Genomic DNA, 144179 nt, shown 5'->3' with positions numbered 1-144179 from the left:
ATATACGATTCTTATTTTAAAAATCAAAGAAATAGAAAGACTGCTCCAGCAACAGTGTGATGAATTGATTGGAAGAACGAAAAGCTGAAGTCAGGAGCACTAGTTTCACGACTTCTTTAGTTACGAAGGAGAAATGAAGAGGGCCCGTTTTGAGACAGTGTCAGTGGGAATGGGGACAAAGGGATAGACAAAAAGATGGAAGAGTTCTAATAGGCAGGATTTCATGACACATTAGAGAGCAGAGATTTGAATATGGGGTTTATCAGCGTACAAGAGATGTTTGAGGCATTTGGAGGGAAGCACTGTACCAAGGAGTGTAGTGGGGGAAAAAATGGAGTCTGGGTTGAAACCTCAGATACCCCTGATCCTGGGATTCCTGTGACTTGATGGGTTTTCTGAGGAGGAAGGAATGAAGAAAGATCTGACAATAGAGGAATGAAACTACATGACTGTTACCATTTATGGGAACAAAAAGAGGGCAGGAGTTAGCAGAGGAAAGAATAGAGAGGGAGTAAAGACTGTGTGATGTCAAACGCTCAGTGAGAGTCTCAGGAGAGAAAGTGTGGTCAGCAGTGCCGTCAAGGAAAACGGGAGCGGAAAAGTTAGCACCTTTAAGACATTAGGAGGTCTCAGGGCGCCGGGGTGGCTCAGTTGGTTGAACGTCCTACTTCGGCTTCGGTCATGATCTCATGGTTTGTGAGTTCAAGCCCCACGTCAGGCTCTGTGCTGACAGCTGAGAGCTTGGAACCTGCTTCGGATTCGGTGTCTCCCTCTCTCTGCCCCTCCACTGCTCATGCTCTGTCTCGCTCTCTCAAAAATAAATAATAAACATGAAACATTAGGAGGTCTCAGGTGACCCCAAACAAAGCTGTTTCAGTAGAATGGTGATGGAATAGGCCAAATAACCCCAAGTGGAACTGAAGAGATTTTGAGGAAGTGGATTTGGTAAGTGTAGGTACCGGTTCGAGCCTGCTGGACCTCCAGCCTCCCCAGTCATCTGAATTATAACAGAATCTCACATTTCAAATTGAGTTCTGATAGTGCCGATAGTCTGTGAGAAATAGGCAAAATCCGAAATGGAACCAATTAAAAACACTACAGTAGAATATGAGCATAATGGTGGTTCCCAGAGTAGGTGCCTTCCGCAGTATTAAGCATATATGCCAAAACACAGTCATGGAAAATAATCACAAAGAATAAGAATAAACTTCCTTGAGGGATTGAATATAGTTTAACTCAGACTTTGCATCAGCTGCCTTCTTTTCTGAACTATTGATGGCCCACTGTTGCTAGTTTCTTTTCATACTACATTTTGTCTTCTCATCTTTCTAACAGAGACTTTCCTAAAGTGAAAAAAAACCCCAAAAAACCCAACAAACCCTTCTGTGCTCTTTATCACTTTAGTTTATTTCCTGCCTTGTTGGAAAGCTTGCTCCTTCTGTGTGAAGCAGCAGATGGCAGCGTCCCAGACTGGTGAGAGGCAGGTGGGGTGCGTGGCCATGTGCCGTCAAGGCTGTGCCCCCCTGTTGTAGGTGGGGGTACCTGGCAGATGTGTAGACCGCGCCAGCCCAAACGTCTGAAGAAGCTCTTTCTGCCCATCGTGAGGTCCAAGGGGTTTCTGCTCTGATATCTACTGTCATGGAGAAAATCTTTTACCCCCCCTTTTTTCTTTCTCCAATCTTATACCCTGAGATTTGCAGTGATATGAATTCGCTGATGATATCGATGATAAAAAAATATGTACATAGACAATTTTGTAATTTAAAGTAGTGTTTTATATACCTGATCTCATTTGATCTTCAAATAAAAAATAACCTGTAAAGAAATCACTTCATGTTGCATAATAAGTGGGAAACACATCAAGGTTTTTCTTTCTTTCTTTTTTTTTTTTTTTTTTTTGTTTTAAAGCTGTTGGTTTTTTATCAAGATGATTCAGTAAGAAATATCTGACCAAAGTGCATCCTCTGAGTCCAGTGTTGGAGATTAGGAAAGAGTACATAAAAAAATTCTTATACTGAAAACTCTTGAGAAATTATTCTGGAGAAATCAAGGCTTTGTAGCAAAAGGTAAACATACTATTGACTGTTCTTAAAATATTTTTTAAGATTGTTCTTAAAATATTTTTATACTGCAAAATATATTTAAGAATCTGGACAATTTAAGGGGAAAAAAGCAAATATTTAAAAACTTAATTTTTTTCACTTTGGTTTTTGGTTTAGAATTTAATTTTTTAGTGGTGGTGCCAGGTAGATATTCAGTCTTTCTCAGTCCTTCTTATAATCAGGACTAAATTTCATACCTAAAATAAATCAGGATATATGTCTGGCAAGTTCAGACATCTACAGAAGCTGTGGAACAGCTATTTGAAAGCACATTTAGAACATGATTTGAGTTAAGTGGAGTGTACTATTGAGGAACCCAGTTTTTCTCCTTGGACAAAATGAGCATAATGGGAACTGGGGTCTTGTTGATGTTATTAGTTAAAGGGCATTAGAATGGTGCTGGGGCACCTGGTGGCTCAGTCAGTTAAGTGTCCGACTTTGGCTCAGGTCATGATCTTGAGGTTCATGGGTTCAAGTCCCACAAAGGACTCTGTGCTAACCGCTCAGAGCCTGAAGCCTGCTTCAGATTCTGTGTCTCCCTCTCTCTCCACCCCTCCCTTGCTCATGCTTTGTCCCTCTGTCTCTCAAAAAAATAAAAAAATAAAAAATAAAAAAAGGGAATGGCGCTAAATTACTAAAATCAGAATCAATGAATTATGACCATTAACAAGCAGAAAACCAGCGGAACCAAAAGTTAAGATTCATTGGTGGATGACATTTTTGTTCCATCATCAAAATATCATATATACATATTTTTTTCATATATACATATTTAAAAAAATCATCAGATCATTAGTAGTGATTTTAACCTCTACCCAATAAGATGAATCCATGTGAAATAGATACCTTATTTCTTGTTTGTTTTCTTCTATTTTGAAATTCCAGTTGTAGTCACAATTTGGTAATAGTTTAAGAAGAATACAAAATTCTAATCCATGTTTACTGCTTTTCTGCTGTAGATATCTTTGCTGGGTTTTTTTCCCTGCAGATTAAAAAAATATAAGTGAGGTTTTTTTTGACACAAATTACAAACATACATAATATTCCTGGAATGTGTTTCAGTCTCTAGTTTATGTGCTCTTATAATTAACTAGATATCTTCAAAAGAAAGAATTCTAGTTCAGGGCTCAAATTAAGAGCAAGTAACTATAAACAGAGTGCTTGATTCATAAAAATAAACAGCACATATGGGCTTCTGCTGCAGATGTTATACCCTGGAGTGTGCCCTGATTTCCTCTTAGCTAAATAAGAATAGCAAAATCACATAGACGTGTAGTAATATATGAGTGTCAGTTACATTAGAATGCATGCCGTATATAGATAAGACAAGAGCATTTGTAAGTAGACTTTTCTAACCTCTGAAACTACAAAATGTTGGTTATATTACCTTTGGCTTTACAGAGAGCAACCTCCCCCAACCTGGCTGGTTCCCTTTCTCTCCACCACTCAGTTCTCAGGATGTTTCGTGCTTGTACAGAGCAAACACACGTGTATAAGCCCTTTTTGGTAGGAAAGATAAAGAACGAACATTTTACTGAATACCCAATATGTGATACTTTCTTTTTACGTCTGTTCAATTACTGTTTATATTTTAAGAATCTCCCCCAAGTCCCAATATTTGCACCATTTCTAATATAGATAGCTTTGTTTTTTTCCAGATTTTAGTGACTAATTTGCAAATTTCGTTTTTTTTTAATGTTTATTTATTTTTGAGAGAAAGACAGAGTGCGAGAGGAGGAGGGGCAGAGAGAGAGAGGGAGACACAGAATCGGAAGCAGGCTCCAGGCTCTGAGCTGTCAGCACAGAGCCCAGTGTGGGGCTCGAACTCACAAACCCGTGAGATCATGACCTGAGCTGAAGTGGGATGCTTAACCAATGGAGCCACTCAGGCGTCGTCCTGTAAAATTAGTTTAATCTGTACCATAGCCCTTCCTAATGCAAACCCTCACTGAACACCCACTCTTTCGTACTTGATGAGTGAGTATCATTACCTTTATTGTTCCAGAGGAGCAGACCCTGAGAGGCCGGGTGTTGTGCTCTGCAGCATGGTGAAGACTTAAATCCGGGTCTGTCTGACACCCGAGCCTAATCCCTTTGCTGAGCACAAATTATGGGATAACCATACATACTGGGCAAGCTGTCCTGGCTGCACCACTACTGTCCTTGCCTCTTCCCATACTCCACAAAAATGAGATCCCAGGGGTTAAAAGGAGATCCCAGGGAGTAAAGTGATGCAGGGGGGGTCTGATCCCAGACACTGTTTCTAATGTGTGAAAGCCTTGTAGAAGTAATTCTCCATAGACATATTCACATTTTCTTTTATTTTTCAAGTTTTATTTTTATTTGATTTGAGAGAGAGAGAAAACGAGAGAGTGAGCACGAGTGGGGGAGGGGCAGAGAGAGAGAAAAGGAGAATCTCGAGCTCTAACAAAACAGAGCAAGGCCTGGGGCTCAGTCTCACAATGAGCTCCTGACATGAGCTGAAATCAAGAGTCAGCCCCTCAACCAACTGAGCCCTCCAGGTGCCCCAGAAGTATTCACATTTTAAAAGAGGAAGTCGGTCAGCTATAAATGTGTGGGGGGGGGACACCCTTGCCCTTTAGAAGAAGGTTTTGTTTGAAAAAGTTTTGACCATCAGAGCCACAGCAGAATGAAGATGGACCCCTTTGCTGTGGATTCAGGGGTCCAGATTCAGTGGGCACCCGAGAACATTATAAACAGGGGGCCAGAAATGTGCATCTAGTGCTGGCCCTGGTACACGCATCATCAACATTTTTTAGGTGGTTCAGTTTTGCTGATGGGTTGGCAGATACGGCCGACTGAATTTATTAAACATTGGACCTTGTCCTACTTTTAAAAATGCTTGAAATAATTTACAAGTTAAACTTGGTATGATGTTTTAGGATAAAATCAACTCTGAAGGAAGAAGACGTCAGGGATTTCAGGCATCACATGGACTCTGTTTTCTAGAAGCAAAGGCAAGCAAAGACATTGGTTTTGTAGAAGTCTCACTTTCTGACAACTCATGAGATACACACTTATTCACAGAGATAATTACTCTATGAAAAATATCTTCCTTTCTACAATTAGATTTGAGCCAGAGTTGATGGAGTCTTATGTGAAGAGCACACAGCAAAGATGATGTTTAGAAATAGTATCTTTAATCAGATCCTACTGGATTTTATTCCTCCCTGCAGATTTCCTTGTAGCCCTACCAAAAGTGGGACTAGAAGATTATTTAACCTGCTTTACAAGAGACATCTGGAGGGTTCACACCTTGGCCCTCTACAAGGGCAGAAGGCACAAGTTATTAGCTATCTCAAATGAACATCTCTCATTCCATCCCTGATGATAACGTCTTCAACAAGCATTCTCAAGTGTGGATGCAAATGCGAATTATGGTCCCTGGAATTAGAAAAAGCTGGGTATCATGAACTCTCTATATTGCTTCTATTTTTCTTAAATTCTTTAATTTACTTTTTGATATATTGATATATATACTCTTTCTCAGGTTACTGGTTTAGATATCGGCCAAAGAAAATAAGGGTCACACCAGTGAGGCAACTTACTATCTTGTAACTATCCCCTTTTGACCTTTTAGGTCCCTTGTCATAGAGGAGTTCCATAGGGCTCTTTCTTAGTGCCCAGTGTGGAACTTGATATGCTATGAATCCTCTAAGGACTGAAAGGAAACCTTGGGGAAACAGATTTCTGAGTCCAATTTGGGTCTGGGGACTGGCTTTGATGAAAGACAAATGTTCTAATTAGCTATTTCTATGTAACAGACCATCCCCAAACTTAGTAGTTTGAAATTATTATTATTATCTCTCATGGTTCTTTGGATCAACTGGGCTCAGTGCCTCATTCAAGTGCAGTTGGAGAGAGGCTGGGACTGAGTCAGTCATCTGAAGGGTCTGGATGTCCAAGGTGGCATCTTCACTTACATGTCTGACACCTCTGCTGGGAGGGCCAGAATGGCCCTGGACTGGGGATGTCTCTCTCACTATGGAGCCTCTCTATCTGGGTAGATCTAAGTAGTGGTGATCGAAGTAGTCAATTGTCTTACCTAGTGGCTGGCTTTCCTCAGAGTGAGAATTCCAAGAGACCCAGATGAAGCTACAAGTCTTTTCATGACCTGGCCTCTGAAGCCATGAGGCATCACTGCTGCTGAATTCTACTGGCCAAAATGAGTCACAGAGGCCAGTATAGATTCAAAGGGAAGGGATTTACAGAGTATAAACCCCAGGCATGGGGCATGGGGCATTGGGGAGCCAACTTTAAAGACTAAAACCACAACAGGGCAAGAATTTTTTTTTTTAAGAATTTTGGACTAATCTGTGTCCTTGATCTTTGGTAAATACCCACAATGATCCCGAGGGGATCTCCAGACTGAAAATAGTCATGGTGAACCCATTCTATAGGCACAAACCACTAACTATCCCTGAAGTACCTGTAAAAAGGCACAGGAGACTGGTTCCGTAAAAAGTTTTGTTTCTTTGTCAGGATTTATTATTTTAAAACTGGCCAAGGCCACCATCCAGGGGTGTGATCCTAAGTATGATACTTAGAAGCCTGTACCTGTAAACAAGTGAATTTTGCTGCCAAGGTCCTACACCAGGATAAATTCTTGTCCTCACAAACATTATTACTTGGCATGAGAAAATTATTATTTGGCATGAGAAAATAAAGCAAAGCAGAATACGGAGGACTGAGGGCTATTTCTCTGCCCCGTGGTCCATTTGTGACATTCATCCGTATCTCTCAATATAGAGGAATTTATGCGATCAGCTTGTTGGCACCTTGGATCACCCTTAGTGCTCTGAGTATGTAGGGTGTCAGACAGGTGGGCTGTGTGTGGGGCAAGGAAGAGTGAGGAAAGCCAGGGCTATGTAGTGCTGCCCAAGAGACTGTCTTCCCAACCTTCCAATATTCACTGGATCTCGTTTCTTCATGAGCCTCCTTCTCATTTCCCCTCCTCCCTTCAAATTTGAATAATAATTGTTATTATAAGAAGAAAAACAAACATAACAACAAAAATAACAACAACAACAGAGAAAGAGGGGATGCAGCCACTCAGAATTCCAGATTATAGGAAATGTACTTAAAGAAAGGATCACGCTATACATGTACAGTTTCTGGACACCTTCACCCTGGTGAATTTCATGCCAGGCATGTAATTTCAAAATCAAAGAAACAGACAACCTGGGATGGTCACAGGAGAGTGGGTAGAATAAAGATCAACTTAATGAATGCATTGTGTATACAGTCTCTGAGGGTCACGATTTCAGGAGAGAAAAATAAGGGAAAGAGCAAGGAACAGAGAGTGTGGCAGAGAAGATAATAAAGAGAGAAAGGGGGACGGCACATCGGAGAAGAGTGGAGAGAAATCTAGGAAGAAAGAGGCCACACCTGGGGAAGAAAATATAATCACTACCAAACATGTTCCTCTATATTTACATGTTGAACATAAAATGATTCGTAAAGTTCAGAATAGTCATTTTTCTGAGAGACAGAAGTAGAAGATGTCAGAAGAGAGGATTGTGGGATGAATATGCATAGTCACAGTGATACAGGGAGAAGGTCAAGGGCAGCTTACTGTCCTATGGTAGCTTGAAAGCAAAAATCTTACGGATCGGGCTCATGTCCCCCACGTTTCTGACCAGTTGTTTTGCTGATAGGTTTGCAATAAATGTTCCTGCCTGATGAAGAATTTTTCACGAAAAGGGATTCGTTTCTCGAAACCCATCTGAATGAAGATGGAATCAAGAAAATAAGGGGTAGCGATTCATTGCGTGGTTTAGGGTCGATCCTGGCTCTGCCCCTTAGCAGTTCTGTGACCAGAGCAAGTTCCTCATCCTCTTTCCGTTGCAGGTTCCGTATCTGTAAGAAGGGTGGGTAGCAGCGGAACGTGCCTCCTAGGGTTGCTGTTAGGATTAAGTGGAATTGTGTGCAAAGGTTGAGCACGTTAATGTAAGACGCAGCGCATGGTAGCTGGTGTTATTATTACTCTGTTGCTATTAATAATAACAGCACATTTCAACTTTCTCTCTTCTGTGCTATTTTTTTTTTTTTTTAATTTTTTTTTTCAAACGTTTTTTATTTATTTTTGGGACAGAGAGAGACAGAGCATGAACGGGGAAGGGGCAGAGAGAGAGGGAGACACAGAATCGGAAACAGGCTCCAGGCTCCGAGCCATCAGCCCAGAGCCCGACGCGGGGCTCGAACTCACGGACCGCGAGATCGTGACCTGGCTGAAGTCGGACGCTTAACCGACTGCGCCACCCAGGCGCCCCTCTTCTGTGCTATTTTAAGCCCCTCCCCAAGGCTGTACTCTGAGTGTAAAATCAAAGTGTATTTCTTTGCACAGTACATGGATGTTAATGAAAAACTTTTGGGAGGCCACAGATGAAAATGTTCTGGTAGAGATGCAATGTTTACTCAGATATACTTGTTAAGCCACACAAAACTTTTCCGTTTTCCTGCCTCTCAATTAGCTCTAATTCTTGACTCTGCTACCTCCAGCTTTTGGAGTAAAAGTGTTTTCGATGGTCCACTGGGCCGCTGGATTAAGCTGTACTTAAGTTACTTATATGCAGAAATAAACTTGTCTTCTTTCCCCTTATCCTTCCCATACAATGGCACATTCCTACTAATTACGTTATTCTCTGTGATTCTCCAGGGTCCCCTGGATAACAAGAAGAGGCAATGTTACAGGACATATACTTTTACGCTTTATTGGCCTCTGTTATCCACGGGCCTAACACTGAAGCTGAGCAAACAGTCCAGACCCAAACGTGAAAACCCACTGATTGTCAATCACGTGAAGTCTGAATTTGATTAGAGGGCCAATTTCCTGCCCTTTCCTCTGTGCTTATGGAGAAACGGACAGCTCTCAAGTCCCTAAGAGATGCTGCTTGATTTAAGCCCTGTGAAATTCTAACCAAAAGGTAATAGAAAGGAGAAACCAAGCTTATCAAATTTTCCTTAGGAGCATTGGTGTGTTTCACCTGTGGTAATTGGTGGAGTTCAGGCCTGCACTTCAACAGGCTCCAGGAAGTTGCCAGAAAGAACTACCAATAAATAAGCCAGTGCTTTGGAAAGCAACTTTTATGCTCTCTGGTATTGATTTAGAGGAGGTCTAAGAGGCGTGTAGAAGCACACAGGGCTGGTAAGTGACTGGGGGTGACTTTTGGGGTAAGTCATAGTTATTGGTTAATTACAAGAAGCATTTTGACGCTGTGAGGTCGTTAACTGGATGAAGGACACTGTGTATGGAACGAAGGTCTGTTTCTGTTAAAGGAGCCTAACAGAGAAAGAAGCCAATGAGAGACAGTATCACCTTCTCCTTCAGAAACAGATAAGTTCACCTATTTATTGGAGCATTTCATAAGAAACAAAGGAGAGGGAAGAAAAAATCCCTCACAGGTGTCCTTTTAATTAAATCAGTGCTTTTGATATTGTGACCAAAACTGCTTAGGCTGCAGGGCTAAATGTGCTAAAATGTGCTAAAAGGGCACTGCTCATAGAACCACCCTCTGGAAAGGTTTCAGGGATGAAAGTATTTATGGCATAAAGAGGGAGATGCATCTTAAATAGCTTACTCTGAAAATCTGATACGAAAAATAAGAAAAGCCATCAGAGCGTTGCGGGCGGGTTTCACCGGGCATATCCCGGTCCACGTCAGCGCCGCTGATCCTGATGTTCACGCACACGACAGTCCACCATGGCTCGGTGCATTTCGATGAAATTGAAAATCGGGCTTGGGGATAACTGGATTTGTAGAGAGGACCAAGGGATCGAAGTCTTTCTGCCTCCAGTGGCCAGGACGAACTCGGCTGCTCTTGAGGACGGAGCAGGGAGTAAGTGTGGGGAAGACACAAAGCAGGCATGCGTCCTGACAGCCTTGCCCACCAGGAACAGGGAGGGAGACAGAAGGTAGCACTGGTTCTTGCCCTTCCATCACAAAGGACCGATGTCTCTTTGGGGCCATCGACTCCTTTTCTCTTTTGGTTTTGTCTCCTGCACAAGGTATGCTTCACATCATTGTAAGAAGGAAATTCCAGAAATGAGTTTCAATTCAACACTGCAAGTATTTATTGAGCACCTGAGCCCTAGACGCTGCCTGGGTATCTGTGCCTGTTGGCAGATGGAGATGAAAAGCAGAGACCAAGAACGTGTCCCATTCCCATAAAAGGGAAAACCCAAGTTCTGGACAACTCATTCTAGGTACTTCTATACCGGAGGCAGCCTTCTTGAAAGAAGTTGGACTTGAGAAGCTGTCACCAATGGAGCTGTTTCTCTGGCATCGTGTTCATTTAGGCACAGCTGAAAGGCCCCTTTGACAGCATTTAGTACACGGTCGAGCCATTTCAATCTCAGTGAATATTAGGGGAGAATGCTTTCCCTTTATTGCAGAAAGCAGCACCGTGAGGAGATGAGGGAAACAGAAAAGCAGCAGCCATGCTATTAGGAGAGCCAGATCCTCCTGCTGTCCAAGGCTGAATCCTGGCCAGGGCTAGCCTCCACAACCACAAGCTCTGGCCGTTGTCAGCTGCAGTGACACTACAGTTCCTTTGAGGACTGGGAGGACGTGCCCAGGATAACAAAGATACACATGTAAATAAGAAGCCACTGGGGTTTGCGGGGTTTTGACAGTTCACCAGTGTCCATTTGTTGAATTCCGCATTAGCGAAGCAATAAGAACCATCTCTGACCTTTTGTTATGAGCAAGAGGACCAACTGGGGGCCTGAAATGTACATAATGACAAATTGGCAATAATATTAACAATAAAACTTTTGAGAAATGAGCTTTTTTTTTTTTTTCCTTTTTGTCTCTCCCTGGCCTGTTTCCATCCCTAGCCTGGGCTCCCTGGGTCGGAAAAGCGTGCATCCCAGTTTTCTTTCCCTTGGGAGCCATGTGCTGTGTGAGCTGCTGTCTCTGGGTGGATTGGCCATCTTTCTTCTGGTTCTCCCTGCAGTTTGCCTGAGGAGTTACTAGAAATCCCCTGGGAAGGCAGTGGGCCCAATTCTTGGCTTCTGAGCCCTTTTCAACTGAATAGGGATAATGGTCCTGAATGGGGAGAACCTTATCCACGTTTTAGCACTTTTAACACTGGAATCCAGAGACCACAGAGGGTGATGCCTCTAGCTCTTGACTGATGTCATTCATTTGAAACTTAATACATCATAATATGTACTATTCCTTACCTGTCCGGAAAAAGATTTTATTTTTTGATGATGATAAAAAGAATCCAGAGTTACTGAAAAATCTTAGAACGTACAGAAATAAAAATGTAAGGGATGAATTAAAAATCATTTGTCACTTTATTGCCTGGAGGTAGCCATCGTTAATAATTTTGCATTTATTCTTTAAGATCTAGCTTTATGTTGATACACACCTATTTGCCTGTTAAAAACTCAATGGTACTATGTAAACTGTTTAGCGAACTCTTTTATTTTTTCTATATCAACAAATATAGATCTCCATTACATTTTTATGCCCTCGTAGTATTCCACAATGTAAATGAACCATGACTGACTCAAGCTATTATTCATTGCTGGTGAGTACTTGGGTTGTTTCTGATTTTTTCTAAGTCTTTGGTCTTACATAAACACATTTTCAGTGAATATCTACATAAATTCTGTGAGGGTTTCCCATTACCATTTTTGTCTACCTCCTGTAGACAGGAGCTCTTTATATGTTAACACATTGTTTGAAATGTGTGTGTGTGTGTGTGTGTGTTCTTTTTTTTTTTTACATTTTTTTTCTCAGTTTGTTGCCTGTCTTGAACTTTTATTCATGGTTTTGCTATTACTGTTTTTGACCATTGGTAAGGTGTTAGGCATTTATATAATTTTAGTTACCAGTGGTTTCCTTTATGTACAGCACAGTATTTAAGAAACCCAGGTTTTCAAAACACACTGCCTAAATTTGAATTCCATCTCTGTTGTTTATTACCTGCATGGTCTTGGTCAAGTAATTTACTTCAGTTGTTGTCAATTCCCTTACCTGTAATATGGAGATGACAGTGGTACCTACCCGATGATGGACATTGAATAAAATAATACACGTAAAGATAAGTGCCCAACACAATACGTATATAAATCAGTAAGTATTAAAAATTATTTTTATTGTTATTTGAGAGTAAATATGGCAAAGAAAACTGCAAATAAAATATGTGTAAGTTCAACTTCAAATCGTATTTTAGAAACAAGTAAAAGTAACCATTTGGGGAAAACAAGTTGTGCAAATTACCAAGCCCAGAAGTACAAGGAGGATGGAAAACAAGTATGTTTAATACTCTCTATAAGCTGCAACAGAAAAGAAACTTCTCATACTTTGAACATTCTAAGCACAGAAACAAAATATAGTTTGCAAGTGCTTGGCAGAAAAAAACTCAGCATCGTCTTTCAAGAAGAAGTGTCTAGGCTTCATATGAGAAAATCTGGGATGTCAAAACGTGCCGCATATTGAGATGAAGAGGTCATACATGGGGGTGTCCGTACGATCCAGCTTGGAGCAAGGCAACAGGTAGCACTTGGGGGTTGCCCAGTATGGTCAAGACCGCCTGGAGGGTGGTAGGGCAAGGTGGAAGTGGCATGGAGTCAAAAGAGAGGACAGAGGAGGTGGGGTTGGTTTTGAATAAATATGTAAATCAAGCAGGCATGGTTGAGCATCTCTGGGGTGCTGTATCCTCACGATGCTTCCTGCTCATGTCCTGCCCAATTGACATTGCTACATGGGAAACCCTGAGCAGGACAACGATGAAGTCGACGGACTCTTCTGATCGCTCAGATTGTGCTCCTTCCCTTTGCTATCACTGGGAGGGCTATGTCCATTCAATTCCAGAGTGGGGATAGAACTGATAGTCTATAATTCTTTTATAAAATTTTTTGTTAATGTTTATTTATTTTTGAGAGAGACAGAGCATGAGCGGGGAGGGTCAGAGAGAGAGACACACACACACACAGAACCTGAAGCAGGCTCCAGGCTCTGAGCTGTCAGCCCAGAGCCCGACGCGGGGCTTGAACCCACAAACCGGGAGATCATGACCTGAGCTGAAGTCAGATGCTTAACCGACTGAGCCACCCAGGCGCCCCTCTCGTCTAGGGGGCTAGATTTTTATTCTTGTCATCACCAGTATACTAATCATCATTATAAACATTATTAGTAAGATTTTCTGTCATTGGTGCCATGCTTAGAGAGACCTTCATGGTCCCGAGACTGAAAAATATTCATCTGTATTTTCTTTCTTGTACTTCTGTAATTGCATTGCTTTACTTCAGATTTTCAACGCTGATCGTTTTTACATATGTGTTCTATCTCCCTGACTTCCTTTCTAAGCAACTAGAGGTCAGGAAAAATGTCCCTGTTACTCTGTGGCTCTGGCCTTGCACAGAGCCAATCCTGGTGGACCTTCAAAATTTGTCTGTTGATGTGATATTGATTGCAAAGGGCTATTTTTCCTTTGTGATTTTATGTCTGGTAAAATTTGGTTTTAGTTTTCGGATGGTGCTTGCTGTGGTTGAAGAAGCCTGGACTGAGTCCTCTCAGGAAGTGGTCAGTGCCCTCCATACTTGGGGGTGAGCTTAGGAGGATGCCCAGGGGCCTGTTGGGTAATAAAGAGACATCATGACTCCAAACTCTATGACAGACTGGAGTTCCTAATCATTGCTTCCTTGCAGGCAAGGAAGGTATGTTTGTGTGTGTGTGTGTGTGTGTGTATGTGTGTGTGTGTGTGTGTGTGTAGCCCATCATTTTTATCACTTCTTAGAGAACTCAGGGACTAACAAATGATAAGGAACCATTGTTTTCTGCTCCTACCCTGGGTGGCTGCTGGGGTCTTGTGAACTCGGAGGACCCCATCGTCCCTTGTCCTTTCCCCAGCTTGTCTGCTCTGCAAGGAGAGGAGAAGACTCAGCCCTGAGTGAAGCTGGCTTCAGGGACCACTGTGGACCCTTAGCAGTTCCAAAGGCAGATAAAGTGCTCTGGCCTCATTCTGACCCTTGTCTCACCCACAGCTTCATGGGAAGAGAGAAAAAAGAAAACCATCAGCCCAGGATAGAGTTCCCAGAACTCTTTGTACCCTTTGTTCCTCTTATCACCACCTGATACAATGATGCATTTCTCTGCTTATATGTTTAAATGTGTCTCCTTATACTAGGTTGTGAATTATGTGGGAGCAATGGCCTCATCTATCTTGTTCACTACTTTAACCACAACAGCAAAAATAGTATTTGACACACAATAGATATTCAATAAAGGTATATTTTAATTAATCAGTGCACAAATTCATGTTGAATGATTTTTGACAGCACTAAACATGTTCACGTAGCTAAAGCCTTTAACAAGTGCTAGAAAATGGGGCGCCTGGGTGGCTCAGTCATTTGAGTGTCCAACTTGTGCTCAGGTCATGATCTCGCGGTCTATGAGTTCGAGCCCCGTGTCAGGCTCTGTGCTGACAGCTCGGAGCCTGGAACCTGCTTCGGATTCTGTGTGTGTGTTTCTCTCTCTGCCCCTCCCCCACTCGTACTCTGTCTCTGTATCTCTCAAACATAAATAAACACCAAAAAACGTGCTAGAAATCACTAAGGACAGGTAGTGTTGATATGCCCATTCCCACCCACAAATCATCTGGATCCATGCATAAAACATACAGGGGGCCCATACTTCCCCAAACACTGGTTCCAGAGAAGTGTAGTTCATTGTATAGATATATAATAAATACTTGTAGGTGGCTAATTGGAGTTTGAAGCACAGCGCCTCTGCTAATCTAATCATCAGTCAAGTTGGGATCTACTTGGATGATTCTAAATGTCCCATAGTAGTAATTGAACTAACTAGTGTCCCACGTGCAACACCCTTGCTCGTTCAGAAGGCTCAGATCCATGCCCTGTGGAAGTGAGGGCTCCTCATCTTCCTGCTCTCAGTGATTATTTGTCCCTGCGGATTCCATGAAGTTCTGGACTTCAAGGAAGGAAGAAATGATTGACATTTGTTTATGTATGAGATATTTATTAAGTGCTTCTCAGTGTCAGAGACCATGCTGGCTTGATGTGGGAGCCCAGAAGAACTGAGATGGCTTAGCTAGAGAAGAAAAGCTTCAGGAGCGAGTTAGCACTCGCTTTCAAGGACAAGATGAGATTGAGGAGGTGGTGGTGAGCAGCTTTCTTCACCGAAAAGTAAGGCAAAGCCCCAACAATAACCCAGCAACCTTTGGATGAAAAGGGACTGTAAACTGGACTGAGGTAAGGACAGGGGCCATACTTTCTAAACTAGAAATTGAGACACATGGTCTGACACACGATCTGACAGATGGATGGAATATTTTGGATTATGACTGTCCTAGAAAATCTCTTACAGATGGCTTAGGTGTAGTACACAGTCATGGACACGTTATGACTTGAGGGGCGTGGGGAAAATGCCATGCCCTTCTTCAAAATATCTTTCCCAGTACTGTACATTCCACTATTAGAGATTTATTTCTGTGCCCTGTGGAGGCTTTTAGATATTCCATCTTGTACGTAAGATCTTAAACACTTGTCATGTTATTGATTTGGGAGTTCAGTTTTGAAAGTAAACGTACACAGGAATGGGAAACCTGTGGGAAAGAGTGGTGGTAGGAGGTAGGGGTAATTTTCTTTTTTTTTTTTTTTAAGTTTTTATTTATTTATTTTGAGAAAGTGAGACAGAGAGACGAGAGAGAGAGAGAGAGAGATGCAGAGAGAGAGAGAGAGAGAGAGAGAGCGTGTTCGTGTGTGTGCATGAGCAGTGGGAGAGGCAGAGAGACAGAGGGCAAGAGAGATCCCTAAGCAAGATAAATGTTCTCAGCAGGGCTCCATGCACAGCTCCACGCAAGGCTCCACATGGGGCTCCAATTCACAAACCTGAGTTTGTGATCATGACCTGAGCTGAAACCGAGTCAGATGCTTAACTGACTGAGCTACCCAGGTGCCCCAGAGGTAAGGGAAATGTTCTTATGTTGCCTACAGCTGACTTCATCCACAAGAGTTGCCAGACGGTGTCACAAATATCCAGGGAATCTGTGAATTTCCTCCTTGGAGATTTCAAAGGAGAAATGGCTGGCCAAGGGGCAGCCTTGCCTGGCAGGCCCAAGCCCAGAGCCAGAACTGCTCAGCTCACAGCTGGGCAATGAATATGATGCATCAAAATGCACTAGACCACTGCCACCCTGTGTGCATCCAATTCTGTGAATCATGAAAGCACATTCACAGTATTGTCAACTCAATAAACCAAACTCTTGCTTTTAAACTAGCAGAATGGGTAGCGGGCACCAAATTTCGTGTGTGCTCATGACAGAATTTCACATTCTTATTTATGCCTCATGCCTGCTACTTAAAAACTATAATCTCTTACAGAAAAAAGATAGAAAGAAAAATGACCTTGAAGGATGTCAAGTTTGGAAATAATTACTTCATAAATACACTGGGTGGAGAGCAGCTGAACAATTGGAATGTTCCCGTCCTGCCCCATTCACACGTTGGCCACAAGCTGCTCACTATGGACACAGCATCTCAGCAGACATTTCATAATGAGACATTTCTTAAGGAGCTTTGTATGATCGTCCGTCTTGACTGTATGCCACTTTGTTAAAATACAAAGGGAAGCAAATGGAAGAGTCAAGATATACTGTGCATAAAAGATACGGGTGTAGGCTCCTCTGATAGAAAAGAAGCTGCTTGTAGGAAGGGTTCAGGTTTTATCTCTTTTGTATTCCATCCCCTCCTCCAACCACAAAGTGATTTTAATATGGTAGGCCATTATCTAACGAATGAATGAATGGTTCAGTAAGGCAGAAGACCTTTTTAATCAAGGGGTTTTCTAACACCTTTTCATGACTCAGCTGAGATTTTTTTTTAACTTCTTTACTTCTACCTACACTAACACTTGTACTAACACCTGTATGACTCATGAAGGAAAAATCTCAAAGATGGACCAGAAGAGGCCATATTAAAAAAAAGGAGGAGGCCTCATGATGTTCTTACTCCCTATAGAAATTTCTTCTGTAGCCATCAATGACTGTTTAGAATATGGCAGTTTTCAGTCCCGTCAATCTGTGAGAGATCATCCTGCAATACGATTTCAGCTGGAGAAATAAAATTTAATCCTCACTTTCTTCACCCTAGACTGGGAGCAACGGGCAGACAAAGAATGTGTGCATTTTCTCCATTTCCTGGGCACCCCGCTTGGTGCCTGGAATCTAGTAGGTACTCAATATTTGTTTGTGAAATAAACAGAGGCATGAAAGCAGTCCATGCTGGTGGTAATAGCATGGACTAAAAAATCCTTTGTTTAACTGCCTTATGAAAAACTTTGAATAAAGCAGTATCTCTATTTTACATGCTTATCTCTTTTGGCACTTCAGAAAGGCAGGCCATGATTTTATTTTAGGGGATGCTAACATGGGGGGAAATGCAGAGACATGGTACTGTGGACCATCTCAGTACCTGGGCAGTTTTCTTACTCATAGTAGGTGCTTAATAAACATGCTTTGAGTTAACATATATGTGTGTTTATATGTGTGTGTGTGTGTGTGTGTGTACATATGTATATCTTTCTCCTTAATGGGATGTTTAATGTAACCTCTGAAACATTAAGCTTGATAAACACAAAGGCAGTATTTTTACTCTAAGTGCTCGATAGTTGGCTTTCAGAAACTAGTAATACATATTTTAAAAATTATGGTTCTTTGGTTAGACATGCTTTAGTTTAGATGGCTTCTGTGATAGAGGTGAGCTCTTATGAGCTCCTTCAGGGGCAGAAGAGGTCTGGAGTGCTGGAAACAGTGAGCAAGAAGCCATTCAAGGTAAACGGCAGTGTTGGGGTGCAGGTGTTCAAGAGGCCATGTGACAGCTAAGTGAAGCAGCTAGTTTTTGGTGGGGAGGCCTGAAAGGAATGTACGCTGACTGGACTTTCTAGCTCCTATGTGTCAGTGGGAGGCCAAAAGGCCATCTCCCTTATTTTTCTAATATAGAAAATAAGTTACTGTGTAAATCAAAGTCTTTAGGTAACAATTATATAGTAGGCAGTAAGGGATTCAGAATAATTTGACAGCATTTCTGTTGATGTGCAAGAGATAGGTCTGATCCTTGCTGTGGCCTGTTCTTTAGGGGTGAAAAACCCACTGATTCGATTACCAAGACATGAGCTAGAAAGCAATGCCAACAAAGGTGTGTGTGTGTGCGTGTGTGTGTGTGTGTGTGTGTGTGTGTATCCTTGGTCTGGAGGAAATGTGTGGAGTGATCTTTATGGTGGTAGGTTAATTCTTTCCCATATAAACAAAGGGGTTTGATAAGAGTTGTAAATGCCCTCCTATGAGAGAAAACAGACTATGTACTGCGTTGTACAAAGTGTCTACATGAAGAAAATTAAGAGGCAAAGTAAGAGTAGAGAGAGACTAGAAAATGGCTCATTAATGTGTGTTAGTTAAGATTCTCCAGGGAAACAAACAATGGGATGTCTGTCTGTCTGTCTATATCTATCTATCTAGAAATTTATTTTGAGATTTATTCTGAGGAATCAGTTCACATGATTGTGGAGTCTAGCAAGTCCAAAATCTGCAGGGTGGGTGAGCGGGCTGGAGATTTATGGAAAAGCTGATGTTGCAATCCAAATCCAAAGGTAGTCTGTTGGCAAAATTCTCTCTTCCGCAGGGAAAGTCCGTCTTTTTTCTGTTCAGACCTTCAGCTGATTGGGTTATGGAAAGTAAAGTTTCCTCGAAGTCTACTGATTTAAATGTTAATCTCATCTTTAAAAGCCTTCACAGAAACATCTAGAATAATGTTTGACTAAATATTTGGGTACCTTCGTCTAGCCAAGTTGATACACAAAATTAACCATCACAGGGGGCATCCCCATGCAGCTCAAGTGAGGTTTTTTGGCTGCACATAGTATGCATTTTTGAGTCTCCTGATGCTCATGTGGAGAAAGATCTTAAGATATTTCCACCTCTCCGGGAGAGGGAACTAGAGATGTTCTATAACCCCACAGGCAGATATAAATCAGACCAAGACCTAGGACAGCTGAGATACAGGCCAGTGTAGATCTGAGCAGTCCCAAATAAGACTTTTACTTGTATTTAGTTGGCTAATGATATTGTGATGTATCATACGTTTATAGTTACTTTAGTTGTCTATGTGTAATTTGGATTTTCACTAAGCTTACTTGTAATGTCATCTAAAATGTGCATTATATTTCACATAATCCTCAATATATTTTTGTACCTTCAGATTAAGAAACTCAGAGTGAATGGGCTATGTCTAAGTTAAATCAGGGGGAAATTCCAACAACTCATGTGGTTCTAAACTCTGCTCAGGCAGAGTGGGAGTAAACTCTGGCACAGCAGAGAAAGCACAGGGTTTGAATGCAAGCTCCGCATTACACATGTGCCATTTAAATTATATGATCATCACTTACAGGTTCAGAGATGCAGTGTTTTCATCTGTTAAATGGGGATCATGATACTTGCCTTGGAGGGTTATTTAGAGTATGAAATGAGATCATGCAACCAAAGCATCTCGTATAGTTCCCAAAGAAAAAGAGTTGGTGTTAAATAATTATTGCTTACTTTCCTCCTGGGTAAGGTCCTATTTGGAATATATGGCAAATACTGTTAATTTCCCTTATTCCCTTCTTTCTTGGTTCATGCCAAATCCAATTAAAGAAACCCACTTCCCAGCCCCCCTGGTAGTTATGAGTGTCATTTAACATGTTTTGTCCAATGTGACATAAGTGAAAGCCATCTCCTTTGCTGATAAAGATGCCACATTTCTCTTTGTCACTTCCTTCTCCTCTCCACCTGCTACTTAGTCATGATGGCTGCAGCTGCACCAATCATTTTGTGACTATGAGAATATGGACAAGAAATCTAGAGGCCTCAGCACAGATACCCATGCACCACTGAATCAAGACCAGAAACCATTTTATCAGGACAACGTCTACTTGAGTAAATAGAAGCTTCTATTTTGTTCAATCTACTATTTTATTGGATTTTCTTGGTGTAAAAGTTGATTGCAATCCAGCTAATGTGGGAGTTAATCTTAGCAATATTAAATATAATTTTTTAAAAAGTTCTTTTAGGAATATTACTGACTAACCAAATAAAGCCTCACTGTAAATATCTATTACTGGTGTAAGTAAATTATGTCATATGATCCAAAAGCATCTCCCCCTACATCCTGCTTCCCATATCCTGCTACTTTTAATATTTGCCAAAATCCAGTGGATTCCCTTCCTTACCTTTTGCCTCTTCCAAATCCTGCCCACTTTCATTTTTACTCATATTACCCAGACAGAATTATCTCTCAACCATTAACCTCTATTATTGAATGCCAGAAAGAAAAAAAAAAAAAAGATCGGCTTTCTGCTTTCACAAAAACAAACTTAGGTATTTCTCTAACATTTAAATTAGTTTTCTAAAAACAGAATTCAATGCCTTCCATTTGAGGAACACTTAGAAGTTGCCTCATAGGTGCGAGGTACCAAGTCTAAGGCAGTCCTGCATTTGGTTGCTGGGTCTGCAATGAGGTGAAACAGACACTGACAGCAAGCATTTAGAAACTTTCATAATAACATAATAATAGCGCGTGACTGAAACTTCATTTTTATTGTATTTTACAGAAGTCTTAGTCTGTTATGGATTGGAAACTTGAAAAAAGATTTCTCCTTTCCTCTTCCTTCCTTCCTTCCTTTCTTCCTTCCTTCCTTCCTTCCTTCCTTCCTTCCTTTCTTCATTCGTTCGTTCGTTCACTTGTTCGTTCGTTCCTTCCTTCCTTCTTCCCTCCTTTCCTATCATAGATAGTTTGAGAAACACTTCTGTAATGGGTATATATCAGGTTGTATAAAAGGTCACTGTAGAAGTTATAATTATTTTCAAAATTAGCCTTTTTAAAATGATAATGTTCTCGTTGTGTGAGAAACAACTTACTGAGGATTTGGAAAGTGAAGATTCGTCAGTTATTTTGTTTGCACACTCTCATGCACACACAGACATGCATGCACATGCACACACACGCACACATGCACGCACTTGTGCTCACACCTTATGTGGGTAAGAACCAAAATGAATACACGTTATAACAATAGCTTTTACTTTTCTTAACTAAATGTGATTGCCCCTTTGCTTATATAAATTAATACTTCAGTACACAGAATGGTAATGAATTATTCTCAGAAGTAGGACATAATAGTATCTACAACACATCAAGAGAAATTTGGAAATAGGACTATCTAAGATAATGAGAGGCAATTGGGAATCTGGGGAAGAGGGGAATTTGACATATGGAAGTAATTATTATGAATTTTAAATTATTTACTAAGTATAGCAACATTGAGATGCTTTTGTTAACCAACTTAGGCAATTTTTTTTTACAAAAGAGAATACCAAAATGTGGAACAACTGTAGGTATTTTGTATTCTAAAAATAAATAAATAAATAAATAAATAAAAAACCTTCAATCCTGTAATGCTTTTGAGAAAATATAGGACTGATATGGATGGATGCCCTGGAGTTTGTTTTGCTGTGTGTTATGATCATTGTTCCAAGAAAAACTGTGAACCATGTCAGTTGGATGATATAGGGTATTTTGGTTTGTAACTTTTTGCCCAATGCTTTCTTGTTTTCTTTAAAAAGAAAAATATCTGTGTGCTGTTTACAGAGACTTCAGGGTGCTGCTTGCCATTTTAGCTACTAACACAAACAACCTTGACAATCATAATCTATTTTTTTATCCTTTTTCACCCCAGACAAGTAAGCAGTCATCAATTATAGGCCCTCACATGAAATACAAATTTAGCGCCATGGAAATGAAAACTAAAGCAATTTGTACCTTTACTATTCCAAGGGGAATCATTCTTGGTCTATTTACTATGAAATATTCCCTCTATCTTATACTCTTCTAAGTTATATCAATGTCATCGACCATAACTTGAATCATAATGAGTAGATGATACCCTTGCATGACTGGAATCATGTCATCATTATTAGATGACCTAGTTAGCATACGTGGTTAAAAATGCCATTGCCTTTTTATTTATTGACTTATTTCAGAATGCCATAGCTTATATCAGGACTGGGCTCCTGATGTGTTCTTATGAAATGGCATAGTGTTTTCTTTATTTTTTTTTAACTCATATCCACAAACTACATACACTGAGCCATCCACACTATTTTAAAATATTTCTTTATGAACCATATTTTTCCCCTGTGACTTTTATTATCAATGCCCCTGGAAAAAAATGTAAAACATGAGCAAAGAAGTGTGATAACCTGGTTTCAAAAGCATTGGTAGACTTTAGGAGGAACTTCAAATCAGGAATGATGTCGGTGAGAGAAACAAACGTTTCTTCCTGAACATACAGGAAGATACATACAGATATATGCATGCCTGTCTTCCCTGAGGTCCATGTACATTTGTGAGGGAAGGACTCGGGGGTTAGTTCTCCCTGAAGATGGGTACTAACAACGCCACATCCAAGGTTGGATACCTTGGTACCATTCCTGGCCTTACGTTTACAAATAAGAATGTATAAAGGAAGAAAGAAACATTTGCTTAAGAAGGATGATAGAATGCCTCCTTACTTTGACACTTTCACTGTTGAAATCTGCATTTCTTCCTTATCACTAATTCCTGCTGTTGCAGCTTCCCTACCCTTAATATCCCTAGGCCATTGCTCTTTTCTCTTCAGGGGGGATGAAAATGCCCCAGACAAGTTACTCTCTCAATTTTGGAAGAACTCACTGTCTTATGTACTTTGACTTTTTCTCTGGCTTTTTGTTTCCTTTCAAATTCCATTCATGTCTCACCTTTTGTTTCCCCGAGCGTTTCATAGGAACTCATTCTTCGTGTTTGTGAGTCTGTTTACTTACTTGCTAGGTCTGCCTGCGCTGTTTCCCAGGACTTAAAAGAAGAAATTACAGTAGATTTTTAAAAAATGAGGCAGTATGCTTAATGAACAATTGAGTATTTGAATAAGCCTTGTCCTCTTATAGATGGTGATTAAAGAATTTGGGTTTGTAAGGAAACTTTGAGGTTTTCTATATATAATATGATAATATCAGTGATTCTACAACATAGTTATTTTCTGACTTGCTTAATGATCATCCTTGATTAGTTGCATGATACCCAATTAGTGGTGTGGGTGGAGTCTTACAAATAATATAATGGTAAATTAACTGGAAAGTGGTGGGATAAGCTGAGCCATCCTTGTATGGTCTGATTTTTTTTATAGACCCAAACTGTGAGTAGCAGGAGAAGCTGAGAGTACTTGAATGGGTAGCACTTCTAAAAGTAAGGAGATAGTGCATGTACTATAAGTTAAGTTAAATGAACTCACTTTTTATTTTTATTATGTAATTGAAAAAAAAACTTTACCTCTGAACCGTATTCTCACTGTGACACTCATCAGATAGCTCATGATTTAGTCTCACTGTAAGGTGCCACAGCTTATTTTTAGACTAAAAACTTAGTTTACTGAAACATGACTTACCCTTGATCGACAGTTATCTGGCTATTCTAGTTAATTCCTCCTCCTTTCCTATTTTCCTCAGTAGCTTCCTCTTTCTTAAAAGTAATAGTATTTGTGAATGCGGATGCGATGCTCAGTTCAAAATCAAAGTCAGATCTATTACCAAGGAAATCATATAACTCTGATTCCTAACCATATGCCCTTGACTAGTGTATTTTATTACAAAGTTTTTTATATATAGTCACTGGACCAAATTTGTTATTTCTGTTCTTGAGCATGTGGCACAGTGAATGGCGAAGATCTCTAAGACAATTCTCACTGTCCTGTGTAGAAGGACTTGCATTTCTGAATAGAATATACACCAGAAATAAAGGCCTGGGTTGCAGGCCTTTATTGTTTCAATTGACTAAGCAGGGCACTAACAATTTGGATAAAAGGATTCAATATAACAATTAGTGAACTATAAAAAAACTCCCGTTGAGCCTTAACCTTTTGGAGCACATAGGTACGTATGTGCATACACGTTTATTTAGGTGGTAATATGAAAACTTTCAGGGCCACATTCTATTATTACTAAAGTTTGTGATGAGCTGTTTATGTATACATAGGTGGAAAATAAGTCTGACTCTGATCATTAAATTTCTTTAAAGAGAAATTTGGAATTGAAATATAGGAGGAGTCATTCCATCAAACAATAAATGTCTAATAAATAACTTCTTAGTGTGTAGACATATGTTAAGGTATGGTATGGTATAGGTACCTATGGTGTAGGTATTGAAAAGGGACAAGTCATGGCCCCATGCCTCCGAAATTACAGTAATAGAAGATAAGACTAGGAGTTAGGAAGCAATTTAAGAGTTAATGGTATGACTCTAAAAGCAGTGAGCTCAGAGTAGGGAGGGAAAGCATAATAGTCTGGATAGTTGGGGAAGGCTTTAGGGGACGGATGGTTCTTGATCTAGACTTTAAAGGAAAGGCTGCATTGGGATCAAGGGAGACAAAGCTGAGAAGAGGCCCGGTAAAGGGAATGAATACAATGTGTTCACAGGCATCGGGGAGACCAACTAGGCTGGAGCTCAAGGATCACAGCAAATGAACATAGAAAAACCCGATTTAGTGCCCTGACATGGAACTAGCTAGAAGAGTTATAAATTGAATGACAAGCTCTGACTCCTGTTGCTGCCGATCTGGAGAGGGCTAAAAATGAGCCTCTGTGGCAAAGCAGATTGGGAGCCATTGGAGTCATATTGCAGGTGAAGCCTGCAGATCTTGAGAGCTGGAGAGAATTTCAGGGCTGCAGGGGGAAAGACCCATCCTTTGGGCTCAGAGGGCTGACTTTAATTAGTGAAATATGGATGTTTACCTTCGGGATCACTCCTTTATCACTCTCTGTGCCTCTCCCATAGTCTGGTATCTTGCTCTGGCTTCAGCTGGCTAAGACTTCTCTTTTGTTTTGCCTTCTTTAAGACTAGCTGGAGTTTTACTTTCCTTGGCCTCACGTCCTGAAAGTTAGAATTTCTGCAGTTCTGCCAACTATTTAGTGTATACAAAAGAAGGGTAGCATCCTCTGCCTGACCTTGGTAATAATCTCTCTTCCCCTTTTTTGGTGAACATTTTGTGTTCTTTGGTTAAATAAGTCTTTCAGTGTCCTTAACATCAAGTCATGTTCCCCAACCCACCACTTGGTCTTTGTATAGCACTCATGCTTCATAAATTCTGCTTTACCTAATTAAAAACAATGACAAAGCCCTTATTAAATGGTATAATTTTTTTGGTGTTGGCTGACTAATCATGGTATTAAGGCACATTTCCCCCGGATAGGCCATTTAACCTCACAGAGATAAAAATGTTGTTCTGTGTACATGGATTTTATTCCTAGCCTTAGAAAAACCCTACAAGGACCTTGTGAAGGGATTCTGGGTGGTTTACTGCCCCAGCCCTCACCACTACTCAATGTGGGTATCATGGTGATATTTCTGGGGTGGCAGAATAGAGTGGTGGCCAGTAACATCAGATGTGTTTGTATAAAACTTCTTTTAATTTTTTTTTTCTGGAACTAGACTTTAAGCCTTTCATGATAGAAAATGATTTGCAAAGCTGCTCCATGAGTTCTGCATTGGTAATTTTTAAAAAATGGCACAGTAGGTCACTAATCTGAATGATTATGACCAGATTTCAGACCTGAACTTTCCTCTAAGATTTAACTTTTAGGAAAGAAAATGGAAAAAAACAAGCATAGGAAATCGAGCTTTGAGAGTGCAGGGTTATAAGAGGAAAACGGCAACTGAATTTAGGTTTACAATTCAGCACAGTTAAATTTCTCAGCTGAACTTTGGTATTGATTAAAAAAATGTTAGTGAGCATGTTTAAGCATAATACAGCTGTGAGTTGCCCAGAGCCAAACTCTGGCACGATTATGGTCATCATTGCCTCATCCTATGCTTCTGAGCATGGGGTTCTGCAACACTGGCACCCAATGAAGATTGGTTGACTGAATAATTGAATGATTAGAAAGTGAAATTTTTATTTTAGTTGATGATCTGGTATTTATAGTTACTTGACATTTGACACAAAGAAAATTGAAAACAAGGCAAATCAAATACAAATCTAAATGCTAGTCATTAACAACCTCTCTCCTATCATGTCACCAGAGTTAAAGGACATTTCTTGTGATTAATTAGAATTAGTTTTTTTCTACTTTTTCAAAGTTGAGAAATCTATTTAAGACTATATTTAATGCTTTTAAATTAATAGACTAGTATTAGCCTATTTTAAAATGACTTGCAATTAGATCATGTGAAATGCAGTATTGTTTGCTTAAGTACTATATGTTATATTTGAAAAGCCATGTACTTTAGAAGACTTTATAGATATGGTTTTATTTTAATTGACCTTTTCTAAAACATGTTACTGTGTGTGCTCTGTACAGAAGTGTGATCATTTACTTTTTACTTAGATAAAGCTTGGTTGTTTCTGGAAGACATTGTAGAAATTCGGTCAGTTCATCTTTTTAATTTTTTTTTAATGTTTATTTTATTTTTGAGAGAGAGAAACAGAGTGCAAGCAGGGGAGGGGCAGAGAGAGGGAGACACAGAATCCGAAGCAGGCTCCAGACTCCCAGCTGACAGCACAGAGCCCGACGTGGGGCTCAAACTCACAAACCGTGAGATCATGCCTGAGCCGAAGTCAGACGCTTAACTGACTGAGCCACCCAGGTACTCCTGTCAGTTCATTCTTTTAAAGATTATTGTCAGGTCATGATACATGTCATTGTTGACTTTACAGGTGGGCACAAAAATGGCATCTCTCATCTATCATTTTAAGGCTCCTCACTAGACATTTCAGCACAATTTATTAAAAATCCATCCTCTTAAGTGTGCCTATAAATGTTATTTAGAAAAAAATCATTAAAACATTGAATTTCGGTTGCTTCTCTATGGTGAAATGTCTCCAGACATCATGTCCTCTGCCATGATCTAAGGCCAATGCCATCTGAGTATTTTTGTTTAGTGGGGTGGCTTTCTGTAACTCATGGGATAAGGTATCATTTCATGCTGTCTTGTGTTCTTTTCAGTGTAGGTGGAACTAATCCAACACGTTGGACACAATCTTAAGTAACGTGGTTTAAATATGAATTTCAGAAAATGGCAGGCAAAAACATAGACATAAAATTTAATATCCTGTTTCATACCAGTTTTTTTTTTTTAATCGAAACGAACATTCCTGTTTAGACAGGCAGAGCAGGTGCTATTCTTACCTAATACAATAAAGATCGATTCCCTTTTTGAAATTTCTGTCATAGTAGATCGTCAGAATAATGGCCTCTAATGACACACGCCACCCTGTGTCAATGCTTCTTCATAATGCAATGCTGCTGCTCCTACTGTTGAGAGGTACAGTCTATTTCTCCACCCTGGTGAATCCGGGCTCACCTTGACTTGCTTTGATGGATAGAATGTAGCAGAAGTTACAACTGCAAGATTCCCAGAGATATTTTGAAGATTCGTCCTCACCTCCTTAGAACGCTGAGACCACCAGGCTGTGTAGAACCCCGGAATTAAAGATCATACAGTGACAGAGTTCTGGTCATCCCGCCAACAGTCAGCACTGTCTGACATGGGAGTGAGGCTACTTGGGAATTTCCAACACAGACCAACTGTAACTGCACAAGTGAGCTCAGCCAAGACAGCAGAACTGCCCAATCAACCCACAGAATGATGAGAAATGATAAATCATTCTGGTGTTAAGCTACCAAGTGTTGGGGTTAGATAGATATCTGAAATACCAATGAAATACTAAAATTTGTCACATCAGAAACACCCTAACTCTGTAATAGCCTAAATAATATTTTACACTATTTTTCCAATCGAGTCATGCTGATCTTTGCCAAAATCATCTAGCTGGCTGGAAACCTTCAACACTTCATAAAAGATTGTTGAAGTTTAATTTGCTGCAGGGACCATTCCAGGACTCTGTATTTTTTCCTGGGCCTTTGGCTACACAGTGGAATGTGCTACAATTGAACTGTCTTTCACATCCAAGGTAACCCAAATTACTTCACAAAGGAATGTATTAGAGGGTAGTGTCTATGCAGGCATAAAAGGACAATTATGTAATAGCTCATACACCACTTAGGATTTTAGAACTTGTCTTACTGAGAGGAAGTGTGAAGAAAAGAGAAAATAATGAATAAAAACTGAACCACAAGTATAGAGAGGAAGTAACATATTAATTACAATAGCACCCAAACTTCCCGTGCAATCTTTATACTTTTGCGATTCATTTTTAATTGATATCAGCGAAAGGCTAGTTAAGTGAGTCATAATTCAGTTTTGGAAGTGTCCTGCATAATTATGTGCATTCCTTAGTTCCATGTAGCAGGAAATAATAAGGAATACAATGAAATTTACGTACATTCAAAGTATCTTCCGATATAGTCCGCGTATATTGGTGCCATAGAAAATAGAACCATCTGCATCACGCACACATATACTTCATATCACAATAAAATCACAAAAATGTGATTAGTAGGATATGTATTTCCCCTGCTACCATGCTTTTAAGTAAATTCTATAAAAATTGTAGAAAAAACAACAGCTTGTATAAAGTCTCATAGCAGCACTGGAGTGGAGAAGAATCTTAGTTACAAGCACTCTAGATTCTTAATGTGATCGCAGGAACCGAAGAAGGACAGAAACTATTTCATCTGATCTAGTTTGTAGTCACCTCTGACACAAAGCATTAGGTCTATGTCAGACAAATAGTTTGGGGTCAAGGTTTTATTCTTTAGAGCTCAAATCTTGCCTCCTCCCCCTTTTGCTTAAGTAATGCTCATTCTAAACATGTCTGGATTCCTTAATGTCATTTTTCAGTTTGCTGTGTCTGTGCACGAACAGTATAGGCTGCCAGAAAGTTTTGTAGTTAAGCTCCAACTGGGAAGCTGAAGGAAATATCTTCACCACAAAGCCCAGGGATTCGGGAGATAGCCTATGTTCTGCATTAGGCAAATCTGAGAACCCTAAAATGCTGAATAGCTCAGTTCCTCACTATTCCTTAAGGAATTGTATTCCACCATCCTTAGAGAATCTTTTCATCCTAGTCTTCCTCGTTAAATATTTCCTCAAAGTTTGCGACAGGCTTGGTGTCCTTTAAAGGGCTCACAGGGGAGCGGAGGGGAGAGACTTAATTACTTAAACAGTAAGTGTGGTAAAGCAGCGGGCAGAGATATGGATAAAGTGCTAAGGGTGCAGAAAAGGGGAGATTCACAGACGTATCCATGTCAAAGCACCCGTACAAGGTTACCACGAGGAGGACGGTCCAAGTTGAGGGGAAGACACATGCTGAAGCATAGAGTTAGACATGAGCATGAGCTGTTTAGAAAATAGGGAGAAGTTTCTTGCGAAGGATTTTCAAGGCTTCAGATTGTCAGAGGACAGGGGGCTGTGGGAGGTGGGGTGTGTGAGGTAGACCAGGGCCAGACTGTGAAGGGACTTCTATGCCATAATGAGAAAGAAAAAAGCTTAGTTTGGAACCCAACTTGTTAATAGCTGTGCAACAAGAACGTGACCCCTGAGTATTAAGCTGGCTGTAGTTCTTTCTAGGGGACTCTGCTTCATTATGTGTAAGACTCAGGCAATAAACAGGCAATTAGTTGACATAAAATTATTTATTGTTCAATTATGTGAAATCATGATGGTAAGTATTCAAGAATTTGGCTTTTAAAAAACTGGAACCCCAATAGTTAGAATGATACATAACATATAGTGGCAAATTAAAAGGTTGTAACGAATAGATCTGGCACCATTATTAATTAAGGGTAATTAAAGAATAGGGTCACTCTATTGAAGTGAAGGATTGAGATAACTGTCTGGATAACTGACGCCCAGAACTCTCGTTGACCTGAATTACCTGAGGTTTTTGGCTCTAATTATGTGATTAGTTGCCTCCGATTCCCCATTTTGCCTTACCAGCATGTTGCAACATCATGACTAACTAGGCCACCAAAAGGAAATGAAGTTCTCAGCAGAGATGATCAGAAACAATTTCAAAGGGCTTCTGACAAGCAAGGGAACAGTAGTTACAGGGTGAACTCCAAAAGAAAATAGCATTTTATTATCAATACTGTCAACCTGAGATAAAATGACTTCTTATTTTAAGGAAAAGCAACTGTCTTAATTGTGCTTAAATCGCTGCAAAATTTTAAATTATTCCATACCACATGAGGACAGCTCCCTTTCCCCTCCGTTCTATTTCCTAATATGGTTCTGTACCCTGGTACTTCTACCTAAGAATGTTTTCTTTCCCCAAACATTCCGTTTCTGCTGTCTCCCCTGGACATTGAACTTCTTGTTTCTGTGAAAATTCTGTGGAGGACAGTGATCACGTGAACCATACTCAAATGCTTGTCCACAAAGAGAACCATCTAAAGCAAATATCAAATGGTGACAACTTACAGTAAAGACAGGTTTTTATTTATTTTTAGAAGTTTATTTATTTATTTTGAGAGAGAGGAAGAGAGAGAGAGAGAGAGGGAGAGAGAGAAAGGGCGTGCACACTTGAGTAAACAAGCAGAGAGGGGCAGAGAGATAGGGAGAGAGAGAATCTCAATCAGGGTCCGCAAGCATAGAGCCCGATGCAGGACTTCATCCTAAGAACCATGAGATCATGACCTGAGCTGAAATCAAGAGTCTGACGCTTACCGACTGATCCACCCAGGTGCCCCAAAGACAGGATTCTTAAAAAATAAATATATACCTGTACTTTTAATAATTAGCTCTTATTTGAAAGTGGAGACCAAAAAAAAAAAAAATCTCTGCTTTTTTCTTCTTGGTGTATCAGAGTTAGGAATCGAATCGATATCATTTTAGTTTGAGATGGTGGAGACAGCATGTGGACATCAGCAGAGTAATTAAAAAACCAATGAATTTACTTGGTAAGATGTAATTTAACCATAGTCAGTGGCTGCTTCCAAGAAATCTATTTACACCCAAGTATCCTCAGGCATGTATGGGAGAGTGTAAAATGATTGAGTTTTAGTTATCCTTGTAGTAGCAAATTTCAATTATAATTTCTACTGTACAAAAATTGTTATAGTAATATCACCTTGAAGTTCCCCAAGCTTATAGGCACCAGAGACATAAGAGAAAGAACATTTCTGTTTTACTAAAAAAGCTGTGTTTCCTAATAACCTCACTTTATAGATTTTTTCCCCCCCATTGGTTACAGGTTCCTTGATCCAACTCATAATTCCTGCTGTTTCTGGAGCTTAGGTGGGGTGCCTTCTTGGAAACAATTTGTAGAAAGCACCAATACGACTTTGCTTTTGAAGTTTTTTGATCAAGTGTACGGATTCTCCAGGGAGCTTTTCACCCACAATTTAACACCTAATGAGACCTTGCAGCTGGTGTCGCACTTTCACGGCACACTTCAGAGAGTGCAAGGTACGCAACAGCAGCACAGGAGTCGGAAAAGCGGTTCCAGCTCAAGTGCCGATCCCGACTGTGAGTGGGGCCCCGTGTGGAGACGGTCCCTGGGCAAGAATGGCACAATTCATTAACAGTGTCCGCCGTGCGTGCAGGAGCCGAGGACGCCTCCGCTGTCCGGCCTGGTTCATTAGGGCGGGCGTCTAGGAAAGCATTTCACAGTGAGGGCACAGATTCACAGCATTTTGTCTTTCTTCCAGCCTTCGGGGGTCGCGCTCCCCAGCTTTACCTACAAGGCCTAGAACAATACTTTGGACGGGAAGACCTGTGCAAGCACCACTCTGATTGCATCAGGCTCAAGTATCTTTGCCACCAATTTGCCCTAAATGCCCGAGGCCCTCGCCAGAGTCATCTGTAATGTGCTAATAAATCCTTTTATTATTTTATTTCATTTTTTCATGTGTATTCGTTTTTGGGAGAGACACAGAGCGTGAGCGGGGGAGGGGCAGAGAGAGGGGCAGACACAGAATCTGAAGCAGGCCCCAGGCTCTGAGCTGCGCAGAGCCGGACGCCCGGCTCAAACACACCAACGGTAAGATCTTGCCCTGAGCCCAAGCGGGACACTTAACCGAGGCCTGAGCCACCCAGGCGTCCCAAATCCTTTTATTTAAAAATTTCTATATACTTATGGCAGAAATATTCAGTATAGTTCCGGTTTGGAAGAAAACATTTTCTCAAGTGCAAAGGATTGTAACCACATTGCATAGTCTCATCTTCTTGATGTGTTTTACATAAGAATGTTTTATTTTCTTCAACGAAGAACCTATGAAATCATTCGTACTTGTGGAAAAAGTTCAAGTATTAGCTAGTTTTCTTTACCGTTTCCCACCTGGAAAATAGAAAAGTAACACTTACCATTCTGCTTTCGAGGCACAGGAACATCAATCAAGAGAATACACTACAGAGGTACTTGATAAGGAGCAAGTATGAGACTATATTCTTTTTAAAAAAAAATTTTTTTTTAATGTTTATTTATTTTTGAAGAAGAGAGAGAGACAGACTGTGAGCGGGGGAGGGGCAGAGAGAGAGGGAGACACAGAATCCGGAGCAGGCTCCAGGCTCTGAGCTGTCAGCACAGAGCCCAACGCGAGGCTGGAACTCACTAACCATGAGATCATAACCTGAGCCGAAGTCAGACGCTTAACCGACAGAGCCACCCAGGTGTCCTGAGACTATATTCTGAGAAACCTTAGCCCCGTTTCGTAGGCAAAGCATCTTCCAGTGTTGTCAACTTTCTAGCACTAGAGCCCCAGTACTATTTTGCGGTCAAGTGATACTGAACACATCTGGTGGACCTGTACTGTCCAATGTGATAGCCGCCAGCCAAATGTGGTTATTTAAATCAGAAATGTAATTAAAGTAAAATAAAGTTAAAATCCAGTTCTCCAGTTATGATTGTACATTTGAAGTGCTCAGTGGCCACAGGTGGCTATGGTGATCTGTATGGGACGGTGCGGAACAGATATAGAACTTCCATCATCACAGACAGTTCTATTGCAAGAACTGTTCTAGAGGCTCCCCTGTTGGCAAAAGATGGTGGTGACTTAATTCCCACACTGCTTTCTTCACACAGGGTGAACATCTGTGTAGTCGAGATATAGCCAGAAAGCAGATTTTCCCGGGGTATTCAGTTTGTAGACTGACCTTTCTTCATTTATTCTACAGATGAACAGATTTACTTATAGAAATTGTCACCATAGCCTTCCCATTTTAAGCCTGACTTTTATTGTCCTTTTGTCTCACATTGTTATCTGTGTCTTATCTTACCACTGAGTCTGTGAGTTAATGAAGGCAGGGGCTGTGTCATAAATTCTTTTCCTTTTTCAGCATTAGTGCCAAATAGACATTTGTTGAATCAAACTGTTTTTCTGACTAAAGATTCTAAGTTCTAAACTAGGATATGCAAGCAATGGTGATTTCTTTTTCCTTAAATGATTACATTTTGGGGAATATACCAGATATAGTGGCTTAAATGTCATGTATGTAAAATTTTTACTTTTTTTTTTTTTACTTTTTTTTTTAACGTTTTATTTATTTTTGAGACAGAGAGAGACAGAGCATGAACGGGGAAGGGGTAAAGAGAGAGGGAGACACAGAATCTGAAGCAGGCTCCAGGCTCTGAGCCATCAGCCCAGAGCCCGACGCAGGGCCCGAACTCACGGAGTGCGAGATCGTGACCTGAGCTAAAGTCGGACGCTCAACCGACTGAGCCACCCAGGCGCCCCTAAAATTTTTACTTTTAATGGAAGTATAGTTGGAATGCAATATTATATGTGTCAGGTGTATAACATAGAGATTTGGCAATTATATACATTATAAAATGTTTACTACGTAAATGTAGTTACTATCTGTCACTATGTAAAATTATTGCAATACTTTACATATATTTTTTGAAGATAATGTTCTAGGGTGTATTGTTAAAGAGCCTAATCAGTATCAAGGAGAGTAAAAAGGTCAAAAATTCTTTTTTGTTTCTGGAATTCTCTGTATTTCTGAAGGATAATGAATACACAAATATTTTCATATACTTTTTTGGACAACAAATAAATCTGGGGAAAAGAGTGCAGTAGGATCATCACACACACTGTATTTATACCTTAAATTGAACAATTTAACAGTTTGAAACTACTTTAAAAAAAAAAAGAATAAAGTCAATTCTTTGAAGTGGTTGTATGTGCATATGCTTGTCCCCTTGAGCAAAAGAAAAGAAAAAAAGGTTACATTTATTAGGGATTGGAAAATATTTGTACTCTGGGACAATTGCCTGTTTGAAGCATTAGGGAAGAGTTATAAAAGTGTTTTATTTGCAATTTTTAATGGAATAGGGGTCATTTCTGACTTTTATAGTCAATGCTGCAGTTGAGATGGTCCTGCGCCCAAGGAGTACGGCTGGTATAAATGAGAAGTCTAGGTCTTTGCCTGGCTGCACGCACAGCAGCCTTTTTGCTTCCGCTGGAGCACGTGTTCGACATCTCCCTTGTCTGGAGACTTCTGTGAGGTCTACAGATTAGCAGCGGCCAGAAAGTCAAAGGCTGAAAGGATGGTTGACTGACTCAGTGAATAAAGCTCTGGACATTACATTACCTCTGACTTGGAGCATACGGAATCAGTCCTGCAGCTCTCAGAGGGGCGGAGAAAGCGCCTTCAGCAGCCTTGGCTTGGCCAGTCTGTGTGTGCTGAACCAAAAAGCCGACTGAACAAAGACATCTAAATTTACAGCTCGGGTTAAAGAGCTGAGAGGCTAATCCAGAAAGCAACATTCAGATTGCAGCTCTTTGTGTATTTCAGTGTGTGCTTATCCCAGAGTGCAAGGGAATATTACACACATAGTTTTTGTTGGAGCAGAAGAAGAAAAAAAAAACATGTAAATATGTATCTAATGTATGTATCAAATATATATATGTCTAACGAATACATTTAATATATATATTTCATTCCTCTGCTTGTCTGTGGCTGGTCTCTGAAATTAATTTCTGAAAAAAGTGATATACGTAAGTAATACAGTACTGCTTTTTAAAATAGACTCTTCACACATGACTTGTAAATAAAAAATCTACATTTGTTTTAAGATAGCATTTTAGTGTTCTAGGGACACTGAATTTTTAGTATCTAATTTGACCCCTTGATAGTCAGCACATCATGTAAATCTGAAGTTACTTACAGATTTCTTTCATATTTGTTATTTTCAGTCCTTTGTTCATAACTCTTTTTAAAAACAAAAAAGACTACTTAGAGGTTGCTAAGTGAACCTAGATGATTATGAAGAGTAGCCATTTGAGTTCTGAAGTCAAATAAGTTCATTTAATAGAAGACAAAAAACATGTAGTAGTGACAGTGAGGAACTATGGGTCTAGAATTCCTAGATTCAAAACCTGGTATTTTGTTTACTAGGCTAGTGACATCAGTCAAGTTACTGAACCTTTCTGTGCCTCAGTTTCCTATAGAGTGGGGAAAATAATAGTACCAATCTGATAGAGTTGTTGAGAGTATTAGATGAATTAATACATGGAAAACTTTAGGATAGTACTCAACACATAGTAAGCACCATCTGAGTGTTGGCTATTATAACTGTTACGGTAAGTTATAGCTTTTAAAGTAGACATTTTGTTATGAAAATATAAGCATCACTGTAATTCAGGTGGTGACCATTATTTCCAAAGACTTTCCCAAGTTAAATTTGCTGTCTTAGAGATATAAGCATATCAAAGTTTTTCCAAAGAGTCTTCATCAAGAAGAAACAAGCCTATAAAAACTATGATGAAAATGTATACTTCTTTTAATGGAGTCACATTTGTTGATTTTTGCTTTTATTATATGTGCTTTTGGTGTTATATCCAAAACTATATACCTGTTAGAATATATATATATATATATATATATATATATATATATATATATATATTCCTGTTACACATATACCTGTTAGAATGGCTATGATTATAAAAGACAGAAGTGTTGATGAGGAGGTGGAGAAAAGGGAGCCCTTTGTGCACTGATGATGGCAATGTAAATTTGTGTAGCCACTATGGGAAACAGTACAGAGGTTCCTCAAAAAACAGAAATAGAATTACCGTGTGATCCAGCAATTTCACCTCTGGGTATATACTCAAGGGAAGCAGAATCACAATCTCAAAAAGATACCTGCACTCCCACGTTTACTGCAGCATTATTCACAATAGCCAAGATATGGAAACAACCTAAATGTCCACCAGTAGATGAATAGATGAGGAAGATGTGATATATATGCACCATGGGATAGTATTGAGCTATAAGAAAGAAGGAAAGCTTGTCAATTGTGACAACATGGATGGACATTGGGGTCATTATACAAAGTAAGGTAAGTCAGACAGAGAAAGACAAATACTGTATGATATCACTTGTGTGTGGAATCTGTTTTTAAAGCAAAACTCATAGAGTAGAATGATAGTCATCAGGGGATGGTAGGGGTGGATATGGGGGGAATTGAGGAGATATTGGTCAAAGGGTACAAACTTGCAGTTATGTATGATGAGTATGTTCTGGAGATCTAATGCAGAATGTTTGTGATTATAGTCAACAATACTGCATTACATACTTCAAAGTTGCTAAGAAACTAGATCTTAAATATTCTTACCACAAAAAAGAAATGATAATTATGGGATGTGAAAGAGGTGTTAGCCAATGCTACCATGGTAATCATATTACAATATATAAATGTATCCAATCAGCACATTGCATATCTTAAATTTACACCATGTTATATGTCAATTATGTCTCAATAAAAATATGTATTTTGATATTTGGAAATTTACAGTGTATCTTGCCCATCTTTCTAATTTTCAGATATAATTATTCTCAATTTGTGAATATATTTTTGGCAAGTCTTGAGTTTAATTTTATGTTTTATGTAATAATTTTTAAAACCATTCATTTCAAAGATATTAAAAGCTAACTTTATTCAAAATGTCTTTTTCTCTTAAGTATGAACCTTCCATCTGACATTCACATTTTTTTAGATAACATGCCATTTGACTTATTATTTAATATAAAAGTTATATCTATATATTGTAGAACATCTGGGAGAATAAAGCAAAGCCCAAAGAATCAAATGAGAATCATCCACAATCCCAATACCCATACATAGGTAGCTACTTTTCAAATTTAAGTGTGTTTGCTTCAAGCCTTCCCTCCATGCCTATGTGTACATCTGTAAATGTGTAATATCTATAAAACAAAGAGAGTCAGGATCATGCCACACCTACTTTTAAAGATATATAGTATGGTGCAAGACAGTGATGCCCAGATGTTATGAATGGGAAGTCGGGGACACACTGCCAGAGGTCAAATCCTCAACCTACTATTTAGTAGTGGTCTGAATCCAAGCAAATACCTTATCTTCTGTCAATCTTAGTGTTTTCATCCATAAAATAAGGATGAAATTGTAAAGGTTACTTAACATGCTTCAAAAGGAACTTTTAAAAGAATTGTTAACAATATATCATAAAGATATTAAAAAGATATGTTGTTAAAGAACTTTGAAACAGATTTTAATGCATGCATACTTTTTAAAATGGTTATACTATAACTTCTGTAAACATTTGTTTCAGTTAGTTTACTTTTGACTCTAGGTCAAACAGAAAAGCCAATCAAAAGTGGCCTTGATAATAAGGATACTTCTTATTTCACATACGAAGGGGTCTTGTGGACTGGTTTTAAAGTGGATTAATCCAGCAACTCAATAGCAGCATCAAAGTTCCTTCCATTTCCCTGTTCTTCTATTCTCAGCATATGGGCTTGTTGTGCTAGGCTAGATGCTTTCATGGTTCCAAGACACTGGCCCGGTTCCAGGCATTGCATGCAGACCTATCAATGCCGACTAGAAGAAAACAGACAATCTCTGACTAATGGTTTTTATAAGAGCGATGGAAACTTTGTCAAAGGCAGACTTGCTCTCATGTTTCATTGGCCAGAAATCTGTCACATGCTTATTCAAAATTACTCAATAGAAATGGCATCATTCTGACAGGCTTTACAAATCCTAACTAGAGAGGACCCATCCTCATAGAAGTCTTTGGCTGCCCCATTCCTGAATCAAAGCATGGAAGAAGGACAGAATGGCTGCTCAATAAACCCCCAAGAATGTCCAACACATTGTTATCATATTTTTTAAATCATTTTTGTTAGTTGTACCTTTTTTTTCTTATAAGTATTATCATAATCAGTATCCCTGAACAAACTTATTTGTGCACATCTTTAAGTTTTATAGAATTCAAATGTCCATAAGTGGAATTCTTGGGTAAAAGATTCTTTGGTTTAAGTCTTTTAATGTATGTTGTCAAAATACCCACAAGAAAAAGTTTAGCCCGTGTTGTGGAGTTTATCCATTAGTTTATACCTGAGCTAATATAATTGTTATCATTATTTAGATCTCTATCAAGTGGAAATTAGCATCATTTATTTTGGTTAATATTTCCTTGATTCCTTGCCCCCTTGCTAAACTTTTATTCTAATAATCAGGTTATTAGACAATTAAATACCAATTGCATTGGTGACAATTAAAGAGACTTGAGGTTGGACTTTCAGGAATAACTCTCAAGACACACTGTAAATCTGGTCAGTAAGGGCAAGCCACTGCCCTGATAGGTCAAAATGGGAGGATGTTGCTCTTGGAGTTAGTTCCAGAATCTTGTCACTTTCATGCTGTCACTAGTGATTTACTAGTGGATGCCTCAAGCCCATTTTCTCTCCTAGTTCTGAATTCAAGAACTCATAGCAGAATCTGGATGACATCCAGACTTCTAGCTGACTTGGGTTCCAGTAACTAAGTTATAGCTTTTTCAACTTTTCCAGTATAAGAAGGCATTCAGGAAAGAGGTTGGATTAGATATCGATGAGCCAACTTCAGTTTCTGCTACATTCAGTAATTCTACTTCTAGGGATTAATTTTAAAGAAATAATTATGGGTTTGCTAAAAAATATAGCTAAAGAGATATTTGTCACAGTGTTGTCTATAACAATGGAAAATTGGAAACAATTTATATGACCCAAAATGGAAGATTGATATTAGTTCTAGAATATTATGGAACCGTTAAAAAATGAGAAAATCTAGGTGACCTTGAGTTTGGCAATAAGTTTTTAGATACAATTCGAAAGGCACAATCCATGGGAAAAAAAATTGATGAGTTGGATTTCATTAAAGCTAAAAACTTCTGCTGTGTGAAAGACAATGTTAAGAGAATGAGAAGACAAGACATAGAGTGGGAGACAATATTTGCAGAACACACATCTGATAAAGGACTTGTATCCAAATTATACAAAGAACCATTAAAACTCAACAATAAGAGAATAAACAACCCAATTAAAAACTAAACAAAGAATCTGAACGTGCACCTCATCAAATAAGATATATAGCTGGAAAATAAGCATATGAAAAGATGCTTCACGTTGTATGTTACAAGGAAATACAAATTAAAACAACAATGAAATACAACTACATATTGTATGGAATGCCTAAAACCTAAAAGCACTGACAATTCCAAGTGCTGATGAGGATGTAAAGCTACAGGAACTCTCAATTATTGCTGGTAGGACTGCAAAATGGTATAGCAACTATGGAAGACAGTTTGGCAGTTTCCTACAAAGCTAAACATAGTCTTATCATATTCTATTGCAATCACACTTTGAGGTATTTTCCCAAATGAATTGAAAAGATGTCCACACCAAAACTTGTATACAAATGTTCATAGCAGCTTTATTTAATAATTGCCAAAAGTTGGAGTTAACCAAGATGTGTTTAAATAGGTGAATGAGTAAACAGTGGTGCATCCATACAATGGAATATTATTCAGTGATAAAAAGAAAATGAATTATTAAGGCACGACAAGACATGGAGGAAAGACATACTGTTATGTGGAAGAAGCCATTTTGAAAAGCCCACATACTTCCAACTCCCTGACGTTCTGGGAAAGGTAAAACTATAGACACAATAAAAAGATTTAGGGGAAGAAAAGAAGGATAAAAAGGTGGAACACAGGGGAGTTTTAGGACAGTGAAACCATTCTGTATGATACTATAGTGGTAGATACATGACATTATGCATCTGTCAAAATCCATAGAACATAACACAAAAAGGGACATTTAGGGTAAACTGCAGACTTTAGTTTAATGATAATGTATCAATATTTGTCCATCAGTTATAACATCTGTACCATATTTATGCAAGATGATAATAGGGGAAACTGTATATGCGGGGGGGATAAGGGCATATGGGAACTCTGTTCTTTCAACTTCTCTGTAAATCTAAAACTTCCCTTAAAAAGTCTATTTAAAAATAGGCTATAAAAATCATTTAGTGGCATGGAAAAATGTTCATAATGTGTTAAGTGAATAGAACAGATCACAAAATTCTAGAATCCTATTTTTGTTTAAAATACATTTACATGTGCATCACACACACACACACACACACACACACATTTACTCACACACAAATATTTGAACACACAAACCAAAAAGTCAGTCAGCAGTCATTGTCTCTGATCTGTGGTGTGAAGTGTAATTTTTTGTTTCTTTTTCAATGAATTTTCAGAAGTTTTACAACAGGGCTTGTATCACTTTTTTTGTAAAGGAAAACAGTAATTTTTAAAAGAGGCATCTACCAAAATTATCTAACACTAATAATTATTTTTAATTGGTAAGTTCTATGCCTAGGTTCCAAAAGTGGTGCAAACTTGTTTTTTAAAGAAACAAACTACATTCATCTAAAAATATTGGCGATAAATTATTTTCTTTGGAGATGATTATTTTAGAATGTTTGTTTTTGCAGAGATGTTAGGCTGCAATTTGTAACTCACAAAGTCTGAAATTAAAGTCATCATCTTCCTGTGTATACCTGTTCTTCTGGCATTCCTTGTATCTGAAAATTGCAGTGCTCCCCTCTCAATATTTTACAGTCAAAATCACTTTCAAAACTTCTCTTTTAGCTTCCACATCAAAATTCTCTCCTGTCTCCCCCATTCATCCATCATGCTGTACTAGGCTTCTTTTTATCAAAATGTCCTTCAAAACCACCAGCAACTGCAGTGTTTAAAGACTAGGACTGAAACTGTAATTGAGGGTTCAAAGTTTTTCCCTTGTCTGGCCTAATTTACCTCTCCTGGTGTATTTCCAGAATAGTCATGTTCCCCACCAGTGTGCCCTACACAAGATGACTTCTTGTTTCCTCCACATTCTGTGTACTACTGTTTCTGCACTTCATTCCATATCTCAAACTCGGAATCTGTTTCTTCTAACTCATTTCCCTACTCTCAATATCTGTGGCTGTTGAAATCCTATTTTCATTCAAGTCTTTGGTTTCTTGAAACTTTTTTTTAAATCCCCATCATAATCCATCCATGCATTTCCTCTGTGCTCCCCTGGAATTATGCTGAGCCCCCTAAATAACACTTTGTGCAATCTCTATTATATAATGTGAGTGATGCCTACATCCATTTTCCTCAATAGACCAAAATATCCTTTAGGATAGGGACCAAGTTTTGTATCACCTAAAACACACAAAGTGCAGATCTTTGCACAATAAATGGCTGTTAAATTGAATTGATTTAAATTACATTAGAAGTCATTTGAAAGTGCTAGCAAAATACCATTAATGGTGTCTGTGTAAGATGCTTTGAATTAAGTGTGAGGACAAATACATTAATGCTAACTTGCTCTCAAGCAAACACCACTAGCTCTGCCGTGAAGATTATCAAACATCAGCTTCTCTACCCAGTACCTGTGATTAGAATGCCTGATTTTGTAAGTTCAGAACAAGTTCACTTTTTTTCATTTGAACCAAGATCAGAAGACTGCATCATAAGATCAATGTAAGAAAAAGTATAATAGATGCACAATTTGAGAAGAAGTCGTCTGAAATCATTTTATGTATATGAACATTTTTGTGTTACTACAAAGAAACAGTAGTGAAGGAAGCAGAGGAAATGATGTGTGACCCCCTTCTTTTCACCCCTCCCTCCAAAAACCAAATTAGCAAACAATTGATGACCCAGATTTTCCTTTTGTTGAAAATCAAATAATCTTCCTCTAAAAGTAGTTATTTGATCATTCTTACATATGGGAACATGGAAAATGTGGTTTGACAACCCTTCAAGAAAGAAACTGCTTGTGTTAATACTTCAAGATCCTCTGACATTGTGAAGGATTTTAATGATAACTGAGTTTTAATTTTTTGGTAATAGAACAAACATCAAATAACATTGCTTATAGTGCAGTTTTAAGAATCCACTATTAATTTCTATTATGGAAACATGCTTTCATATGGCACTCAAGATGCTGTCCATGGTCCTGATGCTCACATAATCCTTACTAGAGCAGCAGAATTCCAGATATAAAAGAACCATAAGGGGAAGCTTTCATTGTGCAGTATCTTTTTATAATCATTTAATTTTCCACTTGATTCAAGAAGGAATATTTTGCTTAATTTCTTATTTATTCATTTGCATACAAAGTTGTGGCCTATATAGTCTATAAACCACTGACCCTTCTTATACCAACTGCTTAATGTCATATATATTGAAGTCTAGTTTTTATAGCTGAGAAATAAGCTTTGTGTAACAGTAAAACAATGAAACAAATCATTAACTTCTCAGAAGATCATAATAGCCTGGTAAATATGTGGTGTGTGTGTGTGTATGTGTGTGTGTGTGTGTGTTTGTAAAATGTTCGTTTTTTGTCCAGCTTCTGCATTTAGATGGATTCTGTTGCTCTGTTATGTACAGGGAGTCTAAGAAATCAACAAAAATCCTTTACTCACGATACACATACAAAACTTGTTTAAAAAACTTCTTTTGGTAAAAAACAAAACAAATTTCTTTTGAGATATTTTAAAAACTAATGTATCCCAATCTATAATTATAAATAAGTGATGGGTCTTATACTGCTATTGCTTAGACCAATTATTTTTACTGTTATTATATCATAAATCCTAAAAAAATTCCTCAATACAATGAAAATAATACATTAAGTAGATAAAATAATTTTAAATCCAGAAATAAAACTCAGGGTTTAATTTGTTCCTGTGGTCAGATATTCAGGGTGAGATTGGGCTGGACAGGTGATATGGTACAGTAAGCACTAAAATTTAGAGGCATGATAGCATCAGCTATAAGAGCGCTATGTTAAGTTTGAATTCTTTCCATTTATCATCTTATGTCACACCTGAAATACTACCCAAATTCAGTATATATTTTGTATGTGTAGTAATCTAACTTTATAGGGAATAGTCTAGTGATCCTCGTTTACTATCAAGATGTAATGCTGGTGATTAAATTACAGATGACACACCACATCAATTCTTATTAGAGATGTGCAGGCAGTAAAGTGTTTACATTTCAGTAGATGGTTTGAGCCATCTCTCTTACCCATTTTTCATTGTATTAAACTTGGTGGTTATTACTGGATACTTCAAACTACACTTGCCAAAGTTAAGCATTTGGCATCTTATTAAAGCAAATTTTTTTTAATATGTATATTCACATGCTAGTACTTCCGTAGGTGGTTGTAAATATTAAATGAGAAGATGTATATCAGAAGGGTTTGTACATTTAAAAATCTTATAAGAATAAGACGGGGCATTGTATGTATGCAACAAATGTTTATGTAGCTCCCATTATGTGTCAGGCATTCCTGTAGGTACTGGGAATAAATTAGCTGGAAAAAAAGTCCCTGCCTTCATGAAGCTTATATTCTCATGAAGGGAGACAGATCATAAGGAAGTGAAATATATAGCATTTCATGATGGTAAGTCCTTTAGAAAAAAATAAAGAAGACAAAAGGGATAGAGAGTGATGGGGGTAGATATGAAGAGTTGAAATTTACAACAGAATAGTAAGGAAGGGCCTTATGAGAAGGCAACATTGAATAAAGACCTGACAGTTCTGGGGAGGGGATTGTTGGAAGAAGATGGTTCCATGCAGAAGGCACAGCAAGTCCTAAGTCAGGAACTTGTGTGGTATGCTTGAGGAACATCAGACAGACAAGTGTCACTGGAGTAGTGTGGGTGCAGTTGAGTAATAAGATAGCATGAGAGAAGCTCAAGTAATGCAGGAAGAGGATAATCAGAGTGCTGTAGACCAGATAGGTTTTAGATTGACAGGTGACTGGCTCTTGCCAATGCAGTGTGAGCAGCAATGACATCATTACTCTGGAGAACTCATGTGTGCTTCACCTTCCTTTTCTTTTCCTCGGGACTCTGCCTGATGATGTTAGAGTTGGTGGCTCCTATAGTAACCTAGGTCCTGGGGTGTCTAAGATAAAATGATGAGAAATAGACTGCTCATCTCACTTATAATAAGCAGGTACTAAGAATAAGAAATAAGTTTTGTTGTTTTAAGGTACTGAGGTTTGAGAGTTGTTTGTTATAGCATAATGGAGCTCCTTCTCATTAATACAGGTAGTCATTGGAGGTTTTTGAGCAGAGGAGTTACATAATCCAACTTCTGTATCAAGCGGGTTATTATTCTAGCTTCTGTAATAAGAAGAGTCCATTGAGGCAAGGGCAGTTACAAGAGATGAGGAGGGGGCAGTTGCATTTATATAAGCAAGAGATGATTGCAGTTCACACCGACAGCAATGAAAGCAGCAAAACATGGCAGGATTATAGGTATATTCTGAAAGAAAGCAAATAGAGTTTTCTGATGTATTTGATGTGGGGTATGAAAGAAAGATATTTAAGAATGACTTCAGTTTGGGGCTTGGACAATTGGAAGGATGGAGTTGCTATTTACTGAAATGGGAATGACTAGAAAAGAAATAAGTTTTGAGTGATAGAATCAGGAGTTTTATTTTTTACATGTTAGGTTTGAAATATGTGTTAGCCATGTAACTGAAGATGTGAAGTAGATAGTTCTATATATAAGTCTGGAGCCCAAGGGAGATATCCAGGCTGACGATACAAATTTAAGAATAATCTGGGGCGCTTGGGTGGCTCAGTCAGTTAAGTGTCCAACTTTGGCTCAAGTCATGATCTCACGGTTTGAGTTCAAACCCCACATCGGACTATGTGCTGACAGCTCAGAGCCTGGAACCAGCTTTTGACTCTGTGTGTCTCTCTCCCTGACCCTTCCCTGCTCACACTCTGTCTGTCTCCCTCTCAAAAATAAATAAACATTAACAAAATTTAAAAAAAGGGGGACACCTGGGTGGCTCAGTCAATTAAGCATTGGACTTCGGCTCAGGTCATGATCTTATGGTTTGTGGGTTCGATCCCCTTGTTGTACTCTGGGCTGATGGTTGGGATCCTGGAGCCTCCTTCAGGTTCTGTGCCTCCCTCTCTCTCTGCCGCTCCCCTGCTTGCACTCTCTCTCTCTCAAAAATAAGTGAAACATTAAAACAATTTTAAAAATTTGAAAAAGAATGATCTGTATAAACAGAATGTAGTTATTTAAAAATCCTTTTTCACTTAACTTCAGTATCTGGATCTTGTGAGGGATTGTTTCTGATGGCTGCCTTTTATTTTTCTCTCTCTTTTCAAAAATGATGTATTTTCTTTTGGCATTTTTAGCAATGTTTGGTTGAATGCTAGATATTATAATTTTTTTTTTAAGAAAACCACATTCTGGGAGCTGCAGACATTGTTATATCCTCCAGAGAGGGTTCACCTCACCCTTGCTTAGGCCAATAGCATGGTGATTCATCAGGCTGGGTGACAGCCCAAGTAAGGCTCAATCTATCTCTAGCCCACCTCTCACTCCCCTTTGGCAGGTCTCAAACTCTAATCTTTGCCTTGTGAGGCTTCTGAAAGCTCTGCTCTGCTTTTCAGAGACTCTGCATAAGTAGTGGTTCTCTTGCCCCATTCAGCAGTTGAATTTGAAAAATATCTTGAACATCAAAGACACTGACTGAAGCAGTGCCAGTGCATGAAGTTTCCTCAAGTCTCCACCAAATCTCTGCTAACTTCCCTTTCCCCTAGAAATGGCCCCCTATACACACAAAGGCTTAATTCTAAGCCTCTTATTTGTTCAGAATTGACAAGTGGGCCAAAGTAAATGGCTAAGGAAGTCAGCTCACTTCTAGGAAGCTCTTACCTCTTCCAAGCTTTAGCACCTTCTGTTCTTGTTGCTTAAGAAGCAATCTGTTGGCTTTGGACAGATGATAATTGATTTCTTTCTATTTTTTTTCTTTTTGGTTTCATAGTTGTTCTTGGTGGAATTCTGGTCTTCTGGTACCCACTCCATGCTATCCAGAAGTAAAATGTCAGATAATATTTAAAGTCATGAGACTGGTTGTGCTATCAAGGGAATGAATGGAACAGAGAAATGGATTGACTACCACAACGTGGAGCATTCCAAAGTGGAGACATCACAAATACAAGAAATTAAATCATATTCTATATGATGTTGAATTGTATTTAAGAATATAATATCTTACAATTTAATTGTCTATTCTCAATTTTGCTATATCTTCGGTATTGATGCATTTTTTTCCTAAACAATTAGCTGATTACCAGTTAAACGTGAGACTTCAGTTGGCAGATTCCTTTGGGATTCTTCTAATAATTCCCTTTTCTCCTCAAGATGAACTGAAAAGGGGCATTTTGCTAACAATTTTACTCATAAGTTAAAGCTCCCAAAACATTCAATGAGTGAAATTTAAATATGAATAAAATTGTAGAAACTCTTAAAACCAATACATTCAATCTCTAAAGACTACTGTATTGATTAGTGTCCTGATAGGAATGGGATGGGATAGTTAAATGGGGATAATTTACAAGTTTAATGACGAGATAGTTTATTAAAAAAACAGGGTTTACAAGGGATAGTGGCAAGGACTAAATATCCAAGGACTGGATTGCCCTAGGACTAGAAACACAAGGCATCATTCTTACTCCTAAGCTTGAAGGGGGAAAAAGAAGTTACTAGAACCCAGGACAAAGAAGGCCAGATGCTGACAGGAAGCCCATAGTAACCCTATGGGAAGCTATCTCAATCCCCTCTCCTACATTTTTGCCTGTGTTTTCCAGTGGGAAGCCAGAAAACAATGTAGCCTGTGAATTTTTCTTACAGATCATCTTGTAACACAGCACAGATCTCCCTCTCTCTCCCTCTCCTTCTCTCTCTCTCCCTTTCCCTCCCACTCTCCCTCTCTCTCTCCTTTCCCAGAATTGGCATATGGCTCCAGAGTGAACACAGCTACAGTACTTCCAGACCATGAAAAATATAGTGTGCCTTAGCATTACTCACACAACTTTGTAAGTTTATTTAATAGAACTCTGATACCAAAGCTGATAAAACTATAAAGATACAAATTGGACTTAGCAACATACTTAATGAACCTGCCCTGAATACAGAGTATCAAGTGTTTCTTCTTATAAGCATTCTTCATATTCTTTTTAAAAATCTATCCTGACATGTAGCACACACATACAAAACAGTTTGGGAGTAGTTTGTTGAAAATGTAAACATTAGAAAACTAGATGACATGGAAGGTTGGGAGCCAACTTGGTTTAATTTTGTCTGCAATCTAGACCATTTGAGGCTGAATGACTTTCTCTTCACTTTTGCTGTTGAAACCCAAGTTTTTAGAACCTTAGATGCATGTTTTAATCTCAGCTCACTCTTCACACATAATTGATACTATAATGTCATTTCACTGTAAATATTAATAGAGAAGTTACAATGCCAATAGACATGGAGATTGAGCTAGATATCTCAGGGTAATATGTTACTAAAATACATACATACATTATATTTCATACATACATACAATACATACATTAATGCATGATTGATTTTGCAAATAATCCAAAAATTTGACTGAAAAACCTGCTTTGAGGTCTCATAATGACTCTGTTTCTGGGGCTCTGACGTGGGAGGAGAGGTCTAGGACTAAACTCATAGCTCTTGACAAATTCTCTCCCTTCTCTCTGTGTTTTTTATTTTATCAGTGATGTCATAATTCTCTAGAAACCCAGAAACAAAACACTGAAATGATGTAGTCATCCATCCATTTAATCAATAATCATTTATCAAGCCTTTACCATCCTGGAGATAAAGACAAACAATGAAGGATCTCAGTCTAGATGGAATGATGGAAAAGTTAACAATGTTGTAAGTTCAATAATAGATCTTTGCTCAGTGAGCTGTTGAAGTCCTGGAAAGACATCAAAAGATCCTGAGTTCATACAGGAGGGTACTTCAGGGGACATATACTCCCCTTTTCCAAACAAGAACCATATTCATCTCATCTCTGAGATATCTCTTGGAAATCATTTTCTCTTTCCCATTATGGCTGCAGTGGCCCTCATTGAGACCTTATTGCCTTCTTTTCTGCCTAATGTAGTTGTCTCTTACTTGGGCTTCTAACCTCTAATTTCTCCTGCCTATAAACCACCCTCCAAATTATTAGCACATTATTTTTCCTGGAGCATAGTGTCCACACCCCATCTAATACTTGGCCACCTTACCTACCCTACACTCCTGAGGGTTTACCTTGTTCTCTCCTGGGATGCTCTTCCTTGCTAATCCTGCATTTCCATCTTTGGAAATATTGCCATTTCCTCAAAGTCTGGCTGGAAGTGAATACTCTCTCTGCTAAGCTCCCATAAATTTTTCTATTGTTTGATAGTACTTATGACAGCCTGCTTTGTTTTAGGTTTTATTTCTCTTGTTAGACTGTAAGCTTTTTGAGGGCCTCAGTCACGTCATTTATTTATTTTTCTGTGTCTGTCATAGCAACGGGTATGATGCCGTTATTTAAGAGGAAGAAGCACTCAAATTTTTCAAAATTCAATTATGCAAATATACCATAAATTCTAGTGCAGCCTAGAGAAAAACTCTAATGTGATCTGGTATGAACAAATTTTGATGCTGGTGGAGTGACACTGGAAAAGCATTCAACTTGTCTTTTATTGGATACATTCCGTGGTTAGAGTCCTCTAAGTGAAAGTAGGAAACGTGAGAACTTTTATATACATCAGAATCTCATTGAAAACACTTAATAGCCTCATGTGTCCCAAATTACTGTTGACTTGTGTCATAAACATGCCCCCTGTAGCCTAGACATTGCGTGTTGAAATCAGAGTCTTGGAATAAAATATTTTCTTTTTTAAAAAGTGAATAATTTAGCAATTTTGCTTTCACATAAAAAAATTCACGTGGAGTGTATTTTATGTTTTGAAAGTCCCCAACTTAAAAACAATCCATTTCTTCCCCGTGTAGAGCTGTCAGAAAGAAGGAGAGATTCGGTAAACTGCATGTCACTATCAGCCATTGATAGCCAGTGATTTGTTCCGAATCCAAAGGCTAAACCAAACCTCATGCTGCTGTATGTCAGATGCAATTGGTCCACAGTCAAAGTTTTACAGCTCAGACAGGGCACACTTTATCCTTCAGGCTGCTACTTAAGATAGCCACGACCCTGAGGAGAACCAGTCAACAAAACAGACAGACAAGAGGATGTGATTTGTATGCATCCCTGAGCCAGCTCACATCACCCCTGACCTACAGGTCAGGCTGCAAATGACAGCAGGGCGCGTGCACCTGATCAGACAGGATATTCTCATTATAAAGCCTGGAAAGAGGGGGCAACTCCTCTGTGTTTACCCACAGACCAGATGCAATCTACCCAGGAAATGAGCAAAAAATACCGATTTAGATCAACAAGAAGATGTGACTGACATGTAAGTACCTTATAAAATTTTAAATCAATCATTTATCCTAATAAACTTGGGTGAACACAAAATGATCATACAAAGGGGAGTTTATCAAAGGGAAGAAACAGTTTGTTTAATCACGGATAAGCCATCCAAAGAAAGCTAACCTGAAATGAGTAACCCTTATTGAACTGCAACAGGGCAACTTTATCAAATACACTTGGCCATGATCATTTGTTTTAGAATAGATTTTGGTTAAGCATGAATCCGAAATGGTAGTGCAAGCCTACAAACATAGTTTCCTTCAAATTATTGAAAGTGATGAAAGCTTTTATACCTTTAAAATAAATCTGGATTTCCAAAATAATTTGTATTGAAGTGAGAATTACAATGGGAGAGGTAGACCAAATTGCTATGCATGGTAATTCTTAAGAACAGGGAAGAGAACTCTGTCTCAGATTATTGGAAGTAACTTTGCCTGGGGCTAGGAGAATGGAGGAGATGACCTCTGGAGGTCCCTGTGAGAGCTCTGATTCCAAACAGCAGTATCTTAAATACAGTAGAGATTCATCATAAAACTAATCAGACATACCACAAGTGGAATTTCACTGTCCAAATTGTAATAGTTACATACAAAAAAAAAAAATCTAAAATTACACAGCTGGTCTGTGAAGTGGGTATTGATCTTGTTTCTGAGATATCTGAGTAATAGAGGCATATATATATATATATATATATATATATATGCATGTGTGTATATATATATATATATATGTACATATATATTTCATCATAAATGATATCTTGAACTCTAAGTCCACAAGAATACTGAGATAATGAATGAAATCATGCAGACAGGATCTCTCAGGGAGCTTAATTGCAACACTAGTCAACAATGTCCAGTTTATGTCTGTTTAGCAACATGTGGTGGGAGGGTTGAGTGATTCAACTTTCTATCAGTAACCATTATCTTCCCTTTAGCCTATAAAAGTTCACCATCTCACAGACAATGGCTTATTTATCTTTGTGTCCTCAACATGCAGAGCAATGCCTGTTGGCTCTGAAAAAGACCTAGGCTTGAAGGAGTACAAGTGATTATCCAATAAAACCCATGACTGTTGTTTTCTAAGGCAAAGCAGACAGAACTCCTTCTCTTTACTTTAATGTTCAGTTTATTCTCTTTGGATTTCTTTTTCTGCCGGGCTTACCCTTCATGTTTATACTAACCAAACTTGAGGCATTGGGCTTTCGAAAGTTCATGGAAGTAAGAAGAAAGGACATTCAAGTGGCAGCATGTATGCTCATCCTGTAATTTTGGACAAATTAATTAAATGGTCCGAGTCCCATTTTTTTAAAAATTTGAAACATAAGAGTAGTTAGGCTGATCTCATGAGATTGTAATACTTTTAAAATGAGAATATATGTGAAATTATTTGTAAAATATAAAATGCTAATAAATGTGAATCATCATGTTATTTTTTTTTCTCCCTTAGGAGAGATCCAAACATTAAGGCTTCAGAGTCAAATAAGAAAATTTAATTCAGTAGTACAGAACCCTTTGGTATTAAATAGGTTCTGCTATATGTTCTGCATACTGTCTTATGATGTGATGTTAAATAACAAGATATAGAATAAATAAAAGAGTCTGGTGTCCTTTGGCATAATGTTGCCCAATACAGCAGATAAAAATGCAGACAGTTAATTTTAATAGAAAGCTAAATTTTAATTTCAGATAATGTATATTTTTTAAAATGTATCGATGTCCTATATAATATTCAAATGTAACTAGATGTCCCGTATTTTATCTGGCAAACCTACTTTGGCATCAGTAAGCAATCTAAAACCTTGATTAACTATAACCCAGATTTTCTCTAAAACTGGCATCTTGATTCCCTTATTAAATGAATCTTACTATATTATCTTCACTTTCATTGTTTGCCTATTCAGATATATTTTATATTAAGCAATCTCAAAACATTTGGGGGGAAAAGAATAGGGCCAAGGGACAAAGAAATCACAGTGTTCTATTAATGTTTGAACATTCCCTCCTCCTATCAGTTGCTTATTCGATAAGTATCTGTAGAGTACAAGGTAGGCGATAGGACTGTGCTCGGCATGAGCACACTCTTAGATCCACACTCACCATTTTATACTGCCCTTTGTACTGCTGAGTTTGGAAGTCTACCAACTATATGTTCTCAGTTCCTTTGACCTGAATTACTATTGTTGGGTTTAGCCAGTGGGATGTACTTCCTCACCGGGAAGTTGAGAGGAAGGGAAAGGCTAGTTTTCCTTTCCATCATTTTCTAGTAGGGGCAGTTGTTGGTTATCGGAGTGATTGCAAATGGGCTTCAACAGCAACAACACTAATTTCAGCAGCCTCCATAGGAGTTCAGATTATTGATTTTTTTGCCCTGTGGCAGCAATGTGATTCCAACAGCAGTGGCAGCTACAGAAGCAGTGTAGCAGTGAGTGTGGCCAATGGCCATCATCTTAAAGGTGGTAGCAGCTTCCTCATCTTTAGGTAAAAACTTTCTTATGTCTTATATGTCTCTAGGGTGTTATCATTTTCTTCTTGTTCTTCCAGTTCTTCTAATTTGTTTGTGATCCACCCCCTGTATTAAAATTCTGATGTTTGAAATACCTAGACTGGTTTCTGTTTTATTGACTAGACATTGACAGATACAAGAGTTTATTGGTGGAAAAGTTTGAGAACCACTGCTCTACAATATCAGTGCCAGCTTAGGCCATCTGAATCTTGTGATACAAAAATAATGGAAGAGTGGGGAGCGTGGGTGGCTCAGTCGGTTGAGCATCTGACTCTTGATTTCAGCTCAGGTCATGATCTCACATTTTGTGAGATCGAGCCCTGCATTGGGCTCTGTGCTGACAATATGGAACCTGCTTGGGATTCTCTCTCTCTCTCTCTCTGCCCCTCCCCTACTCACATTCTTTCAATCTCTCCCTCTCTAAATAAATAATTAAAAAAACATTTAAAAAATCTTTTAAAAAATAATGGAAGAATCTGATAGGCTCTTTTTAACCACAAGGACCTTTTAGTGGAGATTTTAGGGAGGAGTCGCCACTTATATGAAAACAGAAAAGTAAGCATTTATGGTCACATTTTGTTTCCTTAGCCACCCATAAATAACCTTAATACCTGTAATATGAGAGGAAAAAATAGGCCTGTAGATATTATTAATATAAAATAAAAGAGATCCTACCTAGAAAGGAAATTTATTGGTGGATAATCTGTATTTTGCATGATTATTTCATTGAGTTGACTTTGTCTGGTTTATTTCTCAGCTCCTAGATGGATCAAAGCCTTAACTAATACAGAGTTTTCAAAATACTTTTTTATTTAATCTGTTACAGTATTTCATTATCTTAGCGTCAAGACGTTATATCTTATCTCTAATTAAATTTTCTCTTCTTGAAATTTCACTCTATTTGCTCTTTATCTTTATTTGAAAAGAAGAATGTATCTGGATTCTTCCTTAATACTCTGCATATTCCTGAAGATAATTAATCATTCTCCCTCTTCCCTAGTATTCTCCTTTTCCTAGGTAAAGAAATCTCAATTTCATTGACCTTAGGTGTGGTTGTTTCTATCACATTATGGAGTCATTCTCTGAATGTAATTGATGTAAACCTGCCCGTCTTTTAACTGCCAAAATTACAGCTAAAGTTTCTCTAATCCTGTTAAAGAGTGTTATCTAAGAAGTTATTTCAAGGAAAAAATGTTTGCTTTGCTTTTACAAGAACACAAAAATTGGAGTGGAGTATATCTCACCAAAATATGGATGGGATTAAAAATTACACAGAACTACTGGTCTGACTTCATAAAATGCTTTCAAAATGTGTTAACGTCATGGGTCAGATGTTCTAAAATTGTCTTAGCTCTTTTATGGGGGAGCATGATAAACTCCCCCGAGTTTATAAAGCCAAGTAAGTTAAGTAAGTTAAGTGTTCTCAATAAGAAAACCTTCTAAAAACCTGGCTTGAGATAAAGCCTGAACTGAAACAAATGACAAAGGATTGGTCACTGGTTTTATCATTTCCTCCTTAAATCACTATAAACTTAAAATATTTAAAACTTAAAGACCCAGCAAATAAACTCCAAAGGGCAGGGGAAGCCTTATGCTCATCTTGTATTTGACTACATTGTAATTTCTGGCTCAGGACCATACACGTAGTAGGTGCTTAATTCAGAAAATATAACTAATATTTAAATAATGGCAATAGTGTGTAATTTTTTAAAATTTATTTTATTTATTTATTTTTTGAGAGAGAGAGAGAGGGCGTAAGTGAGCGAGGGGCAGAGAGAGACAGAGAGAGAAAGAGAAATGGGGTTCACCCGAAGTGAGGCTCATGTTTTATCTGAAGCAGGGCTTGCATTCACCCAAAGTGGGGCTTGTGCTCACAAACCCTGAGATCATGACCTGAGCCGAAGTCAGATGCTTAATGACTGAGACACCCAGGCACCCAATGATAGTGTCATTTTAAAATAGTAGTTTAAACATAACAATACTAGTAAATTGGAACCCTACTTGACAATTAAAAAAATTTTTTTCAACATTTATTTATTTTTGAGACACAGAGAGAGAGAGCATGAACAGGGGAGGGTCAGAGAAAGAGGGAGACACAGAATCTGAAATAGGTCCAGGCTCTGAGCTGTCAGCACAGAGCCCGATGTGGGCCTCGAACCCACAGACCGCGAGATCATGACCTGAGCCGAAGTCGGTCGCTTAACCGACTGAGCCACCCAGGCGCCACCCCACTTGACAATTTTAAAATGTTCTACAAAGAATACTTGAGGGGAAGAAAAACTATTACTTATGGCAAAGTGTTAATCAATGTTCTGCATTGTAATAAAAGCTTAATATATAATATATAATATATAATATATAATATATAATATATAATATACTACATGGATTGTATCATAAAAAATTCCCACTTTGTGGATTTCGTTTTTCTAAAGATTAACATATTATATATTTTATACATGTACACTAGAATAAATACAAAGAAAACAATATTAGTTTAAAATGTATCAAAAACCAAAATATATGTGAAAAAACAAAATGTAAAATGCATTTATTCATGCATAGAAATAAGCTCTCAAATATTTAGGCCAATGGGCTTTTCTTTAAATGCCTTTTTTAAAAAAGTTTATGTAATTATTTATTCTGAGGGGAGGGAGAAGGACAGAGAGAGAGAGCGGGAGAGAGAGAATCCCAAGCAGGCTCTGTGCTGTCAATGCAGTGGCTCCAAACCATGAACCATGAGATCATGACCTGAGCCCAAATCAAGAATCAGTCCCCCAACCAACTGAGCCAGCCGAGCACCCCTAAACACCATCAGTTTGGAAATTTCTGTAAAATGTGATGTTCATCCAACGTGAAGAAGATAATGCATTTGATTGGTAAAGTATATTTAGATTAGTGAATTTTAAAACATTTGTAATGTTTACATAACTGCAGAGGTTTTAAGTGATTTTTCCAGTGCTTGATGAGGTACCGTATTAATACTTTTAGATCAACATTAGGAAGATTTTTACATTACATAATAACTTATTTTACTGACCTGATACAGTTTACTTAATCTTTTGAGCTTACCAATTAAGAGTCACTGAATAATTACCTGGTAGAACTTGGTGTTAAGAATTGAGATATTGGACCAGAAGCAAGAGATGCCAGTTAGAGATTGTGGAAGTTAAAGTACTCAAGAATATTTTGAACTGGGGTTTCTTTCTCTTTTCCATCCTCTCTCCCCCCACCTCCTGCCCTTGATCTCTTTTCCCATCAACCAGGAAATTTTAATATTATAAATTCAACCCATTTATTTGCACATAGTATAAAATCATATGTGGTAGTAATAATGGGTGGGGGTGGGCACTTAGGCTTTGGAGTTAGATTTGCCTTGTGGTTTCACTTTTTAATGACTATGGAACCTGAGCGAGTTACTCTATGAGTCTAGGTTTTCTCATCTGCAAAGCATGGAAATTAGCACGATTTCAGATTTTTGAAAATTTATTTTATTTTATTTAAAAATTTTGTTTTTTATTTTGAGACAGAGATAGGTAGGTAGGCAGAGAGAGAGAAAGACAGAGAGAGAGAGAGAGAGGGAGAGAGAATGTGAGTGGGGGAGGGGCAGAGAGAGAGAGGAAGATAGAGATCCCTAGCAGGCTCCACTCTGTCAACGCAGAGCTGGAGGGGGGTTCTTTCCCACAAACCATGATATCATTACTGAGCCGAAATCAAGAGGCAGTCACTTAACCCATTGGGCCACCCAGGTGCCGCAGCACCATTTCAGATTTTATGGTAAGAATGAGATAATGTGCAGAAAATGCTAAACACTATAATAGGCACAAAGTTTCTATTTATTATTGTCTTACTGTGTTTCAGGTACTACAGAGAAGATAAAATGCTTCTCTCCTTTAACTTTTCTTTTATGTAGAATGAGATCATTGGATGATCTTGAAATTTCCTTCTAGCTGCAAACTCTGTAGATGTATAACATCATCCTTCTTGATAATGTTCCTGTCATAGGGATACCTGCATACACAGCTGGTCTTTCTTAGCTGACTTGCAGGTGAATATGTTAAATGAGAGATACATGATCCAAAGATTGAGCAGGTCACATAGATTCCAGACCCTTTCACCACCCAGACTGGAATCACACACATCTGCAATTATAGTGAATTAAAAGTAGTTTTACAATTGGAACTCATATAAAGATTTTGGAGTAATTCAAATAATGCAACAAACAAACAAACAAACCAGATTAAATAAAAACAGCTGCAAACTTCTCTAGGAATAAGGTAAAGAATGAGTCAAGTAAATTAAAAAAAATTTTTTTTGAATATTTATTCATTTTGAGAGAGAGGGAGAGTCAGGGAGGGGCAGAGAGCAAAAGAGACACAGAATCGGAAGCAGGCTCTAGGCTCTGAACTGCCAGCACAGAGCCTGACTTAGGGCTCAAACCCATGAACCATGAGACCATGACCTGAGCTGAAGTCCCAGGCTTACCCACCTAAGCCACCCAGGCATCCCTGAAGTAAATTTTTTTTTAAATGGCACATTGAGTGACAATACTAGAACTTAATCAACAACAGTTGATATTTTTGGAACTCGTAGTGTATATACAGCCTTATATCTTCAAAAACTTAAAGGAGAGGAAAAGGGTGTGATGAGATTGGCATACTGTATCCAGGAGGTCCATCCAGCTCCTCCAGCCTGTGTAGTGTCTGCTCCTTGTCATCAGACGATCCCACAAACATCTTGCCAAAGAGGGTCTATGTCCCGGTCTTTTTTTGTGCCACGACATCTGGCCTAATTACCCGGATACAATAGGAACTCCAATTAATATGTACTGACACAACTACAACAACAAAAAGTGAGTACAATTCCAATAGTTTGTAGGTCAAATTCTGAGACGTCACTATTTTGAAACACACAAGAAATCTGAGGGGACAAAAATTATGTCTTAACTCAGTAATACTTTCTTAAAAATGGGAAAAGCTTATTTTGTATACTCCTGCACCATGAAAACTAACTGAGGGGTTTTTTTTTGTTTGTTTGTTTTGTTTTTGCAAGATTAAATAAATCTTTTGTTGGAGAAATGACTTGGAAACTTTCAACAAGGCCTTTCCCTGCCCCCCTCTCTGGTGCCAAAATTGAAATATTGAAAAAAATATGGAGGCTCTGGTTTCTGTTATAAATTAATATTGTACTGGCCAATTCAAATTTCCAAACTCTGTAGATTGAACGGATATTCTTTTAAAAAAGGTCAGAATTTATTTAAATCATGAGCAATGCTGAAGATTACTTTTTGATTGTCTTAAAAGATTATCCATTGCTTTCCATCAGTCATATCTTAAAAATTCATAGGTAAAGCTATTATGGTCACTCACATGGGCTCAACACAGTTATTTTTTTTCTTTGATGATCCATTGTAATAACTGAACAGCATCAGAGAGCCTTTCTTTGAATGATACCCTTCTCTTCTTCCTCACCTTCACAGAACAAAACTACATAGCATCAAACTTGAAGCTTGGAAAGACACTGAAACCCTCTGAATTTCTGACCCAAGATATGAAGTAAGACTCAACAATGAAGACAAATAAAAGCAAGATTAGAGTTACTTTCTCAGACACTGGAAGCTCCAGAGATGGTTTTTGGTCTTTGTAAAAATGTGCTTTTGGGTTTAGGGTTTCCTCACTTCCTTCCACTCATCCAACATGAGTGAATACATATGGAAATAAAACATCTACAAGAATTCTTATTTAAATAAAAAAAATATAGCATTCAGAGACAGAAAAGAGCAGTGATAAAGAACAGCCAGTGCCGTGGGGGCCTTTGTGAACAAGGGAGGGAAGGATTTCTTTGTGCCACAACAAAATGTAACTAACCGTGCCCATGAAAGGAAGGAGACAGAAGGCTAGTTTTCACTAAAAGCCCGGCTGCATGTAACTGACCCAGCAGAGGAAATCCTGGTTCTATCTCCAGGGCTCATTAGCTGTTCAACATGGATCCTACATGTTTGCAGGGTACCTGTGTCCGTTCTCCCTGTAAGACAAAAGGGGAACCCATACCAATCAACAGAATTATATTTGAAACTATTATTGTTCAAGGAGAAAGTAAAAACAAGTAAACAGATTATGCTTTTAATTAAAGTTTTTAGGTCTTTGTTCTGATGCAGCTCGTTGCTAACCAGAGGAGAATGTACTTTCTTCTTCTCTCCTACCCTCTCAGATTAGTGTCCTAAACGTACAAAATCCAAGTTCTCTACGGAGATGGGCATTTTCAGTGTGAACAAAACCGGTAGCACTCGAGCAAAATATCAATCATCCCTTGAGGTTGGCGGCCTCTCACTAAAATGTTTCTATGAATGTTGCCTTATTGTATGACAGCTCACATCCTCGCATAAGCCACAATCAGTTACATAAGAGAGGCAAGGTTCTGTGAAATATTCACGAACAATTAAGTCAATAATCTGCAAATTATGGATGTTGATGCTTTCCAGGTTCTGAGCAGTGAAGATAGCTAATCATCATCTTGTTGTATGCTTTTAAAAAAAATCTCAACTAGAATACAAATTACAGAAGTATTGCGTTTTTCTGTTACTGACCTGCCGTTTGCTACACTGCTATTGTTAGGTGTAAAAGAAGTGAATGAGACATTTCTGAAAAGTGGACTTAATAGGAGGCACTTGGCTGAAAACACAAGTCAAATGTTTTACATTATTTTTCCTTCTTCTCTCCAGGAACACATTATTAGATTTTTATGATGAAAAAGTTAGGCAAATTTGGATGAACATTACAGACTTGAAAAGAGTAGCTTTACAGAAGTAGATCACCATGGTAATTATTTGATGCTTCACTTGTTTGCAAAGAGATGGTACTAATTGTTTTAGTTACAGTTTGGAATAAAAAAATACAAACCTATTTTTACACAGCTTTAGATTTTTTAAAAAATCAACATTCCATTTAAACGTGACATGAAAAATCTGCCGTTTGTCACACATTAATTAATTAAAATGGTACTGAAAACTTTAATGGCTAGAAAGAGCCCCTTTAAACAAGTTGAAAACAACATTCAAGATAAAAAAAAATTCCCACAAAAGGAAATATATACAAACAGGCAAAAATCAATCACCACTTAACATGCAAAAATAAGCAAGGATTCAAAGATGCTATTGAAAGTAGCTTTATCCCAAAGGTAATTATTACCAGTGCTTTCTGGGGTGGGAGAAAAATCCTACAGTAACTTTCTGTAGGAATCTCACTGACCCCTGTAACAACTTGGATGCCTTCTCAGTATAAGTCAGTTAATAAAAAAGGCATCTTGCTTTCTAAATATCACACCTGCAGTTGTCCCTCCTTGGGAATCATTCAATTCACTGGTGAATACAACCCACATACATCAAAAGTTTCCATTTTTTCCAGCTCTTTTTAACACCAAGGTCCCTCCCCTCTCCCCAGGCTTCTTGCAGCTATCCAGGGAATCTTTCACTTTTTGTCCTTTCCCGACCCTTCTGGACCACATTTTCTCTTCTTATTCAGGCCATCTGCTCTCAAGGAAGGTAAAACGTCTGCGAAGAAAACAATCAGCATCCCTAGCAATTGGTAGCTTTTGTGAACTACCCTTACAGCCACTGCCTGTGAAGACACACATTGTGCAACTCACAATTCAAATTATGATAGTAGTTTAAAAATAGTTTGTAATTGATACATTTCTGGCCACAGCCTCCCCCTTTATCCTGCTAGTGGTACAATCTTCTTGCTCTTGACAGAAGTCTTTCTAAAGATCTGCTCAAGCCTCACTAAGCAGCTGTGAGTTAGGTCATTTTCCCAGGAGTTTTACATGTGGAAAACTGGGCATTAGTAAGGCCTCAAAAAGGACACCATCTGGCCCTAGTGAAAAAAAGGATCATGACACTTCCTGTGGTACCAACAGACCCTGATGAACCAGAAAGGAATTCAGCCCCGGACTGTGATCCAATAGAGACCGGCCCCACAATCACCTCCGTGACAGCCAACTCCATTCATCTCAGCGGTTACCTCATGGCACAATGCACTTTTGTGCCGTGCTGTTTACTGAAGGCAGAGCAAAGTCCATTTTGATTTTTGTGTTTAGTCTCAGTGCCTGTCCTCTTTCCTGGAACACATACCACATCAGGAGAGGGTGAGCTGCACAAAGAACACTGCTTTCCGTTCCCATTCACCCTCCTCAATCCCCCTCCCACTGTACATGGGACAGAAGAAGAAAATGCTGGACTCCTCAGAAGCTTCAAAAAGACCTTTTCCTGACATGAAGCCCTGCCCCTCCCACTTTCAATAAAAATGATTTTAAACTGTTCAGCTCAACAGGGTTGTTTTTTTTTTTTTTTGGTCTGTGTGTAGGAAAAAATTGAAACTTAAACACGTAAGGAAATCTTACATGAACACTTGCTGGAATGTTCCCGTTCCATTGACTCCATTAGGTGTTGGAGTGTTGAAAGGTCCTGTTAAAACTTCAGCATCAACTTCAACAACAAACCAGGTTTTCTTTTTCAAAAAGAGAGGTGTCTCACTAAAGCTCTATGAGAGTGGATGCTGATGACACCTTTCATTGTCTTATCGTTTATTACCGTTTACAAAACCTTTTCATGTTTCCTACTTTAGAATATGGAAATTGGGAAAGTCTAATTAACGACAACAGATCCTTAATTCCTAATTTTTCTCTTTGGCTGAATGTATCATAAAGGCAGACAACAAGCAAAGAAGCCACTTAATTAACTCATTACCAGCAACTGTGTGTGTGTGTGTGTGTGTGTGTGTGTGTGTGTGCTTTTGAAACATCCAATATCATTTGCAGTGGATGACTGGAAACCCTGAAATTGGTCATCCCAGAAATGAACCGTGGCTATTTGGGATAAACAGGGGCTTCCGTGTGAGAGCTTTTAAACCATCTCACAACACAATGCAGAGGACTTGGGTGTGATGGGAAGGCCCTTTCTTAAATCTGAGAGACCACCCCACCCTCAACTCTAACCAGACTCTACTTCATTATCCACCTTTCATCTTTAAAAAAAAATTCTTGCAGCCCTAAGATACTAAACCTCATTTTGCCTGCCACTGGGGGCTTCATCTGTACATAGACGCGAATCCTCCCCCACTGTTGGGCCCTTCAATAGAAAGCCATATTGTCACACAAAGAGACCTTAGTGTTAGCGAAAATGATTAAGGCCTATCATTTTTCCTATTCTCAGAAGTTAGCTTGGGGAGGGGTGCAGGGAGGCTGCCCTTTTTCCACATAAATCTTCTGCTGCCCAGATTTTGAAGAACTTAAAAAGCCAACACAGAATGAGTAGAATTTAATGAAGGAAAACATTTCTCTGTCTCTGGTTCCCTGATGGAAATGATGGGGCTCTATTGTGGGAAGACGTAGCTGAAACTCATTTATTAACATGTGTGCCCAAGGCCTAATTATAGGCATTCTCCTTTAACATAGAATTGTCACCCCTGGCGTTATTCATAAAGTGCCCACTGAGAGAAGTCTAAAACCATAACCCTTATCTGTAGTCATCGGTGAATTTTCTCTGGATTCTATAATGACCAGCAGTATATAATGACTATAAAGCCCAGGGTCTTGTGTACTAGCGTCCCCATGTAATAATGAAAATGCCTGCAAGTAACAGCTTGGTTAGGAATGAAGATGAGAGATTGAGAGAGAGAGAGAGAGAGAGAGAGTGTGTGTGTGTGTGTGTGTGTGTGTGTGTGATTCTATCTTGAAAGATCCAGAAACAGAATATGAAACAGCTAGCTTTCCATTGCTGAAGCGTTTGTGCAATATGCACAAAGTTATTCATCCTTTTATGAGTCACAGTCTTTCATAGGATCCTTCCAATGGCTTAAATAAGAAAAGTACCAAAGAAACTTTGAGGCAAGGGCCAATAGTTAGGGCCATAGCCGTGGGGGCTTGCAGGCTGGCTGCAGAGAGTAAGGGACACAGAGCCGCAGGAGTGGGGCCGAGGGAGGGCACTGGCTGCGGATATTTGGAAAGCCACCTCTGAGGTAGCAGAGGCAATTCCCTGTAACAGAAGGAAGAGGAGAGGAAAAAAGGAGGAGTAACTGTAGCAGCCGCAGGAAGCCCAGGTTTCGCCAGTGCTGCCTAATATAGATGCCACTTTGCCACCAGAAAAAAGGGGGTGAAATATCCAGACTCTATTAGGCGTATAAACGTTCAGTGATTTGGGACACAAACTCATTCTTTCCTTGAAGATCGCCGATACTCCCTGTAAGAGGATTTTGTTGTTGTTGTTGTTGTTTTTTGTTTTGCTTGTTTTTAAATAAAAGAACAATTGAAAACCTAGTAGATCATAAAATAATTAATTTTACCTATTACTTCGTCTGACACTTTTCTTGGCATCGATTTTGTGGCATTAACATATTTGCCTCGTATTAAATGATTTTAAAGGATTGCAATGTTAATTAAAAATAGTAAGTGCCATCTCAGTGGCTGCAAAGACCAACGTGAGCACTGTTTTAAACTGGAGGCCTGTGTTCTCCTTGCCACACCCGCCCCCTCCCCATCATCCCCCCCGCCCCCCCAGAAGAAGCCCTGTTTTGAGGCAACAGTTCCCTAGGAAGAAAACAACAGAAGCAGAAACAATTTGCTCCTTTAAGGATTTGAGAATGCTTATGTTGGAACCTCACAAAAGCGGCGTTATGTCCTTGAACATTCTAAAGATCATTGTTAATAGGATCAATTTTTGTGTGTTATTCAACTGGATCCTTCCTAGCCTGTAAGAACCGCATTTTACTTGGGGGACATGGTGGCAATGGGGGTGGGGGTGGAGGGTAAAGGAAGGCCCAGCAAATTCCATGTGATCAGTTCAGCTGCAATAATCTCTTTTCTCCTTCTTGACGAAGCCACACATGAGAGCACTCTGGTGTCTTTCATCATTATTTGTCACCCTTTTGTGCGGAGCAACTTATATCCACAGCCATTCCAGCAATTAAAATGAAAAAGAACCAAACAGTATTCTCATTGAATACTCGGAGGCCAGTGCCACCAAGTGCCATCCAACCTATTGAATGTCGGGTATCTAATGCCATTAGAGCTCTGTAAGTATTCTGTGAAAAAAAAAAAAAACAACAAATAAATTGTTACATGCAGAATGTAGAGAATGATTTAAAAAGATAAAATCTTTTAATACGTTGGCGGTAGCTAGATCGCCTGTAACAGGCTCCCTCTCTCAGTGATAACGTCAAAAGGAACTAAGCAACCGACAGGGATTAGGACTCACACGGAAAGACTGAGAACTTCAAATTTTGGTAGACAAGGAGTCATCCGGTGAAACAACTTCCACGAGAATAAGCCAATCTTGTTTCTGTTGAAATACCTTCTGAAAATAACTATGAGCATTTTATTAGCCTGATTTCCATTACTTAAATAGGCTGTACTTCTCCAAAACTATAATGTGTCACCATGTTTCTGGGAAAGCTACATTTGAATTCCCTTTTCCCAAAAAGGGCAAACTGAAAGAAAGTAAAGAGATAAATCAACTTTTCCAAGACCATAGAGAGAGTCAGGATTTGAGGATGGTGACCACTTGAGTTTGGTGTTAATTTCTGATTGTGTAGTCCAGAACACGAAGACCCAGCGAGCTGCTTTCCTTATTCCACAAACCACTCTTTTTTAATGTTATTTTCATCTGAAAATTTTAGGGTCATTACAAGATCATCGATTTTGAATCTATGTATTTGTTCTTCCATTCAGGATATAGCTTTTAGAAAATATCATTAATAAAGTTCTCTGAAATACCAAGAATTTACTTTCCAAGGCATTGTGCTACCAACTGCCTATAGATCCTTGTCATAATTTATTTGGGAAAAAAAGATTTATGCCTGAAATGGTAATTAGTATTTATGGTAACATGCTACTGAAATTCTGAGGAGGCACCAAGGGCTCAAGTAGATGATAAAAGAACCTTTTAGAGAACATCCTGAAATCTGAAGGAAGAGACAGAGCGCCTGCTTGAGGAAAGAGGCGGTGGCATGTTTGAAAATGGCAAAGGTGATTAAAACATGGTAACCACTTTACACAAACATATACCCATGTATGCAGAGCCTCTATCTAGAAAGTGCTTCATGCTCCCATTATAGTTTCAGTGCTGACCAAACCTGTCTGTTGGATACAGAAAGGTTGGAGCTGGAATTCCCTAACAGCGATTTTGCTTTTATGCCATAGGCAGTGGAGCCACTGAAGGGTTGTCAGCAATGATGGTCTGGCTTTGGTTGACTTTGTCATGATCATAGAAAATAGGTGACGGAAGCTGGGGAGTGGAGGCAGCATGTAGCATAGATCAGTCTTGGAAGTGGAGAGGTGAGAATTATCAATTACCCCAACACGTGAGAGAAATGCCAGGAAGACCTGTGCCTCCGAAAGTCCCCCATCAATGACCTTTAGAATCATACAGCCCAGTGTGAGGGGCTGCAATCTGGGGTGGCTGGGGACCGGCCGGGCTGTGGTCCAGAAAAGTACTTCTGTGTTACATTCTTAGGATGCATTATCATTGTAAATGAAAGAACAGAGAAAGAATCTTTATTCTCTTCTCCCAAACTGGGATTTGATGACAGTATCTGTACAACCCCCTTGGGAATGGAAAATTCTAGAACTGGAAGAGTAACTTCTTATATTTTACATTCTTCCCTATAATCTCATAAAGAAAGCTGTGCAGAGATTCACTGTGGCTTTTACAGGTCTCTATTTTATATTATATATATATATATATATATATATATATATATATAATAAAATATATTGTTTTATATAATGTTTTATAAGTGACAAAAATTTCAGGTAAAGCCCTGTTGAAGTTCCCCCAAATGTCTTTATTTCTAACGACCGCAATAACAAAAAAGAATTTGGTAAGGGAAATAGCCAGCTCGGGTTGGCCCAGGTGATTCTGCTGCTGGATAATAACCGAATTTGTCCTTTTAAGGTGACCACGTTTTTCTTTGGTGCAATGTTTGGCAAAATATGTGACTTTGAGATTATCAGTAGGGAGTGGCTGGCAATTTGGCTTTAAATTTCCTAAACTTTTTTGAATGCTTAATTGTTTGCTGAGACGTCAGCTGCAAGATTAGTGGAGCTGGGGAAAAAAAAAAAAAGCATGCATTCACATTGGCCCTATGTCTATTTTCAGTGTGAAGGGAACTGGCTGGAGAGTGTAGCAAACACTTGAAGCTATGCGTTCTGCATTACAATGAAGCAGTGCTGTATTACACAATACCACGGAGGTTGTTGTTGTGGTTGTTGTTGTGGTTGTTTAAAGGGCATCATATCCAAAACCATTTGAATGCAAAGCAAGAGCAACCGGTGACAAATACTGAGATGTGTTAAACACCAGGACAATTACATTAAAATGGCCTCTTCCAGACTAAAACCCCCAATTTCTTGCTAAATAATTGGCTAGAAAAGTATACGAGGACTCCTTAAAAAATATCGGAAGGAGGCTGGGCCGGAATTAAAAACAACAGCAACAACTTATCTATATATCAAGAACATAGTGTCTGGAGCTGTATTTACATATCGAGTGTGTACAGGTGTGGTGGTATTTAAGAATGTGTCATTTGACGTAGTCTTCCAACTATCTGTGAGAAAGAAAAATGTCAGGAAGTACATTCACAGTTGGAATCCCTTTTCTGGTTCTGCTAATTATTGTCAATACAGACCCTTTAGTTTTGTTGTACTACAGAGACTCCTAAAAATGATGCCATTATCTGCTTTCTCAATAATTCTCTTTTTCTAAGACCAATAAACGTCATTTTTAAAGGACAAAGAAATGAAATTTAGCAAAATCACCTGGCATTTTAGGGACAGATAATACTTACACCTATGATGTAATTTTAATTTTCCGATCATATTTAATGCCAGTGAAATGAACAGACACAGGACTTAAAACTCAGGTCTTTGGATTACGGTTCTTTACCCACAATTCCAAATCAAGCACAAACATATGTCTGCTAGCTGACATATGGTAGAGAAGGGGCATAGAGCTATTCAAATTTATATAGAGCAGATTTCAATATTCATGGAGTTAGGACGACAGTTTCCCACGGTATCTTTTCTGTTTGGATTCTATGATCCCTTCAGTTTGAAATCTTTTCTTCTGGTCTTCCGTAACACTTTTGGCCCCTAAGACGTTTGGTGATTACTATGTTTTGCTGTATCATCTACTTTATTTTGGTAGTTATTGTTTGGGTGGGGTCTGTCTTTTTTATCACCTAGCACAGAGCCTGGCACATAGTAGGCACTCAATAAATGTTTGTAGGGTAAAGGATATGTGTACATATTTGGTCTCCTTGGTTTAGTTGCCAATTCCTGAAGGGCAGAGAAGGCGCGCTATGCTTTTGTTGTCCTTCCCTTGGTGCCTAGTATCCTGCTATGACAGGTTATGTGGGACAGTGACAGGAAACTTTCATGGTGATGATGCCACTATGGAGAAGGGACAGAGAGAAGAGAGGAGACCAGGGAAGGAAGAAAGAGAGGAGGGAGAGAGACAAAAACGAAGGATAATTTAGAGCAGAGAAACAAACCAATTCTCCCTGTCCCCCCCCCCCCCCCCCCCCCGTGGAATTAGCTCAACCCGCTCCCTTGTTTTAGACAAAGGGAAGACAGAAGGGAGAAGAGAGAAATTCAGAAAGCAAGAGTTTAAATTGTGGCTGCAGTGGTGAGCAGCATTCCAAGTTTACCAAATCATTTGCTAACACAGTAAATACAATATTTTTCTAAAGAGTTACTAGTTAGTGAATTTAGACTATTATCTTGTATTGTAAAGTTATTAGGAAATTGGAGTTTAGAGGAAATGTGGAGAATTTTTAAAAAAGTAATCCCTAAAACTTGGGAAATTATTTTTTCTAATGAATACACTTAACAAGCTACAGACTCTCAAATGTGATACATTTGGCAAAGAATAAGCCCTGTCATGAAACCTGAAAGAGGTCTGTGCCATTATTAATCTGCTACCCAGGCAACACTTTTTGGGCCTTAATGAATAGCCTCTAATTGGCTGAGATTGGCCCACATACCCAGGAGCTGTTCACCAAATACATTTTTTTTTTCAAGATTTCACATCTTTCCTACATCTGCAATATAGGAAAATTATCCTGCTCATACTGTAGTAGATGTTCACCAAATATCCCCATAACTTATACAAAAACTTACTTCACTAAGATTTCTTAAAATATATTCTGGTTGTATAAATATTAAACCCAAAATATAAGTGAAAATAATTCCTGGATTAAAAATAACTGTTCGATAATAAAAAGCCTCTGTATTTGTATTCCATATACAAATCACTGATTCTTGGAGCCCAGATAACACAGTTACTGTGGAAAAAAAGGTTTTCATTGTTAGAAAACCAAGATGTGAGAAAATTCTATTTTTATGTGTTTAATAGTTGACCAAAGGGTTACGGAGGGGACCCTTTGATCCGTCTACCGGTCATATTAGAACACCCCAAGGGCAAGGACTGTGATTTCCCCAGCTCCCTGTCTCAGGATCTAGGCTACAATGTCCAGTGCACTTCTAAGGACTGCCCGCAGGGTGAGGTGGGTAAGGAATCAGGGGAGGCAGCAGAGGGGCAGAGGGTTCAGGAGAATGCCTGGCTTCCAGCCTCACCCCCATTCTGTACGAGTCCACTAAGCAAGCTCTCATAAGATCTACAATCCCTCCTCCCCTCTCCACGCGTTGAAAGATTTTTAAAAAATATTCATTTATTTTTTGAGGAGCACAAGTGGGGGAGGAGCAGAGAGAGAGGGACAGAGGATCTGAACCCGGCTTCACCCTGACAGGTTGATAGCAGCGAGCCTGATGTGGGGTTTGAATCAGGAACTGCGAGATCATGATCTGAGCCGAAGTCAAATGTTCAACGGACTGAGCCACCCGGGTGCCCCACCACTTTGGAGGATTTCTTGAATAACTACAATTATTTTGTCATGTGTTTATTTATTGCCTGTCACATGAATTCATAGAAAATGTTTGAAAATTTTAAGAAATGACCTGATAGCAAGGTAAGCATATTTTTGATAATATCTATAAGAGTTTAAGTAGGGACCTTTGGTAAAAGAAATATGACTCCCATCATAACCTCCTTACCATCCTGCTTCAAAGGAAATATCATTACAGTTTACTGACATGGCCACAGTGCCTTTTCCATGACCATGGCCTGGGTGGGAAAGCTCTAATTCTACCTCAGAGTCTAGGTGTTATTGTCAACCCAGAACCCCACACCTGGGGTGGCCCTCCAGAGGACATCACTGTGAGGCACAGAGGATGTTGCTTCAGAAAAAGAAAAAAAAGAGATGGGCGGAAACAGAGACCTTTTTGAGGCAATAGAATGCGAGGTACAGAAAGAAAAATCAAGGGGATAACGGAAAAGACAGTAGGAGAAAGAAAGTACTAGGTGAGTGATGGTAGGAGAGAAAAGTACCAGAATAAAGGATGGGTCAGTGGCAGTCTGACATTGTAAATGATTTTGCATACAGATGAGTTGCATATGATCATCCTGGCCAGAAAAGGGAAAAGTCTACAGGGTTTTTCTGAAATAGGGCAAGGTGACATTAATATATGAATAAAGTAACAATTGGATAAATGAGGAATCCCTTCAATTTGATTATGATTAATTATCCAGTAAACTCAAGTTCATGTGATGCAGTGCCTGTCTGGAAGTAGTTTTAATCCTGCTGAAGAACCTGGTAGCTGGATTCTTGCTCTTGATGTACCATTGTTACGAAGTCAGAGTTCTAGGAAGGCATAATTTCATAGCCACAGAATGCCCCACACCCTTGCTGAAAGACTTAGAAACACGAGCTTCATCTTTGCAAAATCATAAGTGTTTGCAGTTCATCCAGGAAGGAAATGACATATATGGACTTCGGTGCTCATGTGCGTGTGTGTGTAGGGTAAGGGTGGAATGGGGTGAGCGGTGGGGACAGATCATGGTGTCGGGGAGGGAGAAGAAGCGTCACAGGGTAATTTGTAGGAATCAGAAGTCCACAGAGAAAGAAGACTCTTGTGGGAAAACTTGGTGTCATAACTTCACTTCATGACAGGACTGTAAAGGTGCTACGTAGCTGTGCATCTGGCAGCCTACCACAGCCTTGTCTGTTACTTTTCTTGCTCCTTAAAATGTCACATCACTTACGCTATTTTTTAATTCTTTGTCAGTGGACAGATAATTGGCAGAGAAAAACCAAGAACAGAAAATTTCTCAGAACATTCTGGTTATGATTTACAAGCTTCTGATTTCTTTCTGTCACGGGGAAAAGTACCTGAGAGCAGGAGCTGGGAAATACTTAGCTGGTATCAGAATTTCTTTCTTTGTATTGAAAGCTGCAACATTCAATCATCCCCAAGAATGTTCGAAACCGAAACTGGCATAAAATGTAAGGTTGTTCTCATCTAAATACGATATCTGGAATGCTACCCATAGAGCAATCAAGATTTACAAATTCTAAATCAGTTAAACTCTCCTGCTTTGGGATTTTATTACAGGCCTACAATATACAGCAACTGTTTTCCTTTTAAATTGTATTATTATTTTATAATTAAAAGTAGCACATACTGGTTGTAACATGTATAATAGTAGAAAAGTATATAATGAAACAGTCATCACTCCTTACTCCCATTGCCATTTCAAGGAGACTAATCTTATAAATGCTTGCTGTGCATCTTTCGGGAACTTTATTGATGTTCACACCAGTATGTGTATTAATATTTATGCATGTGTATACACAATGATGCCATATTGTACAAATTTCTTTGAAACCTGGTTTCATTTTAACCTAATAGGAACATATCGTGAACATATCACAAACATATCATGAACAACCCCCTGGGTTAGGTACACACTGAAACTGCTGTGAAACAATATCCCACCTCATGGAATCTATCCAATCGTTCTTCAGTTGATCGACATTTTTCCCCCCAAGTGTTGGGGGAAATCTCTTGAAATATTTTATATTATTTGTTACTTCACATCAGATGCCTTTAAGTCACCGGGAAGTAGAACTGATGTGAAACATAGGTGAAGATGAGGCAAGCCTCAATAGTTGCTCTGCTAAACACACTTGGAGTGGGAAATTGGTTTTGAAGCTGCTAAGAGATGTGCATGAGCCTACGTAAAGAGAGGCGCGAAACTAAAATATAAGCTTGTGTTATTCAAATAGGATTTAATAGACTCAGGAAACCAGTGAATAAAAACGAATAGGTAAGCACGAACTTCGATTTTCATGATGATTTCTTCCAAGAAAGACCAAGTACTTTGCAGTCATCCTCATTGCCATGAGTTGGAAACAAGGTTACTTGTTTGTCAAAGAGAGTGAAGGAATGAAGAATTAGGAAGCACGTCTTCTAATGCTCAAAGTAGAAAAGGTATACAGTGGTTGAAGAACACTCAATATTCTAAATTCTGAATAGAGGCAAAGAATGAACTGGGGGATGGTAATCCACATTCACAAAAGAGTCCGCTTTACAAAACGACTTAAGTTCCTGGAGGAGTCTATGCACCGTGAGTGACCCAGGAGCAGGATGCTTCCTGACAGCACTGTCTGTGGCCTCAAGAGGGACTCCAGACTAACCCACCCTACATCTCAGCCTACACAATCAACCATGCACATTTTAAAATGAATAAACAGTAACACTGACTCATCACTCCCTTGGCATCTTCAATAGTTCCTGTAAATAGAAAGCTCTGGAAGTGCATTTAAAATGTAATTGATTTAGAAGAAAAAGAAATTTAGGGCAAAGTACAGTACACGCTTATTCTATATTATGGACCTGCTAGGGAAAGAAAGATTTCTCTGAAAAAGAGACGTTCCAGATGTGGCAAATTACTCAGAGTAATAAAATTAACAGTGGACAGTATTCGGTTGAATAGTCAAGTCTGGCCAACTAGAATTTTAGCTTTGATTCTAGTTTGGACCTGTAATCTTATTTCAGACTGATTTTCCCAATTCTTAATAAGCAGGAATGGTGGCACACACTATCATCCCCCTTTCTGTGCTGTGATGAGGAAATGAGATACCCAATCTTGGGTTTGGGGATAGGGTGGAGTTGAGCTGAGCTATCTAAAAAAGCAGGTGAAGATGATTCTTGGATGATTCCACAATCTGTAATTTTGCAAGGTTTGGGCTTGGGATGGAGTAAGGAAGAGAAAAGGGGTTAGCAATCCTCTCTAGAGCTCTTTGGTGTTCCTTACCCAGCAGCTCTGCCTGCCTTTCTCCCCCAGATCACTGGATGCCTAGCCCTGGAAGGAGGCAGAAATGCATGTACAAAACAAGCAGAGAAATGGGGTCATTCCCACGTGCTGTTGTAGCTTTCAGTTTCTTCTCTGTTATTACAAACTTGAAAATTCTGGGTCGATTCCCAGCCTCTCTGATGGTGTTGAACTCTGTGCGCTGCTATTTCACTGCCCTTGGTCCTGTCCCCTAGCCCTTCCATGAAGGAAGCACAGTACACATTTCTCTTGCTTTCTCCCTGCACCCCACTCAGGGCAGGCACTTGGTAGATATTCAGTATATTCTTGAGAGTCAGTGGTGGCTTTTCCTCTTCCTTTCCCGTTGGCCTCTCCTCCTACTGGAAACACTGGTCTTTCTATGTGTGACCCACACAGAATGGAAAGAAGCACTTTTGTTAAATTGTTCAAGCATTTTGCCTCTACTGTCTATCTGGTTAACATTTCCTCCCCTACATGAAACCTGCACTCTGGCTCTCTATTATTTCATGAATGTTCCTGGAGCATTCCTGAGTCCTTGGGTCTGCCTTCTGCAACATCTCATCTAGGAGAGTGGTTACTGAGAGACTGGTCTACGGATGTGAACCGGTTCATGCTGAAATTTTCCAAAGGGAAATGAAGAAACACACACATACACCACGATAATTTATTTCTCATAAGGCAAGAACTGTCCTTTATTTTGAGTGGTATTTTTTTTTAAGTTTTCAGTGTTAAAACATATCATTCTAAATAAAACGACGTTTATTTTAATTGGAATTATTTTTGGTTTTAATGGCATTACTTGGAAAAATTAAGAGTTGGCAACATTTTGTAAGTCTCCATTAAAAAAATTGTTCCATGAAGTCTTAATGTCTGGAAATCATTCTTCTAATCACCACATCTCCTCTGGCAGGAGAGGGCTCACCCTTGATAACCACTTTCTTTCTTTGTTTCTTTTTTTTAAAATAATTTTTTCATGTTTATTTATTTTTGAGAAAGAGAGAGAGAGACAGAGCATGAGCAGGGGAGGGGCAGAGAGAGAGGGAGACACAGAATCCGAAGCAGGCTCCAGGCTCTGAGCTGTCAGCACAGAGCCCGATGCGGGATTTGAACTCACAGATCGTGAGACCATGACCTGAGCCAAAGTTGGACGCTTTAACTGACTGAGCCACCCAGGTGCCCCGATAACAGCTTTCTATTCCGAATTCTTCCTGCATCTGCCACCTTTAGTACTCACTCATTCACTCAAAGCATTTATCAGGAACTTACTGGAAGACAGGTCCCAAGCTGAACACTGTGGATAGCGTGGTGAAGAGAACAGGTGTGCTCGCTGCCTTCTTAGAACTTATCGTTTCTAGAAGAAAACACTTACACATTGGGAAAAACACATGTTCCATGAGAACACATACCAGGTAAGGCTGTCTACAAACTGAAGAACAGAGTAGACTCTGAGACCTGAGGGTCAGAATGAATTACCCAGGTGAGGCACAGAGCACTGTTTAAGAAGAGTGGAAATTTCTATAACTAATTAATACAATGTTTGGGAGACAGAAAAGGCTTTGAAGTAAGTCAGGTCTGCATTGAGACCGAGGAAAAATTGCGAAATTAAATAAGTTTACATGACTGAATACATTTCATAATATTTAAAAGAAACCCAAACAATGAGTAGGTAATGTTAAGGAAGGGGTGATAGAGAGGGCGAGGGGCACAATGAACATGTTCCAGACACAGCAAGAGCATGTGCAAAGGCCTGGAGATGAGAAAGCTTGGTGTAGAATAAATGTTTTTGATTATGACAATCTATCGCCTGTTGGCATTTCCCAAGTCAATATATTGTATTACATTATATGCAGGTTTAGTGGTAAATGAGATGCACACAACAGGTTTAATTACATGAAGCGAGCGAGAGTTAACTAGCTGTGGGGAACGGTACATTCTGACCAGCCTCCTCGGGTAGAGGATATTTAATTGGCTTGCTGTTGTATCACGTCAAGAACTGTGTTTTCTGGTTGGCACTCAAGGACTTGATGAATTGCTACTCTGACACTTGATATTCCACACTGACTTGCATGCAGTGTTCGGAACATCGGGTACGTTGCTCGTACCCTCTGAATTGCGAAGTGTTAATTCTGCAATGGTGACAGGAAAAGGCAATGTACTGAGGCTCGACAACCTCTGAAGTAGCCCACATTATTTGTCATGGGCTCCCCAAAGAGTTCCTTTCAAAGAGGGAAAGCTGCAGCAAATAAATGAAAACCACCAGACAGAGAGAGAGAGGAGCAATAGACACGGAGAATGGAGAATGGAGATCCTGATGAAAAATTAAAGGCATTCAAAGGCAAGAACAAACAATTGGAATACCAAGCTGTTTTCATTATGGTAGATTTATAATATGCTTCAATAGCTGGTAGGATAGATTAGACTATGCTTTTATTTTTCAAAATGTCTCTGGTTATTCTTTCATCTAATTCGTAAAATTAGATGCTTTAATTTCTTGGTAGCAGTGCTTTAAATTTTTCTAGACTTTCTCTTTTTTTATTTTCAAAACTATTCTTCATAAGGACCATAAAGACCTTTAAAAAACCTATATATAGCATATTCTCTTTCTCTATATGTATGATGTATACATACATATGTACTTAGTATACAAGAGATATTTACTCGAACTCATAAAATGAACAGACTCAACAGTTATTAAATATGTATTATAGAAATAGGCTAACATTTCGGTTATTTTTTGTACTGAAAAAAAGTAAAGCAGAGCTTTAAAAATCAGTGAAATCCACTGACATGGAAACACTCTTGATGTTTTTAACACTCATATTTAAAAGCACAGGAAGCATAGTTCTTACAGGGACACAGACCAGATCAAGAACAGATATCTAGCTGAAAGAATCAGAAATATTTTGACAGAAGGTACACATGACCTGCAATTGTCACACTTCACACTATCTTTTTTGTGGTAGGTAACTTCTATTAGATAGAATAATTCAAGTTATAAACTAGTTTCTTTGAAATTGAGCTCCATTTTTGGTGAGAAACAACACCTCTTTCTCCATCTCTATGCAATTTACACACTCCAATCTTCGGGAAGAAGTCAATTTAAACCAGCAACTTTGGTGTTATAATAAACTCTACAGATATATTCAGTGATTGGAACCTCAAATTTATCCCTAAATGTTTCAGAGTGGATCACAGATCTTTCATCTTCCTTGTTTTCACTTAATACAGCAACATAACTCATTAGATAGACTTCAGCTTTTTGATTACTAGTGATGTGATTTCAGCCTTATTTTATCTGTCTACAAAGTAGGATCTTTGTGCATTAATTATAAGTAATACTTTTAAATTGTGGTTTGCTTAAACAGTTATGCAAAAACGGCTTCTTTCTGACCCGGTGTCTTTCCAAATATCTTTTTTGACAGGTCAAAGTCTTCTTTCTTGGGATTCTAAGTCCTAAGAATTGGTTTGGCAACAGCTTTGTCTATGGGTAGTCTCTTTTAGGCATTGAAAAATAGCAGATGCAGCTGCAGATAAAAGGGTGCTATTTACATGTGGAGAGGACACTTGGCCTTTTGTTGGCCCATTCACCTGACATTTGCACCCACCAGGAGCCATCAGTGTGAGTAGTTCTTCCCATCAGAACATTTTTATACGTTAGTGTGTGCGTGTGTTCATAGGTCTACACATGCACATGATTTATCAAATATCATGTTGGGATTATTTCAAGGCTAGGGTATTGATTGAAACTGCATATGTACTTGCTGTAGCATATTTCCCACCGGGTCAGATCACGATGGCTAAAAAAGCTTGGCTTTTTTGTTTTTTGTTTTTGGCTTGGTTTTTGCATAGTGTATTCATTCTCTTTTTAATTGGATCACTAGGGGGTTATTAACATTGCTCTAGCTGAGGAAATAGAAACCTCGTAGCCTAAAAAAGTCAAGACCCTTACTAAATTACCTAATTCACAGTAGCTTTTCTCTGATTCTGTTTACTGGACGTGTGTGTCTTATGTTCGTGTTGGGGGTGAGTGGGTGGGGAGGCCGTTCTGCAACACAGAAGCTTTCAAAAATTGCCAACCAGGATACTTGAAGAAATATTTTACTTTCTCTACCTCTCAGACTATTTCTAGAGCACCTGATGTCTCTGTATTCTTCATAGAGACTTTGCTGCTCTATCAAATCAGAGATGCACAGAAAGCTGTCTTGGCACACAGCCTAAGAAGATTTAAGGTAAGAACTCTGGCTTATTGCTCAGCAGAATCGCAGATTTTTATCCCATCCATTTAACCAACCCCCTTACTTTCATCAAGAAAGCAAATTAATTATCTTTTAATAACAATAATAACAAAGAAATAGCTCAAGTGTCTGCCTCCCCTTTGAAGGCCTTCCTATAACAAACCCCTTACTTTTTCTTTCCCCCCATCCTAGGACTGCCATGGGCCCCTGCTACTGAGGGATGAGGCAAGGAGGTAAGGGGGTTGAGAGCCTGCCCACCAGAGACAGAAGTCACATAGAGTACTCAAGTCTAGCAGGAAGGTCCAAAGAGAACTTTGGTGAGCTGAGTAGGGTTCCTTCTCATTTGTGTGAAGGGAAGGAAAACGTGTCCTTCATTTTTCCTGTGGCTTAGGAGTCTTTAGGTTAAAACATATGCATGGGAATACACAGTCATAAATATACACACAGAAACACACATAGACATGTCATGTGGCTATTGAGTGTATGAATTGTGGCCAGTTAGAATTGAAATGTGCCATAAATGTAAAAAATACACTTAAGATTTTGAACACTTGGCGTATCTCATTAATAAATTTTTATTTTGATTATACATTGAAGTAATACTTTGGATGTACTGGGTTGAATAAAATACATGATTACAATTAATTTCACTTTTTTAAAAACTTTTTAAAAAAATTTTTTTAACGTTTATTTATTTTTGAGACAGAGAGAGACAGAGCATGAATGGGGGAGGGGCAGAGAGAGAGGGAGACACAGAATTGGAAGCAGGCTCCAGGCTCTGAGCCATCAGCCCAGAGCCCGACGCGGGGCTCGAACTCACGGACCGCGAGATAGTGACCTGAGCTGAAGTCGGACGCTTAACCGACTGAGCCACCCAGGCGCCCCTAAAAACTCTTTTTAATGTTGCTTCTAGAAAATTTAAGATTACATATATGGCTTATATTCTATTTGTATTGGGCAGCGCTGGTCTAGAGCTTTCTTACAGAAGAGAAAGATTTTCCTAATACAGCAGTATTATTGGGAATAGTGTTTCCTGTTTAACTTTATATAAAGTAGTTTTGGGGCGCCTGTGTGGCTCAGTCAGTTAAGTGCCCGACTTCAGCTAGGTCATGATCTTGTGGTCCATGAGTTCAAGCCCCATGTTCAGCTCTGTGCTGGCAGCTCTGAGCCTGGAGCCTGCTTCAGATTCTGTGTGTGTCTCTCTCTCTCTGCCCCTCCCTGCTTACACTCTTGTCTCTCTCTCTCTCTCAAAATAATAAATAAGCATTAAAAAAAGTTAAAAAAAATAAAGTAGTTTTAGTGGCCTTTTCTCATTCATTCTCCTGCTTTCAATCCTGGGTCTACAATGTACCTCAGAATAAACTTTAAATTTACGATTTTATCTTTACATTAGGTCAGATGAAAATTTTACATAAGAGACCTTCATCTCCCAAGAAGACAGGTAAATACGTAATTTATTTTTCCTTCCCTCCAGCAAATCTCTCGGTGTTGGGGGGGATGGGCATAGGGTGAGTTGTTGGAATTTATCAACAGTATCACTGTTTATTCTTTGCCAGCTCCTCCTCCTCACTTACCTCAAAGCCTTCCATACACTTTCAAACGGTATTGCTATCTCCATTTTAGTGATGAGAAAACTGAGGACGGTGTAGGTCAATTCTCCAAATCTAGAGGCTAGAGAATGCTGGAACTGTGATGTAAGTTCCCGTCTCGACTGTTCCCTGTTAAGCACCTTCAAGGCAGAAGATCCCCATGACACATTCAACCTGATGATCAAAACATAAAGATCAATGAATTATTGTTAATTTGCATGCATATTGTGCATCATATAAGTGATACATTCAGTATGTTGGTCAGTAGAGAGAAAACTGATTCCTGAAACCATCAAAATAAGGATGCAAAATGGAAAAGGGCTCTTTGGGTCCAAAGGCAATAAGTATGAATAAAAGTTCATACATATTTTGAGACCACAACGATTTTGTAAACAATGAAATTAATTAAAAATCTTCAAAGAAAAAAACACTGTTATGTTTATTAGGCTGCTTTTGAAGTTATCCTTTCTTAACTTTTGAAATTATTGAATTAGTTGCATCTTCCCTAAGACCCTAGATCAGGCTTTTATCCAAATGTGTGCTTGCTCTATTTTCTAATATGTAAAAGGTCTAATTTATGCTCACGCACTGCATGAATACTTGGTAAGCCTTGGTGAACATCTGCCTTATTCCAGGCTTTCAGTTATATGCTGGGAAGACAAATATGAATATGAATATGGTCCCTGCCCTTTTAAGATTCAGTGTCTGGTGAAGTAGGAAAAATGCATGTGAAAAGTGCTATGGCAAGCACATGAATTCGAGACCATAGGAAGGGTACCTGGTAGGCAAAGTTCAAAGATGGCTTCTAAGTTTCCCACCTTCTGGTGCACATGCCCCTGATAAACCCCTCCTTTTGAGTGTGTGTAGGGCCTGTGAATATGATAGGATAACTGTCAAAATCAGGTTGCTAATCAGTTGACTTTGAATTAGGGGAGATTCTCTAACGTGCCTTACCTAATCAGGTGAGCCTTCAACAAGGACTGGCGGGCCCTTTCTAAAGTCAGGGATATTGGAAGTGTGGAAGAACCTAGGGAGGAGGCCATGTGGCAAGGACCCAAGAGCCGCTTCTAGAAGCCGATAGCCATCACTGGCTGCCAGCTAACAAGATGATGGGGACCACAGTTCCACAACTGCAAGGAAATGATTTCTGCCAATAAGCTGAGGGAGCTTGGAAATGGATCTCACTCTACTTGAGGTTTCAGATGAGGACACATATGGTGGACACCTTGACGGGCGCCTTGTGGAGACCCTGAGCAGAGAACACTGCCATACTGTGCTTGGACTTCTGGCCTAGAGAACTATGATCTAATACATGAGTGTTGTTTTAAGCCATTAAGTCTGTGGCAACTTGCTATGCAGCAATAAGAAACCAGAGCATGCCCCTACACCAGTCTAGGCCGGGTGGGTTGGGTTCAGGAAAGACTTCAAAGGAAGGAAGAATACCTGAGTTGTGTCTTGCTGGATGAGCAGGCAAGAAGCAAGTTGAGAAGTAAGGGGGGTTACATGCAGAGAAAGACTTTGGAGCACAGAAACTCAGCCTTGACTGCAGCATGTTGAAATTACCTGGGGAGTTAAACATAACTGATGCTTTGGTCCCATTCCTTGGGATACTGACATAATTTGTCTGGGTTGCAACCTCGATATTGAGATTTTAAAAATCTATCCAGGTGGTTCTAAAGTACGACTAAAGCTAGGACTACATTTTATTTTATTCAAAAAAAATTTTTTTAACGTTGATTTATTTTTTGAGACAGAGAGAGACAGAGCATGAACAGGGGAGGGGCAGAGAGAGAGGGAGACACAGAATCTGAAACAGGCTCCAGGCTCTGAGCGGTCAGCACAGAGCCCGACGCGGGGCTCGAACTCACGGACCGTGAGATCATGACCTGAGCCGAAGTCGGACGCTTAACTGACCGAGCCACCCAGGCGCCCCATAGGACTACATTTTAGACAGAGTGGAACTGTAAGTAGCTCAGGGTGGTTGCGTTACAAGGAAAGGTGGAATAGGAAGCTAAGTAAAAAAAAAAAGGTAGAGACCAGATAGTGACCTTTTTTATTTTTAATAAAAAATCTAACTGAAACAATTGATGAAACTCTTGACTAGAATCTTACTTGGTTTGAAAATGGTGAACATGTGGTGTGTTAGACAATGGGAGGGCAAGAACTCTGTGAGGATAAGGAATGTTTGTGTTTTCAGTTAACTTTGAAGCCTATTTCATGGCATTTAACACAGGAGGTGCTTAGCAAATGTTTGAATGAATGAAAATTGATGGGGAGTGCTCAGGAGAGAAACTGGAAGTATCGGCTATAGGCTGGAAGAGCTACCTGTCTATTTTGTAATCCGGTTGATTATACTCATAATGTTCTCTCTTTCAAGGCACAGTACTTTCCCCAAAGATGAAACATATTCCTATTGCTTGCCTCATTGCTGTCATCTGGAATGGGAGATGATGCTTCCTTTTCATTACTGCAAGTTTGATGTGGCTAAATCCAACACAAAAGAAAAGTTGATTTTGGATTGCCTTAATAAAGTTAATGTCAATTAACATGTTAATACTGTATAATGTTCAGCTCAAAAGACAGTGCTATAGTAACATAGGTAGGTAAACACAGGGTATATAAGGGATACTTGGGAAAGGACAGTTGAACAAATTATGCCGAGTCCTTGAATGTAGTTCGTTGAATGAATGCCATTCTCTTCCATTTATTAAATACTCTGTGCCCAGTACTGGGCAATGTACTCTGCATTCATTATGATACAACATTTTATTTAATCTTCACCAAATCCATTGAAGTAGAGGTTAATATCTACATTTTACATATGGATATTAAAAAACTGAGGACACATAATTTCTATGTAACGGAGCCAGGATTTGATATGAAATCTGCCGGACTCCAAAACCACGAGGTTAGGAGTAATTCTGTTTGGGAAAGGATACTGCTGAAGACTTCTAAATTCTTCTGATGTCCCAGAACACATTTGATCTTTAGATCTACCATAGTGAAGAATTTTATTTTGAGGAAATGGACTTACTGATTAATTGATTTCCAGTGGGTGCAAAAGAATGATGTAAAATCAGTTTTGGAATTAACTAGTTAATATTTAGAGAAGTTTTGGGTTGCATCAAAATATTCCAGTATTTTTTTTTTTACTTCAGAAACAGAAACAGGATTTCAAAATGTGAATCATCAAAAGTAAGTTGTCTGTTTTCAACTCAGATGCTGTTATCCCTAATATATATATATATATATATATATTATCTATCTATCTATCTATCTATCAATGCATACATAACTTTATAAATACAAAGGGTTGTCAGTTACATCCATTAAATAACTTTGCTTTCACATAATGAGCAATGTATTTTCTTTGATACTTAGGCTATTAAATTTTGATCCTTTGTTGCACAAAATGGGTAAAAATATACTAAAAAATGATTTTTTTTCTGTCATCTCTTTCCGTGCAAACTCCCTAAAGTTCAACGATCCTGCCTTTTTATGTGTTGGACATTTAACTTTTAGGGCATTACATGTGGTCCTGTCTGGATTATTGTTTAAAATTTTGGATCATTTTATGTATTTATAATATTTATGGTGTAGTTGAAGTAACTGTGTATCATAGAGTAACAATCACATGATTATTATTTCCATTTCATTTTTAAATCTCTATACACTCTTATTTTTAGTTTGGATTTTGCCACAAACATTCTTCTATTTAATTCACTACAAAACTATAAAGTTGTATCCTAAAAAGTCACATGTGAATTGTGTAAAAGTGACTGGCAGAATATGATATTAATAGGTTATTGACTTGTTAGGTCTTAAAGAGCCAAAGGGAACATCCCTTGCAGCCCCCTCAATGCACTGGAGGTTTGTTTCATTGATTGGTCTGCTTAACCCATCATCTCCAGGCATTTAAACAATGATATACGCTTGACAAACCTAATATTTCATTTTGTATCTGGGGACCATGGAACAGAAATTAAAGGAAAGAAAGACAAATGGACAGATATACAAGCAGAAAATGATGATAAATGTGAGAGAGAAGGAAGAGACAAATACAACACACACCAAAATTTGGATCAGTAAATTCTGGAATCAGTAAATGCACAACCTAATAGCAAATGTAATTCCCAGGAGATCGTGAGGGGAAGAAATTTAACATTTCTATTGCAAGCAAAATTCAGATTTCGATACAGAGCAGCCAGCAAAGCAAATAAGATATCAAATAAGTGGTGGCTATCTTTTTTGGATGTGTGTGTATGTGTGTAGGAGAGAGATAGAGACAGAGACAGACACACAGAGACAAAAATGATAGAGAAGCCATTTTTAAAAAGTGTTCTGAATACTTCTGTACAGGGCAAATCTAGGCACTTAATTTACCTGATCTTTGCTTTTTACACCTTGAAGGAGGTGCCATGGCATGAGAAATACTTTCCTTTTTAAAAATGTAGGCTTTTCTTCTGTTACCAATTAAAAAAGGGGAAACTTTACAATAGCCTATCTCAGGTCCCTTGAATCTCTCTCTGGTGTGATAGAGAACAGAACAAAATATAGAAAACAATATATTTGCCAAAGACTAGTTATTCTATGGGACTTGATCTGATTACGATTTCATTCTTTAAAAAAATTTTTTTAATGTTTATTCATTTTTGAGAGAGAGACACAGAGCATGAGTCGGGGAGGAGCAGAGAGAGAGAGACACACACAGAACTCGAAGCAGACTCCAGGCTTTGAGCTGTCAGCACAGAGCTCGAACTCACGAACCATGAGGATCTATCAGGATAACTGACAAAACATTTGAGTAGGTTTTCTTCTGGGAAAGGCTGGGAATATATCTTCTGGGAAAGCCTGAGGATTGACCGAGCCACATATTCAATCACACTCTTTAATACATAGAAGTTCCTGTGATAAGTGACTTTTTTTAGCTGTTAAAGTGTGTGTCCTACAAAAAAAAAATCTAGATTTTTATCTGCTTCTGTTAACAACTACAAAACAACAGTATTTAAATACTGAAAGCATACCAACTGTTTCTGGCTCTTTTAAAAACTTCAGAGATATTCTATGAACAAACAGTTATTCCCTATTTCTGTATATATTATGTGCTAGGGGGTGTGTGTGTCGGGGGAGAATGGAGAAAGGGGAGTGGTTAGAGAGAATTATCAAAAAAAAGAGTTCTTGCCTCAAGAAGTAGAGAAGTGAACAAAACCAATGAAGTAGGAATCACAAAGTGTGCAAAGACTTTTAATACAGCATGATGTAGGAGGCAGGCATCATAAAAATATTATGGAAATAGGGGAGCTTGAGCAGGTCTTAAATAGTGAGGTTGGAGCCACTGGGCAGTAAGAGAAAGTGATTCCAGTTGGAAGACATGCATGCAAAGGCAGAGAGCTGGAGATGTGTGCGAACTCTGGCAGCAGCATCCCCTGAAAGGCACTGAGGTACCTCGGGTTGGCTCTGGGTTCAAGTCTCTGCTCCACCAGCTGTCCAACCCTGGGGAAGCCATTTCACACATGTAGTCATCACAGGGGGACAGTGGGAAATACATCCTCAACGGACATTAGCTACTATCGTTTTAGAAAGAAATCATTTTTAAGGTAGATAAATAAAATGTGGTATAGAATGATTGTAACTGATGTCAGAATTTTTCATTTCTAAAGCATAGAGGAAGCATATAGAAAACAGGCTTAGTCTAAGGCCTAAATCGTCAAGCTTGGAAGCTACCTCTCTGCTCTTCACCCACCTCTTGTTTGAATTCTTTTTTTCCCCTTTTCTCTTAGTTCTTAATGTTACTTTATCACCTCCCAGTTCACTTTGATGGAGATTATATCAGTATAGACATGCTTTATGTCATAAGAGTAGAAGTTTTCTATTAAGATACGTAAGTCAGGGGCGCCTGGGCAGCTCAGCTGGTTGGGCAACCAGCTTCGGTTCTGGTCATGGTCTCACAGTTCGAGGGTTCGAGCCCTGCATCAGGCTCTGTACAGACAGCTCAGAGCTGGAGCCTGCTTCCGATTCTGTCTCCATCTCTCTCTGCCCCTCCCCTGCTTGCACTTTGTCTCTCTCTCAAAAATAAATAAACATAACATAATTTTGAAACAGATACATAAATCATAATGTTTTATCTACCTCAGTGTTCTAAATTTTCATAATATAGTGTGTGTAATCTGTATACAAAAGTCACTAAAATGGTTTATTAACTCCATGATAAAGCTAAGCAGACATATTTGACTTCATTTAGTTGCAGGAAATCAATTGAGATTTACAAACGATTATTCAACTGTTCATTCATTCATTCATGCATTCACTCAAAATATTTACTAAGTTGTGTATCAGTTACTGAGTACCTGAACATTTGAACACAGAAGTTCAATTAGAAGATGTACTTTTACCTTGAATCCAAAATAACGGCAAAGAAGAATTATGGCTTCAGATAAGTGTTTAAGCAGAGGGTTTGAGATAATAAAGTTATCTTTCAAGATTTTAAGATGGAGAAATCAGTCACTTTTTATTAGAACACTATCAGACAAATGTATTATATATTTTGTATCAGTTTCCAAAATAAGATTTGTGCAGGCTTCAGTAGAATATTAGGTCAGTTCTTATTAAATAACAACAGTGTCAAATAATGATAATAATATTGAAATACAAACTTTGACATCTGGAACTAAGTAGTAAAATCGTTGGTGCTGAAGATAGAAATAAGGAGAGTATTAAGCTATAAGCTTCACCTGGCATCTTTCATTAGAGTCTGAATAAAATTCTTCATTGGAATTTGCAACACTGCTTGTGGTTCATCTTATTACTTTTACAGAGGACAAACAGCCATGTAATTAGAGTGTATTTGCGGTATTACACGCTTATTTGTAGCCTGAAGATTAGATACCAATTGGATGTTATCATTTAATGGCAAGTATAATTACCACGAAGCTTGTTCTCTGCATCTGAGAGTTTACATTTCAATGGTGCTACAACTATACAATTATTTTTCAGTTAGCTTATATCTGCATTATTATTTAATGATTATGTCCACATTGGCTGTAATACAATCATCTTCAAGTCACCGTTAAAAAAATGGATCAGCTATACATAAAAAGCATACAGTAAATATTTTACATTATGGTGCTTTCTATTTTTACACTAATTTCCAATGCAAGTTATCACAACCATATATCTGGTTTCTTGGGAACAAGCACGAGTTGTGCCTTCAAGGATCTGAAGCTTACTATAATAATAGTAATACTGCCATATGTTTGTATAGCAACACTTATTTCCAAAGTGCCTTCATGAAGATTAAGCTTCACACTATCCTAAGGGGTTATAAGGAAGGGGAGATGAAAACGATTTAGGATACAGAGGAGTTACACTCAGAATCCTGGGAGCAAAGTGGATTTGTGGGCTATAAATGGTGTCCCTTCCACCTCACTGTATGCTGTGGAAGTTAAACAGTGGCACATAGTTTGAAAGTAATCTTCAAAGCATTCATTCATTAATTCATTTACTCATCCATCCCTCCCTCCCTCCCTCCCTCTCTACCTCCCTCCCTCCATCCATTCACACTATGAATGCCAAGAAGTATGCAATGGGGCCTACCCAGGACAAAACTGGCTTTGCTGGGGAAGCTGAGAACTGAAGCCCAAATCGTCCAGTGGCCAGACAGAAGCAGAGGTTTCAGAAGAATAGGTGTTGACAGGGACTAGGAAGACATTTCTGGATTCAACAAAAGGAAGCCAGTGTGGTACTAAGATAAGCCACCAATATCTCTGGACCAGTGGCAGGTTGGTTAATGTTTAACAATCAGCTCTCCAGGGGATGAAAGCCCCAATTTGTAGCATTTTCTGATTTTCATGGTGTGAATTATCCCACCAGGGCTGATTCCATACTACCAACGTGATGTCCCTGATTGTGGAATTGGGCAGAGACATGCAATAGTGGCACATCATTATACAGTTTTCCATCAAATAGATATGTAAATAGCCTCAAAAGCAGAGATTCTAGTAAAATATAAAATTATTAACTGGTGATGAATTTTGAGTATTGAATAGATTTTATTTAGCTTCTTTAATTTTAAGTTCACATAATTTTATTTTGAATAATGGTTTTATCCTTGGCTTACAAAATACCTGAAAATTGAACAGTTCTCGCCAGCTGCTAATTAGTCTAGCATGCCACTTCTCTGGACCACACTCTTCATTCTTTCCTTAATTTAAGGGGATTCGGATGCTGGGTCCTGGATTAGTTTGCTAGGATTCCCATCACAAATACCGAAAACAGGGTGGCTTCAATGACGGAAATTTACTGTCTCCCAGTTCTGGAAGCTAGACGTCTGAGATCGAGGTGTCAGTTGAGCTGGCTCCTTCTGAGGCTGCAAGTCAGTTCCATGCTTCTCTCCTGGCTTCTGGTGGCCATCTTGGGTGTTCCTTAGCTCATACATGCATCACTCTGAGCTCTGCCTTCACGTTCTCATGATGTTTTCTGCCTGTGCGCATGGCTTTCTCTTTGTCTAAATTTCCCCTTCATATAAGGACACAGTAATATTGGATTAGGGCCCACCCTAATGACTTCATCTTAACCAATTACATTCGCAACATCCTAGTTTCCAAATAAGGTCACATTCTGAGGTGCTAGGGGTTAGGATTTCAATATATGAATCTTGGGGGCAATACAAGTCAACTCATAATAGGCCCTGACTTTGAGCAGTGTCCATTCGTTTTTCTTAGAATGTTACTATTTCCTTCATGCAATAGATTGCTTGTCCATATTGAGTCTTGAGGCCTGCAGGTCCTTATCTGTTCATCCACCTAAACTCCCACTCATCCTTCAGGACCCAACTCAAGTTGCACCTCCTCTTTAAATCTTTCCCTGAGTCTTTTCCTGTCCTCCCAACCCTCACGCCACGGGAGCAGACTTGGGCTGGTCTGCCTCATGTGGTACCTGCTGCTTTGGACATCTGTGAGGGGCAGTAAGGCCTTACGGTGAAGCGCATAGGCTGCTCCGAAGACAGAGCTGGGTTTGAATTAGTGTTTCACTCATTTGCTGGATGAGCCACGTGACTTGTATGGCTTCTGTTACCCCATCTACAAAATTGGGTAATAAAATTAACTTTCACGATTGTTTTGAGGATTAAATGAGAGAATGGATGTGAAGATGGTAGCATAATACTTCCTACAAACTAAGTGTTCAGTAAGTGCTAGCTGCTCCTAATCCTAATGATCCTTGCATTCTGCAAGGTACAGATGCAGTCTCTATGGCTTGATGTGTTCTTTGTTCACCACTAGGCACTTAATTCCTAGTGGGCAGGGGCTGGGCCTTGCTCGTTCTCATCTGCTTACAGGCACATGGCTACTACTTAATAAATGTTGGTTGAATGAAACTATATATTTTTAATGACAATATTTTATTTTTGTTACTGATAATAAAATCTCATCTTCTGACGCATAGTACTCTATCCATTATATTCCAGCCTGACAAGTGTTTTAAAGCCGACCTCAGAGTTGAAATATTCAAGCTTTATTTCTATCATTATATCAATATATAGTATAAAATACGACATATATCATGTCACTTTTTAATTCAACTTTTTATTTTGAAATATTATAAATTCACACAAAGTTATAAGAAATAACAGAGGGATCGTGTGTGTGTGTGTGTGTGTGTGCGCGTGATATCTTGCAAAAATAGTATAATATCACAACCAGGATACTGACATTGATATAGTAAGGTGTAGTTAAGATTTAGTTCCACCACCTAACGATCCTTCATGTAGCCCTACTAGCCACACCCATTTTTCTGCCACCAAATTATTTTACAGAATGTCTGTACCATTTTATATTCCTATCAGCCATATATGAGATCCAATTTCCCTGCATCCCTGTCAACATTTGCTATTGCCAGTATTTTTTACTTTAGCTACTTTCATAGACAGGTAGAGATATCTCATGTGGTTTTAATTTGCATTTGCATAATGACTAATGATGTTGAACATCTTCTCATGTGCTTACTTGCTATCTTGGTACCTTCTTCAGTGAATTGTCTCTTCACGTGTTCTGTTAATTTTCTAATTAGTTGTTTGTTTTATTGCTGTTGAGTTTTGAGAGCCTTTTTTTTTAAAGTTTATTTATTTATTTTGAGAGAGAGAGAGAGAGAGAGAGAGCAGGGAAGGGGCAGATAGAGGGAGAGAGAGAGACAGAGGGAGAGAGAGAATCCCAAGCAGGCTCCGCACTATCAATGAAGAGCCCAATGCAGGGCTCAATCTCACGAACTGTGAGATGATGACCTGAGCTGAAATCAATAGTGAGACGCTTAACTGAGCCACTCAGGCACCCCTTGAGATTTCTTTATATCTTATAACTACTAGTCCTTTCTTGGGTATGTGGTTACAAATAATTTCCCCAGTCTGTAGTTTGTCTTTTTATCTTCTTAACAGGGTCTTTGAGTGAAAGTTCTTAATGTTGGTGAAGTCCAGTTTATCATTTTTCCCTTTTATGGACTGTGCTTTCTTTTTTAAACAAGTCTAATAATGTTTTGCCTATCCCTATATTCTGAAAATTTTACTCCTATTTTTAATAGAAATTTTATAGATTTATGTTTTACGTTGAAATCCATCATCCATTTTGAGTTAATTTTTATATAAGGTGTGAGATTTAGTTTGAGGTTTACTTCTTTCTTCTTCTTCTTCTTCTTCTTCTTTTTCTTCTTCTTCTTCTTCTTCTTCTCCTTTTTTGCTTATAGTTACTCAATCACTTCGTCACCATTTATTGAAAAGGCTATCTTTCCTCCATTGAATCTTTGTCAAAAATCAATTGTGCATATTTGTGGGGGTCTGTTTCTGGGTTTTCTATTGATCTATGTATCTGTCTTTCTGCCAATACCACTGTCTTGATTACCATAGCCATGTAATGAGTCTTGAAACTAGGTATATAGATTCTTTCTACTTTATTCTGCTTCAAATTTTTTAATTACTCTAGTTCCTTTGCTCTTCTATGTAAATTTTTAGAATAATCTTGTCTATATCTATAAAAAATATCTTCCTGGGATTCTGATAGGAAGTGAATTAAATCTGTGTACAATCTGGAGAGAATTGGCATTTTTATTATGTCTTCTAAGCCATGAATGTGGTATGTCTCTCCATTTATTTAGATTTTCTCTGATGTCTTTCATCAACATTTGGTTGCTTTTAGCACACAAGTCTTGTACATGTTTTGTTAGATTTATACCTAAGTGTTTCCTTATCTGAGTAATTGAAAATGGCATTATATTTTAAATTTTGGTGTCCATGTTATAGTGGATAGAAATATATTTGATATTTATATGTTTGTCCTATCTTGCAGCCTTGTTGAACTCCTTTATTAATTCTGGGAGGTTTGTGTTTTATTTTATTATTTAGTAGATTCCTTGGGGTTTCCTACATAGGCAATCAAGTGATCTACAAATAGGGAGAGTTTTATTTCTTCCTTTTTTGAAGTGTATGCCTTTTATGTAGTTAGTTTGTTTGTTTTTGCATTTTATTATACTGCCCAGAATTTCTTGATAGAATTTCCAGACCCTCACATGGTTTTCACTAATACCATGGGCAGAATCTCATTACTACATGGTGAAAATGGAAGTCTACATTCCTTACTGAGCCTTTACTAGTGAGGGTGGGAGTGAAGTCCTAGTTTTCTTTCTGGTGTTGGGCTGGAGCAGAGCAGTTACTGTCTGGATGTTTTCTGTCTTGCTAGGCTGGCCCTTTCCTGGGCCTTAGATTAGTATAGACAGATCATGTTTTTGTTTTGTTTTGTTTTGTTTTGTTTTATTTTGTGGCTTTTTCTGTTTGCCCTTTTGATATTTCCAGATTCCAGATTCCAGCCTGGGATATATGAGGCAAATGAAAACCCAATGAGCTACTGACATGGTCTTGAGGTTGCTAAGCAGTTCTGTCTCATATGTTTGTTTTCTATATAATTTCCAGTTTCTAATTGTACTTAGTGGAAGGAATAGAGAAAAGTATGCTCACTCCCTCTTCCTGGAAGTAGTAGTCCAACCTCATAGCTTTAAAGGGAATGTGCTGTGGATATATTTTCAAAGATTGAAAAGATGTTTGCTCAGGTTTTATAAGTAATTCTTAATCCTTTGGACAAGTGTGATAGCTTCAGAATTTTTAATTTTAATTAAAAAAGAGAAAACAACTACTAAGAAGGGTCTAAATGTGTGTCTAGTCTAAAATGTGGTATAATTAAGTGGGTAAAAGTTTAGATAATAGCGTATGGTGTTTTGTTAGCTAGAAAGACATTCCTAGAGTACTTATAAAATCCATTTTTTTTGGTGGAAGTATATGAAAACGATTGTGGAAATGATAGTGTGACTTTCATCCATACATTTCAAATTATAGCTTCTTTAGAGATATAGAAACAAAACATTGGGGATGAGGCAACTGAGTTTTAATTCTGAGTTCTTCCATAGCTTTTTAACCACAGGAGAGTTTTAAAATCTTTCCTCATGTGTAAATCAGGCTGGGGTCATTGTGAAGATTAATTGAGATAATATACATAAGTCCTAACAATTTCTAGCACATAGCAGCTACTCTAGAAATAGTAGATCCCTGTCTTTAACAGGATTAGGGATTTGTCAAAAAGAAGTCAAGGAGTCCAAAATGGAGTCATTTATGCTAAGCCCCACATCGCCATACCAAGGTTTAATTAGAGTTTGGCTGTCCCAGAAATGGAATCTTAAATAAATCAATCAAAAATTGCTTGCTCAGCAATACTTAGGTAATCTCTTGATAAACCCTGGCCATCCCCTGAAGGAAAGTAATCTTGCAGTAACCAACCCACTTTTTTGCATAGTATAACTTACTCGTTCTCATTCCCTTCTTCCTATAAAAGTCTTTCATTTTGTACAGCTTTTTGAAGGTCCCTTCTATCTGTAAGATTGGAAGTTGGCCAATTCAAATTGATTTTTGTTCAAAAAAAACTCTTAAAATCTTTAATATGCCTCTGTTTATCTTTTAATGGGGTTCATGTTAATTCAGATGAATTACATCTCATAGTCCTAGGCAACTGTCTTTGTAATCTGTCATTTCAGAATGAAACGTGCATTGAGGAAATACCAAAGAAAAACTGCTTTTAAAAACTTGGAAACAGAGTGCAGCCTACATAGAAAAACAACAAGTCTGAGACTTACTACTTAAAAATAATTTTGTTGAATATCTACTCAGAGAACATGAAAAGGAAGGCAAAGTTCTCTTGTTAGGTATCTATTGAGTAGCCCACACAGACAACTTTAGAACAAACAACAGTAATTCTATTCCAACTTCCTTTTAAAACAATGATAAAAATTCTTTACATTTGTATACTGCTTTACAGTTGACAAAGAGCTTTCATATACATTATCTCGTTTCAAAGAGACTCCAAGGCGCCTTTCCTGCCCTGATTGATGTTTATGAATGTACGACTTTCCCCTGGGCTGCAGTCATCAATAGTCAATGAGAAGAAAGGCTGGCTTTTTTGGAAATGCTTTGCTGCCAGGTAACTGCATTAACTCTGCTATTGTTGAATAGAGCCATGTATTAACCGTGCCACAGGATATCATCCATATCAACTAATGAATATTTGAATCCTTGTTCCTTGTGGAGCAGTGTTTGAGACCCATTCCTCTCTGCTTATCCAGTGCCCTCCCTCAGGATCCATATTCTCAATGAAGTTCTGTCTGACGGCTCTAAGCCATTTCAGAAAAACCTACACTGAAGATAAGTACTTAAGTCCTAAAGGAAAAAAAAAAACGCAGAAAGTACATAAACAAGACATTGCCATATGAAACAAGGATTATACTGTTCTGAGGACAGAAAGTGATGTTATTTGTTAAGGTCATGGGAGGCATACTTTGACTCCATATAAAGGACTTTCCACAATAGGAGTTACGGTGCACTAATGAGGTCTCTGTCTGTGGAAGTATTTAATACAAGTCTGGAATGGGGCAATCCCCACATTCTTGGGAATGTGGGGCAGAGGATTTCTGAGGTCTCTCCTGAGTCCAGATTCTCTGCTTCTGAGATTCCTCTTTGTTCTCTGATTGTTTCATTCTATAAGGAACCACTCTGTATTAAATTCTCTGTATGTCTCTTGGTGCCAAGCAGTGTTCACAGCCTATTGACTGAGAACTAAGGGAAAACAAAGAAAACAAAAAACACACATGCTTTCTAGGAAAATGTGTAGGAGCAGAGGTAGAATTAAGATTGCTCAATCGACATCTCTGAACCAGTGACATTTTCAGTTGTCCCTTGTTTTTGGCTTATACGGGATTTCTTCAGTCTTATTCACCACTTCTAATTTCCATAGCTAGTTATGTACTTTACATTTTTCACCAAAAGTTTTAAACTTCCAGCCTGAGTCCCAAGTTGTAACAGATCAGTTTTGACCAGCTGTGTCAAGAATCACTAGTATGGTCAGCCGATTCCCCCTCTGAGCACAGGGGGCTCTCTCTGCAACCAGGTCACATCCACACCTTAGGGTCTGTCACTTATGATGACCCAATTGCAGGAATTAGTTCCAGAACTGGTCAGATCTGTTTCCTGTGGCAGGTGGCACCAAGCCGACCCCAAACAGCTAACGGCCTGACAGAAACCATCTAGTTGCTACTGGGAAGTGGTAAAGCTGACCTCAATCGTAACTAGATACTTATTATATCTAGGATATAACCCAATTATTCTGAAACAAAGTAGGTAGTGGCATGCGGGATAAAGGGGGTATTTTTAATATTTTAAAACTAAACGGCCTAAACATATTTCTTTTTTCAGGGATAGCTATCTATCATAATACTTCTGTATGTTTGCTCCCATAACATTCAGGTCACTTCAATAAACATTTACCACAGTTTATCTCCCTTGTAATCGATTGGTCAGTGTCTGCCTTCCCTGATAGACTGAAAGCTCTCAAAGGAAAGGCGGATTTTGTCATTTACTGGCATACCCATGACACTAATACAAGGCCTAGCACTCACCGTATGTGTGTATATGTATATATGTGTGTGTATGTGTGTATATGTGTATAAACACTAGTTGAATGAATGAATGAATGAATGAATGAAATAGTGAAACCTAGTATGGCATGGTTTAAAGAATATGGATTCTAGAATCAGATAGCATGTCCCTCTATTTTGAGCTCTGCCATCTTTTAGTATATAAATTACTTAACTTTTAAGTCTAAGTTATTCAATTATAAAAATTGGATAATATTATTTACCTGTTAACATTGTTATGAGAATTTGAGATGAAGTATTTAAAGTATCTGGTACTGGTAGAAACTCAATAAATGACAGTTACTTTTAATGTTACAACAAAAATGTTCTGTGCTAATTATTGAGGATATAAGATGAAACTATTGAGAAGGATTGAAAAATCATGGGCAGATAGATCAGTTTATTCAAAATGATAAAATAAATTTTAGAGATGACTAGTGTACTATAGGAACCCAGGGCAGGGTCATGTGGTGAGGGGAGCTGCCATATTGCGCAACTTCAGAAATTGCATGTGCATGATAGTCTGTATGAATAGAGGGCACCGTGTGTACAGTTGCCATTCACATCAGCTTATTGACTGAACTGTGTGAAATTGCTGACATTCAACCACTGCGACATACAGAACTAAAAATGGGAATGCGCCCTCTGGAACTGAGTCACATGGAGACCATGCATGGGGAAGAGAAAAGAATCAGAGATTTCCTGAAAGCCATCTTGTCCCAGATGAGCGATGGAGAAGGAGAAGGAGTCATCGTAGTAAAGAAGTAAGGAAGACATAGTCAGAGGGGCTGGCAGATATTAGTTAAGCAATAGAGGCTTAACAAAGCATTCTGAGACACAGGAAATGCAATGTTTCCAAGGGTGGGGATTGAAGCAAGGTGAGATGGACATAAAGTTGGAGAGGCAGGCAACGATGGCTGATTTAAATGCTACAGATACTATAGTCTTGAAGCAAAATTACAAAATGGCCAATGAGAGATGTTAAGTCTAGAATCCCAACTTGCTTGGGAACTAAATTAGATATCCCCTCCACTACAGCCTTCTCCCACTCTTTAGTCTCAATCAGGTGCACCCTTCAGTCTCTTTCATGGCATCTTATTCTTTTCTTTCATCACTGGCCACATTTTGAAATTATAGAGTATATTTAGTTGTGTATTCATTTGTTCACTTCCTAAATTATAAACTACAGGTGGGCAGGGGCCTTGTCCCATTTGTTTAAAATTACCTATCCGGTGCTTAGCACAGTAGCTGGAACTAAGTAGGTAGGGGTTCAATAAATTGGTTGAAACAATGAGTGGATGACAAATATGAATTTTTCCAAGTCTGCTGTCTCCATACCAATTTCTCCCTGCTAGAAATATTTTAGGAAAGTCCATTTGAAGAAGTCTTCAGGAGAGCCATCTCTAACACTTGTCCCAATTACCTAATTCACACAAAAGGGGCCCTTTAGCTCAAGTACCAGATGTGTGAGGAGCTGGCCTCCTTTCCGCCCGACTCCTGGGTGCTCTGACCCAAGCTTGTGTGACGCCAGGTGACAAGCCAGGTCTGGCTGCATGCCAAAACGGAGAGATGTGCAGAGAAGTGTTGCATATTTTTCTTAACACACTAACTCAAGGCCTCTTAGCAGGAGATGAAGAGGTTCGAGTGTTGGGGGTAATAAATGAAGAAAATATCTTTTAAAAATTTTACTAAACCCAAGGTCGTTTGTCATAGAGCACCATCTGAGAGACTTGTTAATTAGAAGAATGTTGTGTGCAATTCAATTTGGCAGGCATTTGGATATTGTAAGGGCTTGACTTAGATCTTGTACCTTAGCTACCGAAGGGAGTGGTGATGTCCCTGCTGTTTGGCTCTGGCCTATCAATGCCAAGTATTTCCTTGCTAGACCACAGTGACTAGATTTTCACTTTAAAACCATGCCACAAATCCAGAACGTTTCCCTCTTGTATCCAGTTTCAAAAATTACGTTCCATTTCCGTCAAGGGTAAAAAGGACACAGACTTGATAGGAAGGCAAAATATGACTAACCCTACTCCTAAATGCCCATCCCACTGTGGACAGAACCTGACCTCCTTATTTCTTTTTCAGCTTACATAAACCGTCAGCTTGCGTAACATATAAGTGCATTTCCCTCCCCCTAAATGCAGAAACCCACTTTCAGTGAAAACATTTAATATTTGACATTAAATATGTGATGAAGTGCAAGATAAGCCACTCAATTGTGGAGAGATGATATTCTTCAAATGCACATGCTTCTGGAAGCCTGGTGTTGTTGATTACTCTGACACATTAGGTCTAATCCTTGAACATTCACAGTGTCTCCTTGTCTCCCCTAAAGACAAAATCCACTCATTGTCTTGGATATTTGAAATAAAACGTTAATGCTAATCTTACAATGAACAAAATTTCCATATGAAGAACCTTACATTTGAAATCTTTGATAGTCCTTAGATACCTGCTTATAAGAGGCATCCCGTAAATGTTTAAGGGACTTCTTTAGAGTTTCAATGAAATTACTTTTGGCTCTTATAGAGTTGGGTTAATTTGAAGCTATATAAAGATACAATAGTGAAAAACCAACTACATTTGGAATGAAAATTCCTGAAATTATTTAAAACACTTCCAATTTGTGTCTACAGAGTCAGTGGGGAGCACATCCTTGTCAATGATCAGCCAAACCAAAATCTGGGTGGAAGATCCTCCCCGGGCAAACCCTAACCTGGGTCAGAGACTGTTGTGAGACTTAAGTAATGAGGAGGAAAAGGAGTTGCTTTATCAGGCAGTCACTAACAGAAACTGTACTTTAGTTACCTGCAAGAATTAATGTGGCTCCTTACCCAGGATGCTGAACAACAGATAGTGATTTGGGTGCCCTCCCCAAAAAGTCCATTAAGCGAACCTGTAAAAATCCAGCACTTTTCTCTAGGAATTCCCAGATTTACATCCTCATCCAGAGCTGGAATGATCCATCATTGCTCCAAAGTCTGCATGAGAAAAGGCTAAACACCCAGAAGCGGGGCTTATTTGCAGAAGAATGAGAACACCAGATGCATCTCAGTAGGAAGTTAACCAGTTAGCCCACACTTCACTCCTGTTGCCATTAATGGCAAGGTATGTTTCAACACAATACGTGGACATTTTTATTTTATTCTTTTCTTCGGAAAAGCTGCTGTCTTCAGAACTAACTCTATCTGTTTGAGAAGGGAAGAAGCCCACACTTCAAGATTTTGGCTTCCTGCAGACGGGTGCTCGCAACTCTGCAACTTTTGCTTCGTGAGAGGCGGAAAAAGTAGCTGGGAGATTTTCACTCTCCTGCTTGCTGAACTCATCGCGGCGGTTCTGCAGAGGTAGGACCCTTCCTTCCTCCGCAGTGGTAATAACCCTTGGAGAGAAAAGAAAGCAGCCGGTGCCGGTATGAATGCAGGCGGGATTGTGAAGGGCACTTGGAGAGGGCAGAGCAATTAACTCCCTTCCTCGACTGTAGAGAACCTGGTTTCTCTTGATCTCACCGTAGACCTTAGCCAATGGCCAGGATTCTTTACAGTGAGCGCAACAGAGAGTGCCACTACAATACCAAAGAGCGGACCTGCCCTGGTCCGGCGTTCAGAGCGCGAGAGAACTTTCATAATGAGGCCTGCGGATAAAGGACTGAGATCCTTTACAGCGGAGGGAAGTGCAAATAGGGTGCGTCTGAGCCGATCTCTCGGAGCCACTTCACCTCTGAACAGGTTCGGAGCTTTCAAGCCCCTTGATGTTTTAAAAAGGCACTGATTTCAGCATGAGATGTTTGCTGCACTGTGCTCAGCTGGAATGAAACGAAGGGGAGGAAAAGTAGCTTCTTTCTTGCATTCAGAAAGCAGAGGCCAATTGAATGGATTCTCCTCAAACTGATTGCGTTTGTAGTTTTTGAGGGGGAAAAAAAAAAGCTAAGAAGTTTAAATCCTATTCACTAAGTTCACAAAAACAAAACCCGATCACAGAAGGACTCTGAGAAGTGCACACATCCTTACAAGAGATGGACAATTTAAAACAAGCTTCATTAAGTAAGCCCCTTTCAAACTGGCTTAGTATAATTCAGTAGCTCATACTTCTCTGCCTCATTTTAAGGGCTTTCTTTACTGTAGGCCGGTTTAAAGCAAAAGTTCTGCCTGATTTTGTAAGTTTACAACGGTTTATTGATTCACTGAGTTAAAAACCAAAGTCTTTTTCTCTTTTGTCTTTAAAGAATGGACTATCTATATTTATGTATCATCCCATCACTTGTCAATTACTACGTGCTCTGTAATATGGAAGGCAGCAAAAATGTTGAAAAATGAAATCTCGTTATTATTATTTTTTTTATTGTTTGCTCATCCTGCTCATCTGACACCTCCACTTGGTCCAAACGCGCAGAACACCACAGGGGCTCTTACTTGCCTCTCTTTCGCCTAATTATCCTCTGCTTATGCAAAACGTTACACATTTATCCATTCACTTAATTCATGCAATGCTTTAAAGCTTATTCAGCTAGCTGATTCTCCTTACATCTGTCTGCTTTAGCATTCTTGGCCTTGGACTGAAGGCCTCCGGAGGTCAGGAAATTGGATATTACCTCACTTTGTACAGGACCTGGGAGAGTACCGTCTATGGCCCTTTGCTTAACAAATGCTTTCAGATCATGCTGACAGTGATGAGTGGATGCTATTTCACTGGTAGGAGGAAACTCGTAAAGAGTGGGTGCAATGTGTATTATACTGCATGTTGGAATTAACATTTAAGGTGATACACTGGCTAGTTCAGGCTACTGAGGTACTGTATAATGTCTAAGAACATGACTGCATTTAGTTAAGTGATCTCTAAGTGTCATTAGACTGCTTAGTTAACTTATGGAGAAGAGTCTCCAGTTTGGTTTTATTTTTTAAACCATATAAAATAAACTGGACACAGAATGGCACTTTATAATGTTTGTCAATATACTGGAGGTTTATATTGTATAAATTACATTTAAACAGATGTCTGTAGTCAATAGTTCATGATGCATGAGTGTGCAGTGGTGATGGGTTCTCATTTTTGGATCCGTTTTACGGAGTTTTTTTGAAAATTGCTTCCAGGAAACTGAATGAAGTTGGAAACATCCCATGCTGGAATCTCCCAGCGAGGTAAGATTAAGAGGTGAGATCAGAGCTCACATTCCATAGACACTAAGCTACTAGTTAAATTATCGAGTATCAACCAGGATACTTGGTTGCTTTTCTTTTCTATCCCCATCATCTTTACATTCCGTTTACATGAAGCTAATAACCTGAGCATTTTCTTAGCACAAACAGTGGGTCAGCTTGAAAGTAATAGCATAGCTCTCCATAAACAGTGGTATATGTGCTGTGTGAGTGGATATGTCCCCTATAAGATGCTTCAGGAAATGAGTATAGTAATGAGCGACTGATGAAAATCAGATTTGTTGCAATAGTTACACTGCCTAAAGATGAGTAATATGGGAAGATAGGAGGTACACACCAGTCCCTACATGTGCCAGTGGACTTGCTTTTTCAAAATATATGGAAATTGATTACCAACACAAGCTGCTGCTGTTTCCCTTCTCCTTTTCTTATTACCTCCCTTCTTTCTTTATGTTATTATAATTAAAGAGATCAGATTGCAAGCCTATGTTTGGAAGAAACCTTAGATGTCTGTATCTCTAGATCTACTGTACCAAAATACTTCTGGCTACAGCCCTTGGTTGTCCCCAACAGGTGGATTTATTGTGTTCCCCTCAAGGAAAATGGTGACATTGGTTCTAGGGGTGTCTGTTTTTTTAGTCCTTTCTTTTTTCTAGTGATTATTCGAACTCTCAACCACTTTAATTGCCATAGTTAATTTGTACTTTTTGATTAAAGTCCTTTAACAAGAGTAACATTGCTGATACTAAATACTGTACCTCAACTAGATGCTTACATGTATCATTTTTTCCCTCTGGTGTCAGGAAAATGATTTCTTCCACTTTTTTAGACATTAATAAGTACCACTGAGTTGCATTTTAGGGGAGACGGTGGGAGAAGGCAGTGGAAATGAAATTACATGTTTGGCCTTGAAGGTAAGTTAGAATAACTTTTTAGCCAAAACAGATGTGCATTGGTTCACAAGGGATAGATCAACTGGGATCCTGAAAGATTTCTATCTACCCTGGTGACTTCTTTCTCCTTTGGGGTGGAAGAATCTTAGGTTTCTTCCACTGAGCTGTTGAAAAGTGTGAATTTGGCAGTCTCATCTGTTTGTGAACAACGGGTTTCTTTCAGTTTGCCTAGGAAGTTAGGTAGGGAGCCACTCTAGGTCATGAGATCTCTTGATGAGCAGGAGACAAAAGGAGCTAGCTGTGGTTTTAGTAAGAAGATGGTAGGGAAATTCTTCTGTCAAATTGTCTTGTAAGCCAACCAGATCAGATATATCTGATCAAATAATGATAAATATACAGGAAGTTCTGAGCATAATGGTCAGACTAGATGTAGGAAAATTCCTTTAACCACAATGGCATTTGCCCAAGAAGTCTGAAAATATCGAAAGGGACTTTAGTCTGGAGATATGAGAGCTGACACTTGATTGGATATGACAAAATCATATAGGAAAGCTTCCCAATATTATAATACAACAAAAGAAAAGAAACATTTTCTTTCAATATTCTCTGTGCCTGGCGAGTGACTATGTACTCTGAGGCATTAAATTTATCTTCATGTGCTTTTTTGAGATTTTGGTGTAGGGCTGGCTCAAGTCATCTGATTTATCTCATTGGATGGCTTCCCACATAAAATAAGTTTCACACTGGGGCTCTTTTTCATCTATCTTTGAAAAATTATTATTATTTTTATATTTTTAGCAACAGAACATGTGTACTCGTTTTAAAAAATCAAATACATTTCTGGGTTTAGACAACAGTTTTAAACTTTTTCACAGATTTTTTCCCATAATACCTAAGAAAAAGCACAGCAACATCATAAAAATCTCTTGCCTGAATTATTGCAATAGCTTTCTAATTGGTCTCTTTGCTTTTATCCTTGTCCACCTATGCCCTGCTCTCAACAAAATTGCCAAGGTAATCCTTTTAAAATGTTAGATCATGGTTAAAATCGTGAAACCCAGAGTAAAAGCCTTTCAGTGGCCTACAAAACTGTCAATATCTACCCCATTATTACCTCCCTGATCTTAGCACACACCACATTTTGCTTCCCCCTTTCTACTCCAGCCACACAGGCTTCCTTGTAGTTTACTGTTGTTCCTATGCATGTGCACCTGGTGTGCTCTTACCTTGGCATTGACTGTTCCCTCTGGCTCTAAGACTTTTCCCCTGGAGAATCCTTCAGTTCAGCCCTCGAATATCACCTCATGAGGCCTTCTATGACTGCCGTGTTTAAAACTAAAATTTGACCTATCCACCCTCTCACCCCCTGCCCCCGCTTCCTTACACTGCTCTGTTCTCTCTTTCCGCCATAGCTCTGGCCACCTCTATGATATTACGGTACTGTGTAGTTTGCTTCTTTATTATGTTTCCTGTTTACTTCTTCTCCCCCACCTAGTCTTCTGCTCCACAAGCCCCACAGAGGGTTTTGGTTTGGTTCCTTCAGAGATATATCCAAGAGCCTGCTGCCTGGCACACAGATTTTAAATAAATATTTATTGAATGAATATATATAATACATAGTAATTTCTCCTTTATAAAAAATGAACATTTGGGTTGCATATTTCAGGAATTTTGATATGGGACATTCAACATGGATACATACCCTAGTTAAGGAATTGAACCTGAAGGAGTAAAAAAAAAATTTTTTTTTAGATATACAGGTTGATAAAGCAAATCACTATGGCTTACAAAGGAGCCAGATCTCAGACTTACTCATAAAAACATTTGATGCCAGAGTATGATGGAGTTATTTCTACAAAGCTTGGAAAAAATGAAAGAAAACTAAGATATCAATAGAGAAAATGGCAAAAGACAAACATTCTTAAACATGAAAGAACTCAAGGAATACGGCATTCTTGAATCCTTCATGAAAAAAAATGCTTGAAAATGAATTCTAGCTAATTAAGAGATAAATCAAAATAAAGAACATGAGAATTGAGAAGCTGTGATAAAAAGGACTGATGGTGTTTGAATCTATTTAAATATAGAATTAAAGACTAAACAACTGAGAGAATTATTGCTATAGAACAAAATGTGAATGTTATTAATCAGAAGAATGTAAAATTAGTAGTATAAAGATAATTGGAAAGCGTGGTGAAGGGAGATATTCTCATATTTCTAAGCAAGAGTCTACTGATATTGTCTAATATTGACATAATATCATAAAGACATTAATGACTCCAACTCTCATTTTTTTTTTTTTTCATATCCACCCCCTACTCTTTCAAGCTTAGAGGGTTCTAAATCTTATGGCAAGAAAACATTTATTTGAAAATCAACAATTCCTTTAGTTTTGCTTCAGTTTCCCTTTTTATTATTAAAATATAATTAAATTTAATACTTTGTTATTAAAAAAGTATCTATATCTAATCCCATTTTAGCAAAAAACAGTGTCATCTATATATCTGTCCATCTATCCACAATTATCTACCTAGTTCTCATCTCCATCATTACCTTTTATAACCATACAGCAGGATTTAGAATATGAATGGCAGTAATTTTGGGATATTTGGAATTGGGAAGTAGCTTTTTATTTATTTCTTGGTACATTTCTACATTGTTTAATCATTTTTTAATGAGCATCACCAAATTTCAAAGCAAACAATTGAGGGAAAATTTTAAATTCACTACCCCACCTTCACTCCCCCTTCCAAGAAAAAAACCGAGAAGGAAATAGGCTAACATATTTATAGTAATTAATACTATGTGGTATAGATAACTGAATAATACCAGTAATCATTTTTTCTATCTTTATAACTTACTGTATTTTTTAAATTAAAAACGAACAAACAAAAAAAACAATGTCCTGCCACGATCCTCTTTTTCTCATGGTTTTACTCCACACAACCAACGACCTGCAACCCTTTCAGACGTCTCTTCTGACATTTATATAAGAAGATATAATGCTTGATTTTAGACATAATTTATTTTCCAATTCTGCAGTGGAAACTTTATCCTCTCTGTATCTTCTTTCTCCCAGTATAATGTTATCTTTTATATTCCTCTGGTATAATTATGTTAGCAATTTTTTGTTAAAATTTATTGTTTATATTCTAATGACTACATAAATATTACATTTGAGCCAGTGGAGTGCTATGATTGCCTTTTTCTCCCCTCATGCGATCTTTTGTATTTCCTGGAGTTAATAATTGATTCATTTTGAAAGTTTAATTTTATGCATCCCTATTCCCATTCTCTCCCCCCTGCCCCCCGCCATGTTCTAATTGATTAATCAAATGCCTAATAATAATTCTTCCAAAATGCTCAGATTATCTATGGGTTACATCTCTGTCTCTGCCCCCCCTTTTTACTTACTTGTTTATTTGGTTATTTTCTTTTTAACTGGAGACCTCTATTGCTTAGCCCTCCAACTCTTGCTCCAAGCTGGACTATTTATTTTCTGAAAGTTCCCTCATTGTTCTCCTATATAATATCCCTTTTTTCTGGCTTCTATATCACTCTTTCCTGAAGTACTCTTAAATTTCATAGAATACTTGCTGCCTGAGAAAGAATAAAACTTTTGAGAGCTTGCATACTTGAAATTGCCTTGGTCTGCCTTCATAGTTGCTTAGTGTTTTGATTGGGCGTGAAATTCTGGAACAAAAATAATTTGGTTCAGAACTCTGAGGGCAATGTTCCAATGTCTTCTAGCTTCCAATGGTGATACTGAAAGTCAGATGTAAGTCAGATGACTGATTCTTTAAAAATAACCAGTTCTATCTTTTCAAAAACTTTTAGAGTCTTCTCCTTTTTTTAAAAATTTCTTTTATGTTTATTTTATTTTTGAGAGAGAGAGAGAGAGAGAGAGGGAGAGAGACAGCATGAGTGGAGGAGGGGCAGAAAGAGAGGGAGACGCAGAATCTGAAGCAGGCTCCAGGCTCTGAGCTGTCAGCTCAAACCCACAAACGGTGAGATCAGGACCTGAGCTGAAGTCAGATGCTCAACCGAGTGAGCCACCCAGGCATCCCCAGAGTCTTCTCTTTACTCTCATTCTTTGGAAATTTTGGGATGGTATGCCGTGGTGTTGGTTCTCTGTGATTCAGAGAGCCGGATACTCGGTGGGCCCTTTAATCATGGTTTCCATGTCTTTCCGTTTAGGGATACTTGCTTGTATATTTCTTCTGTTTCATCTTTTTTCTCTTGTTGGAACTCCCGGTTTTCAGTGTTGGACTTCCTCAGTTGATTATATCTTTCTTTATCTTTCCTCTTCAATTGCACTTTTTTTTGTCTGGGTGTTTATTTTACTTTCTGCAGGGTTTTTCTTCATGTTATCTTCCATCCATCTAATTGAATTTTTAATCTCTTCCATATATTTAATTTCCAGGTCACCTTCATATTTTTTGAAGTTCCCTATAAAAATAGTGTCCTATTCTGAGTTCATTAATGCATATTTATTCCTTTTTGTTTATGTATATCAATTATTGATTTTAAAGTATTTTTTTCTTCTTCCTCTATCGTCTCTGATTCCTCTGAATTCCTTTCTTTTGTTTCTGTTTTGGCTCTTCTATTTCATTTTGGAGACTTTCTCAAATATTTGATGATTCTTGACTTTCTTAAATATGTAAACCTGTGGCTCAAAAAGCCGGTAAGAGACTCTGGATGTGTAAGTGAACTTGCCTTTTTATTTATTTTAAAAAATTTTAATGTTTATTTATTTTTGAGAGAGGGAGAGGAAGAGACAGACAGAGCACGAGCAGGGAAAGGGCAGAGAGAGACAGAGACATGGAATCCAAAGCAGGCTCCGGGCTATGAGCTGTCAGCACAGAGCCCAACGTGGGGCTTGAACTCACAAGCCATGAGATCGTGACCTGTGTTGAAATCAGACGCTCAACTGACTGAGTCGCCCAGGTGCCCCTGAACTTTCTTTTTTAAATTTAAAGCAATCAGCTGTGAGGTAGTTTTCTTTCCTGTGGAAGCCCCAAATATAAATGTCTGTAAGCCCCTTTCTCAGCTCCCTCATTCTCAGGCATCTCCACAGAAAATTATTTTAAACCTATATCACATGGTTATATATACCTGGTTGCTGACAGAATGGCAGAAAGGAAGGGGGCTGGAGACTTTATCTATGGGGATGCAAACTTTCATATACTCCTTTAGTTTATTATGTGATGTTTCATCCCTACTGTCCATAATACTTGGTATTTCTGAGTCCAGACATTCTGAGATACAGTTATGCAGTTTATCTAGATAATGTACTTCCAAGGTTCTGAAGGGTAGGACAGGAGTTTGGCTACTTAGGAAACCTGAGGTTTAGATGTTCTTTGTGTAGCTCTCTACCTATGCCCTGATCCTCACTTTTCCTCAGGCTCCCGTGCCTCTAAATCCTCAGATTTCCTGGGTTACGTGGGGAAAAAATCTTGCTTCTCGTAGATGTTTCCCTCTTTAGCTCAAGGCTTGCCTTCTCCCACTCAGCTCTGTCATTCCCTGCTCTTCCATCTGCTTTCCATCTTCCAAAATGTGTTGACATCTAGTCACTCCCTGTTGTCTCCTTTCTGTCATCTTTTTCACTCATGTGTTTAGTGTTAATCCGGTTCTGTCCTTTCAGTAATCCTTCAGAAGGGAGTTCAAACCATTAGGTATAGCCAGAAGGTACCTATATGTATTAATTTAAAAATGATTTACTGATCTTCCGTTAAGTTTGAGGAGCCTTAAAATGATACCACAGTTATAATCAGATGAAGGAAAAAAAAAAGATTAATGTGTCAAACGATTAGATCAAAGAAATAAAAAAAGAAGAAAGCAAAACTGGAAGCTTATCTGACTAAAGAAAGCTGTGGCGGGTGCCAGGGTGGCTCAGTGGGTTAAGCGATGGACTCTTGGTTGCCCCTCAGGTCATGATCTCACAGTTTGTGATTCGGCTGTATGCTGACAGTGTGGAATCTGCTTGGGATTCTCTGTCTCCCTTTCTCTCTACCCCTCCACCCCACCTCTGAAAAATAAATGAATAAAAACATTAAAAAAAAAAAAGAAAAAGAAAGCTGTGGCAATTGACCAACAACTGCTTCCAGGCTGTTAGTAACCACAGCAGAGAAGAAAAAAAAATCATCATTGGTACATTTTTCATTGTTCAAAGGAAGAAGGAATACTTTGTCACCAAGGGTAACACACTTCCTGCCCTGAACTTTGAGAGTAATTTGTTTATCCAATGCATTCATCATTTTACTCATAGAGTGATCTTTCATTGCCACAGATCTGATTATACTCTTCTTTAGCTTAAAAAACCATTCCATGGCTTCCACGGCCAGCCACATCAAGTTTAAGCAGCATGTGCTACCTGTATAATCTCATGGCTACCTCTCTAGCCTCATCGCCTCCCATTTCACTGGATATATTTTACGTACAATCATATTAGACTCTTGTCTCTGGATGAGTCATGCTTACCTCCTGTTCCAGGCTTTTGAACACAGCTGGTGAAATCTCAGTCTTCAACCTTTAAGGCTGTCTCAAGCTTCTCCTCCTCTGGGAATCTCCCCTTTTGCCCACTTCTCCTGTGTTTGTGTGCTGCTCCTCACTGCTTCCTTGGTACCTTATGCACACGTTATCAGAGCATTTATCATACTTATAAAAACTCTTGGTTTACTCCTCCCCTCTCTCCTCTTAATCCATAAAGCACAGAGATTATGTTCATTCATCTTAGAGTTTTTTACATTGTCTACCACATTTCCTCCTGGCACATGGTAGGCATTTAATAAATACATTTGAATAAATGAACAATAAATAGGATCTAAGTATGTAGTTTTCTCCAGTCTTACTAAATGAATAAAGTCTGGAAAATCTTCAGGGTTGAACAGGTCACGTGTCACAGAGAAACTATCACAAATATCAGCTGTCTCAGACAGAATTTGGAGAGCAAAAACATAGTAGAGAATGCAGCCTGAGGTTGCCAGTGAGAACCTGAAAAGAAGGTATTCTGCATTGTTGACTAAAAGCAGAGCCATATGCTCAAGATGCCAGCTGATGTTTTACTGTGGGAATCTAGGGCCTTCCTAGACGCTGTGCCTGATTGGGGGCCCTGTCACTCATGTCTGTGTAATTGCTTTTGCCCTTTACATCCTCCTGAATCTTTGAATTGCCTGGCTCTCTGCTTCTCTTGTCCCCCCCCCCCCCGCCCCCCACCACACCCACCCCTGCGAGGGCAGCAGTGGCTGCTTGCCCTGCTTCCCCCGCTCAGATTCTCTAACTCTTCCCTTTCAATGAACAACTATTTGCATTTGTCATATTTGCTTCTGCTTTTTTTCTAAAGATACAAAATACTTCAGACATGTCAGAAGTTCCATTTGTAGCCGTCCCAAATCCCATCTCCCTTTCTTCCTCTGCTCACCCAGGGGTCCATTCAGAGTAATTGTAACACTTTTACAGATCGGCATGGTTGACGGGGAATCAGATCAAGGAAGTTTCTGTTCAGTAGCACAAGATGAAGAGAACTAGGTAACTATCACCAAAACACCACTAGTTAAGATAGAGCAGATTTATGAGCATGAGTTTGTACCTTAGGCCTGTCATATTTTTTCACCTTTATGTTAGTTAATTGCGGAGTAACATAAATTAACTTTGGAACACAAGCAAAAATGGGAACTTTATTTATGAATTTCTTGGATTTCTTTACCTCAAGCCAAACAACTAAATTGCTGCTTAGCATAAATTATTTATGGGCCCTGGCTCAATACCATCCAGCACCAGCCCCTGGAGGTATGGGAGATATAAAAGATTTAAAGCATCACTGCGACAGTGTTCGGGCCGCCACGGAGCCGTGTTTCTTTCCAGAAGGGTCCACTTTATTTTGTTGTAAATAAATAGAGGCTGGATTTCCAGGGAGGGAAGTTAGCTTCCAGCAGGACGGTGGTGGTGTTTTGCATATGTTAATTACACAACCCTTTTATGACAGATAGACACAGTGTTTGCAGAGATATTTCTCCAAAGACCCATAGACCAAATGGATCTTTTCATTTCCTGGCATGGAGTCATTTCTCTCATTTGATCTCATTTCAGAATGAAGCTTTCAAAGCTTGCCACCTGTAGGGGAGGAAAAATTTTTCTCTACCATTCTAGATTCTTTTGGCTGGGTTATTAATTAAAATGACATAAGACAGATTAATAGGAGAAAAACAAATTTAATTTTGTACATATGGGAGCCCCCATAAAGACATGAGAGGCTCAAAGTCAGGTAAGTGAGGTTTATATATACCATCCTGAGCTAAAGTGAAGAGGATAGGGGCCTGGGGTTTCTAAGGGAAGGAAGAAAGACAATTCACAAATTCACAGCAAGATGGGAAGAATAAATGTTTGGTAATATATATATATATATATATATATATATATATATATATATGCGCCATGCAGAGACAATGGGACATGGAGAGGAATTTGAACAAAAACCCTGCGGAGCTCCCCCCTGGCTTACCACACCTAGCTCAGGCTCTTTGTAGTTATCTCTGGTGATAGCTCTCTTCCTGGACCAACCCCTCTATCTAAATTCTTAGAGGCAGTTAAAGGGAGTCAAAAGCTCTTTCTGAGTCTTTTGGGCCTGGATTGTCTTCACTTCAAAATAATCTACATGCCAAAGCAGCACATTTTGGGGAGGCTCATTCTGAACCCCTTCATATTCTAACTATACTACAATTCTAGCAGGAACAAATGTACATACATCTTCTGCGATCTTGATTCCGTTTTCTTTAAAATTCAAGCTTGATAATGGTGTGCTGACACTTGTGACAAGCCCATCGTCATTTCCTAGGTTGTCTTTCCATAGCTCTAACCTCAGCATGTCACCTTTTGCTCCAAAATACCCTTACATACCTTGTTTCTCAGGCACAGTCTGTTTCTAAGACAAGGTCATTGCTGTCTTTTTCTTTAGGTCAGACATATTTCATTTGGTTCGTACAGTGTTTAAGATCAGAAAACTCCACATAAAAATGTAAATTTCGGACTTCTCATTCAATTTCCAAAATTGGAAAGCTGAGCAGTTAGGTCATCCTTTCCCCTGGGCTGCTGTTGACTTAAGCTGAGTAGTTTCTGTCTCTTCTCCACTCCCTAGTTTGCCACAGTCCCCACTACTCCCTAGTACTACACCCAGTCTACTTTACCCAGTTAGGTTTTAGGCTATTCCCTTGTTCATGAAGGCATTTGCATTTTTGACCCCTAATTTAGGTTAATGCCTTGACTGATACATTGATAACTTTTATGTTTTCTTGGGTAAGATTATATGTTATAAATTACTAAATCCAAAAAAAAAGATCATGACAGGCTATAGCAATGGGCTCGTAGATGTGGCTACAATTTCTCAGGATGCAAATATATAAATATATTTGCATTTAAATGCAGATTAGGCAGATTTGCTCATTTTTCTTTTGGAAATCGTGGTGTGTGTAATCACATTCTTTAAACAGCAGAAAATGCCTCCGTGGTATTAATTCTCCTAAATCCTTGGTGTAATATTTGAAATGTCACTTTAGCTTGATCACTTGCCCAGCCCAACCCCAGTCAGGCCATGTTGTCTTTCAGACATTTCAAGCCCAGGTAGGCATTGCAACTTTGCTACCTGATCTGCATTGACTCATCCTCCTGGGATACCAGTTCTGACAGTGTTTCCATTAGCCTCTCATGAATTGCCACTGGGGTTCTCTTCTTGGGCCTTGAATTTGGTTGCATCACCATTCTCCTTTAATATCGTCAGTGGTTTCCTCTTAAATTTCAGATCAGAATCAGATACTAAGTGTCACCCACAAAGAATATAACCGGCTTAACCCGGAAAGCTATCTGTGTCCTCCTGACCACCCTTCTATTTTAAGGGGAATTTGAAGCAAGGTAGAGGGGAATGAGGGGGACTCTGGAAACAGACCCAAATTCTAAATCTGACCGTGAGTATATCAGACCTGCCCTAGCCTCAGCTTTTTTATCTGTAAAATGGGGGAACTAGCAGCTATCTTGCAGAGTGCTTAGAAATGCAGTTGCTAATATGAATTTTGAAGATATTCAGTGAGTTATTCTTACAGGTCTGTGCCACATGCTATAAATCCTCTTGGTCCTACTCCCCTGCATTGGCTCACCATGCTTTGTCTTCATTTGTTGAAGAAAAGAGAGAGAAAGTCCTTTCTTCATCTCTTCATCTATCTTTCTGCCACCACCTATGATGAAGGATCATCCCTCCCTAAAAATGCCTTGACTTCCTTCTATCCCGGCCCCAGCCCCCAGAAGCTGCTGCTCACCAGGGGAAATAGAAGCTTCTGAAGAACTGAGGTCTAGCAGAACCTGGGTCAAGGCCAAAGGAGAGACCATCTTCCTTTAAGGACACAGAGGGGATCCTTCTTGTGAGGGCTGAGAAAGCTGGTTTCCCCCTCTCCCTTACTCTCATCCCCATGGAGAGCAGAATAAGACTCTACATGAGTGATCATCCCAAAACTGGCTGTATTGCATATTTTTATAACCAAATTGTATGTGTAGATATTATAATAGATAAGCCGAATGTGTCGTACACATCCTACATAAAACATAAAGGGTTGCTGTCTCTGTCTCACATGCATTTAAAAAGCTCATTTTAATACTTAATGCTTCGAACAGTCATCTAAATCTCAAAAGGTAAGCAGGATACACCATATAAAGGACCCAGAGTTAAAACAAATGTTGCCGATATAATCTGGAATTTCCCTCCCTCTCCTCATCCCCAACCCACCATACTCTCATTGCTCTAGCTTCTAGAGAGCAGGAGCAGAGCATGGGTAGCAGACGCCATTCCCCCTTTGTAGCTCAGTGACACATGTTGGAAATGCAAATTGTGAAATGATATAAGGAATATCCACACTCATAACCCAGTATTCATAAACAACTTATTAAAAACTTTACCTTTTGCATTTCTTTCTTTTTCGGTATTTGTTGTGAATCTCAAAAATATAATCTAAATTATAATGTATAGGCAATGCTCATCTCTCAGTCTAATGACTTCTGGGACGAGAGTACATCAGCTTGTGGTGGCACCTCGGGCTGCTAGCGACAGCAGCTGATGTGCTGGGCAATTCTTTGGCAAAGTTGCTAAATTCACTAACTGGCACAGCTCTAGGCTAGGCTGTTCATTTGAGTATTGGATGATTTCCTAGCAAAATGAATAGAATCCCCTTTAGCCGAGATTGGGTTACTCAGATAATTCATTTAAGCTTTAAATGTCAAAAAACACTGGGATCTTTTTCCTATATTAATTATGACGACTGTTATGGATTGAATATTTATGTTCCCCCAACATTTGTATGTTGAATCACTAACCCCAGCAGAATGGTATTAGGAGGTGGGGCATTTGGATGTGTGTCTTTTGCGTGCATGTGTGTGTGTGTGTGTGTATGTGAGCGTGTATGTGTGTAGCTTCTGGCCTGATGGGTGACTGTGTATTCTCTCTTGGTCTACTTCCCTACTGTGTATGATACTGTGGTTTCTGGAAGAAACACTCTTCTCTTGCTGAGTTGCAGAGTAGTCTTGGAGAATGGGAAGCAAGGGAAAGGAGAGGGAGCAGAATTATTTAATTAGGTTTAGATGACGTCATGGGGGTGGAGCCCCCATGATGGGATTAATTTCCTATCTATAAGAAGAGGAAGAGACGGGGCACCTTGGTGGCTCAGTTGGTCAAACGTCCCCAACTCTTGATTTTAACTCATGATTTCACGGTTCGTGAGACAGAGCGCTATGTCAGGCTCTGTGCTCACAGCATGGAGCCTGCTTGGCATTCTCTCTCTCTCTCTCTCTCTCTCTCTCTCTCTGTCCCTCCCTAGCAAACACACACGAGTGCATGCATGTGTTCCCTCTCTCCCCCTTTCAAAATAAATCAGTAAACTTTAAAAAAAAAAAAAAAAAGGAAGAGGAAGAGACTAGAATTCTCTCTCTCATCTTCCTCCTTCTCCTCCTCCACTCTCACTCTCTACCATATGAAGACATTGCAAGCTAGGAAGAGCGCTCTCACCAGAACCCAATCATGCTAACACCCAGCTGGTACAACTGTGAGAAATAAATATCTGTTGTTTAAACCATCCAGTCCATGCTATTTTGTTATAGCGGCCTGAGCTGACTAAAACAGAGTATGTCAGAGTCTTTTTTGCACATGTGTGCATGTGAGTGTGTATGGGTCTAATGACCTCTGGCCTAATGGTTGACCGTGTACTCTCTCTTGGTCTACTTCTCTACTGTGTATGCTACTGTGGTTTCTGGAAGAAGCACTCTTCTCTTGCTGAGTTGCAGAGTTAGAATTGGAGAATGGGAAGCAAGGGAAAGGAGAGGGAGCAGAACACTTACAAAAAAAAAAAAAAGTAGCAGTACCTGTCCTTCCATTAAATGAAGGATGAACCCTGAGAGATAGCCAGGAATGTGAGAATTCAGGAATGCCTGAATTTTTCAAACTCACAGTGTAGAATGGGCCTGAATTTCTTTTAGCTTCCTTTAAAAGATCACCTTTCCTTTGCTTAGAATCATGTTGAGACTGCTGTAATTGGTCTGAACTCCATTTTAGTGTGAGACTATGGGTGGGCAGGTGAAGAGAGAACATGGTCAAGTGAAGTTTTTAAAAATGCACGCTTTTCTGCTACAAAAGCAGTTCCAAAAGCCCTGCCTCCTTCCTTCCCTGCCCCCCAACTAACTCTTGACTCAAAATGTGTGAACTTTGCATTTAAACTTTGTATGTGCCTACTGCGCAGTATGGAAAGCTCTCCTGGGTAATTGGGGGAAATCTATGTATTAAAAATGAAGTTATGAAAAATTAAAAATTGCTTTTGAACATTCATGGTAGTAAAACCCATATATAGCTCTTTTCCTTACTATTCTAATATGGAAGTTTTGCATGAGAGTTCAGTAGCCATGGCTTTTCACTTCTGAGAAGAGAGAAATCATGCCTTCTGTATATGGTTATTTTATGTTTGTACATAGCTGCCAGCTTCTTATAGTTTGTGCTCTGACTTCTACTCTTATTTTTTGTTATTTAAAAGGCAAAAAAATGGGATGCCTGGGTGGTTCAAATCAGTTAAGCATCCGACTTCAGCTCACGTCATGATTTCGTGGTTTTGAGTTTGAGCCCCGTGTCGGACTCTGTGCTGATAGCTCAGAGCACTGAGCCTGTTTCAGATTTTGACTCCCTCTCCCCTTCGCCCTTCCCCCACTCATGCTGTCTCTCTCACTCTCTCTCAAAAAATAAAAATAAACATAAAAAAATTTAAAAAGCAAAAAAAGTTTCTTAAATTCTTTTTAAAGAATGTTGGCATTAAAAAAACAAATTTGTGTGTGTGTATATATATATATATATATATATATATATATATATATATAAAGCCAGTTGTGATTCTCAATTTCACATTATGGAATACACATTATATGAAATACACCTTTTCGTGGCACAGTTCCCTGTTACGTGTGGCAGGGGATATGCCTACCTACTACTCACCTGCATTCTTCGTTTTGAGCTTCTTACTCTTGCGTGTGACCTTCATGTTGAAAGGGGGCCCTCACAAGGGACCCTGCCTTGCCCTCCCCAGACATACTCTGTCCTTTTGCCCACACAGGGACAGGCATGTGCCTGGAGACTCCCATCAGAGGGCAAAACTCATATAGACAGGGAGATTTGGGAGACCTGCCTTTCGATAGCCTGGTGAGCTCTCCTTTCAAGGTGCTTTCTCTCCACCTCTGTGCATTTATGCAAGACTCTCTTTTTCCTCCCAGAGTTATAATAATAATAATAATAATAATAATAAAACAGTGGGGAAAATCAGAAAAAAAACCCACATCAGTTTCAATGGCAATGTTAACTAACAGTATGTACTGTCCACTTCAGATTTTTCTGAAATGAACTTTTTCTATGAAATCTCTGAGATAAATGGGCAAACTTATAAATGGATATGGCCTTTCATAATTACTTTGACTCCTTCTTTCTGAAATGGGATGGGAAGTAGGAGTAACACGATACCAGAAACAACGGAATAGATCCTCAGAAGCCGTCAGAGGATGACCTCTGAGTGGAAAGGAGAAGGGGGAGAAGAAGGAAGAACAGGGGTGGATGAAAATGGTTTCTCTGGGTGTGGGAAGGGGTACTACAAGAAAGAGACAATGTGGTGTAGGAGGAAAAGCATTGGATTCGAGTCGAAAGACTGAGGTCTCATCTTTTGCTCTGCTATTTACTGGTTGCATAATCTGAGGTCACTTTGTCTCTGAATTCTGTGTCCTTCTCTAGATTTTTTTAAGACAGACTTCTCATCTAGCAAGGACTTTTGCTGCTGTCTTCAGAATATGGGGAGGTTTAAAACACTAATTACCCCAACTGTTTATCTGAATGAGCTAGGATCTACTGTGGATCCCAACTAATCCAGGCCACAGCTGATTCCTTTCAGAGGCCCGAGTCCTCCCAAACATCAGGGTTTACTCAACTAAATCTGTTGGAGACATTGGTGCCTAGTAATCCCAGTCTGCCTCATCACCCTGACACTCTTGTCACTGCCCTTTAGCCATCTGTCCACTCCTGCAAATGGGCTCTTCCTGGAGGGTCATGCTTCCTCTCCTGCTGAGGCTGCTCAGATTCCCACATGCTGTTAAGTTGGGAGATAAGGTCTGTGTCCTCATTCCCCAGGGTTGCTTTCAAGTTATTACACCTTTACACCTGGACAAAAACTATCTAAGTCTTTGAGGTTTTGTGCCTTCTCTCTGAGCAACCTCTAATGTCTCCTAGTTGATGACATCTACAAACATCCTGGCCATAGTTCTTCATTCACTGAGGACTGTGGAGCCTGGTTTACTCTCATCAGTTCTCACATGGTCCTGGCATCTTGGGTCTGTGTGGACAAACTGGAAAACTAGGCTCTGTTTCTTCACTTCCTCATTAATTCAGCTTCTCTCATCTCTTCTCTGGCCCTGAATTTCCCAGGAGCTGCTGCACTGTGAACCCTCAAATTCAGCCCTCTAACTACAATCAGCTCTCTTTCCATTGCTTTCAATCTATGTTCCCATCAACCCTCACATCATGCTAGTAATTGTCTGTAATGAGGAAGAGACTTGGCATAAGAGAAATGGGATTCCCCCTTGATCCTGATGTAAGAGAGGCTGGCAGTTTTCATGAAATCTGGGAAAGTGTGAGTATTTGTAAATAGGAGTAGGCACTGTGGGGTGGGAAAGGGGAGTAGAGCTGCATCTTATTTATCAAACAACGGTAAAAGTTCAAGACCATGATGGAGGCAGGACTCTGGAGTTGTTTGGAAATGCCTAATGATGAAAGTACATTTTGATCTAACTTACTGCATGAGAAACTTGTTTCTACTAAGTTAGAATGTATTGCTGTAATTTCTCCAGATTCACCCATCGTGGTGTTCCATTTGCACACAAGTGATAAACTCAGGAAGAGCACACAGCTTATGTAGTTTCTTCCCCATCTATTCACTCATTAATTCAAACAGATGTTTATCACATTCCTGCAAAGCACCTGGTACTATACTGGCTATATCTCTGTCCAGATGTAAATCTTCTGATAAATTCTTGCTTGCCTTATAAACTATTTTATTGCTCATACATTGAAGGAAACAACAAAGGAAACCACTGCTCTGGATGTAATTCTTAGCAATAAGGAAGGCTTCTTCAGTGGAAAGGGCTGTGTGATAAAATGGACTTGTCATCTCATAGTCTATAAAGTGGTGAGAGAAATGATCAGACATGTGCCTTCATGATTTGAAAAGTGAAGTTCAATACCTGTTGAGGAGAGATATGCCCTCAGGGATAGAGACCCTGATGGAAAAAACCCTGAGAGTGATAGAGGTCCAGGGGGAAAGTGGTCTGATGGTAAATGGCAAGTGGTCCTGATTACTATGAAAAAAAGTAGCATCTTATAGCTCATGAAGAGCATAAGTGAGATATTAGGGACAGGAATATATCCAAAGGCAAACACACAAAAACTTAGTCTTATTAGAGAAAAACCTCTTGGAGAAAGTTTCTAGAATACTCTAATATACTTAGTAAAAAGAATAAGAAAATAGTCTCTACTTGGGAGTGATGGTACCAGCCTAACAAATAACAGAGTAGAAGTAAAGCTGCGGAACCAGACTTTTGCCTTTTTATTCTCTCTTGGGAAACTAAACTGTTTTTTTTTTTTAAGTTTATTTATTTATTTTGATGGAGAGAGAGAGTGCAGAAGAGAGAGTACAGAGAGAGGAGAGAGAGAATCCCAAGCAGACTCCACACTGTCAGAGCAGAGCCCGGTGCAGGGCTCAAACTCATAAACCGTGAGATCATGACTTGAGCTAAAGTTGGATGCTTAACCAACTGAGCCACCCAAGCGCCCCAAGGGAAACTAAACTTTGAAGTGAAGAAAGTGGAGTCAGTGGTTTAAGAAGAAGCACAACCATGGGAATGAGAAAGTGGGAAATTATTCAACAGCTCTGGTGAGTTCTTCTCCAGGCCAAGAGGAATGAAACCAAAGAACTCAGAAAGGTTTCAAATGGAAATCTCAGGAAAGCTTTGGAAATAGGGAGTTACAAGAACACTCTAGATGAGTTAATGAAATTCTGATTTTTAAAATTGGGAAGAGGTTCGATTATAAGAACTACAGATCACTGAGGCTTTATGGCCATCTTAGCAAAATTCTACAAAAGATTTTAAGCTAAAGATTTCTGAGCACCTAGAAAAATAAGTAACAAGTACAAGATGTATAATTCACTAAGCAAAAGTCCCCACAAGGTTTTACTAGGTTTTGAGTATCAGGTTTGATTTCAGTATTTTTGACTCATAAATTAAGAATTCTACACATATAAAGAATCTTGATTTCATCAAGACATTTGACAACATTTCCTATGATATGCTTGAGAAAAGATGAAAAAATATAGAGTAGACAAGAGGATTGTATGTGAATAAAAGAATGGATTGAGAATTGACCCGAACCGGGGCTTTACTGCAATGCCACAGGATTACATCTTTGATTGTATCTTCTTGTTAAAACATCACATTTCTATAGAACTGATGGCTTATGAAATGCCCTCAAATCTATTATGATAATAGCAGTTTGAATAGATTATATCATTTGTCAGATGCATAGCTAGAATACTTCTTTTAATTCTTGGAACCAACTTACAAAGCTGATATTAACATTTCTGTTTATAGATGCGGAAGCTCAGGTGCAGGGAGATTAAATGATATCTCAATATTATAAAGCTAATAAATGGCAGAGTTGGAATCCAAAACGTACCCTGTCTGTAAATCAGATTGTGTCATCTCTGTTCCCAACTCCCCAGTGGCTTCTCATCAGCCTTAGATGAAACCAGAAGGGCTTCCCTGGTTCATTGGCCATCATTGCCTCTCTTGCATGTTTCTGCCATCCCTCTCTTGCTCACTATGCTCCTACCATATCAATCCACCTATGATTTTTTTTTTAATTGTGCTAAAATATACATAACATTAAAACAACTAAAACTACTCTGTCTGACTCCAGCACTCAAAATACCTTTGTGAGATCATTGGGAATTCTTAGCCACCCTTTTCAGATGAAGAAAAGGAGACCCAGGGATTATAAAAAATTTGCCTAAGGTTACAGAGCTGGTAAAATCAAAACCAGAACTTGCATCCAGCATTTTGTAAAAATTTTATTTTTTTTTTTTATTTGGAGAGAGAGAGAGCAGGGGAGGGGCAGAGAGAGAGAGGGAGAGAGAGAATCCCAATCAGGCTCCGTGTTGTCAGCACTAAGCTTGATGCGGTGCTTGAACTCCTGAACCATGAGATCACGACCTGAGCCAAAATCAAGAGTTGGATGTTCAATCCACTGAGCCACCCAGGTCCTCCGCATCCAACAATTTTTATCCCAAGTCTGTGTTTTTCATAAACATATGAACGAGATGAACAAGGCTGAAACATAAAAAAAGTTAATAATAATTGAGCTAAAATTAATATTTTTTTTACTTAGGTTAAAAATCGATTGGACAAATACATAAAAATCAACATCTGATTTACTAATAGTTTCTGTGAAGAGAACTAAGGCAGGCATTGTCAACGTCTGGTCTCCTGACTAGTAGCATCAGTAACACTTGGCAAGTTGTCTGAGACACAACATCTTGGGCTCCACTCTAAACCAACTGAATCAGAAACTCAGAGAGGGTAGGGTCAGGGAAAGGCACAGTAGAGCTTGTCTTAACAAGCCCTCTAAGTGGGTCACCAAGCTAAAGAATTTAGTTGAAGTGTAGTCATCAAAGGTGAAAGTGAGAACACCAGTAGATGGCTCAGCTCATGTCCAGGGAATAACAATCCTGATGTCTACTTGTAGAAGGAACTGGGGATGTCTACAGCCTATTCAGAGTGATGACTATAGCTTTCATGTGAGAGAGGAATGAGCATATTCTGATGGCACAAAGCTTAACAAGTGATTATATTTTTGAGCTAAAATAATTCCCAGGAATCATCCAGTTACTTGTTATTCCAAATGTGGTCCATGGACCAACAACATCAGCATCATTTGGGAGTTATTAGAAATGTAGAATCTCAGACCCTATCTCACAGTGATTTATATACTCATTAAAGTTTGGAAGCACTACTCGGGCTGAACTCCTTTGTGTTATATGAGAGGAAACATAAGTAATTTGCCGAGAGTCATAGAGCTGACCAGATACAGTCTGAAACTCATAATGGAGGGATTCTAACAATTAACTTTCTCTTTACAATAACAAAATATCTTTTTTTAAATGTTTTTATTTATTTTTGAAGGAGAGAGAGACAGAGCACGAGCCAGGGAGGAGCAGAGAGAGAGGGAGACAGAATTTGAAGCAGGCTCCAGGCTCTGAGCTGCCAACACAGAGCCCAATGCGGGGCTCGAACTCATGAACCGTGAGATCATGATCTGAGCCGAAGTCTGATGCTCAACCGACTGAGCCACCCAGGCGCCCCAAAACAAAATATCTTGTTTCAGTTTGTCTACATCTTCCCTTACCTTGGGAAGTTGTGAGTTTGCCATCCATGGTCATAAATATTACTGAATGGGTACTTTCCGGGTTAAGAGTCCTGACTTGATTAGAATGTTGGACTATAATTATTTCTATGTTTAAATACTCAATGTTGCCAATCAGTGCATTTGGGATTTGGGGGTGAGAACGTGATGGAGAATCAAAACCACTTTTAAATTTGTTGTTGTTATTATTATTATTATTATTATTATCATCATCATCATTATTAAAAGTGAGTGAATTAAAGATGTGATGTTTTAGATAATGGCTGAGAAGGAGAACCTTGTTCTTCCCAGGAGAGTCATTGGTATTTCCAGATTCCCTCCACAGAGACTTGCTGGAGGAGATCTGTGATTGTCTTGCCCAGTCCTGTATATTAAAATAGCTCCTCTATCCACACTACGATAGGAAGCAAGTCCTGATGACATGCTGGAGTTGTTAACAGCCTTGGTCTGGTCCTCTGTCAGTTTTTCAGCTGGATATTCTTCTCTCTAATCTCTTCTTAGAATTCTCACCTTAATCTCTAGCTCATTCCCTCACTATGGACTTAACATTTCTTCCTAAAGCTCACAATTAATCTTCTTGTGGCTATGGACCCTGTCTTTCCTCTACCTCTGATCTACATTTTCTCTTTGAGCCACACATGCTTCCAGATGTTCTGAGAAATGCCTTGGTGGAGACCAGCTGAACTCTGAAGGTTACATGTCTAGGGTCCTCGAGGATCCTTCCTTATCCCTGACAGAAATATCATGACTACTTCTTAGAATTTAGAGTCTTCCAAAAGTAGTGCATCCAAAATGCTTACAGTCAAATATAGGACAATTTGAGAAAGAACACAGGTTATTAGTAGAATGTCAAAGGTGAGAGCCAGGTATGAAAAGTTATGATTCATGGAAGGTCAGATTGACATAGAAGGCAACACTTAAAGGTAGAGTTTGGTGTTAGTTTACTAAAACATTCTTGGGCATCCCAAGATAGTTTGTCTCTCAACAAGTGGATTTGCTGGCTTTTACAGTTCCTGTTAAACTCACCAGACATGTTTATCAACTGGAACATGAAAATAATTAGGAGTTCGTAGATTCATATAGTTCTCCCAGCTCTGTTTTGACGAAATACATCAGTGAGTTGATGAACTTATTGCTGGCGGTTATTTAGGGAGTCTAATGTTGTAAGTTCATCACAAATCATATCTTCAGAGAACTTTGTTCACAATGATGTTTAGCTTGTGCCTTAATGTAGGTCTAGTCATTCATATATAATTATATGGACTAGAGTTACAAACTATAGCAGCCACAGGCCAAATTTGGCAGGAACAGCCTATTTTTGAACGAAAAATTTTTATTTTTCATTTTATTTTTTTTTAATGTTTATTTATTTTTGAGGGGAGGGGAGAAAGAGAGAGAGAGAGACACACACGGAGTGTGAGTGGGGGAGGGGCAGGGAGAAAGAGACAGAATCTGAAGCAGGCTCCAGGCTCTGAACTGTCAGCACAGGACTCGAACTCATGAACCCTGAGATCATGACCAGAGCTGAAGTCAGATGCTTAACTGACTGAGCCACACAGGTGCCCCTATTATACATTTTAAAGGATTATATATGAAAAGAAAAACAAAGAAAAATATGTGACAGAGACTTTTCTTTAAAGAAAAGTTTGCTGATCTCTTACATAGAATTTATTCAACACAAAGCTGTTCTTTATGAGACCAGCACCAAGAAAGAGTTTTGTTTCACTTCATGTTTGATACAGTCTATTGCCACTCTATTTTATTTTATTTTATTTTATTTTATTTTATTTTATTTTATTTTATTTTATTATTTTATTTTGTTACCTATTTCACATTCTACTTTTACCTCATGGGGCAATTAGGAATGTTTCTGTTTACTTTTGAAATTAAATCAATTAGATAATGCAAGCATCAGTGCAAATGCAACTATTAACTTATTAAATGAGATCATTTTAAGTAGTTGAAAACTTTAATTATGTCACATTTATTGATTCATACAACATTCATTCTTCCATTCATTGATTTAATGCATATTTAGTGAGCACCAACCATGCAGTTGACCTAGAGAAAGCCAGAGAAGAAGGAAGAGTAAGGAAGCATGGACACAGAAAACTAAATGAGCAATTATAATAACTGGTGATAAATATTATCATAGATACAAATGCAGGATGCTAAAGAAATTCAAAGAGGGGTACCTAAAAGAAGGTTGGAAGTTTGCATTGAATTGAAGTGAATTTGAATTTCTGGGGCATCTGGGTGGCTCAGTTGGTTAAGCATCCGACTTCAGCTTCGGTCATGATCTCACAGTTTACTTTGTGACTTCAAGCCCCACATTGGGTTCTCTGCTGTCAGTGTAGAGCCTGCTTTGGATCCTCTCTCCCTCTCTTTCTCTGCCCCTCCCTCTCTGGTTCTTTCTCTCTCTCAAAATAAATAAAAGCATTAAAAAAATAAAATAAAATAAAATAAAATAAAATCAAGGTCTGCCAAGAAACACTGTGATTTGTTGTGGAGATTCAAAGTAATTTAAGATGGCTGGAAGATGAAAAGCGTGTGTTGAATTGACAGTCAAAGGACAAGGTTGGAGTGGCCAAATAATGGGGGCTTGGAATACTATGCTAGAAATTAGAATTTATTTTGAAGGTGATGTGGAGTCACTGAAAGAGTTTTAGCAGCCAAGTAACATGATCTGCGTCTTCAAAAAGTCCTCCTCTTTCCCCACATGCAAATTGGGTTGAAGAGGAACGAGGTAAGGTTAAAGGAGACACTGTGGAATAATCCATGAAGAAAGGGTGAGCACCCCAATGAAAGTCACAGTAGATGGCACATAGAAGAGCCGCTCAGATGACACAGTTATCATGATCATTTGGACGTGGGAATAAGGGAGGGGGTGGAATTTAGGATGACTATAGTTTCTGTGAGAATAGCTAGGCATACGGTGGTGTCATTAACTATAGTAGAAAACAAAGAAGAAACAAGGTGGGGGAGAGAGGAAAAAGGGAATATTAATGATAGAATTTAGTTCTTGACATGATTAAGTTCAATATTCTTATGGGATTTTCAAATGAAGATGCTTGGGTGGTAGCCACATACACAGATCTGGAGCTCCAAAGAGGATCTGGGCCAGGGATAAATATTTTAGAGTTTCTCTCCTCTAGGGTTGATAATTGTCTACTTCTGAGGGTTCAGTATATATGTGTGAATATCCACGTTAACTCTAAGATTTATTTAACTCACGCTTGCAGCTTGCTTTCAGTTTTCTAGCTTGCCAATTCAGTGATTGGCACAGTATGGGAAATCAATAAATGTTTCTTGAATCGATACATGAATGAAAGAGACAGACATGGCAAAACATAATTATGATACACCATGCTGAATGCTATAATAACATTATTAACAAAGTGCTCCTAGGAGTAGACCCATATGGGTAAGTCTTGGAAAGCATCACAGAAGAGTTGACAGTGGATCTAATTGCTTAGAGAAGCATAATTTGCCACATAGAGAAGAGAGAGAGAGGCACTCCAGGAATTGGGAGATTTATGCAAAAGTAAGGAGGACTACAAAGCGTTCCAAAAATTCTAGAAAGTTTCATGCAAGGGGGTGTGTATGAATGAGTGGGGCAGGTGCAGGGCTTTTGGCATCTTTGTGATCCAGAAGAGCAGAAGAAAACAAGGGCTGGACAGGGGCAGAAGACATGTCTGCTACTCTAATAAGCAATCAGGCATTTCCTGTGTCCATAGTGGTCTCAGTTAGGCTGGGTTAATTGAGGCACAAGGTGGCATTGTCTGAGAAGTGATTGGTATATTTCAAGTGTTAAAAGAACCTGAATCTAATTCCTGTGAATTTAAGCAGGTGAAAAAGCCTTAATGCGAAGGTGGTGAAAGCAAAGTGCCCTGAGCAGGAGCTCAGGAGATGAGGATTCTATTGATTTTATTCCCAGTTCTGATGCCCCTAGCTATAAAACCTTGGGGGAAATGCTTCCTTGTCTTGGATCTTAACTGAACACTCCCCTAGCACAGAGCCCAGATCAGGAAAGTACAATAAAGGATTGTTAAATAGGACTTTTTATATTAATACGTAAAAATAGAATTTTTATATATTAAGGATGCTAAATAGGATTTTATAAATGAGACAGATTAAAACAAGGCAATCAATAAGGAGTATTCTAGTTTTGTTATCTGGAGACTTCATGGCCGTATTTACTAATTTTTAATAGCACTTCCCAAACAATAAAGATAGTGACATAATATTTGTGTATTACTTAACTATTTGCAAAACACTTTCATGTAGACAGGAGCTAATAAAATAACATGATGTGGATTTAAATCCAAAGCACCTGATTGCAAATCCAGTGTTTTTCCAACCCAACGCATGTCTTTGCCCACCATTTTGAGAACCATATTTTTCTTGTCACATCTCTTTGTAGCACATAGTATGCCATTGCAACATGGCCTGTTATGGAATTTTAGATGAGAGAATATAGCTTTTATGAGGAATCTGAGACAGAGCCAACAGGTCTAGCAGCAAAAATGCTAACGACATTTTGAAAACCTCTGGTCTTTCAATCAGCCATGGCAATGACTTTGCATTCCTCCTGAAGATCGTGAATAGCCCATGGCACAGAATTGCCTGTAGAGATAGCCAGACAATCCATTCTGCTTTCTACCTGTGCTTGCCCTGAGTTTCTTGAGGAAGTTTAACGATAGCACTGGGATCAACTTTACTGACATGAGGCATCAGATAAGTTGAATGTAAATGAATCCAAATTCTGAGAGAGCGCAGGAAAGCCCGGTTTTAAACATTCTATCAGAGTTCTTTGGGAAAAGGCTCAATTACATTAAATTAAGCAGCCAGCTAGCACGGCTAAAGGAGTTAGTAGGCAAATACAATGTGCTCTTTTACAACAGCTCCAAGAACTGTAGGTCAGCTTCTACTTCTGTTGGGAAAATAACATTAGAGGAACATTTGTAAAGGGCCTATCATTGTCTTGATAAGTTGATACTGAAACTGGTAATCAGTGAAATTGGAGGCATCCTATTTCCTGTTTGAATAGAAGTGAGGCAGCGACACAAAGAGAGAGTCCATCTCAATTTGTCCTAGTATTTCCTGATTCAGATCTCTCAAGCTAGTATCTCTTACTTAGTCATACCTTAGGTGTAGCTTCCAGGGAAAGTCAATGATACAGTACACGATAAGAAGTAATTATAGGAGATTGGATTAGCTGATTTTTCCTTTATAAAAGCAGGCACACACAATAGAAGTTCTTATTGCATAAACAAATGGAAAGATCTTTAAGTGGATTCCTGAAATATATCTTTTAGAAGAGTGAAATTTTGTTTGCAGTGTAGTGCAGGATCTTTCAACTACTAAACCCACAAATACTCTGCTGTGTGAGAGTTTCTAGAAGGGAAAAGCTAAAATCTTCAGAATCATGTTAAATCCTTTATTTGGGACAGCATTACCCTTCACTCTTTGAGGTGTCTGGATATGCAAATACTCAGTTACAAAGGCATTTTCGTGCACAGCTAACTGAACACACTTTAGTTAGAAATGAGTCATAGGTGCCTTTCCCTCTGCTGTCTCTTCCTTTCTCTAGTGAACAAATATTTCTGTGGCTAGACCTGGGAATTTGGCACAGACACCAATGCCGCAATTAATTGTCTCCTCCTTACACCACAAGCCACTATTGTCTATGCTCAACTGAGTAAAGGCCATACCCTGCCATTAATTTTTCCCCTACATTTCTTACTTATTGCAAAGGGAGTGCTGCTCCCAAATTAATGGCAGAGAATGTCCCCAGGTACCTAGCAATTTGCAAGTTGTGGTTCTCAAAGCCATGAATTAGGCAGCCACGATATATGGGCACAAGCGACATCCCAAGGCATTTTAACCCTCTGTCTTCCGAAGTTATGGTCAAAGATGCCCCAAAGTGGTTATCATTTATTGTCTGCTTGAAATTTCTTCTTCCCTATAACTTTGCACTCTGAGTTCAATATTGAACTGTTATGTTTCTCTGAGGATGTGCAATATACACTGTTGAATAGCTATGAATATCACTGTACAGCCTCTGATGAGACAATCATTTCTTTCTCGCTAGCCTCATGGACTTCCTGTGTAGTCAGGAACCTGGATGCCTCCCTTTTCCTCTGCCTTGGCTTATCTGAAATGCATCAAAGACCAAAATACTCACTCAATACCTCAGATTCTTTGGCTAAGAGCAATTCTAAAACAAATGATGGTTTCTCATACTTACGGAGTTACCAAACCACTTTTATATGTAAGTCTTTCTTTAATATTTACAGCAATCTTTTTTTTTTATAAAGGTTATTTATTTATTTATTTATTTATTTATTTATTTATTTATTTTGAGAGAGAGACAGAGACAGAAAGCATGCATTAGCAAGGGGAGGGCAGAAAGAGAGGGAGAGAGAGAGAATCCCAAACAGGCTCTGTGCTGTCAGCGTGGAGTGTGACACGGGACATGATCCCATGAACTGTGAGATCATGACCTGAGCAGAAATCAAGAGTCAGACTCTTAACTGACTGAGCCACCCAAGTGCCCCACAATCTTTTTTTTTTTTTTTTTAATTTTTAATGTTTATTTATTTTTGAGAGAGAGACAGAGACAGAGCATGAGCGGGGCAGGGGCAGAGAAGGAGGGGGACACAGAATCAGAAGCAGGCTCCAGGCTCTGAGCTGTCATCACAGAGTCTGACAAGGGGCTTGAACTCAAGAGAGATCATGACCTAAGTGGAAGTTGGATGCCCAATCCACTGAGCCACCCAGGCACCCCTTAAATGCCCCACAATTTTAAAGGTGGACTGGCCGACTATTCTAAACAATTTCCCACAGATGAGTGTAAGTAATGTATTCTTATGATCATCAGGATACCTGCTCATCTGGTAACGACTATTTACTTTAGCAGTAGGTTTCAATCCAGCTCTATCACTCAATGGGAATGTAACCAATATAACCCTCTGGGGTAAATAACTGGGAAAATCCTTTCTGTTTATCTCTAGATTCAAATTAGTTTAGCTTCATTGGAGAATAATTAAAATATTTTTTTTAATGTTTATTTTTGAGAGGGAGACAGCATGAGCAGGGGAGGGGCAGAGAGAGAGGGGGAGACACAAAATCAAAGCAGGCTCCAGGCTGTCAGCACAGAGCCCTACACAGGGCTCAAACTCAAGAACTGCAAGATCATGACCTGAGCTGAAGTCAGATGCTTAACCAACTGAGCCACCCAGGTGCTCTGGAGAATAATGTTTTAGTAACTGGAAACCTTCATAGCTGTTGGCAAAAATGACTGGTTTTATGTTACTTCAAGGGTTAGGTTAAGAAATCTTTTAATGTAAGTCGTGGTCATTCGGATTTTCCTTTTGTGAAGTCTTTGTTCCGTCAGGTCTTTAGTCAATTTTTCTACCGGGCTTAGTTTTTCCTTTTTCAAAGTAAATCTGTAGTTTCCTTACATCTGAGTCTACTACGTCAATTATATCTCAACAAGAAAATATGTTGTAGTTTTCTTATAAACCTTATTTGATGACAACTGTCATAAAGTATTTTTGTGTTAATTCATTAAAAATAACAACAATAAACACATACATGTTAAAATAACTAATAAATACATTTAATGAAAACTGCCCATATTTCTGAGAACAAAAATCAACATAAAGAGTGACATTGCTTTACATTTTTTGCAAATCTCTTTAATGTCTGGCTAAGTAGAAGGCAACTACATGTTGCTTCAATTTGTGGTGAAGTGTTTTCTTATTTGTCTGGTATCAGTGGTGTGATACCAGAGCCTGTCCACTGATCCATGTGATGGGCTTTCATTTTTTCTGCTTTTGTGGGTCTTTTTGCTTTTGGTTTTTGGTTTTTGCTACCATACATAACGCTTCAATAAACATCCTTCCACATTTTTTTCAAGCATCAGATAAAAGCATGTTTAGACTGTAAATATTTATTAAAAGCCTAATGTAAATGAGATTTTTCTGTATGTTATTTCTTTTGACCCCATAATATGTCCTGACAAAGCTAAGCTTAGACAGAATTAATTACTCCTGATTATGTCTTAAGTTGTTGACCAGGGAGGCAGAGGCAGGACCGCTGGCTCTTACCTTTGCTATCTACTTTTGGTAGACAGGACCAGGGTAGGCATGTCCAGGGCCCTATCCACCTGCTTCCCTGAACCACAGCATTCTGTCTCCTACTGGGGGCCTTTGGCTACCTAGTTCCATGCCCACGCAAGGCCTGAACACCTTCCCTTCAAGACGGTAAGAGCAGGTTGCATAGGGCTACGCCATCGTGTGATAAAGACTGAGAAATTATTCCTTCCCTCAGTCCTAAATCGACAAAGATCTCCTCTCCGTGGATTTGTGATGGTGCATTTTCTCCAGATCTCAGGTTTGGAATATACTGACTGCTGCTGAGAAATTCAAACTGGTCTGTGCTTTATAAAAATCAAAATGCCATTCCTGTGAGGTTGGCAAGGGAGCAACCCTTTCCCTTTCATGGATGATGAAATCAGCTCATAGAAACATTAAGCAAAATGCTTAAGATCTCATAAGTAGTATACACCATCCGTGTGAGCAAGAAGGTGTGTGGAATCAAAAGTGCCACTAATGTTCCTGGGGCCATTCCTTTTATCTGCCGTGGCTTTTGTGGAGTGTAGCATGTTACTGAAAACAGACTTTCATGTTCTAAGAAGTCTTAAAATGCAGATCTGATTAAGACTCTACTTTCATGCTGTTCAGAACTGTTCTGGAATTCTTCCAACTGAAACTTTTGTTTGCATCATTTTATATTGTTTATGTTCTTCAAATAGAATATAAGGCAGTTTATGAGTGATTCACATACGTTGAATTAAAACAAGAATAAAGCCCACAATAAAATCCAAGTAAAAGGGCAAGGAGATTTTTTCTCTCTATCTGCCTGCCTTCCTATCTCCTTCCCTTCTTGAATAATTCAGCCCTAAAGCTATCACGTGGGGCTGATCAAGGTAGGTGTCCACGAGGGGTTTGGGAGGTAGGAGGGTGGTGGCGGAAACAGCCTGGCATGAGTTTTCAGAGCCTGTGTGGACTGACAAAGGATGTCCTTGGGGGGAATAATGGCAGTGGCCCAGAGTTGAGGTGTAGGAGTCTGGGTAAGGAGAAGTTGAGGTATAGGAAAGATCAGAGTAATAAATATAATAAGGATAACATATAAATATAATAAGGATAACAGAAACTAGGTTTCTCATTACTAGGGAATGGTGTTCAATATATGGAAAGAGAGAAAACTAAAATTTTTGATGTTGGATTGAACCTATAAGTTATGGTTCTGGGAGCAATGATGCCCTCACATCAAGGAGCAAATTTAGGTCCCAGATCTTTGTTTTTTAAATATAATTTTCCACTAAAAGGAACACAGATCCTTGGAAAAATAGCAGGCTTTATGGTTGAGGCTGAGCAAGTAAAAGATCAGCTGGGAGTATCTTCTTGTGCTAGAAGCTAAGGAAGTGCTCAAGGAATAAAGAGGATATGGGAAAAGACATGGATTGCAGCCTAATAGGGGCTCTCATTGGCCAAATCTGAGATAATTTAAGCATCAAAGTAACAAATATGCATATAAGTATATAAATGAGTAAGTGGTGAAAAGGGAGCGCTTTCCCTAACTGATGAATGCCGAAGAAATGATTGGATTAGAATTGCTAACTACTACATACAGGACTGAATAAACTAGAAAATCACCATTTGTCAAACATCAATGAGTAGTACCAGCAGTGGGTGAAGGTTTGACAAGGAATGGAGTATTTATCTCATCTCAGGATTTATCTCCCTCCATACTTAGTAAATCAAAGAGGAAAGAAGGAAATTTACAGTGGAGAAACTTGGCCATCTCTACCTAATCAAAAAATCAAAGACAATATCAGCAGTAATTGAACAACTCAAAATCATATACCACCTGATCAGATGAATAAAGAAAAATATAGCATTTCTTCCAAAACATGCTGAAAATAAAGCAAATCAAACACAAGAAAACCCATCTCCATCTGATAAAGACATATCAGACAAACTCAAATTGGAAGACATTCTAGAAACTGACTTGTATTATTCAAAATTGCCAGAGTTCTGCAAATCAAGAAAGAAATGAGGGAGCGTTTGAGACTGAAGGAGACCAAAGATAGGTAACAACTAATGCATGGCATAATTTGGGGCATCCTTCGTTACTGAAGACATTCACCAACAATTGGTGAAACTTGAGTGGAATGTCTGGATTTGATTATGATAATGTATCAATATACTTTTTTGATTTTGATAGTTTCACTGAGGTTATATAGGAGAATGTCTCTGTACAAATTTCATCATAAAACATTTGGAATTGATGGGGAATCATGTTGGTAAACTTACTCGTAGAAGAATGTTTATTTTAGCATTGTACTTGCAAATTTTCCATGGTTGAAAATATTCAAAACAAAACCCAAAAAACAAAACAAAAAATGAAACAGTAAATGAAAGGGCAAAAGAAGAGTTTTATCATAATGTCTTACATGAAACTACTCAGACTGAATGTACAATTTAACTCTTGAGTTCCACTAGTTGATGCAGCAAAGGCTAACAGTTTGTTAAGAGCAAACAGCTCTCTTGGGAAGACTGGTTCCACTACACAAATATTCAGTCTTTTTCATGATATGTGAAGCCCCCATGCATCTAATTAACATTAAAAACTATCCATTATTGAATACCTACTATGTACTGGGCATTCTACCTACATTACCTCCAACCCTAGGCCGACCTTATAAAGCAGGTGTAATATGTGCCCTCTTTATCAATGAGGAGGCTGAGGGTCATAGTGGCTAAGCAATACATCTAAGCCCGTGGGTAGCATGGGCTGGAATTGGTATTCAACCCCCAGTCTGAGTGGGTTCAAAGCCTCTCCTCTTTTTACCATGTCTGTGGTCTTTGTGATCACTTTTATTTAACACACCCATGGGAAATTAGGCCTTAAGTCAGATCCCCCAAGTAAAGCTCTAAACTTTTTCTGCTAAATATTAGGAGTAAAGTGTTGCTCTCAGTCCTCAATACTTGAGCTCGTGAAATAAGATACTCTGAGGAGCCAAACTACTTCCTGTTTGCAAATTAGACACAGAGGTATCACATTAGCTTTTCTAACCCACCAAATCATTTTAAAATATGAGTGCATTTTGAAATAGTTTCTCATATGTAACTTCAAGTTCTGAAAGTATTATTATCCTTTGTACAAGAGCTTCTACAGGAGGCTCTTGATGGGTCCAGACGCACATGATTCAGAGTGAGTGGTATTTCCATCCTGAGAATATGGCACTATCTTGGGAATCATGTGGAACCTGTATATCAGAGGAACCTGTGTTTTAAGTAATCCTGGGATTTGGACCCTTGTCCTACTCTTGGTGTTATGGGGATAGCTGGCACCTTGGGTCTAGATTTAGATAGAACCAAGTTTTAGCTCTAACCTGTGTTAAAGTAATTGTGTATGCACCCATGCATACTGTCCCTGTGTCGTTAAAAGAAGAATAATAAAGGAAAGGAAAGAACCCAAGAAAACAGAAAGGAGATTTGAAGTAACTGGCTCTTGTTCAAGCCCTATATCCTTTAAATTCCCTTCCCTTGGGGGCACCTGGATGGCTCAGTTGGTTGAGTGTCTGACTTTGGCTCAGATCATGATCTCGCAGTTTATGAGTTCGAGCCCCGCTTCGGCTCTGTGCTGACAGCTCAGAGCCTGGAGCCTGCTTCTGCTTCTGTGTCTCCCTCTCTCTCTGCCCCTCCCCTGCTCATTGTCTCCCTATCTCTCTCTCTCAAAAATAAACATTAAAAAAATTTTAAATACCCTTCCCTTGTAAAAATGTGAGTGATAATAATATATATCTATTAGGGCAGATAATAGTACTTAATACATAGGATGGTGCTTAGGGTGTCCATGTGTTAGTATATATAAAGTATTTGCAGCAATGTCTGGCTCATAGGAAGAATTTGTGAATATTTGCTATAATTACTATTATACTTGAAGGGATGGACACCTAGTAAGTATTTATAAAGGATAGTTTTCTTCCCATTTCTTAAAAAAATTAGAATAAGTATACAGAAATTTTATTTATCTTTGCTGCAAAAGTTCAGCATAGCTATTAGTGATAAGAGATATATCCATCCGTGGCAAAGGAGTGAAAGCCACGCTGGGTATTTGCCTTTCACTTTGGGACACTGCCAGTGGTGATGCAATGTACTGTTGATATACCGGTGAGTTGATCTTGCGAGCCACATTTGACACAGGGATTGCTTTCATCTTGTTATATGGTTTCTGTACAAATAGTATTTATCCCTCAGGATAAGAAGCCATCCATGTGGAATAAAGAGCACCTTCTCTATGTAAGGTGTACAATTATCTGAAATGTAAGGATTGACGAATGTTTGCTTGATTGAAAGTTCTGCAGTAATTTGAGAGTTTGAAACGTTTCTGAGATGGTGTTGACATTCTCTCTTTTGTTGGTAACCAGGATCTCCTGGTGTTAAAGTTTGGGCCTGTTCTATGAGAGAGTGATTCAGTCGTGGTTACTCTAGCATCTTTCAATTGTGGCTCTATAAGAAACTTTAGTTATCCTCTAATTCTGGGATCAGCAAACAATGGCCTGCAGGCCCAAATCAGCTTGCCACCTGTTTTTGAATGGCCTGTGAGCTAAGAATAGTTTTTACATTTTTTTGAAAAAAAAAAAAAAAAAAAAAGGCACAGAAGCACATGTAACAGAAATCATACGTGATCTGCAAAATTCAAAATATTTGCTCTCTGGCCCTTTACAGAAACAGTTTGCTGATACCCTATTCTAACCCAATTTTCTCATTAAAAAAAAAAAAAAAAAGAGGAAAATGAAGCCAAAGAAAGTGATGTGGTTTTACTCAGGTAACCCAGCTCAATGGAAACAGAGCTGGAACTTGAATTAACTCTCCTGACTTGCAGCCTCAGTCTCAATCAGCAACCCTGATTCCTCAGTTGGCCCCTCCTCTCCAGTGTCTTTCACATAACTCATAAGAATAATTTCATTTAAAAAGATAACACTAATATATATACTTATTTATTTATAATGTTTATTTATTTTGAGAGAGGGAGAGAGAGCACGAGTGGGGGAGGGGCAGAAAGAGAGGGAGGCAGAGAATTCCAAGCAAGCTCCATGCTGTCAGCACAGAGCCCACTGTGGGGCTCGAACTCACGAACCACAAGATCATGACTTGAGTTGAAGTCGGAAGCTCAACCAACTGAGCCACTGCCTCTATAACACTAATGTTTTAAACTCATGTGACATCTTTTACCTGAAGAACTTAGAGCACCTTCAACTGGATGAACCAGTCCTGCCAGGGTAGAAATTCCATCTGGGTGATAAACTGGACCCTTAGGTGGCAACAGCGATTCTATCTTACATATTATCAGTATTAGTAATGTCTTCAAAAGGTAAGACATAAACATTTAACCTGTTTATTAGAAGCAATCAAATTCTTAATAAAAGAATCATGTTCTGTCTTTAGGCTTCCACGTGACTTATCAATACCCCCCAGGCCAAAGGATTTAGCACTTGCATGTTAATCTACAGGTTTGAGTTCTTCTAGATAAAGGTGGTGGTGGTGAGGTTTCAAAGACTGGGATATACTCAAACTTAGTGGTAAGTGTTCATGAAATTATCATTAAAATTTTTTAATGTTTATTTATTTTTGAGAGAGAGAGAGAGAGAGAGAGACACAGAGAGAGACAGAGCATAAGCAGGGGAGGGCAGAGAAAGAGAGAGGCACAGAATCCGAAGCAGACTCCAGGCTCCGAGCTGGCAGCACAGAGCCTGACACAGGGCTGGAACTCACAAACCGCAAGATCATGACATGAGCCGAAGTTGGAGGCTTAACCAACTGAGCCATCCGGTCACCCTAAAATTATCATTTTGAATTTAAACAATGGGTATCTGGAAATCACTGGAAGCATGGGATATCAGGAAAACTTCATACTCTTGGGTGGATTCTCCAAGCTTGCCTCACTCCCAAAATTTCTCTTTGTAAGTTGAAGATAAATTTGGGGTGCATTTTTTTCTCCAGATATTTGGGATAAAGCATACTTCAGAAAAAAAGACCAGTATTTAAGGGTTTAATCTCTGTGATTTCAACTTGTTCTAATTCTGTACCAAAATATCAAAGATTAATTGAATAGGTAAGTCAATTATTTCTATAAATTTATAAGAGATTTGCTGAGTTATTTAGTTCATTACCCAAATGTGTTTTTTATCCAATATGTTTAGTTGAGTCCATTTATTTTCTCATAAAGTCAATTTTGTTTGTTTCAAAAGTAAGTCAGGAACTTCTCTTTAAATCCAAACTCCAAGCTATATTTATAATGAGCATTAGAGTGGCTTTATTCCATATTAACTCTTTGCAAATGGTGAAAATAGGAATGTGCGTGTAATTGAGTGACATACACTTGATTGTAACTGAGTGGAGATGCTCCTATTGAACTAGCAGACAGGTTCCTGGAGTGTCTTTTAGGTGCTTCTAAGATCAGCTAGTAGTTGATAAGAACATCATTAACTACATGGATTATAAAATACTGCTCAAAAAAACTGGAAACGGGCTCCTAGGTGGCTCAGATGGTTTAAGCACCAGATTCTTGATTTTGGCTCAGGTCATGATCTCATGATTGGTCTTGAGATTGAGTCCCCTGTTAGGCTCTGTGCTGAGCATGGAGTCTGCTTAAGATTCTCTCTCCCTCTTTCTCTCTCTCTCTCTCTCTCTCTCCTTCTGACCCTCCCCTGCTTGTGCTCTCTGTCTCTAAAACAAACAAACAAACAAACAAACAAACAAACAAAACTGGAAACATGCAAATTTGAGTACATGAAACCACTCTTTAGATTGGCAACATTTCTCAAAAAAGTGGCTTGAATTGACACTTAAATAGTCTATAGATGCTTATATATATGGATACCCTTATATATTATTACCTATAGGATAGAAAAGATGGTTTTTCTTTTGATTTGAGAAAATCTACAGCTGAATATATTAAAACTATATCTTATAGTTGTAGTTATCTATATAGTTATCTATATCTTATAAATCCCCCCCCCCCCCCGATTTCCAACATTTAATGGGGGATAAAAAGCAATAGGCATGACTTTGCAACATATTATTAAAAATTCAGTGGCATGCATTACACCAGACACAAGATGTTCCAACCTATTCTGAACAAAAATTATAGCTGATATTTTTTAGACACACATGTTCTGAAACTGCAAAAGATATGATGAGCATCAGAGAAAAGGACTACGTGTGTCAGTGAGCAAATTTCTGGATATACTGCACATCTTGGTCAGACATAGGTTAGAAAGCTATTTGAGCCCACTGACTCAGCCACAGACTGTTTATTCCTCACATGATGCTAATCACAGTGACTGTGCCTGTCTCTGTTATGTCTGGCAAAGCAACTTGTAAGAAGTCAGCTCTGGCCAGGACAGCCAAACACACATGGTTAAAATAAAAAAAAATCAATTTAGCTAGGATACTTTTATCAGTCTCTTTATTAACGTTCTAAAATTGTTAGAAATAAAAATAAAATCTCAATGTCTGGGTATCTTTTGATGTTTGCCAGTTTTAATTTGCTATTTGGAAAAACTAAAGCAAATGATTATTTTTATATTATTAAACACATTTTTTAATTGTATTTTTTCTCCCCTTTGATATTACACTTTTGGCTAACCATGTTACCCAGTGAGATGGAATATTCTCAAGGAGCACAGGGTCGATGCTCCGAGCAGACATGGCACAATAAACGTGACTCCCTCAAAACCCCGCCACGCAGGCTTTGCCCAGAGAAGAAAGCAAAGATCTTTGGGGCAGCTACTGGGCTCAGTACGGTAGGAACCACATGCCTCTCTAGCATTCTTGTCTCAGGCACTTGTTTCAGAATGATCTTTCCATACCTCTCTCCTTTTTTGTTTTAATGTTTATTTTTTATTTTTGAGAGAGAGAGGAGAGAGAGAGAGAGGGAGAGAGAGAGAGAGAGAGAGTGATCAGGGGAGGGGTAGGGAGAGAAGGAGACACAGAATCGGAAGCAGGCTTCAGGCTCTGAGCTGTCAGCACAGAGCCAGACACGGAGCTTGAACTCATGAACCATGAGATCATGACATGAGCCAAAGTTGGATGCTCGACGGACTGAGACACCCAGGCACCCCTCCATACCTCTCTCCTGATAACAGTTCCATTTAAGGTACTAAGGTGGAAGTTTCCTTAGATCTCAGCCCATTGGATAGCTGTAAAAGCCAGGGCAAAATACTTCCTTTCTGTGAAACCATACACATGAGCCACTTGTGGGAAAAGACCTGATTCAGCATCCACCACAAAGGCCTAAAATATTCCTTCTGGATGTTGTTGCTTCTTGGAGTTGCACTCTGAAGCTGCTTCAGAGCGGGAGGCACCTTCGGTCAGAACTAAATGCTTAATACTATTTGTGTAAGAATATGATTTGTAACCAAATGAGTATTTTTGAAATTAATAACAACCTAATGGAGTCAAAGTTGATCTTCACCCTTCCAGAGTCATTCTCATTTGACTGACAGCACTTGGATGTATGGCCTTAACATTAGAGACCAATGTGGTGTGGTGTTGCTTACAGCACTTGCAATATAGAACATGCCATATATCCCAGACGTTCTAATTACTGTTTCTTTAATTCCAGTCATATGATAGTTGTTTTGTAGTATAATGAGTGACTAGTGTCTCCTAGTGTCTCTGTACATTTGACAGGTCCATTTACTAGAGCCACCGTGTGAACAGACTAGTGTAGAATAGCTACCTCGTTTCCCCATTGATTTTCCATCCAGTATGATACTGTGATTATATATTACTTGGTGTTTCTCTTTATTATTCCCCCGGATATTAACAGTGCTATTTTAAAGCATTTAATTCTATGGTGTGAACCTTAATCCCATTGTGGAGCACTTGCCTATGTGTTACATTGTCACAATTCACTCCCTAGTGTAAGTCTAGGGCAGTAGTTGCTTTTATTTAGGAAAATAACTGCGTGTTGAATTCATCACACATTGGAAAAACAGGTCCTCTTTCATTCATTGAGCAGAGCACGCATGTTTCCATAAGATGCAGTGCCATATTGGCCAAGGCTCCGTGTGAACAACCATCTATTGTAAAGTGGTTAAGAGAATAACTGTGAGCTTTTCTAACCGATAAAATTCAGAAGTGGAACATTATAACTCGGTTTGCAATATTTTTCCCAATATTTTCTTAAAGCTTCATGTATGGAAAGTGTCTTTGTTTTCACTCCATTTTGCATTTTGCCAAGAAAAAGTGACAAAACAGTACTTATCATCTTCCTTCAAAACATATGGCATGTGCCCACAGAATATTAAATGATCTTTTACAATGACAACAAATGTTGTGATATTTCATCTGAAACTCCCAGAATGTAAGGTTTCTTGAAGCAAGCAGGAAAAGCAGAAAGATGGTTCAGGGGGATTGGTTTGCTGATAGAGATGGTGATGCAAACATATGCTACATCAAATCTGAAGGAGTACTGTGTATGTATCCATGTATAAATGAGAGTGGTAGAAAATACAGGATCTGGACTTAGCGATCTTAAGTAAGACTCTGCAGCCAGTTCAGTGTCCTCTGGCTTAGAATAGGTAAGAGATTGGGTCTACATAATTGGGTTCCCTTTTTTCCTATTACCTCTCACAGAACAATTTTTTCCAATGACCCCAGATTACTGACAGGAGGGCTTCCCACCTTCTCTCTTTCTCTCACAAACATCTCTCCAAGAACAGAGGAGTCCTTTATTGGACCCACAAACTTGGGAGAAGACCTGGGCATGTGGGGGCTTGGGCTCTCCTTCCTGTCTTTCTAGTTCACCTGTCCCGCATGAGTATTTCTCTTCTGCTCCTGCCCCTCTGAGGTAAGTACACCTGGTCTGAGTCCCCAGCTGCCTTCTAGAGACGGCTGTCTTGCTCCAGTCCCCTCTTTCCCTGCTACTGTGGCTCAGCAGTGTTTTTTGTTTTAGTTGGCCTGGTAAAAATATCTACATGGCAGACCTAAACTCTTTCTTCAGTGGATGGTCTTAAGGGCTAGACTGGGGTGGGATGGGGGGAATGCTGTATGTCAGTGGAAGGATGCCTGATTTTAGCCCTACATTCATTCCTAATGATAAAGCTGACACCTTGATCTCTATCAGTCCATATTCAGGGCCCATCTCTGAACTCAGAGAGGAAATGCACGTTACTATTTGCCACTCCTTAGTAGCCCAACATTCACCATGAAGATAAAATAATGTTACATGTTATTCATATTCATACTGAGCTCCTCAAGAATAGCTGCTATTAATAAAACACCCTTCAGAGAGAAGTTTTTTTTTAACTCCACGACACTTCTTCCATATTAATATTTATTTAGATAGTAAAGAAATACCGAAGAACATTTTTTGTTTTAGAAAATTCTGACTTTAAGTATACTTTAAAATTGTAATCTTATCTGCTAATTCTCACTTCCTCCTACTTCCACTAAACTGTATCAATTGGGAGGTTTATAATGCTTAGGGAAAGATAGGGGAAAGGAAAATTTTAGTGTTATATTAATGATAACATTCTCAGTTAATATGTTCATACTAATTTAATTAATTTCTGTGGAAATTACTATTCCACAGAGGAATCAGTCATCTATGGTACAGACATGGCCACTGCTTCTGACTGCTTTTGGCCCTTGGGGGTTAGTTGACTCAGTGTTTTCATCGCTAAGCATATTATTTCAAAAGAGAAAGACATTCTTTTGTTCACCTAATATATATAGAGAGAAACCACCGTGTGCTAGGTATTGTCCTAGACTCTGGATTTACAGCAGCAGAAGTGTAGACCAAAATCTAGGGATTTTCCTTCTCAAGGAAACTCACTTTCTGGTGGTAGGGAAGAGGTAGTAGAAAATAAACACAATAATAAGAATTTATAGTATTTGGGTAGGTGATAAGTATTAGAGAAACTAGCTACAATAGGTTAAGGATGAGTGGGAGGGGCAGTGAGGAGGTGGGAGCTGTGGTTCAGGTAGATTAATCAAGGTAGTCTTCATTGAGGAGGTAGCAATTGAGCAAAGAATTAAAGAAGTGAAGAAGCAAGCCCTGTGAATAGCAGTGAGGAAGGGCATGCTAAGTGGGGGATATGACCATTGCAAAGGCTCTGAGGAGGGGCTGCTTACATGGAGAGGAGGGAAGGATGAAGATAGGGAAGAAGAAAGAGAGGATGGGAGGGAACGTGACCGGAAAAAGTTTGGGTAGTGAGTTGTCCTGCCTTGTGGGCACTGGGAAGATTTTGGCTTTTTCTCTGAGAGAAACAGAAAGCCATGGGGAGATCTGATAGAGGAGTAACCTATGACTTAAGGTTTAAGGTTTAACAGGATCGTTCTGGCTGCTATGTTGAGAACGGGCTTTTGGCGGACAAAAATGTGAGGAGGGGGACTAGTCAGGAGGTTCCTGTTGCTCCCAAGGTGAGAAGTAATGATGGCTGGGTCAGATGACCCCAGTAGAACAGTGGTTGAATTCTTGATACAGTATACTGAAAGTGTTAGCCAAAAGGGTCTACAGATGAATTGCATGTAAAGCATGAGAGAAAGAGATGAGTCGGGCATGGCTCCAGGGTTTTAGAGAGATTTTCCATTTACTGAGAAGCAGGGACAATAGCAGGAATTTAGTTTTAGACAGTTTAAATTTGGAATGTTCTTAGAAATCTAAGGGAAGATATTGACTACGCTGTACGATATGTGAGTCTGGAGTTCAAGGAGAGAAGTCTAGGTCAGAGATATAAATTTGGAAGTTGTCAACACTGAGATCTTATTTAAGGCCTGACTGTATTCTTTGATGAAGCACTCTCCATGCCCATAAAAACGGATACTTTCCAAAGTCCTATGCAAGTTGAGCTTTTCTTCTCAGTCAAGCTTGAGATTTCATAAAGGTTAGCATTTTAAAAGGGAGCCACTGAATGATGAACATTTTCTGCTGGAAAGCGACAGTGAAAGAAAAAATTGCCCTTTGATGGCATATGCACCTCGCCACCACAATTACAATGAAAAGGATTCAGAGAATCCAGTTAATTTAGAGAATTCAGAGTCAAACAGGCACCAGCTTCCATCCCCAGAAGTTCTCTTCAATCCTTCACAACTCTTTCATACTTCTACATCTTTGTTGCCTGTGACCGTGTGCTAGACTGGCTTGCAGCCAAGATCAAAGTTCTCACAGATGCAGTGGTCAGAGGAAAAAGGACTCTTCTGGTTAATAGTCAAAACTCCTCAGGTTGTATAACGCATTTATTTATTGTACGCAAGCAGTTCTGAGATGCTATACTACAGGCCTGAAAGAGTTAGTTCGTTTCTCCAAAGAACCGAATGCAATCCTAAAGAATTTCCACATTGGGAGACTCGGGCTCAAAATAACAATCTACACAAGACTTTCTGAGTCAGAAAACTATTTAAAGAAGAGAGTGCTAAACAGTAATTCCAATAAATACTGGTAACTCTTTTGCATTTGAGCATACCACAATAGAAAGAGTGAAATAACTATCTTTAGAGCACACAGCAAAATGGGTGCAGAGAAGGGCAAAGCCTTCATTTCTGCCTTTCAGCTGTGTGGTCAGACCCTCAGTGACGGGCCTCAAATGTCGACAACTGAATGACACTGGTTCTAACACTGTCAAGCTGACTTGCCCTGTGATTTACCTTGTTGGCACGGAATCATGTAATATTATTACTCCTGAGAGTGGCCACCATCAGGAGCCTTAGAAACACTGCTTGAGTTTTCAGTGTCCATCAAAAGAGAATGCCAATTTTTTAAAATGCAGAGAACAAGATTTTGCCAAGCTTCAACTTAACATAATTTTTCTTGGAGAAATTGTCCTTAAAACAGTCATGAAAATATTTCCTGTTATAGTGACTGCCCTCTCTCTCAGAGATTTGAGAATGCTGAACAGAAAGATGAATATAAAACGGGAGCTACATCATCTGGCCTGGGTCAAAGGTCAAAGGGCAACAGCTTGAAAGGTAATGAGCACTACCACTCAGTGTGAAAGGTGGAAGAGAGAAACCTGGTTCCTGCTTTGGGGGATGTCCTGACTTTCTTCCCCTTATACTGCAAACTGTAACCAGTCTTTCTTCCCTTGTTCCGTGGATCACCTCCTCCATGGGAGGTGGCGGGGAGGGCGGCCGGGGGGGTGGGGGGGGGGCTTGATCCGAGCTCTGTGGGAGAACTGAGGTCTTGGGAGATGGAACCAAGAGAGCACTGGGCATAAATCCTGGCAACAGATTGCCCCTTCCCACTCAGTTTTTAGCCATGCACATGTGTACTATTTGAGTACATATCACTGGTGAGCTGGGGATCTGTTCCTTCAGAGAGCACAATCTGGGAACAACTTTCCTCATTTACATAGAGTAGAGTAGAGGGAATACTAATTAAATCTGTATATCTGCGGCATATCCGTCTATCTTAATAGTCTACGCTTTCACCAGATAGGGGGGTGGAGGGAGGATGGGAGGGTGCTGAGTCAAGAGACTTTCTGAGGTTCCTTACTTCCAGCTCACACAACTGGGTTTTAAGGGGACTGAGTCAGTGATTTTGGGTGACTCACTTTATCATTATTTAAAATGGCTTAGTCTGGAGGTGGGCACTTTTGTATTTTGGGTCCCATGTTAAAGTTAAGGAAACTTTCTAACGTTCATGGAATTATGTTCTCCAGACCAATATCCTGCTGAGGAGTTGTACAAGAACATAAGACACCAGCTTTATAGTCCCATTTCTTGAAAACCATACCATCGCCTGGTTGCATTTGACTAAATTTGCCTTATGGGCCATGCAGGTGCCCCTCAGGTTCTCTGGGGTAACGTTAGAAATAGAACAGCCTGTGGAAACTGTCGCCAAGTGAATAAAGGCTTGATGTGATATCCAAAAAGCACTCATTTGCTCTCTCCAGACCTCACATAAGTTTGTTAAATTGGGAAAGCTCAGCAGGTGGTGTGTCTGAAATCTTTTTTTTTTTTTTTTTTCTTTTCTTTTCTTTTTCTTTTGCACTTGATTCTGGCTGCTCTTTGCCAAGACGTGATGCTTTGAAACTGACACAAAGACAACTGAGAGGCTGCTTGGTCAAATCTCCGGTCTCCAAACAGAGGGCTGCTTCTCTTCGAGAGTGAAACGCTAACCCTCGCGAGGCAGTAATTACTTTCTAAGTAGTCCAGCTCTGTCTCCGTGGAGGAGATTTTAGTTAAGTGGCCCTGAGCTCTAAGCCTCCAGCCACTGAAGAACTCTTACTTGTAGTACAGATGGGATCCTCCCTGAAGGAAAACCTGAAGTATTCTTCTAATTAAAGATCAAATACCTGTTATTTGCACTCACATCTCTGTAGAAAGAGAATAAGCACCAGCCTTCCCACAGTGAGCATTCACTCACATTCCTGTCTGCATCTTCCTCCTTCCATAGAACCTTGCCCGAGGTCACCTTCATTGCAAATCACTGGGATCAGGCAGCTGCCAGTTCTGTCTCACAACTAGCTTTTGGCTGGCTGGGGGCTCCTACACTCCTAGTTTGGAATGAATGCTTATGGCTTTTCCCACTTTCCAGATGGGGCCTTTGCTTTCTGCTCACTCTCTTCAACTCTATTTATCTGCTTCCTCTTCCCCAGGGTGTCCCCAGTCTAAGACATCTATAGCTCTTAGTGCAGTTCATAGCCTGCCTCCATGCTTTGGTCCATGTTTTATCTAATGTTCAAATGAAAATTAAAAGCATCTCTCTTCAAGGAAACTTCAAGAATATAGGGAATGCTCTTCTGACTTAATTCTGTCTCACCGCAGTCTTCATATCTGAAGTCCATTTTTACAGACAAGAACGCTGTCTGTCTCCGGTTCTCTGCCTGAGTGAGTCCCTGAAGGCCCCATCAGGGCACTTCTTCCACAGCTGCTCTGAAGAGGCTGGGCGGGGCTTGATGCTGGTGACTTTGCCTCTTGTCTTTCTCCCTAGGACGCTGCCCAGTGCCCGGCAATACAGTTCCGCTGACTAGATGAAAACGGAAAATTTCCTTCTTGGTGCCTTAGGTATTCAATCAGAGGACCTGGGCAGAGGCTGGCTTTTAGGGAGGAGATGGGACTGAGACAGGGGCTCTTTAGCAAGACTGCCTCTAACTGAGCAATGGCAGATGGGAGAAGTGGCCCGCAATCTTGGTTTACTCTTTCCCTAGTCCTCTTTTGTCCAAGTCTGTTCTGTCACCAAACACACTGCCATGGATTGTCGGTGGAACTGGAGCCAGGGATTAGAAAGGAAGAGGGAGGAAAGCAGGGAAATTTGGAGGGAAGATAGGAGGGGATGAGGATTTTCTGAGGCAGCCAGTCAGGGTGTATGGAAGATGGATTTGTGTCAGTGAGGAGCTACTTGCTGGTAGAATGCTCCTGGATGGGAGGCCCTAATTCCACCCGAAGCAAGCCTGCAAGCCACCCTAGTCCGTTGCTGGCGGGGAGGGGGGGGGGCGGCTCCCCTCCTTCCTCACAAAGCTCTTCTCTGTGTGAGATTATCCCCACCTTTCTGGTCCTGTGTTCCCTTCAAACAAAGACCCATAATTACCCTAAGCTAGGATAGATCTGGGATATACACAACCTTTGACAACTGTCTCTTTTGGGGAAATTTCAGTATTCTCCAAGTATTAGCCTGCTTAGGCTTTCTGAGCCTGGGAACTTTCCTAATCCAATGCATGCCAATGGGTGGTCCTTAGTAGCCCCTCCCATTTGGTCTCTCCGGGTTTCAGCAAATCTCATGGGTGGGGCTAGAAGAAAGGATAAGGCATTTTGACTATTACCTCCTCTAGCTTGAACTTTTCATAGGAAAGAAAAAGAACTCATTGATTACTAAACCTTGAAGTCACTTGGGCCTTTGTTTTTTTAATTCATTCAGTGGAAGTATTTATTTAAAAAAAAGAAAGAAAAAACAACCAGCTACATGAATCGGCATTGCAAGTACTCATTTCATGTTTATAATTGTTAAATTAAAAAAAAATTGAATGAACCTTTCAAAGTGAATAATTTTTTATTTGAATTCTACATCCTTATGTATTATGTAACAATTAGTAATGATGTGATGGATAATTTTCTTTGGAACAGTTCCTGATTCCATTACTCAACTACTCGATCGACCAGTAATTATGAATCATATCTTTAATTAGCTGCTGCTCTTCAGAAACATATGAAAGCCAAGGGCATAAAGTAATTGGCATAAAAGTTTTCCTAATTAATTTATCTGTCCATGTAAGTAACCAGGGCTAGAGTCTGGGGATCATTTATAACTCCGGGAAGGCCAGCCCTAAAACTCACTGTCGAAGGAGATTTATATTTGTGAATTACAAAAAGACAACAAGCCACAAAATTGCATTATCCCCCGACTCTAACAATACAGCCCATAATGTGCCGTTCAGAGATGAGCAAAAAGTTCCTATTGATCCAATTCATTTTCATCATATCCTCCAGTGAATCTTTCAAATCTCTCTTGCCTTTTCCTCATTCAACATTGTAACAGTAATCAAGCACATTAAGCAATTCATTAAACAACAGCCCCACTGACCACAGGGAGTTCTGCAGCTAACATTCATTAGGCAGCCAATAACTTTATTTAAGTAGCAAAGGGCTTGGGAGTAAAAACCAGCTCCTTTGTTTCTCCGCACGGAAATGCACATTTCAGCAATGAGCAAGGCCCGCGCCCTCTGCCCACAAGGTGCTTTCAAATGAGGATCTGTCTCTGCATAAAGCAAAATTAGGGTAGGGTTGAGGTGTCCTGATTATGTTCTCTCCTTGCCAAAAAGGCAGTCCAAGACTTAGCTCACTGCTGAGCGTGGCCATGGAAGATTTATGTCTGGTCTGGAAACAGAATGTTCAAATATTGATATTTGGGTGCCAGATTTCCAGATCTGACTTTAAAAATGCTAAATGATGGTTGTGTGGCTTCAGAGAACCCTGGCTGGCTTTGTGTGGTAATAAAAGTGATGGATGCATTTTCTCTCTTGACAACAGAAAGAGAACTGAAATAACAAAAGTAAGTAGCACAAACTGTTTCTTCAAAACATAATTAGAGGCATCCTAGAAAAGTCCTACACATCCTTCTGAGGTTTGGGGGGAGTCCTGGGGAGATAGTAAAGGAGGAAGTAACTAGAAGAGTGGAACCAAGACTGTACTTTTCAGAGAAAGGGCATCTTGCCAGTTGCCCCTTGGGGTTTGGGTTTCTTGCACTGCTGTCCTTGAGCACTTTTCGTTGTCTGGTAAACTCTTTCTTTATGGAACAACTTGAGAATGTTGTTGTATAGGTTAAGTCGCCATAAATAACACCATCTATGGTTAGAAGAAACTATTTTCAGAAAGGATTATTTTTTTTTTCCTTGAGGGGACCGAAGGAAATCCCTTTTCACAAGTTATTATTTTATTGCCTGAAGAGTCAGTCTCTGGGGGAAACACAGAAGAGAGTTGCATTTCTAAGACTTTCCTCCTACCTCGAAATAGTGGGCTATGTGTCAGGATTAACCTTCATTTGGTAAGTTTTCTTCTTAATTCACAAAATGCACTTTTCTTCTAAACCTTTAGTCTCATGGGTAAGGTGTTGGCATCACGCTCTCTAGCCTTTATCTATTGATTAAGCTACTGACATTGTGCCATCTGTAAATAAAATTAAATCGTTCTGGTTTTCGAGTCTACTCTGCAGTACAGCTAATAAAAGCAGGCTACATAACAGGCCTGATGTATGAGTCCTTCTCTGTGACTGCCATATTGGATATCTGGGTTGAGAATGGGGCTCATTTCAGTGCGTGGGTCATTTCTAAGATCATTCTCAGAGGTTCTGACAAAGGGGATTAGCTGTGAGGCAGGAAGCAGAGCAAGACCCTGGGTTAGAGCAAAGGGGAGACCAAGACTCAGAGCTGGGTGAGAATAAACCACCAGAGTGATGCTTCCAGAAAACAGTAAGGACCTAAAATTATCACCTTCGCAGAAAGTGTTTTAAAAGAAAATGAGCAAGTGCACAAGTTTTACTTCCTCATGGATTTACAACAAAATCAATTTTGTATCCTGTAAACATTAACTTCAAATACGTTTTGAAACCCTGTAATCTGGCATTTTGGTCATAACAATCGTATATAGAATTTTAGGTTTCAAAATGGAACAAATTGTTGTGTCTCCTTAGTTGTACCACCAGGGTTGCCACACTCAGGCTACGGCTGAGAGCTAAAAGGAGAAGAAAAAATAATTGTGGTGAATCAAAGACAGGATTGCTGAGGACATAGAAATCAGAGTGAAATGTGGCTCTGCCCTGAGATTTAAATCCCCTTTAACCATGAATTGTTGCGGTTGAATTCATCTTTAATGCCAATATGCTGAATATAGTCATATCCTCTCTCTGGGTGATTCCCTGTGTTATGTTACTTTCTTGTCCTAATGTTTAGAAATATTGCAGATAACCATTCAGGAGTCCTACTTAATAAAAATGGATAGGGATAGTCAAAGTTCTTTGAAAAGAATTACTTTTAAAAAATGAATCTTAGGTGACATTTGGCCTTCATACTACTTAATAATAAAAAAGACTATCACTGTTTGAATGTATAATAAGCATTATAAGTTCCCAGGCACTGTGATAACAGCTTTGCATGCAGTATTTCATTTAATCCTCTCAATAACACAATGAAGCAAGTACTACTATTTTTCCTATTTTAAAATTGATGAATCTAGGGATTAGAGAATTTATATGATTTATCCAAGATCCAGTAGTGGCTAGAGCTGGCTAAT

The sequence above is a fragment of the Panthera onca genome, chromosome B2 (assembly GCF_046562875.1).
Source record: "Panthera onca isolate mPanOnc1 chromosome B2, mPanOnc1 haplotype 2, whole genome shotgun sequence".
NCBI classification, from domain to species: Eukaryota; Metazoa; Chordata; class Mammalia; order Carnivora; family Felidae; genus Panthera; species Panthera onca.
The sequence above is the reverse complement of the archived record's forward strand: the minus strand, read 5'-3'. Positions refer to the sequence as shown.